This window comes from Diplotaxodon limnothrissa, linkage group LG17 (genome assembly GCF_057381915.1).
Source record: "Diplotaxodon limnothrissa isolate DT_005_m linkage group LG17, D_limnothrissa_male_GT1.1, whole genome shotgun sequence".
Lineage (NCBI taxonomy): Eukaryota > Metazoa > Chordata > Actinopteri > Cichliformes > Cichlidae > Diplotaxodon > Diplotaxodon limnothrissa.
The window spans coordinates 28,367,291-28,508,789 of record NC_140612.1 but is presented as its reverse complement, the minus strand read 5'-3'; the positions used below and the strand labels follow the sequence as shown (position 1 = coordinate 28,508,789).

The 141,499-nt window shown below is 39.4% G+C and overlaps 11 protein-coding genes across 13 annotated transcripts; 8 read left to right on the top strand and 3 right to left on the bottom strand.

Moving 5' to 3' along the window:
- Window positions 1–1,412: 1,412 nt before the first annotated feature.
- Window positions 1,413–7,428, top strand: lum (lumican). The gene is made up of 3 exons (XM_085375786.1): window positions 1,413–1,482; window positions 2,358–3,236; window positions 6,439–7,428. The coding sequence occupies exons 2-3, from the start codon at window positions 2,363–2,365 to the stop codon at window positions 6,591–6,593; spliced, it is 1,029 nt and encodes a 342-aa protein (XP_085231912.1). The 5' UTR covers window positions 1,413–1,482; window positions 2,358–2,362; the 3' UTR covers window positions 6,594–7,428.
- A 5,726-nt stretch (window positions 7,429–13,154) lies between these two features.
- kera (keratocan) lies at window positions 13,155–17,686 on the top strand. The gene is made up of 3 exons (XM_085376385.1): window positions 13,155–13,165; window positions 16,504–17,378; window positions 17,517–17,686. The coding sequence occupies exons 1-3, from the start codon at window positions 13,155–13,157 to the stop codon at window positions 17,684–17,686; spliced, it is 1,056 nt and encodes a 351-aa protein (XP_085232511.1).
- Window positions 17,687–25,465: 7,779 nt separating this feature from the next.
- On the top strand, window positions 25,466–38,283 carry epyc (epiphycan). Its single transcript, XM_085376163.1, has 9 exons — window positions 25,466–25,636; window positions 31,065–31,227; window positions 31,563–32,120; window positions 32,389–32,583; window positions 33,314–33,454; window positions 33,652–33,810; window positions 33,919–34,121; window positions 34,521–34,616; window positions 38,113–38,283. Exons 1-9 carry the CDS (start codon window positions 25,466–25,468, stop codon window positions 38,281–38,283), a joined length of 1,857 nt encoding a protein of 618 aa, XP_085232289.1.
- A 1,083-nt stretch (window positions 38,284–39,366) lies between these two features.
- Window positions 39,367–43,107, bottom strand: LOC146615189 (uncharacterized). Its single transcript, XM_085376624.1, has 4 exons — window positions 43,035–43,107; window positions 40,479–40,572; window positions 40,193–40,280; window positions 39,367–40,092 (listed from the first exon to the last, which is right to left on the bottom strand). The coding sequence occupies exons 1-4, from the start codon at window positions 43,105–43,107 to the stop codon at window positions 39,367–39,369; spliced, it is 981 nt and encodes a 326-aa protein (XP_085232750.1).
- A 660-nt stretch (window positions 43,108–43,767) lies between these two features.
- Window positions 43,768–48,416, top strand: LOC146615188 (uncharacterized). 2 transcript variants are annotated; one of them, XM_085376452.1, is made up of 9 exons: window positions 43,768–43,783; window positions 46,024–46,329; window positions 46,972–47,116; window positions 47,198–47,330; window positions 47,419–47,539; window positions 47,646–47,724; window positions 47,842–47,944; window positions 48,056–48,176; window positions 48,355–48,416. In XM_085376452.1, the coding sequence occupies exons 1-9, from the start codon at window positions 43,768–43,770 to the stop codon at window positions 48,414–48,416; spliced, it is 1,086 nt and encodes a 361-aa protein (XP_085232578.1). The 2 variants fall into 2 exon arrangements, with proteins under 2 accessions (XP_085232578.1, XP_085232579.1); XM_085376453.1 differs by having other exon boundaries at window positions 46,024–46,333; window positions 46,979–47,116.
- Window positions 48,417–49,797: 1,381 nt separating this feature from the next.
- On the top strand, window positions 49,798–56,105 carry LOC146615187 (uncharacterized). The gene is made up of 13 exons (XM_085376527.1): window positions 49,798–49,810; window positions 51,278–51,300; window positions 51,401–51,440; window positions 52,097–52,226; window positions 52,784–52,928; window positions 53,009–53,129; window positions 53,213–53,291; window positions 53,479–53,590; window positions 54,094–54,199; window positions 54,323–54,404; window positions 54,630–54,693; window positions 55,835–55,943; window positions 56,044–56,105. Exons 1-13 carry the CDS (start codon window positions 49,798–49,800, stop codon window positions 56,103–56,105), a joined length of 1,086 nt encoding a protein of 361 aa, XP_085232653.1.
- A 2,028-nt stretch (window positions 56,106–58,133) lies between these two features.
- Window positions 58,134–61,010, top strand: LOC146615186 (protein mono-ADP-ribosyltransferase PARP12-like). Its single transcript, XM_085375543.1, has 8 exons — window positions 58,134–58,164; window positions 58,666–58,795; window positions 59,225–59,369; window positions 59,457–59,565; window positions 59,653–59,731; window positions 59,877–59,976; window positions 60,732–60,846; window positions 60,928–61,010. The coding sequence occupies exons 1-8, from the start codon at window positions 58,134–58,136 to the stop codon at window positions 61,008–61,010; spliced, it is 792 nt and encodes a 263-aa protein (XP_085231669.1).
- Window positions 61,011–62,650: 1,640 nt separating this feature from the next.
- scyl2 (SCY1 like pseudokinase 2) lies at window positions 62,651–76,224 on the bottom strand. Its single transcript, XM_085375463.1, has 18 exons — window positions 76,100–76,224; window positions 73,273–73,469; window positions 72,875–73,032; window positions 72,457–72,601; window positions 70,157–70,306; window positions 69,841–70,062; window positions 68,880–68,996; window positions 68,663–68,788; window positions 68,289–68,465; window positions 67,644–67,766; window positions 66,520–66,633; window positions 66,139–66,271; window positions 65,905–66,023; window positions 65,683–65,783; window positions 65,387–65,456; window positions 65,220–65,297; window positions 64,990–65,115; window positions 62,651–64,912 (listed from the first exon to the last, which is right to left on the bottom strand). Exons 2-18 carry the CDS (start codon window positions 73,447–73,449, stop codon window positions 64,289–64,291), a joined length of 2,760 nt encoding a protein of 919 aa, XP_085231589.1. The 5' UTR covers window positions 73,450–73,469; window positions 76,100–76,224; the 3' UTR covers window positions 62,651–64,288.
- A 1,813-nt stretch (window positions 76,225–78,037) lies between these two features.
- On the bottom strand, window positions 78,038–81,513 carry depdc4 (DEP domain containing 4). Of its 2 annotated transcripts, none has more exons than XM_085376306.1 (9): window positions 81,438–81,513; window positions 80,502–80,922; window positions 80,001–80,155; window positions 79,707–79,902; window positions 79,346–79,596; window positions 79,042–79,184; window positions 78,720–78,845; window positions 78,471–78,549; window positions 78,038–78,237 (listed from the first exon to the last, which is right to left on the bottom strand). In XM_085376306.1, the coding sequence occupies exons 1-9, from the start codon at window positions 81,511–81,513 to the stop codon at window positions 78,038–78,040; spliced, it is 1,647 nt and encodes a 548-aa protein (XP_085232432.1). The 2 variants fall into 2 exon arrangements, with proteins under 2 accessions (XP_085232432.1, XP_085232434.1); XM_085376308.1 differs by having other exon boundaries at window positions 80,001–80,152.
- Window positions 81,514–82,258: 745 nt separating this feature from the next.
- On the top strand, window positions 82,259–90,219 carry tcp11l2 (t-complex 11, testis-specific-like 2). Its single transcript, XM_085376380.1, has 10 exons — window positions 82,259–82,521; window positions 84,454–84,634; window positions 85,350–85,482; window positions 86,235–86,355; window positions 86,529–86,752; window positions 86,905–87,041; window positions 87,368–87,555; window positions 87,711–87,892; window positions 87,974–88,146; window positions 88,242–90,219. The coding sequence occupies exons 2-10, from the start codon at window positions 84,466–84,468 to the stop codon at window positions 88,502–88,504; spliced, it is 1,590 nt and encodes a 529-aa protein (XP_085232506.1). The 5' UTR covers window positions 82,259–82,521; window positions 84,454–84,465; the 3' UTR covers window positions 88,505–90,219.
- Window positions 90,220–92,850: 2,631 nt separating this feature from the next.
- Window positions 92,851–137,592, top strand: apaf1 (apoptotic peptidase activating factor 1). The gene is made up of 27 exons (XM_085375447.1): window positions 92,851–92,996; window positions 94,274–94,462; window positions 95,143–95,332; window positions 95,560–95,757; window positions 96,023–96,212; window positions 97,080–97,192; window positions 97,303–97,434; window positions 97,665–97,903; window positions 98,057–98,224; window positions 98,439–98,570; window positions 98,896–99,009; window positions 99,734–99,918; window positions 100,222–100,348; window positions 100,594–100,719; window positions 100,824–100,964; window positions 101,230–101,355; window positions 101,761–101,907; window positions 103,369–103,497; window positions 103,626–103,751; window positions 104,770–104,889; window positions 105,030–105,155; window positions 110,559–110,684; window positions 112,111–112,242; window positions 112,333–112,458; window positions 115,026–115,151; window positions 116,760–116,906; window positions 137,088–137,592. The coding sequence occupies exons 2-27, from the start codon at window positions 94,319–94,321 to the stop codon at window positions 137,232–137,234; spliced, it is 3,777 nt and encodes a 1,258-aa protein (XP_085231573.1). The 5' UTR covers window positions 92,851–92,996; window positions 94,274–94,318; the 3' UTR covers window positions 137,235–137,592.
- Window positions 137,593–141,499: the final 3,907 nt, after the last annotated feature.

The following is a 141,499-nucleotide window of genomic DNA, read 5'->3' as shown; positions in this document are numbered from 1 at the left end:
TTTCACAGGACTGTACCCTGACTCTGACCCCTTGCTAGAAAACGTGATCCCACTGTAGGTGCAAAAGAATTGCAGGATGTTTTTTAATAAATCACATGGAGTGAGTGCCTAAACATAGTCGTAAAAAATAGCATCCAATAAACATTCTGTTGGTCCCATTTCCTAGGTCCCATCAAACCATTCAGTATGAGCTCCTTGGAGACACATGAGGACCCTCTCCAAACTCTGCATATCTATAATGCCTCATTGGCCTTTTAATTTCTTAAATTGCATACAGTTTAAGAAACTGCATACAGTCCTTTGCATTAATTGTAGAACCACATAGCTTTGTGGAAACCTTTGCATGTCATTATGTGTAGCGAGGATCCAACTGTTAAAAAGAACTCTGTTGTTAGAATTTAAATGTGGGAGTTTTCTCCATGAAATGTAAGGGGTGTGTCAAGGAAGGTGTTTATGATTTATATGCGAGTCGGCTAACAGGCTGCACTGCAACCAATTAAATCCAGGTGCCAATTCCTGGAATGCATTGATGGTATGGATGCCCACCAACGAATGAGAGAAACATTTGGCCCTTTACTCCCCTAAACCTCCTTATTCAGCTGCAGTATTTAGAGAAGTTATGGCCACCACGGGCCGCATTCTTCTTTTGTCTTACTGTTTGTTTATAAATGAATATGACACAGATATTCACTGTAAAAGAATGTGGGGAAGCAAAATAAAGGGTGCAAGAATGAAAAGTACAATAATTTACATCGTAGACATATGGGATCAATTGGATCTGCTTTGACCTGCTTTTTTGGTCAAAAACAGAGGAGAAGAAATATTTACGTCAAGTGTTATGTAAGTCTGTTCTGGCTGTTTTTATCTTCTTGGTCAAATTTTCCAAAGCCTGATTCACAGCTCGAGGAGAACAGCTGAATTTATTCTTTTTCATGACCAGTGTCTGCGTTACGGGTCTGCCAGAGATTGTTTTCACATTTTTCCAGACCTAGCTTCTCCTGCCCTTTGAAAATTTCCACGCACAACCTACTAAAATTAAAGTTTGTTTTTTCCAGTGTGAACAAATGCAATGACATGGTTTGACTGTAATAGTGACAGGTAACAATAAAAAGGGAAAACTACTTTTATTTTCGTCGTACATGGTGCAATATTTCTGTTACTTGATGCACCTGCTCTTGGTTAGTTTACAAAACTTTTTGGATGATGCTCTTTCAGAAATTCATTTTGATGACATCTTCAATTTATCTGATGCCTGGACTCCAGTTATTTGAAGAAGCCTCCTATCAACCCCCCCTCGTCCCCTCGTCTCCTCTCCTCCCCTTCCTATTCCCTCTCTGTGTCTCTCCATCTACCCCTCTCTCTCCTCCCCCTCTCTCCTTCTTTCTCTCTGTGTTTTTCTCCAGAGACTTCCAGTTTTTGAACACCAAACTCTTCTTACCTACTGGCCCTCCACCCCACACGCACACTGAGAGAGAAGCACAGGTAAGCTTGCGACTGAGGGCATGGATTTGTGATTTCCTGTTTGAGTATTCTTCCATATTTCTGGGATTACCAAGTGTTACTACAAGGCTTTAGGGCACTGGCTGGTGCTGCAGCAGAGAAGGAAAAAAATACATGTGCACTAACAATTAATGAGTAGAAGTAGGAGTTTGATCATTTGCATTTGGGTGTGTGAGCCTTAGTTTGTTACTTGTTTACATATGTCTGCAATGCATTTTAAAGACTGTGTGACAGACTTTGGTGACTTTAGACTTTGGAAAATAATCTTCTGCTCTTGGATCCAGTGTCTGCATTTTTCATGGGTCTGGATTCAATTATTCTGGTTTTCCTTTGTCTGCAGACTTGAGTATGAAAAGCCATGATTCTGAACGAATATAGATTTTTGTTTTTATATGTGTTAGAGTCATTAATTATGTAGCCAGAAAGCATGTATTTTTAAATGTTGAAAACGTAAAGCGTGCCTTCGAAGCATTTACATCGGCTTTTGTGTATTCTTGGAACATCCACATTATGTTGCTGCTTCAATTCATGTTTTAAAAAACCTCTATCATGCAGTTTGGCTTGTGCTGCAGCTATAATGATGTGATTCAAACAGATTATTAAAATAATCTAGGGCTCAGTGCTCTCCAAATTAGTAATGTCTTCCTTGACTGATCATATAATATGCTTTAATACACTGGGGAGTGGGTGTGGCATTCTCTTGGGTGGGTGAAGAGTTATCCTAACAAATTTTCAACTTCAAAGTTTACATTTTATTCTTACTTTTTTTTATTCCTTTTTATATATTCAGATTTTCAATAATAACATTTTGATCTTATTTCCTACCTCCCCTTTCTTTCTGTCTATTGGATCTGCAGACACCATGTTGCCTCTGCGTGTACCCATCTTGGCTGTGCTGGTCACACTGTCCCTCTGCCAGTATTATGACTATGATTACCAACCTAATCCAGTGATGGGGCCATCATCGCCCAACTGCAATCAAGAGTGCGATTGCCCATTCAATTTCCCCAGCGCCATGTATTGTGACAGCCGCAAGCTCAAATTTGTTCCCATAGTTCCAACAGGGATCAAGTACCTGTACCTCCAGAACAATCTGATTGAGGAGATCAAGGCAGGAGTGTTTGATAATGTTACTGACACACTGCGCTGGCTGATACTTGACAATAACCAGATCACTAATGCTAAAATAGCAAAGGGCACAATTGACAAACTCTCAGGCCTGGAGAAGTTGTTCATCAGCTTCAACAACCTTACAGAGCCAGCCATTCCTCCCTCAAAGTCCCTTGAGGAGCTGAGAATTATGAACAACAAGCTGTCCAAATTTCCTTCTGGACTCTTGACTGACAAGGAGAATTTGACCTCCATTCACCTTCAGCACAATGACCTAACCTCTGAAGCCATTTCAGGGGCTTTCAAAGGGCTAAAGAAGCTGCTGTCACTGGATGTAAGCCACAACAAGCTGAAGAAGCTCCCAGCTGGTGTTCCCAGTTCACTGGTAATGCTCTATGCTGACTACAATGTCATTGAAAGTATTGGAGCAGGATACCTGAACAAGCTGCCCTCACTTCAGTACTTGAGAGTCTCACACAACAAGCTGGTGGACTCAGGGATCCCTGCTGGAGTGTTCAATGTGACATCACTGCTGGAGCTTGACCTCTCTTTCAACAAACTGCAGTCTATCCCTGAGATCAACGAGCAGTTGGAGCAACTCTACCTTCAGGCAAATGAAATCAACAGTGAGTGATCAGCATTTTAACATCACAGGATTCTAAATGTTTTGCCTTTTTTGTTAAAGTTTTTTTAGAACAGCATCAAAGTTCGAGTTCCTGTGTTCTCAATGAAATATCTAAACATGTGAAAATAATACGGCCAAGGTTAATTGGTTAGTTAGGCCAGTTTTGTGCCAATTATACACGCATGACTGGATAGCTTAAATGTGGGCGTGGCTTATCAAATGTAAAACCAGAGAGAGGTTCTAGGTTGAAGCCATTTAGTTTGTTCATGGGTATTGGCATTACCATTTTCCAAAAGCAGAGTAATTGATACAAAGTTCAGAACTTTCCAAACGATCCTTTTTAAATGTTTTCTAACCAGATGAAAGATTAACAGGCTAGCATGTCCAGTTCTCTGTGCCAGTCATGTGACACCCAACTATGCTAAACATCCATATTATTAGATCAGGAGGAAGGGAGTAATTTAAACTAACTAACCAATTTAAACTGTAAATATAAATAACTTATTTTCAGCTGAAATCTGAAAACAAAAACATTGTGTAAAACAAAATGACATTAAGTAGGATGCTGGCTACAGCATGAGTGCTTTTACATGAAAAGAAGGGTTAAACTGTGTATATTTATGTGACCTGAAATGGAGAAGAAATGGAGAAGTTTACATTGGTAACACAAGGTAATGTTTTGTTTTGTTTTTATTTCACTTTATATTTAAAGCCATTGATATTTAACCTTATTATTATTATTATTATTATTATTATTATTATTATTATTATTATTATTATTATTATCATCATTATTATTAAAAGTGTGATTCTTAGTAGAAGCAGCAGTGTGATTGCAAATGCACAATTCCAACTCTACAGCATGTACAAACAAGCATTGTAATGCAAATGTTCATCAAGGTTCTTTTAAACTATAGACTGCAGGCATGTAAAGGATGGACATAGCGACTATGGCATCTCTGATTAGTTATTGACAGTTCTGAAGTCTTGAAACTCTCGTTTTTAGTCATATCACTTTGGCTTTTTAAAAACTGACATAGCCAAGTTTGGGGCTAACATGCTAAGGCTAGCACTAGCTTGTTAGTGATATATTTTGGGATGCCAACTTTAACTACCTAAAAAAAAAAAGCTTAAATGTACTTAACATAAAAACTGAACAGCATTACACTGTTTTTTAAGTATCTTATAACTCAAATTAAGGGGTGGATCTGAGCGACAAAGCAAGGGCAGTTAATGCACATATCAGCAACATGTCAGTTAACACTTAGACCCCCGGAGAGCAGTCATTTTGGTTTTCTACCTTAGACCCCTGCGGAGTCATCATTTTGCGTTTCTACCTTTAAAAGCCGGAGAGCAGTCAGTCAAATGCTGGAGTCGTTCATATGTATATTAGGTCGTTACCTAGGAATTCTGGAGGGAGGGGAGTGGGGGTGAGTGATTGAGGGGGTGGGGGAGTGGAGTGTTGCATGATGTCTTGGAAGCGGTTTCGTGCCATAGTTCCAATTATCTGTGGGTTTCCCAGGTTTGCTGACCAGCAGTCATTTACCGATGGAACCCTGTAAACCCCCCGCAAGATGACAATTGCAATAAATGCCATTAGTTCAGGGAGGTCCATGAACCAATGAACATGCTCCATGCACCACTCAGCAGGCCATTTGTAAATATGTGTACAAATGGTTGGTTTTTTGTACTGTTTTCATCAATAAATGTCAGCAACAAAGGACATACACCCATGTGTGTTGATTTCTCCCTAAGATGGCAAACTGAAACACTCCAAGTTGGTGACTTTTGGAGATTTGTTTCCCTGGATGATTGAGAATGCATCAAGATGAAACACAAAAGGAAGCTCACCGCTTTTGTTGCTGCCATAAATGCCATTAGTTCAGGGAGGTCCATGAACCAATGAACATGCTCCATGCACCACTCAGCAGGCCATTTGTAAATATGTGTACAAATGGTTGGTTTTTTGTACTGTTTTTATCAATAAATGTCAGCAACAAAGGACATACAAAGGACATGTGTTGATTTCTCCCTAAGATGGCAAACTGAAACACTGAAACACTCCACTCCCCCACCCCCTCAATCACTCAGTGAGTGATTGAGGGGGTGGGGGAGCTGCTAAAAGCGGTGAGCTTCCTTTTGTGTTTCATTTTGATGCATTCTCAATCATCCAGGGAAACAAATCTCCAAAAGTCACCAACTTGGAGTGTTTCAGTTTGCCATCTTAGGGAGAAATCAACACACATGGGTGTATGTCCTTTGTTGCTGACATTTATTGATAAAAACAGTACAAAAAACCAACCATTTGTACACATATTTACAAATGGCCTGCTGAGTGGTGCATGGAGCAAGTTTTGGGTGGCTTGCGACCTAAAATCCAAGTACACAGATGCAAAAAAAATCAGGCCACTGTGCGATGTGTTCACTGCTACAGGTACACATGTGGTAAATGCAGACGACAGATACCGTGGCAGTGCCAGGATTGTGAGTGATTGCTGAAAATGTTGAAATGTACTCACTCACTTTTTATCATTATTTGTAAATATGTGTACAAATGGTTGGTTTTTTGTACTGTTTTCATCAATAAATGTCAGCAACAAAGGACATACAAAGGACATGTGTTGATTTCTCCCTAAGATGGCAAACTGAAACACTCCACTCCCCCACCCCCTCAATCACTCACCCCCACTCCCCTCCCTCCAGAATTCCTAGGTAACGACCTAATATACATATGAACGACTCCAGCATTTGACTGACTGCTCTCCGGCTTTTAAAGGTAGAAACGCAAAATGATGACTCCGCGGTCAATTTAGCCAATTTAGCTTCCACTTCCACCATTTGACTGCTCTCGGGTTTTATAGGTAGAAAGGTAGAAGCCTGGGGATGCTAGTGTTAAAACGTCGCCATACCCCAATGCATTCTCTGCTTTATCATCCATTTTTCTCGCGATATAGCCATAATTAAGAAAAAGAAAATTCCCCCTATGATGAGGGGAAAAAGCAATTGAGGAAAATGAAGGGTCCTTTTCTCAAAGACTTCAATGCAGCTGCAACCAGAGCAGTTGAAGGAATGGTAATTTGGCACACCTCCAAGGCACTTTTGTCATTCTCTTTACCAGGTTAAGGGGTTGAAAATGTAAAAAAAATATATTAAAAAAATCCCTACTGGCAGCTATAACGATCTCCACTTTTTATCATTTGTAGAGTTTGACCTGTCAAGTTTCTGCAAGCACATGGGACCTCTGAACTATTCACGTCTGAAGCATCTGCGTCTCGATGGAAACAACGTCACTCACAGCAGCATGCCAGCTGACGCTGTCAACTGCCTGCGCCAAGCCTCAGATATCATGTTCGAATAAGGACCGGCTCTTCTCTATCATCATGACAAAGCTCAGCCCATAACCTTCTGGATTCACATGTCCTAATAATACATCTTTCGTAGTACTGCCATGCCTTTGCATGTCCGACATAGGTACTAGATAATCTGGGAAACATTGGCCAAGCTTTAGAACAAATCTATAGCTTAGCCAATGTGTGATACAAAAGAAGGCATGCACGTGCAATCAGATCAATAAATTCAACAGGCATTAAACAAATATTCCAAATGACTCATTGTCAATATTTCTACATACCAACCAATACTAAATCACGAAGTTTAAAAAAATTGAAATGCACACAATCTAAAAATAACCGAAAACTCCATGAGATGAATAACTATTATGCTTTGGTTATAACACACACTTTAAACATTCCAAACTTGTTTTTGAGCACACTGAATAAAGACACAATATAATAATACCGAGAGTTTTCCAATGTCTTAATTCAGCCCTAGTGTTCTCTTTTTCCTTGTCTTGTATGTTTCAGTGTCTAGCATGTATAATATAATCAGGGGGATTTTATTATTAATAATAATCCATTGCTGTGCAAAGGACCAGCACATAAGGACTGCATACTTGGATTTAATGTGTAGAGTAAGAAGAAAATGGGGGTGGGTGGGTGTATAATAGCAGCTACGTTGCAGTCGTGTTTTCATCATAGCGGTTTTAGGGAATATATCAGTGTTGTGAACGTGTCTGCCTTTATATACTGCATACTTTAAACTGGTTTGAAACAAATTTTTATGAAGTCCCAATGACTGACTTTTGTTTTGGGGTTTTTTTACTGAATAAACGATAATTGACTAAGAAATGTCTGTTTTCTCCTAATAATTAACTAGTTCTTCAAAGGATTAGAATTCTGTTCAGAATAAATTACTATTAAAGCTGATATGTTTCTCTGTTTAGTTGTACCTTGTGATGTTAGAATGATGTAATCTCGAGATTAGATTGTTTCTGTATACTAACTAAAGCCTAACTATTTGCTGTCATTCACATTACTAATTTGTATACAACATTTTCTTTACTTGCATGCACCCTTTGGTGCCACTCTTTGAATAAACTACAGCTTTTGCAGTTAAGGTGCTTTCATTACTATGTTGTTGTTGGTGTTTAATACTGATAAATGTTTCTTACCAGCATTACATCAAAATGGCACCAATTTCATGTTGATCGAATGGTGTGTCTATTTTATTAGGTTACTACATCTGTCTAGTATTTTCTTTCCTTTTTTCATGACTTCTTTTGACACCTTTGACTCAGTAACTGTTCATGGATTCACTGTAAGAAAATTAAACACAGTTGAACGAACTATGTTTGAACATATTTTCATGATATCATTGGTAAGCCTGCCTATATGTAAGCCTATAAATAACTTACAAGTCTTACTTAGTGTAAATGTAAAGAATTGAGTTAACTAATCTGACATCCTGTATTTGGGACTTATTTCCTAGAAATGCTGGGGGTGTGTCCCAGAAGCAAGGGCAAAAGGGGAGTACATGAACTGGTTGCCAGTTTGTTGCAGAGCTAATACAGGAAGACAGATAATCATTCATACCCACATTCACGCCTATTGGCAGGTTAGTCTAAATTTCAATTTTGTAACACTTGTAAAAAATGTGTGAGTTTTATAGGAATCTTTATAAGTAAGTACATGACCACTATTGAGTTATGGAACTGCAAAATGAGTGGAAGAAGAACGACTAATGAAATAGACCCTTAAATAACATCTTATAAGATTTCTATTATAGTCAGAAGATTCTTTATTTATTCTCTGAGGCCTGCTAGTGTTCTTTAAACATACTATTTACATTCAACCTTTTTAAAAGCACAGTGCATAGTGGGCTTCAACGTCATCTTGTTTCAGCAGGTTTCTCTCTAGCCATTAATTTAAAGGAGCTGCACAGTCAACCTATCGTGTATATTTCTATTCAGCTGTGCAAAACAGCTGTGCTGGTCCACGAGGTAGGCAGGGGTTGCAGGGTTTTGCTTGATATAAGCTTAAGTGGAAATAATTTTTGCTGTAAATCTACCCTCCCAGCTGTCTCAAATAGAAACCACAAGTGGCTGAAGATTTCAAAATTATTGTTTTTACAGTAAAGGTTCCTTGTGGTCCTTCAAAACAAAAAGGGAGGACTCACCACTCTTACTTATCTCACTGTTCAGTAAGGTCTATTTTTAACTTTCTATTTTCCTGTCAACTGTGATAAACATGATTATTATTGTTATTATTATGATTACATACCCTCTGCAAAGAAACTGTAGAGAACAAAATAGGCATCACGTTTTATGTTCATCTTAAGAATGATGTGCTTTCAGACTAACAGTGACTCAGAGTCTGAGAAATGTGGGATTAATGGTATGAAGGAGGAAAAAAACATAAAACCCACACATTCCTTTCCAGAGAGGTACAATCCATTTAAACATGCTGACTGAATGTTAATATAAAGTAGATGTGTTTGGAAAGTTGTATGCTTTCTTTTCCTTCACAAGAAAATGTATCATTATTAAATATGAGATTACATATACAGTCATGTGATAAAAACTGGACTTTATTCAGTCCTGTGAAAAATAAGTCCAACCCATGATTCAGTAGCTTGTAGTACCACCTTTAGTAGCAAAGACTTGGAGCAATCCTCGTCTCTAAGACTATCAGTCTCTCACATTTGTCGTGGCGGAATTTTAGCCCGCTCTCTTTACAATGTGGCTTCAGTTCATTGGTTTGTGGGCATTTGTTTATGCATAGAGGTTTGTTGGCATGCACAGTTCTCTCATGGTCCCACCACAACATTTCAATCATACTGAGGTCCGGAATTCAACTGGGCCATTGCAACACCTTGATTATTTTCTTTTTCAGCCATTAGGTTGTGCATTTTCTGCTCTGCTTTGTATCATTGTCGTGTTGCATGACACAGTTTTGGCCTAAATTGAGCTCTTGCACATTTGACTGTATACTTCGGTATACAGAGGAGCAATGACTGCAAGGTGACCAGGTACTGTGGCTGTTGAACAAGTCCAAATCATCACCCCTCCACCTTCATCCCTGATATTGTTGTGCTGATATCCTGTGTTTGGTTTTTGTCAGGCATAGAGCAAACGTGTCCACTCTGGTCTGGTGTGTCCAAAAGACATTGTTTCAGAGGCCTTGTGGTTTGTTCAGATTCAACTTTGCAAACCCAAGCTGTGCTGCCATGTTCTTTTTAGAGAAAATAGTCTCTTTTTTCTGGTGACCCTTCCAAACATACTCATTCAGTCTTTTTCCTTGTGCTGTCATGAACTTTAACATTTTGCTAACTGAAGCCTGTAGAATCTGAAGTATAGCTCTTGGGGTTTTTTTGCAGTTTTTTAGGTTCTACATGGTCTGACCTTGGGGTGAATTTGCTAGATGCCCAGTACTGTGAGGTTGTGGCATTATATTAACACAATTCAATGCTCCATACCATCAAACTGACAAAGCCTCTATTGTCATTTAGGTGGTCACACTTTTAATTAATCAAATGCATTTGATTAGCTGCTACTTACCATCTTAATTTCCAAGGAAGCAGTAAGGGTGTGCCTGTAAAGTCCTTCTTTTTCGCATGAATATATGAGATGTTTTCAAGGCGTCAAAGACACAGCTACAAAGTACACTTATTAACATATTTACTTTGTATCTAATTCAAACGGTCGCTTTAATAAAAATGTAACCTTAATTCCTCAATTACTTAATTGCATATTGTGTTTGTATATTCTTCTCACCATGAGGTTAAACTGCAGATCTTAAAAGGACCAAAAGGTGCCTATATCACCAGAAAAATTATCCTCAGAAGAGTCTTGTCAGAGGCTAAAATGCCCAATTTTCATTATCTGTTCCTGTTTTAGAAATTAAAAAAGATTGTTTATAAATCTCTGCAAGCCTCAACACAGCAGAAGTTTCAACATGTACAAAATATGACATTTTTTTCAATTCAATTCAATTTTAGTTATATAGCACCAAATCACAAAAACAGTCGCCTCAAGGCGTTTTATTCTATTGTAAGGTAAACCCTACAATAATACATACAAAGAAAAACCCAACAATCATATGAGCCCCTATAAACAAGCACTTTAGCAACAGTGGGAAGGAAAAACTCCCTTTTAACAGGAAGAAACCTCCGGCAGAACCAGGCTCAGGGAGGGGCGGCCATCTCATCTCATTTTATCTGAGAACATATACAGTTTACAGCCATATTTTTTTTTGCAAACAACACCTACGTGAATAATAATTTAAATACATCAATTTAACCGTTTTGGGTAATAATCAGAATTTAGTCAGATTTTAGGTTTGCATCTACAAAATTAACTAATATTTGATTCCACTTCATTCTAACTGCACATTCTGCTCATATGAGATCGTTAACATGGCAACTATTACAGCTGCTAAATATCATTCTGAACATGTTGTCAGACTTAGATTAAGCCTGAGGTTTGGCTGGTTTTTTATTTTATTTTGAGCCTTGCTTGAGTCTTAAGCAGCTGTAGATAATTTCACAGTGATTAACTCTCTCATCTATAATGTATTTAATGCACACACCTCATTATCAATGTGCATAATAAATTAGTAACACGCATACTGACTCTAGGTATGTACTTAAAATTCACTTATTACAACTTACACAGGATCACCAGCGCCTTTGCAAAGCTTTACACGAACTGTAACAACACTGCTAATCCTGGCTGATAAGCACCATATGCGCTGGAACAACGTCTTTCTTGGTGCATTGGTCTAGGTTTTCTTATTAGATCAGACACCATTTAAAGAGAGTAGGTTAGTTGATTATACGTGGCACTTATAGCTATTATGTAAACTGATTCCAGATGTCCCATTTGACTCATGCTAGGCTCTTATAATTCAATCCTGCTGTAAACGTCAGTTTGACCCAATTATGAAAAGTTATCTGTCTGTCGTTGGGTGCTGGAAATACACCACTTCCCAATGTCATCCAGTCTGTTTTAGCTATTTTTGCTCAGGTAAACCTGATACAAGTCTGGAGGTAAAAGAGTTAGCTGTTGCCTCACCGCTACCACCATTACAAAATGTAACATGTTTACTTTAACAGCTTTTTCACATCTCTAATGTTTTTATACAATCATATTCCAAGTGTAGGACAATTTCCTCCTTTTCCTCCTGTGCCGCCCCTATTTAAATCTTAGGTAGAGCTCCTGCTGCCTATGTCTAGACAATAAAGTCTTTTATAAAACCTTAAGCCTAATATCTTCCTGCTTGGGATGGCAGGTGAAAGTATAATCAGCTGTTGTAGCCTGGCGACGCAGTTTCATAGATCATCCTTCAATCCAGACTGCCTCCAGCTGTTCTTTTTGTTTATCGCTATTTTTACTCATAAACTGTGTCAATCAACAATCACCCCAGTTTTTGTAATTTCCACTAAGCTTACACACTATAGTTCTCTTAAAAAGGTTTATTTTATTTTTTTTCACCTTTTGCCATTTAATAGGAATAAATAGAACAAAGTAGCATACCTTTTCATGGAAAGCCTAGTATTGCAAAAAAAAAAAAAAGAAGAAGCCCAGCTAGAACTGCAAGAACAAAGTGAGTTGAAATGTGCACACCTTTTGTTTGATTTAAGTCTTCATGCTTGGTTTGGATACCCATGGATAAATATTTGCCAACATCACAGTGAAAAATATACAAATGCTTGCATTAGAACAATAAATTGATGTGTATCATGTCACATTTACTAAAATAACAGTTTTCCCTGCAATGTCTTTCTACTTTGAGTGGTTAACTTTAATTGCGGTTTGAGACACAAGGAAAATCTTTGTCTTCTGCAGTTGTTTTTGCAGTGAAACAGTGTAAAATCTTCTCCAGTACAATCTAGGTGAGTAAAATTGCTGAGTGTAATTATGTTATTTTTGTAGATAGTGCCAACAGTTGCATCAAGGTACTTTATAGTAAATATCCTATAATACCCTATAATATCCTATAATAATACAGAAAAAATGTGTATGTGCTTGTATCTGATTGTATGAGCAATGTAGGAGAAACAAAAACAAGACTTTCTGTGAAAAGCTGGGTGTAAAGTACCATCTAACCTCACCTTGCACCCTAGAAAATGTACCCCAAGGCATTTGAGCTGAAATGAGCCATAACTAATCATGTGTCCATCCCCCAGAGTTATGAGTAAAGAGCAAAACATCCATTTAAAGGTGGGGTGACATCAGCTTAACTGTCAATCGTTCAAGCATGACTTCATGTTCTATAAAAAAAGGAAAAAAATGGGGGGAAGACAAAAAGATGCAGAAAAAAAATGCTGGGCTGGCAAAAAGTAGGCAACACAGACTTCTGAAGGGACATCCCAGCTCGCACACAATCGTCCTCCCACCAACAACACACGCTCCATCTTCTCGGTTGCACCGGTGACCAAGGTGCAGCCTTGGGGGAAATCAAAAGAATAACAATACAAGAAACAGGGCTAGGCTGGGCTTTTGCTTCAGACCACTGAGACTGCAGACAATCATCAAAGCTAATCATTGGAGGAGCACAAGAACCAAAACTCACCTGGTCGAATGAAAAGCAGGTAAAGATGATTTTGGCTTTCATTTACAATGAGTCTGTTTGAGAGAGTAGTGGAAAGAGTTCAGAGAATTTGCAGATTTCTGATGAGATTGCTCTTTATCTTTGATATGGCTTCACTTTACTAACCTCTATTTAAAAACCTACACTTATTATCTCTTCTTATGATCATGATTGAGCTGGGCACTTTTTAAACCAATTTAAAGCCGCTTTACTAACACACTCACACCTAGAAAGGACTGAACCGCAAAGAAACAACTGTGGTACTTTTGAAGTTTCCAAATAAACATCTTGGAAAGTCGCATTTACTGCCAAACCTGTTTTTTTTTCACGTAACAATTACCCATAAAAACATTTTTTTTGTCCTTTGTGGACACAGAAAGTCATGCCAACTCTTCCAAATATTTCAAAGTCATGAAGAGGATTTCAACAAATGGAAATAATCATGCAAAACTCATACATTGCAAATAAAAGCCATTGTGTAATTAACATAGCTGGCTCTGACACAAAGCCCCTGGCAGGAAGCCCCTTAGTCTGTCAGGCAGATATTACCCAACATTTGTTTTTAGTAAATACAGTTTCCACTTTGCAGATCTATGAAGCCATGACTCATTAAAAACTAAAAACAAAATAACAATAGACGATCTCTTAACCTTTTAATACAGAGAGCATTTCTGAGACCTTAATGTGTTTAGCTTCTCTCTCTTTGGGGGATCCTGTAAAATAGCACATTTGTGTGTAAAATGAATGAATCAAATTGACTTTATCCCCATGTTGCTCATTGGCCATAGTAAAGTAGCACAGGGAAAGCATATTTAGAGTACAACATTAACAGACTGTGTTGCAAGTAAATCAATTTCAGTGTCTGCAGTGTGTGCAAACACAGTAGTCTGATAGAAATGCATCGAATTGGACAAATTGGACAGCTCAACATGCCATTATATGTCTTTTATCACAAGTAAAGGAGCCGCTTTTTGGCTAACCCAGTAAAGGCACTGCTAAGGCACTGAAATGTGTGCCCTTTCAGCTATTCTAGATAGCAACTTGTCTTTTATGCATAATTCCTCCGAATGTGCTTGGGACAAATGTCTGGCTGTTTAACTGATCGTAGAGGATCACAAACATGTGTTAAGGAATAATCACTGTGCACAGGTGCACATTGGAGCTCTAATGGGTTTGCATGGCTGATCATGGATGAGAGTTGCTCCTATCCTCACAAGTGAGCTGGGATTATCCTGTTGTATTCGAGGCTCTGCCGTCACTGCCAGAATTGAGCACAGTCTTATGCTCGCATGTTGAAAGGTCACCAATTCTGATGTAAGCGAGCTTCAGCAAAACATTTTGCAAGGCCAGCCTGCAGTAGAATCTCCTCAGCTTAAGCATGACTTCCCTCCCATAACCTCTCATGTCTTCCGGCAAGGTTTTGTACTTAAGCAGAGTGCGTCAGCTTTGTGCTTGATGCTTTAGCAGTAATGCAGAAAAACGTGCCTCCCCTCTTAATAATGTCAAATTTGCTCAGGAAAATCCTCATGTTTTAAAATTCAACTGGATTGTGGCATTTTCTATGAGTATCACCTTTTGCTCCTTCTCTATGGTAATTTCAAAGTATTGTCCGATTCCTGCAGGTTTTTTAGATAATGCTCTGTTCCATCCCAGTAGTTTTGATTAAACTATGGATATTTCTATCTTAATAAAGGAGCATTATATTTCCTTGAAGTCTTATACTACTTGAATTATTCAGAATAAGTTAAACTGAGATTTATATCCCCAAGCAATTCCCTCCCACATTCTTTTTTTCTGCCATCTGTGCAGACAGGGTTGACAACTCTTGACTTTCTGTACTTATTTTAAACATTGATATGGAGGTGGAGATGATCATCTGTACATGACAAATATACTGAGCTGTATGTGTGTGTACTTTTTGTTTATCCCACTAACTGCATTCACATAGTGGACAACCAATGAATAAAATTAGCACAAAAGGTTGATTAAGGACTCTTAAAGTGGCATTAAATCAATTATACCAGCAATGGTTTTACATGTGGAAGTCAGCAAACTAAGGACAGGTATATTTGCATTCTAAGTGTGCCATGGCTCAGGTACTGAAAAGGCTTAGGACAGTACACATCTATTAAGGATTATGACCATTGATCCTGGGAGACTCTAGCTGGCCAAGAGAAGCTTTAACGTCATCCTGAGTGACAGGCTTGCACACCATGAATGAAAAAGCCAGCAGTACAAATAGAGGGACGTAAAAGCCATCCTCATCATTTGAGACCACACTTGATAGGACTCCACAAAAGGAAACTTTACGGGCTAAAGGTAAGATAGACTGGACTGCAAGGCAAAGACATGTATACTGTCTGAATTATAGGGTTGATGGTTGTTAGTTGTTAATCTTGCAGCTTTAGTAACTGGGTTTAAACTTTATAAAAGCATGAATTACATTGCTGCCAATGCACTAAGTATTCTACTCCAAAGCTAATTGACAAAGCTTTGGCTTTTCTACAGTGAAAAATGAGGGGCACATCTCCGAGCAGAGGTTATCCGCCTTTGTCTTTGAAGTGTGGCCATCTATGGAAAGCAACCCGAAATGAGTTCCAGACAAACATGGAGTGCATCAAGAATTTAAACAAGCACCAGATGGTAGCTGAGAGGAATCAAGTTGTGGCTTAGAAGATGAGTGGATAGAAGATGGCAAAGCTGACTTTGGATTTTTGTTTGTTCTTGTTTTCATTTATTTTTTACTTCTTACTTGCAGAGCTTTCAATCTATTGCTTTTCTGCAACATCACACCTTTAATCTTCCTTTACGCCTGTCAGGGGTTAGCACCATTTGCATGTTTAGTTGAATATGTTTTTATCTGCATGCATCACTGCATCAGATATGCAGACTGAAGCTGGCATGCATTGACACGTGGGAGAGCTTCTAGACTGACCTAATACAATTAAAGTTGACCTGGATTTGCTTCCGGTGTTTTGAGACTTAATTGGAAGGCAAGTAAACCCCCGGATGAGTGGACTACTTCTCAGCTGGCTGCTTGCCTTCATAAATGAATTAATGATGGAGTAGGTGGTGGGGACTAATTTGGGATTTATTTCAAACACTTAGTACACTAATCCAAATGTATTTGATGATAGCCATGATTTATATATTCTACCTGTTATTAGACATATTGCATCAAACATCTTACAAAGACCGTTGCTAGTAAAGGGGGTCAGAAGTTACTGCATTCTTAAGGCAGTGTGGAATAACTGCTCAACATTTTTTAAAGGAAAGACATTTGTCTGTAGGGCTTCCTGACTGTAATACTCTCTTCTTTTTTAAACATTTCTAACGCAGGCTGAGCAGCAAAATGGAACTTCTACTGAAGCTTCTCAGCATCTGGTGCCTGATTGGGCTAACTGTCAGCCAGGACATAACTTACGAGGAACATATTGCCCAGATTCAAGCCTGCCCTAAAGAGTGTCGCTGCCCAACGAACTTCCCTCGTGCTGTTTACTGTGACAATAAAAACTTGAAGAATATCCCTAAAATCCCTCCATACACATGGTACCTGTATCTGCAGAGCAATATGATTGAAGTGCTGTCAACAGATGCCTTGCAGAATGCCACCCAGCTGCGTTGGCTGAACCTTAACCGCAATAAAATCACTAGTGAAGGCGTGGAAGAAGGTGTCCTCAGTGCAATGACTCACCTGGTGCACCTGTACATGGACGATAACCTCTTGTCTTCAGTGCCATCACAACTCCCAGCCAGCCTGGAGCATTTACGTCTGTCTCGCAATCGAATCTCCAAGATCCCTGCAGGTGTCTTCGTCGGCCTGGATAAACTTACTCTTCTGGACCTCCAGGGTAACAAGCTGATGGATGACGCTGTGACTGAAGTCAGCCTAAAGGGTTTGAACAACCTGGTACAGATCAATCTAGCCAAGAACCAGCTGAGTACCATGCCTCTTGGGCTACCACCTTCTACCACCCAGCTTTTCCTTGATGGCAACAACATTGAGAAGATCCCAGCTGGCTACTTCAAAGGTTTGCCAAAAGTGGCATTTCTGAGGCTCAACCACAACAAGCTTGCCAGCAGTGGAGTCCCCAGAAATGTGTTTAACATCTCCAGCATTTTGGACTTGCAGCTGTCCCACAACCAGCTGACTGATGTTCCTCTCATTCCCTCAGGCCTTGAGCATCTTCACCTTGACCACAACAAGATCAAAAGTAAGCCTAGGTGTATTATTTTCTGCTTAATCAGAAATCAATTTAAGCTGGAATTACTTAAAGGAAAGTTCTTTAGAATTTTTCATTTGGAATCTATCCATTCTTATTACATTAACTCCCTTTTTTTTTAATTTACAGCTGTAAGCGGCTCAGGTGTCTGTCCCGTGTCTGTCGAAGATCTGGGCGATTCACTTAATGAAAGTGCTCCTCGACTCCGCTACCTCCGACTGGACGGCAATGAAATTCAACCACCAATTCCCAGAGATGTCATCATGTGTTTCCGTCTCCTTAGGTCTATTGTCATCTAAACAGAAAAACGAACATTGTTTCTTAGGCCAATTCTTATTTTCCACAAATGATGACTTGACCTTGAAGTTGATTTGGTAAATAAGAATTGTGAAGCCATACATATTTGCATGTTTGTAAAGTATCTGACATTAGTTGGCATGAACTTATTGTATTGTTGTGTCTTGGAAACAGCTTTTTTAGTTAAGTCTGAATAAGATCTAAAAGACACTACTGATGGGTTAGAAGCTTTAATTGTGGTTATTGACCGCTAGCTGTGCCTTATGCAGGTGTAAACAGCTGCATAAATACTTCTGAACCAAAATGTAACTGTACATGAATAGGAGGACAATATGTATTTATGGCATGTAAAAAGCTTGGTGACTAATTGTCATTATGCGATATTGAACAGAAGCTAAAGCTTCTAAATGCAAAATCAAAATACAACTTTTATTTTTTTTTCTATGACTACTTTATATCTTTGGGCTTGAAGCCAAATAACTGGTCTTGTGTTCTTATAGGTGTGTGGTCTTGATTTTCTTCCGAAAATTACTCTATTCTAGAAATTTGCATATTTACTGTAGGTAATTTATTTTTATTTAATACTGGGAGAATAAAAGTGAAATCCTGTGAATATTCCTGGCCAACAGTCCTTAATGTTTTGTACACAACAATGTGAGAACTGTTTTTATAAAAAAAAAATACCAAGACACTTTTTAATTATGGCCATTTCTTTTTCTGAATAATTTGAGATAAGATGTCATTTGAATTGTCTTCAATTTAAATAAAACTTCTAAGAACAACTTTGTATCCTGGTGTTCCGTTTAACATAATATATCAAGCACTTTGGATCACTATAACACTGAAACAGTAATAATAATATATCCGTGCAAGGGTTTTCATGCACAGATAAAGTAAACATGTATTATATTATCAACCCAGATAACAGAAACATTTGTCCCACAGGACTAGCAAATGTTGTGTATGTTGTGTGGGCCAGACATGACCCAGCTGTCACAACACATTTGACATGCAACCCATATAAGGTGGACTTGTTGTTGAAAAGAGACTCAATAGTCAGCACTATCCGTCAAGGACTGTGGCCATTAGAAAATTGCAGATGTGAGCCACATTTAGGCCAAACATATTTTACTTGGGTAGTGCATGTGGTGATTAAAACATAAAATAATTCAAGGGACTTGTGATCAATGAGTAAAAATAATAAAAGAACCAACCTTAGGAATCATTATACTTTGTTAAACAAACAGTTTAGGAACTTTGATTAGTATTTATAACCTTCAGAGGAGCCACGTCCAATGTCAGATACTGATGTGCTATTTGCAAAAATATAGTTATAGATTTTGCAGTTTGTATTTATTTTAATTTATTAGCATGTAGGTACCAGACTAGATAGGGCTATGTAAAGAGTAGGCTCCTAAATATGTTAGCATACTAACAGTGACAGTATTAAAGATGGACATACCAGATAATCTGAAATCCAGTTTTGCATCCTTTAACATTTCTGCTGTCGCCATCTTGATTGCAAGAAACCAAAAGTGGCTAAAGACACTATAACCGTGAAACCACTTGCTTACTGGCTAATAGCTAATGAACTCAAAGAGAAGCCTTTTTGCAATCAAAAGTATAGCCATGTGGTAACCTCCAGAAAGGATGCAAGTTTAAATCACTTCAACAATGGCTTTGTTTATTGGACCAGAAAGCTATGTGGGAGAGAAGCAGGAAGTAGCGATTTCTAAGTTCCACTGCAGCAGAACATTCTGACACCCCCCAAGTCGGTGTTACAACTCAGAAAGTTGGGGCAGCCACGCCAGACTAGCTAAAATTGCAATGTATTGACCAGGTTCTACTCAAGAACGTGATATATGATTCATGAATTGCTATTTTCTTGCTTTTTCAACTTTGCAACTAGAATTTTCTCTTCTTTGGAGTGACATCTGCATAAGCTCAAGTCAGTTAGCTAATTCAGCAATATTTCAAACACAGTTGCAATAGCTAAGATATATATGGAAAGACTGACTCATCTAATTTGAATAAGGTAATATTTAAAAAGTGTCAGTTGCTTGTAAATGTGACTAAAACAGCTAGCTAATAGCATTATGGCTAGCAGCTAAAATTGTTAGCTAAAAGTAACAGTTGACTAAACAAGATTTGTTAGTTATACGTAATAAAGTTGCTAAATTTAGTACGTGAATACCTAATATAGTAAGACAATGGTTATGGGGAAAGATGAGACATCTCATTAATGAGGCGTTTTGCACAATGTATTTGTCATTGTTAGGAAGGTTAAGTCTGCTAGCATGAAAATAACAAAGGTTGACATGAAAGGAAAATGTTTCTTTTGCCTCATTCTGAGCCACATTATTATAGCAAGACATTAAGTGGAATAGGGAAATAACGAGTTTTTAATTCTTTCCTCATCAAAATGTCACCAAGGTTTACCAACCCCTGGATCCAACAGGGCTTTGAGGGTAAGTCAAATGAGAGAGATTAGGAACCACTCACATAAATGTTCTGACAGGAGATCAACTTCAACACTTTTTAGGGTACTGTCCCATGCTTCCTGTGTGATAAATCATTGTCTCAGGTATGATATTTTGGGTAAAAGTTCATTGTGTTCTTTCCTCTAAAGAGTGCTTGGCAGAACAAAAGCTGTGGATATAAATCCCAGCATATATGGCAGGTTAGAGGTTTGCCTGTCATTCATCATAAGGTCTAGAGCTACCTCCTGAGGGAGAAGTGGACAGGTTCAGACAAAACTATGGCCAAATAATGCTGACTTGCTCTCTGTGTTTGCATGTGTGTATGTGTCCCATATTTATTTTAACAAGGGACATTAATGAGCCAGGCTGTCTTTGCAATGTCAGTAGAATCCCCTTAAATCTACATCAGGACTTTAGAAGAATCACTTGCCTTGGGGGTCTGAACCCTGATCAGAATATTTTCCATCAGTTAAGACATCCATAGTTCTCCTACAACTAAAATCAAGCTTGTAGTTAAAGCAGACCACTGAGCAGCTGATGGTGCAAAGAGAAATTTGCTTCAACCCAAAAGGAGGACAGAGGCCTTCCTAAATCAGGGACTTCCTCTCAGCACTATGCTAACAGGGGCTTCTTACAGAGGTCCCATTGTGTATAAGGTCCCCGTGGATCCCCCTCATACATGAAAGCAACACATGCCAGAGTTTCACCTGAGGAAAACACAGGGAAATATTTCAATCTGACTGAGCCAACTTCTTAGAAAAATAATGCATATTCTTAAAAGGGATGGCCGGATATTTTGCCAGTGGTAGGCCTTTACTCTCTGTTTCTTTGTGTCTGATGTGTGCGTGTGTGTGCATGTGTGTGTATAGTGTGTGTAATGTTTGAGAGGGTTGTGCATGTGGTTGTACAGTGTGGGGTGGGTGCACTCTGAGTGACCAAAAGCAATCTGCTCTGGTCCAATCAGTCTCAGTGCCTACCTTCACACATAAGCGGCAGGGCACTCAGGTCTGCCAGAGCGCACAGACCTATACATACACACACGTCTACACACTTGTCAAATTCACACACACACACCTTTCACACACTTCACACACGCACCCTCCCTCTTCAAGGCACCCTGTGCGACCTCTCACCATTGGCCAAGTCCCGGAGCCCTCAGCATCTCCATCACGGCTGACGGGACCATTCGGGAAAGCAGGAGACGGAGGTAAGAGTTTTTGGTGCTATCTTCATCTTGCTGGTTGAATGGCTCTTTGGTGCAGAGGATTAGGCAGGAAGAGTTGCTCAGCTAAGCCTTCCAAAAACACTCCTATTCAGAGTTTTTAAAATGAGCTACAACACAAATAAGATGGTGTGGCAGGGGCTTTAATTTCTCTCCTGGGTTTACTTTTGAAGATATGCAGGTGCTTTCTAAGGGATTTTTTGGGGGGTCCATAATGTTTTACATGTTATTCAGTTGTGTTAGACAGGTGTTTCACAGTATCAAATTTAAGGCTTTTGATTTTTCCTTGTTTCTTCAAATGTCGTTACGTATTCCTGTAGTGTATGTATTTGTGAAAAATGACCTTAGTCTTTGAAATAACAGCAGGTGTTCATGAAAAAGTGCATAAATAGCACCTTTTCATAACATCTTTTGCTCAACTTCTGCAGAAAACATCTTCTACTTTGCTGAGAATCTTAAATAATTGAAAACTTTCTGCAAATATTCTCCCTCAAAGTATAGTTACATACAAGTGCATACCATACTTTTCTCACTGCCTAGTCACCTGCTTTGATAGAGGATTTTTTCAATGCAAATTAAACCTTCTTGCAGTCCAAATAACCCAGATTGTTTTGCACCAACAGCCAAGTGGGCATCACTTATTTGCTTGTGGGTTTTGAGGGGAAAAGGCAGAATCACTGAATATCAGGAATGCCCAATGCAAAGCCAAGCATAACAGAGAAGTAGTCTGGAGGCTCCAGTCTTACATACATACAGTTTCCACACACTGTACACTGTGATGGCCTGAGTAAAAGCACACCTCTGTCTTTAGTATAGTTCGTTCAGTCTAGCTGTGCTGGATTGCGTAGCTCCATGTCGGGCGGTTTGTTTAAATAGCAATGATAACCAGTCAGATCAAGTTATCTCAGCAGAGTGCACTAAGTTGATGTTGGAGGGACAACGAAGAGACTGATTTGCATATTAACTCTGTCCCTCTCATACTGACAAGGTTAGATTCATGACTTAAATAACCTAGGAAGCTGTTTTTTTGGTTTTATATCTGTCCTCATCCCAAAATAGTAGCAGCAGAGGTTTCTCAGTTTTCTCTCACTGAAAGATAGGTGTGTTAAAACAGAGTGTGCATCTGTGAGAGGATTGCGTCTTTCCAAGTGTGTGCATGAACGTGGATCTCTGTGTGTATGTGTGTGTGTGTTTGAGTGTCGCTGCTGCTGAATGAAGCTTTTCCTTGCAGCTGTAACTCGCTGCCATCCTGTCCACAAACCTCGGTGGAATTTGGAGTTTGAGTGCTGAGACAGGCAGCAACCGGCCCTCATAAAGGCCCTCTGTGAAGGGTGAGGGGTCGATTCAGCTTAGAAACCTGTCTCTCTCTCTCTCTCTCTCACACACACACACACACACACACACACACACACACACACACACACACACACACACTTGTTGCTCTCTTGCTGCTCTCTTCTACTCAGTCCTTTCCTCGCTCTCTCCATCTAACCCTGAGGGCCAACATCTTGTCTACTATCTTCGTCAAATTCTTCTTCTTCTCTTCCCTTACGCTCCTTTCTCTGTGATAGCCTACAGGACTCTCTTTAATCTGTAAAAATATATCAGTTCCAATTAGGGCTGAACGATTATGGAAAATAATCTAATTGCGATTTTTTGCCCCAATATTGCGATTGCGATGCGATATGCGATTATTTTTTAAGGTCTTTGTCTTCTGTATTATTAAACAAAGACAAGCAATACATCATATAGTATGGCCAATACTATATTACATTAATTTTAAACTGTTCTTTCCTGGAAGACAGACCTCTGTTATGATGACATGAGGTGATGCATGAATTGATGACTGACATTTTTATTTAACTTCTTCAATCACAACAGTATATTTGAACATACACAATAGTTTATTTTTAGCTTACAAACATCTGAGCATAAAGTGCTGACAAGGAACCCTGGTGTAAACATTAAAATGAAAGTCAGTACAATGTGCAGATTGCAGAAATATACATAAAAAAAATCTGTGGCTTTACCACACTCAGTTTTTCGACATCTGTGAACTACTAGACTGTCATTCAATTAAAAAATAATATTAAATAAATAAAACTAATAAATAAAAAATACACACATCTTACTGATCTTTGCAGTCAGTAACATTACACATAAAGTGCAAACATAATAGCAATTGTATAAACACACACACAAACACGCCTTTAAAATTTAAAGGCGTGAAATTGGACGGTCTAGTTCTGATTAGCGTCACCGCTGTCTCGGTGGAGTTTAATAAACTCGGCCGTCTGCTTCTTGCTATCTAAAATATAACCAGACACTGGTGTAAATTCTCGACTGTCTCATACTTCTGTTTAATAAGTTTTCTGTTTGACGTTTAGTCAGCTGTGTGAAAACCAAGGAGGAACCCACCCGGGGGATTAATAAAGTTTTATTTTATCTAATCTAATAACTTTAATCTCAGCCAAACCGATTTACTCACGAACAAACAAAACACTGAAAAAAGCCCAACAATAACATTTTTAGGTTGTCTAAGTGACTTATATATTACGTTTAACCCGAGCAGCGAAACTCCGCGGTGATCTGAAAATGATGTGCCGGGAGTTGTGCCGTTCTCGGCCGCATCAGTAACCCTCGAGCTCCCGGCTAGCTGTCGAGCTGGTGGGTAGCAGACGCCTCTGAAAACGTCGAAGCACTTTTGCAAATATGCGATATCTTGATAAACCGAGCAGATATTTGATGTTTACACAACTACTTTCTCGCCTGAAAATATGTTAAAAGTTTATTTTGTGACCCAGAAAGATTAGTATGAGTAATTTTAAAACTTAGTAGCGGCCGCCATTGCTGGAAACTGGAGTTTGGCTGGGCCGCGCTATGAATTCTGGGATATGGTAGTAATTTGGACAGCCTTCGGCGCGTCGCTGTGACGTAATCGGTCTACAAATGCGGCCTCAGGAGGATGCAGCCCATGAATTTGGACATGTCCAGAGTATAATCGCAGCCTTTGCGGTTAGAAAATTGCACTTGATCATGTCGCGATATTATCGCAAATGCGATATATCGTTCAGCCCTAGTTCCAATGTGACTACACCTGCTATTAGTGTTTCGAACATTGACACACTAGCATACTGACAAACGATTAAAGTCGTAAGCCCACTGTCTGTGGTGCCAGCTAATTAAGCACTAATTAGCATATGTTAATCTTATTAGTGCTTCCCACTTTAGAATAATACTTAAGAACTGACCAACCTTGGTGAACTAAGTAGACCTGTGCAGAAGATTATGAACAGCAGCTATCGTATCTAGGCCAGGGCTAATGATAAAAATTACACATACTAATTTTGATTTTCCACTTTTAGAGTATCCCATTATATGATCAAATATCCCCAAAATCTTTACTTCAGCCATAAATACCACAGGCTGAAAGTGAATTTCTAAAATTCTTTAGCCTTAATGAGACTAAACAAAATCCTCTCCTGGTTCATTATCAGATCAACTCTGACTTTTGACCTTTGACATACCACAGACGAGTACCTATTTAAGCCAAGATGGTTGCTCCATGGAAAAGAAAGCCTCTGGCTAAAGCAAAGCAGGAGGCCCTCATATTTTGATCCCCTGAGCTGTCTGCACCATGATAATGAATTCATTGACCTTACAGATGGAACCCAAAGTCAAGCTTTGGTGTGCAGCACTGTAGACTGGTTATCCTTCCAGTATCTCGAACTGGTTATGGAGTAAGGTTCAAAGGCATGCTCTGCTGTGCACCGACAGCATATGGAACTATATTTTACTACACACCATGTTCACATTACTCACAACAGATGTCTTTGTACTGTAAAAATGAACCAGTTTAAAAGGGTTTTATTTAAGGAAACCTCTTAAAATTTGCTGTCCACGTCTTTTTTCGTGTCATTTTTTACATTTTGCAAGTGACAATAAACTACTAAGTAAAAAAAGTCACCATGTGAATGTGTAATTTCCCTGTAATGTGCTATACTTCACATACGTCTGTAAAATCTTTTAATCACACATTCCCCACTGACTTTGTGACTCTGCCCTCATCAAGGTGGACTATGAGGATGCTTGTGCGGCTTCTGTTCGGACTCTTCGTCCTCAAAGCGGCGGTGGCCAGCCCCAGATTTTCCCGGCAAGCGCACTTAGACACATACAGTAGCACTAACTATGATGACAATTTCAATTTGGAGAGTGACTATGAGGATGTCCTGACAATTGGTGAGCCTCAGGTAAGAAACACAATTTCTTTTTTGAGTTTATGCAAGAGAAAATGTATGTTTCAGGCTTTTAAACCCCTTCCAGACTCTTTTGCCTTTAATCATAAAAATAAATAGGTCACCTTAAACTTTTTACTCTAGAGCAACCGCTATAAAGGCATTTTCACAGACATGGAATTTATTTCATTTAGCAGCATGTGGTCTGTTGAATTTATTGCCGATTCTCAAAAACATTTAGAAGACACATGTCCTCTAGTCTGTGTGTAAAGATTGTGCGACAAATTTTATGCTGATTGATTACTGAAAAAACTTGAGAAGATAGACAGAAAATATGAATCATATTTTATCACATCAACATGACAGACAGCTGATGTTTTAAAATATAAAGGCTGCTGGGACAATTTGATTTGAGGTCACCAGGTTCACTGAGCACAGAGGGAACCGGCTGCTGTCCAGGAGCCACTGGGAAGCTAAATGTTTTCCAGATTTATGCGTCCAAAATAATTTTAGACATTGCAGCCACCAGTTTTACTTACATATTACTGATGTCCAACTGCAGCTGATGCACTTTGAACTGTTGACTGTTTTGCTTATTGTGTAGAAGCTGATTTCAACCTTATTTTATGTTTGCCTTTTCAAGCAGATACATGTAAGTAACAGGTAGAGGGAAAGGGCAAACACAGCTAAAGCTTTATCTGCTTCCAACAGATCTTCATACAGATTTCGCAGGTGCATGTCAGTCCTCTGGAGGCTAGACAGCTGGAATCTTTACTAAAAGCAGTGACTAGATGACCTTCAGTAACGAGAAAACCCCTAGGTGTTTTCTCGTTACTGGAAGTTTCTATGCAGGAGAGCGGCTTTTAAAGATGAATGGAGATCGGTAATGGCTACAAAGGAAAGAAGTGAATTCAAGAAGTGCCCTTCAAATCTCATATCACAGCTCAAGCTGAGAGTGATGTGGCAAGCCTTGCAGACACAGTGGGATTGAAAGCTATAGCCAGAATTCATGTCAATTTATTGTTCTTTGTGACAAGGAAATTAGTCCAAGGCAGTGTCAAAATGACATCAGATTTTCAGCTGGCTCCCTCTGAGCCAGTGACTTAAATCAAACCTGATGTGAACTGCACTTACAAAACTGCTCTTATCTAAGGTCTGCTCCACAATCCAGCTTATGAAAAGTTTTTTGTCATCCACCTCCATAGAAACTAGTGCCACCCAAGCTTTTTAGCCTTAATCAACTTCACTGGCATATTTTATGTGTAGTTTTACAGCTCAGAGTTACATTTGGAGCTGCTGGGTGTGAGAATGTTTTCATGTGTTGTAAGAGAATGGCTTTGATAATGTCTGCGTTTAATAAAATCGGAAATTACTCAGCAAGTTTCAAGAGGTTTTGTGGAAGTCTGTGTGGGTCGGAAGAGGAGAAGCAGTACAAAGTGCATTTAGAGTAACTAGAATCTTTTTTCATGCTGTCCACGCTGAATAAACATAACGCTTTGACTCATAATTGCAGTTTTTAAGGGTCTCTCATTTAGTTTTGTTGAGAGGGCAGATCATCTGAGAGAGTGCTCTTCTAAAAAGAGTGAAGATTTAGGAGAGGTTTTTGTATTTTTCACACAAACATCAGATCTCATGGGAGAAATGGAGCGATGATGAGCTCCATGCCTCTGGAATGCTGAGTCTTTACTTTCCACGGCCAGCTCTCGTTTGGTATTTCTCTCCTTTCTCCTCGGGGCTTGTCTCTTTTGAGAGAACTAAAGGCTCATCTACTTTGTTATCCAAGCCAATCTTGTTCAGTCTGCTGCATTCAAATACTCTGGACATGCTTTAATCACCAACTTTGGATTCATGCAGGCACATTAGTTTCATCATGATCTTCAGTCTGCCTCTTATCTATTTTCTCTTGAGTTTTATAACATCTTAGGAGCTGGATGGTTCACTTAATTAGAGATTCTATTTATTTGTTTTGTTTTTTGTTACCATCCAGAGGTTGGATGTAAGTTTTGAACAATGGTAAATGACACATAACTGTTCAGAGTGTAAAGAAAATATGACTTATTGCTTTCATGTTTCATGTAAGGTAAGAAGACCAATGCCAGGCTAAAGCTTAACCGATTTAAGCTTTTTTGGCTATTGTCATATATTTTTTTAAAAACCATGGAACATCCTGGAATATGGAAACAACATAGTGAGCAACATTTTCTCATTGACATCTAAACAATCAGACCTCTTTTGGCAGCCAAAGGTTTGACCCCCGCTGGCCATTAGAAGCAAAGCAGGTTTAATTGAATTTTTGAATGCACTACCTTGCACAACCTGTGTTCTCTCCACGTTTCAGACCCCATGTCCATCTTTAATTTACAGTCTATGTGGCACTGCCAGCAGCTTGTCAGGGCAAAGACGACAATCGGAAGAGTAATAGATGGCATAGATAGCATAGCTCTGTCCAAAAGTAGGACAGTTTTACCAACCTGCACTCTAGAAGTAACTATATGAAAAATGATTGATTCAAAAAGTGTAACTAAGATGGAGTATTATCTAAGCTTTGGAGAATAATCCAATTTCCCAGAATGTGACTCTGCTCCTTTAATAGACATTCTGCATGTAGACGGTGTGCTATCTTTTTCACTCAGCAAGAGTTTAAGTGAGTTTAACTCATGTGGCTTTTCGAAGGACTAGATATTACATACATACATACATGCTGCACCCCATATGACTAAGAGCCTATGGCTGGTGTCTATGGAGTTTTCAGTACTTTTCCAAACTGCTCACTTATTTTGTGTCGATAAGCTGGAGGACATTGGTGAAATTTGTTTGGAAAGATTTCATCTGACTCTCAAACATGTTTTACTTGCCTATGAATATATTCATATATACTAATATAACAGTAATACCCTTAATTTTGGCTTGGTCGGTAATTTTATACATTTTGGTTTTGGCTTAACGCTCCACATTTCTCCTTTCACATCCCTTATTCCCCAAAATCCAGGATTTCAGAAACTTTTTTTCAGTGTTGTTTGTTACCCCCTCTTTCCCCTCGGGTGTATATGTTTGGGGGAAAGGGGGGGGGGGGCAGCAGTTAGATTTTTCAGTGCAAGACGTTTTAAAGGCCTACCTCATTGTAGTATCCTCAGCTTTTTCTCAGGAAAACTTTAAAATGCAAAATATATGAATGAATAGCTTTTCATTGGTACAAGCCTTTTTTTCCTCAGTTACATTTCAGGTAGTTAATTATTCTCAATAATTTGACTGCATTCACTTGACATACATTTCCTTTGATGCCTCTTAGCTTACAGATATCTGATTACTCTGGTTAAAACTAGATAAAAAGGCTGAGAAATGGATCTGTGCAGCTACCATGTGAGTCTTGGTTCCACAAGGACCATTCCCTTTTTGAAGGACTGACTCAGCCTTGAGGGGCGTTATACAGTGTCAGGTACTACCTGTGTGAAGTGTGTGGGAGTTCACTGCCCTCATCTGGAGAAGAATAGAACTGCAGGTTTCTTGAGCTGTCAGAAGAGCAACTGCAAAGACTGTAAATATAATTAAAATAGCAAATGGCTATACCCGAAGCCTTTAATGAAGGAACCAAAAGGCACAGCTGTGTATAAAGCTTTCTTGGTTTGGCAGAGCTGTCTCATTTTTATAATTTCCCCAATTAAAATTGCCTGTTTGATCAACAAAGGTGCTAAGTCTTGATTTACAAAGTAATTTGGTATTGTGAAACTTGTGACATTTTCAGAGTTGTCGCTGCATGTTCCTTTTACAGTCTTTAAGCTGCCCAGTGTGCTGGATTATGTAAAATATGCAGTGCCTTTTTACTATAGAAAAAAATACTGTAATATTTACTGTGATGTAGTATCGCTGCTTTACTGGTCACTTACTAGCAGATATAAAACAGAGTTCTTGGCTGAATCTCTATAAAGTCTGAGCAAAGGTTATTTTGCATTTTACAAACTGGACAGCACTGGATGTTTTTTAGTTTTTTTATGAATCTGAGCTAGATAAATAGTGCACGCTCTGCAGTGGATAGTTTCTTCAGCACAATTTGCTGCCATCTAGTGGTTAAAATTTAAGGTTATGAATCAAAAAATACTTTCCTGTTTATGGAGATCTTTGTTGGTGTCTTTTCTTAAATCTTTGGATCATTATTTTTTTGTCTGCTCAACCTCTCCTCTAAGTTTCACAGAATTCGACACTGCTGTCTTTACGCAGTCTTGTTAACAAACAGGCAAACAAACAGCAATTATCAGGTGCCTGTGCGCTGACTCTGAGCTTAGCACAGGAGTACTAAATGTGAAAGTAACTGGGAAAAATATGAGTGCTGAGATAGTAAACAGAGCAGGGTTTGCACATCACCAGTGCTGAGGCATATTTTGTATGCCAAAATGCCAAGTACAGTTAGGTCCTTGATTTGTCCACAACAGTTGTAGTTTTGCCTCTTTACACGGCCACAGTGGAATTTAAAACAAACAGTCAATATCTGATTGCAGTCCAGACTTTCAGCTTCTTTTCAGTAGGTTTTAGGAAAATTTTTCATTTAAATTTTATGAATTGCAGCTGTTGTTATGCATAGTTTTCATAGATAGGCTCAGAAATCATTAGAAAATTAACTGATATGTGACAAATGAAGAAGAAAAATAAACATGATCAAGAAAGAGAGAAACAGCTCATGATCCAAATATTACCATATTATGTTTTAAAAATGGCAGAGGCAATCTTATGCCATGGGCCACTGGTTTGTATTGATGATGTGGCTGCTAATAGAAGTAGCAGGATGAATTATGAGATGTAAAGGACCATACTCATTGCACATATTCAGACAAATCCCTCAAAACTGGTTAGACAGTGCTTCAAAATAGACGAAGCCTCAAAGCATAATTCAAACCAAGAGTTTCCCGAGGCAAAGAAATGGGATATTTTTCAATTTTTCAGTCAGTCATCTTATTTCAAACGAACACGGTATGCGTTTCAGTTAATAAATACAAAACTGAGTGAAGAAAACCCCACAAACAAGCAGCGACTAAAAGTGGATGAAAAGGGGCCTGTAGATAATCTCATGGGAGGAACCTGCAAATGATTTTCATCCAAGCATTCAAAACTATTTTTAAATTTAAAATGATGTATCTTCTGTCAATTATATAACTATGCATAAGGTGACTGTAAAATTCCTGCACAGTTAATATAAACTTTCTGTTAAACCCCCTGAATTAAAGTTGTCACATATTGATTGTTTGATTTAAACTCCAACAGCTGATGTAAAGAGGCAAAATCAGAAAAAATTTGTCTAACAGCACTACACAGTTTTGTCCCCATGCAAGTTTTTGTCACATAGAGCCATAAAAAAGTAACTTTTCTAATGCTTTATTTCATCTTTTATCATGTTTATTTTAAAATGCAGTTCTCATATATTTTTAACTCACTGCTGTTGTCTTTCCCTCAGATAGAGATTGGAACACTGCCCCCACCTGAATATGAGGGCTCACTGGAAACACAGAACGAAGTGGAGCAGCCGAAGGAAGAAGAAGAGTTGCCTCTAAAACCCCAGCTAGTCCCTCAGGGTTCGGGAGGATCTGGGGTTCTCATGGGCCTAGACACACAAAAAGGTCTGAAAAAAGGAGAAAAAGTCTTTATCATAGAACTACTTCATGAGTAAGTTCAGTAAATATGAAAGAGAAAGGGCCTTGTCCAGCATTGGGCCGTTGGATGTGTGAAAGCAGCATTACTTAACTTAGAAAGAAGGCACTAATCTTTCCTCGAAACACATCATCCTCATCGTCTACCTGTGATAATCAGTTCCATGTGCATGTCATCCATTTAACTTGCAGTCAGTGGTTAAATGTGCCCATTTGTCATCTATTGTTGCATGTAATCATCATCATTGTGAACTGTGTTAATCTCATCTATCTGTTCATTAATACCTAATCTTGTCTCTAACAAGAGGTGGAGCTTCGTCTGACACCCACTGATAGACCTCGTATCATTCAGGATTTCTGGATCTCTGTAGAGTCTGGGGCCTCTGGGGCCTCTGGAGCTTCTGGGGTCTCTGGGGCCTTTGGAGCTTCTGGAACTTCTGGGGCCTCTGGGGCTTCTGGGGCTTCCGGAGCTTCAGGGTCTGGAGGCTCAGGAGAGATTCTGGTCTCTAGCGCCTCAGGAGGCTCTGGAGGCTCTGGAGACATTGTGCTGATCTCCGGAACCTCAGAGGAGCTCCACATCTCGGGAGAATCCAGCCAATCATTGATATCTGGCAGTCTCTTGATATCTGGGGATCTCTTGGGATCCGGAGATTTCATGGGATCTGCTATTTCTGGAACCTCGGCCGATTTTGCCTCTGGAGGTTCTGGAATTTCCACTGAACTCCATTTGGGTTCTGGAGGGTCAGGAGACCAGTCTGGCTTTGAGGTATCCGGAGATCTTTTGAGCTCAGGGGCTTCTGGAATATCTGGGGTTTCTGGGGACTTTGAGTCCGGGGACCAAAGGATAACATTTATATCTGGAGGTTAGTATCGTTGCACCATATTAGTATCTAACTTGTCATTCTTTGTGGGATTTATGTTGATTGTCCTAAATTTCATTTAACTGCTTTGCTTTTTAATGTAGTTAAATGTTGTTCATAATTATTTGTGCTACTGGACTTTTTTACTCATAATCACTTTCTTTCTAACATTTTATCTCTCAAGAGTGATTGATTGGTTAATGGGTTGATTCATTGTCCATCTTACCTTTCACCTCCCAACGTCCTAACACCAAACATTGGCTCTAACAAGAGGAGGAGCTGCCAATCACTCCAGACATTATTGCCCAGGAGACACTAGGTACTTCTGGGGAGTTCTCAGGAATCCCAGAGGTTTCGGGAGATGATGGAGTCTCTGGAGAAGTATCCGGAATCTCTGGGATTTCTAGTGTCTCTGCATCTGGAGAAACTGAGGTCCCTGTAACTCTGCTCCCCACCACTTTTGAAGGTCAGTACCAAATCTAGACTTGGGGAAGACAGGCAGTACTAAAGGCTATGTCTCACATTATCAGCAGTCTCCGAAAGTTGATTCTGTTCATCTGGACTTAGCGTTTTGTGGGAGAAACGTTTCGTCACTCATCCAAGTGACTTCTCCAGTCTCCGAAACGTTTCTCCCACTAAACGCTTCGTCCAGATGAACAGAATCAACTTTTGGAGATTTACTTTCCTGGATGATTGAAAATGCATCAAGACATTATCAGCATTGTTTTTAGGAAAAGGATAATTATTAGGGCTCAGAACCCCAAAGCAGAACAGAAACAACAAGGATATAAAAGTTTACTTTAATAAAAAATGTTCAAGGTTCCCATAAACTATGCAAGGTTAAAAAAAATGGGCACAGTTGTGCAGAACGGGAAAATCGATTATAGAAATACTTCCTGTGGCTTTCCCTGAACGTTCTTTCCTTCATAGCTTAGTATCCCACCATAGAAGCCATCTGAATTTGTTTCTGTCGGTTTGTTCTTTACTAACACCCACACTGTTTGCGACCACTCTGCAAATCATATTTCATGTTATTAACATCAGAGTCTTATTTTCATTTGTCATTTAAAGTCATAAACTCTTGCTTAACACTGCTAAAACACTGCGGCAAACCATGGGCTACTGTTTGCCAGATGTCTTGTCCCATGTCTATGATCTAACCTTTATTTTTAACACCTAATCTTGTCTCTAACAAGAGGAGAAGCTGCTTCCACCTACAACACAAAGCCCTCAAGAGGGTACTGGCACTGTAGAAGGGTCAGTGAGCTCTGAGCTGCCAGAGCCCAGTGAGCCTGATGAGCCAGACAAGCCTGAAGAGCCTGTGGTTGACAGACGAGGTCAGTATAGAACAGATGGGAATGTTATATAAAACCTATATCCCCTTTGGACTTGGAAAGTTCTGGTGTGCTTGGACCTGATTTTTATTAACTTTGACCTGTGGATGGTTGTCTCTGGAGGATTCGGGACTTTTTAACAAGCTACTATGGCATGTCTTCCTTTTTCTGTTTTCCTTCTTCTTGTCCATGTATTCCAGGTATGCCCATTTGCTTGCTGTGCACATGCCTTGGTGGTTCAGTCTACTGCGATGACTTGAATCTGGATAGTGTGCCCCCTCTCCCCAAAGACACCACTCACTTCTATGCTCGCTACAACAGAATCAAAAAGATCAACAAGTCTGACTTTGCCTCCATGAGTATGTTTCCATTTTGAATAAAAACACATCAGTATTAGTTCAGAACCATACGCAAACTTAAATGCAAGCTTAATTTTTCTTCCGATGTGTTTTCCCACCTTCCTTCAGACAAACTGAAGAGGATTGACCTGACCCACAATGAGATAACATCCATTGAGGACAGAGCTTTTATGGGTCTGCCTGAACTGGAGGAGGTGGTGATTCGAGAAAATCACATCTCCCAGCTGCCGTCTTTCCCAGAGACTATGACCCTGATTGATGCCAGCCACAATAACGTTGGCTCAAAGGGTATTCATAGAGAGGCATTCAAAGTACGTACACCTCTTTTACTTACAGTTGGACTCGCACATATCAAGTAAAACTGTGTGTATTTGCTCACGACAAGAAATTAAAATAACATTTTCTTAGTCATTTGGAAGTCATCGATGACCTGGATGACTGAGAACCTTCACAGACATAGTCATTTGGAAGGAGCAATAGTTTGTCAGCCACACATGTATTATCTCAGCTGAATGCAGGAAACTGTGTTTTTGGATGGAAACAGAATAAAAGGAAAGTAGCAGGATAAGAGTACAACTAAATTAGCAAAATTCTAATGTTAAGCCAGTGTTTGAAATCCAGTATTGTCATGAGTGCCTTAAAATGTCTTTCACAAAGGTAATATCTAAGGTTCTTTGCCATTAATGATTATCTTTCCTTACATTAAACAGGATATGACTGGCCTGCTGTACCTGTACCTAACAGACAACCACATTGATTATATCCCAGTGCCTCTACCAGACACCCTGCGGTCTCTGCACCTACAGGTATATCCTCTGGCCAAACCATAAAATCCATCCATCCATCCATCCTCTTCTCTAATTCAGCAGTTTTAACTCGCTGCTTCTGCATTTTGACTTTGTTCATGCTCTTGTTGTTTATTTCAAGTAATATTTATCTAATTTTAGGACCTGATCCCAGTGTAGTGTAGCTCAATGACAACAAATCACATCTTTAAAAGTTAACACTCATACTAAACTAGTACTTAAACCACCAAAATGTACTCTAAGATTATGCTGTTATTTCTATTTTTAGTTCTATTTCTATTATCTTTATTATAATTGTTAGCTTTAATATGCATAAAGATTTTTATCTTAGTTAAGGGAATTATTGACCGTTTAAAAAACTCTGTTTACGACATTCTCCCATTTCGCATTATTAAGGAGGGATTTAATGTAATTGGGCCTAGTATATTATCACTAATCAATCTTTCTTTGTCACTGGGTTGTGTTCCGGCTGCCTTTAAACATGCCGTAGTGAAACCTGTTCTTAAAAAGCGTTCCCTAGATCACTCAAACCTCGCTAATTACAGACCTATCTCCCAACTTCCGTTCCTGTCAAAAATCCTTGATAGTCCTATCACAACTTCAGACCTATCTGAATGCGAATAACATCTGGGATCAATTCCAATCTGGGTTTAAACTGTGCCATAGTACGGAAACGGCACTCTTGAGGGTCTTCAATGATCTTCTTTTAATTACTGACTCTGGGCGCACCGTGGTCTTAGTTTTGTTGGACCTGTCCTCTGCTTTTGATCTGGTGGAACATAATATCCTCTTAATGAGGCTTGGACATCTGGTTGGCATTACGAGTATGGCCCTTAGTTGGTTTAAATCTTACTTATCAGAGAGGTCCTTCTCTTTCACGATGGGTACCTACTCCTCTTCCATTGCCCCCGTTACCTGTGGTGTCCCTCAGGGGTCTGTGCTGGGTCTCTATGTTACCTCTTGGTCGTATTATTGAAAAGTACAAACTCTCTTATCATTGCTATGCAGATGTTATTCAAATTTATTTTGAATTGACTGAGGATGATACTTCATCGATGCTTCGCTTCTTCCATTGTATAAGACAAGTTAAATACTGGCTGCAGAGCAATTCCCTTATCCTTAATGACAAGACAACGGAAATTGTAATCTTTGACAGTCATACCCCTAGAGCCCATCTAACTGGTGTCCTCGGGCCCTTCACTGATTATCTTTCCGACTCTGCGAGTAATTTGGGTGTTTACCTGGACGGGTCCTTTAAGCTTGTAGAGCATGTGTCCTCTGTTATTAAATCTTGTTTCTATCAACTTCGTTTAATTTCTAAGGCCAAGCCAAACTTACCACGTGAGGATCTAGAAAGGCTTATCCATGCCTTTGTCACATCCAGGTTAGACTATTGCAACTCCCTATACACTGGGCTTCATTCTGCCCTTCTTCATGTGCAACTCGTCCAAAACGCCACGGCTCGCCTTCTAACTGGTACTCATAGGTTTGACTCTGTCACCCCAATTCTCACTGGCCTCCACTGGCTTCCAATTAAATACCGCATTGATTTCAAAATCCTACTGCTTACTTATAAAATGATAAATAATATCGCACCTAGCTACCTTATTGATCTCCTTAGCGTGTATACTCCCAGTAGAACACTGAGATCGTCTGACCAATTGCTTTTGGTGCAACCTAGGTCACGGCTGAAAACTTGTTTTTATCGTTAAGTCTTGCTTGCTTATGTGCGTACTTGTGTACAGTGGGGCAAAAAAGTATTTAGTCAGCCACCGATTGTGCAAGTTCCCCCACCTAAAATGATGACAGAGGTCAGTAATTTGCACCAGAGGTACACTTCAACTGTGAGAGACAGAATGTGAAAAAAAAAATCCATGAATCCACATGGTAGGATTTGTAAAGAATTTATTCGTAAATCAGGGTGGAAAATAAGTATTTGGTCAATAACAAAAATACAACTCAATACTTTGTAACATAACCTTTGTTGGCAATAACAGAGGTCAAACGTTTACTATAGGTCTTTACCAGGTTTGCACACACAGTAGCTGGTATTTTGGCCCATTCCTCCATGCAGATCTTCTCGAGAGCAGTGATGTTTTGGGGCTGTCGCCGAGCAACACGGACTTTCAACTCCCGCCACAGATTTTCTATGGGGTTGAGGTCTGGAGACTGGCTAGGCCACTCCAGGACTTTCAAATGCTTCTTACGGAGCCACTCCTTTGTTGCCCGGGCGGTGTGTTTTGGATCATTGTCATGTTGGAAGACCCAGCCTCGTTTCATCTTCAAAGTTCTCACTGATGGAAGGAGGTTTTGGCTCAAAATCTCACGATACATGGCCCCATTCATTCTGTCCTTAACACGGATCAGTCGTCCTGTCCCCTTGGCAGAAAAACAGCCCCATAGCATGATGTTTCCACCCCCATGCTTCACAGTAGGTATGGTGTTCTTGGGATGCAACTCAGTATTCTTCTTCCTCCAAACACGACGAGTTGAGTTTATACCAAAAAGTTCTACTTTGGTTTCATCTGACCACATGACATTCTCCCAATCCTCTGCTGTATCATCCATGTGCTCTCTGGCAAACTTCAGACGGGCCTGGACATGCACTGGCTTCAGCAGCGGAACACGTCTGGCACTGCGGGATTTGATTCCCTGCCGTTGTAGTGTGTTACTGATGGTGACCTTTGTTACTTTGGTCCCAGCTCTCTGCAGGTCATTCACCAGGTCCCCCCGTGTGGTTCTGGGATCTTTGCTCACCATTCTCATGATCATTTTGACCCCACGGGATGAGATCTTGCGTGGAGCCCCAGATCGAGGGAGATTATCAGTGGTCTTGTATGTCTTCCATTTTCTGATGATTGCTCCCACAGTTGATTTTTTCACACCAAGCTGCTTGCCTATTGTAGATTCACTCTTCCCAGTCTGGTGCAGGTCTACAATACTTTTCCTGGTGTCCTTTGAAAGCTCTTTGGTCTTGGCCATGGCGGAGTTTGGAGTCTGACTGTTTGAGGCTGTGGACAGGTGTCTTTTATACAGATGATGAGTTCAAACAGGTGCCATTCATACAGGTAACGAGTGGGGGACAGAAAAGCTTCTTACAGAAGATGTTACAGGTCTGTGAGAGCCAGAGATTTTCCTTGTTTGAGGTGACCAAATACTTATTTTCCACCCTGATTTACGAATAAATTCCTTACAAATCCTACCATGTGAATTCATGGATTTTTTTTTCACATTCTGTCTCTCACAGTTGAAGTGTACCTCTGGTGCAAATTACTGACCTCTGTCATCATTTTAAGTGGGGGAACTTGCACAATCGGTGGCTGACTAAATACTTTTTTGCCCCACTGTACTTGTATGCTCGGTTAATCAATGCCTCCCAGCTGCTAGCTTATCTGCCTTTGTACTTTACTACTGTTTGATTGGATTATGTGAAGCACTGTGGCTACCTGTAGTTTTAAATGTGCTATACAAATAAAGTTGTATTGTATTGTTTCAGCGTAACAATATTCAAATGATGCACGAGGACACGTTCTGCAACCTCCAAGATTTCAGCTACATCAGAAGAGCACTGGAGGACATCCGTCTGGACGGCAACCCCATCAACCTCAGCAGAACCCCACAGGCATACATCTGCCTGCCCCGTATACCCATCGGGGATCTCATTTAACCACACAAATACAACCACACGCACACATATTTGTACATATTAACAGCCCACATACGATTCATTCACTCGTCAATCCAAAATCTCATTTACAACAGTGCCTTACCAATAAACTGTCATACATGCTGCTGGATATAACACCATTTAGATTAATTATCAGCCTTAAAAAACAGAAATTAGTGAGTGTAATTCTGCTGACCAAGCACATATTCACTGCTCTACTCCATCTTCATCCCGTTGTTCGGATATTTATCCCAGGGCACACAACAGCACGCGTACACACCAAAAGATATGGATACTCATATCCATATCCACACACACAGACATTCACACAAGAATGTTGTCAAAAGCCAAACTGTCCCACAACTTTATTAAAAGTGAACAACAGGCAGTATTCACAGAAAAACAAATCTGTTAAAAGCCCTCAAATGTCATGTATGTGTTCGTTTTCACAGTTGGCAGAAAAATGACAACATTCTTTAAATGTATTTGTTTTGTAAAAAAATATAATGTTATTAATAATAAATCTAATAACTTTCGGCAATGTATACTAGAATATAGTTATCAAAGCTGGAGCTTGATAAAAAGTCAATTGAGTATCTAATGCAATAAAATGTGCATTTTAAACACACTCAGTGGTTGTAAAGTCTGTACTGTAATATAAAAATATATATATTTTCTGATTTTTCGGTATATTACACTACAAAAAAGTGATGTTTTAACCATGCACAATAGCTGATACCAACAACTCTGATGTGTAGAGTCAGTCAACAAAACACTATTGTTTAATATGGGGACGGGAAGCTGTTGATTTTGATTGTGGATGGGGTAAAGAAAAATGCTAACAGGTTGCTATTGTGTGCTCTGTATGGAATAACCACAAGTGAATAAAGTCATTTTGAAGACCTCTCCAAACTAGGAGTGGCTCAACGTTTTTATTGATAACTAGTAGGTGAATTATTAATGTGGATCTTTAATTTTATGAGGGCAAATGAGAACTGGGAACTGCTCAGAAATGTGCCAAAAAAGGGGGGAATTTTTGCAGATAAAGCCAGTGTATGCAAGGATTTTAGAGCTGAGATTTTCTCAAAAATTCTCAATAAGCTTCTCAAACAAATGAATTAGCCTCTGTTTCCTGTCCATATCGCCTGATTCTTTCACATTGCTGCTGTTGCTGCTGCTTTCTTCTGTAACCTCTTCCTCAGACCCTCCTTTTTCTTCGGAAAGGCTCATCAGTCTAGCTTTCTCTCGCTCCAGAGCCAGCCGGTCCCTGCGCAAGGCATCCCTGTCCCTCTCCACCATCGCCCTCTCCCTCTCCATTACTGCCTTTTCTCTGTCCAGCGCCGCCCTCTCCCTCTCCAGCACGGCTCGGTCTCGATCCAAAACTGCGATCTCCCTGTCCAGCACTGCTCTCTCCCTCTGCAGCACCAGACGCTCCCGTTCCATCACTTCTTTCTCCCTTTCTGCCACCTGTTGCTCACTGCACGTCGTCCTCCTCTCGTCCTCCACCTCTTGTAAGATGCAGTCTATATCCTGAGGTCCCTCCTGTTCCGCCACCACCTCCCCATCCTCAATCCCATTAAGTGGAAATTCAATCTCAGTTGGAGCAGCCACAATAGAAGACTTCACCATTGCGGCTAACTTCTTCTTTTTGGGTTTGATCAAGAACTCCCCATTGTCTTTGTTGTGGGGGAAGGCCTTGAGAATGGGGGCGCTGCCCTCCAGCCGACCCGCCATTGCATTGTCCATCAAGGAGAAATAAGGCCATACATCAGGAAACACTTCCACCCCTTCTGGGGGATGCTTTAGCTCCTGAGGAGACAGAAAGAGGGCAGGAAGTAAAGAGAAAGCTTTGTCAAAAAGCTTTATTTGTCCAAGTGAAAAGAAAACAAACAAACAAGATGCAGGATACCTTGTATCTCTTCTTCAGGTTTTCCCATTTTTTAGACGCTTGATGATGGGTCATCTTACGGTGTAAGCCCATATGTTTCAAAATGGTCCTAAAAATATAATATGCCACGTCTTGTGATTAAAACAATTTTATACTAACATCAAAAGCAACGATGAACCATTATCACTGGTAGTAATAGTAAGATGGGGCAAAGACAAAGGTACAATTTTTTTTTAAGTATTTCTGGTTCCGAAATCTATATAGTTGGCATTTTTCAGTGTCTGGGAACTTGAAATTATTGGCATACCTCCATGCCCACATAGAAGTATTTCTCTTTCCAGAGAAGAGGTAGGTATTTGAAACCCTCAGCTTTACAAAGTCTTCGATTTCTTTTTTGCTCACTGAAAACAACAGAGAGAAAAATTATATAAGTTACAAATGAATCAGAATCAGAATCAGAATCAGAATACTTTATTGATCCCTGGGGGAAATTATTTTTTGTTACAGTGCTCCATTTTAAACCAACATTAAGACAAGACAGACAATACGCTAACTAAGAATAGTACAATATATACATATATATACATACATAAGTCACTTATAAATAAATAGTTGGAAAAGAAACATGTGTAGCTGTAGCAGCAAACAGTGTGTTAAGTGGATGCGTTGTACAGGGAGATGGCCACAGGCAGGAATGATTTCCTGTGTCGTTCAGTGGTGCTTTTCGGTAATCTCAGTCTCTCACTGAACGAGCTCCTGTGACTGACCAACATGTCATGGAGTGGGTGGGAGGTGTTATCCAACATTGTCTTTATCTTGGACAGCATCCGCCTCTCCGACACCACCTTGAGGGAGTCCAGCTCCATCCCCACAACATTGCTGGCCTTACGGATCAGTTTATTAAGTCTGTTGGCATCTGCGACCCTCAGCCTGCTCCCCCAGCATGCAACAGCATAGAGGATCGCACTGGCCACAACAGACTCATAGAAAATCCTCAGCATTTTCTGGCAGATGTTGAGGGACCTCAGTCGCCTCAAAAAATAGAGACGACTCTGGCCCTTCCTGTAAAGTGCTGTGGTGTTTTTAGCCCAGTCCAGTTTATTGTCAATGTGTACTCCAAGGTATTTATAGTCCTCCACAATGTCAACACTGACCCCCTGGATTGAAACAGGGGTCAAGTGTTTCCTGGTCTTCCTGAAGTCCACGATCAGTTCCTTGGTCTTTGCCACGTTGAGCTGCAGATGATTCTGCTCACACCACGTGACAAAGGAGTCGACCACAGCCCGGTACTCTGTCTCATCATCCCTGCTGATGCATCCAACCACCGCAGAGTCATCAGAAAACTTCTGAAGATGGCAGGTCTCTGTGCAGTGGCTGAAGTCTGTGGTGTAGAGGGTGAAGAGGAAGGGGGAGAGGACAGTCCCCTGTGGTGCCCCTGTGTTGCTAATCACCTTGTCAGACACACACTGTGGGAGACGTACATATTGTGGTCTTCCTGTCAGGTAATCAACAATCCAGGACACCAGAGAAGCATCCACCTGCATCGCTGCTAACTTATCACCCAGGAGGGTCGGCCTGATGGTGTTGAAAGCACTGGAAAAGTCAAAAAACATGACCCTCACAGTGCTCGCCGGCTGGTCCAGATGGGTGTAGACACGATTGAGCAGGTAGATGATGGCGTCCTCTGTTCCGAGACGAGGCTGATAAGCGAACTGAAGGGGATCAAGATGTGGTCTTACTATGGGTCGCAGCTGGTCCAGGATGAGCCTTTCCAGGGTCTTCATGATGTGGGAGGTCAGTGCCACGGGCCTGTAATCCTGGGGGCCACTGGGACGAGGCGTCTTTGGTACAGGGACGAGGCATGATGTCTTCCACATCACCGGGACCCTCTGCAGACTCAGACTCAGCATAAACAGTTTATGAAAGACTCCACACAGCTGGGGGGCACAGGTCTTGAGGACAAGGGGACTCACTCCGTCTGGTCCAGCAGACTTGCCTGAGTGAAGTCTCCTCATTTGCATCTCAACCTGGTATTGAGTGAAGGTGATGGGTGGGGGAGGGGTGTCAGGAATCTCACAGGAGGCAACATGTGAAGAGAGAGGCTGGCACAGTGGTGTGACTCTGGATTCCAGGCTGACTGCAGGTGAGGTTGTGGGGGTGGGAGCAGACACTGTGGTGTCGAATCTATTGAAAAACAGATTCAACTCGTCGGCTCTATTCTCACCTCCCTCAGCTCCCTTGCTGTTGGTTGGCCTGAATCCAGTGATGGTCTTCATGCCCCTCCACACCTCTCTCATATATATATGAGAGTGTGTGAAAAATGTATAATACTATATCACTATTTATTAATTAAATACACCTATTATTTAATAATATTTAATAATATTATTAAACAGACTTTTTATTTATTTATTTTTTATTTTTTTTACAAATGCTGCATTCATGGTACATCGGAAAAGGTAAGCCTTTACTTGGACTTACGTCATTTTAAACGTTCGCTGGAAAAAGAAAACATGGCTGCTACCAGGATTGCGTTATTGATTTTCTACAAGAAAAACCTTGTCAACAGACATGTAATTCACTTAACAGAAAGAGGAAAAATAATCGAAAGGACGCAAAAATCATATCAATAATATTTCAGCCTTTCGACTCAATGGTGAAGAGAAACAGAAATATAAAGTGCCGAAGTCGTATTTAAAGATCATCTTTATTTTGGTTCTTGTATTAGTCGGAGTTCTGGAATTCACACCCTTTTCAGTGTCCGATGAAGGCAGCATAACTTGTACTTCTCACTTCCTACGTGCGCAAGCTAGCTCCAAGCTATAGTTAGCTTATTTAATCACTTTCTGTCGTTTGTCCTTACTTTTATATGTGAAATCCACGGGCGTATGCATATCGCAAGTGCTGCTGGTGTACTCGTGGTCTGCGTACTCCATTTTTCCTATTTCTCGTACTTGGTGTCAGCCCGTTTATCGAGCGTTCTTTGTAGGAAAAGACTCCTTGCCCCCGTTGTTGGTTCCTTGCGAGGGACCCTACATTCTTCCTCTCGTGTTTGAAAAGAGCGTACTACCGCCACCTGTAGACAGGGAGACTCCAGGGACAGAGTCAGCTCACTTTTATTTCATTTTATTTCATTTTATTTCATTTTAGTTTAGTTTAGCGTTAACAAAATGTATCTCATAATACACCATAGGAAAAAAAAATCTATGATGTTATGTTGCAGATTTTAATACAGAGATAAACATTTTGCACAAGCAAAGATGCTGTTCCATTGTACGGGAGAATTGCATATTATTTTAATTCCGCACCTATCTTTATCCTTGTAACGGTGTTTGTTTATTGTTTGTTTCTCATCAGTTATCTGCTTCCCAAAGTGTAGAAAATACCAACACATGTTTACTACTGCCCATTAAACCTAATTCTCAAAAGCTGCTTAACACGTTTACTCTATTTTTTTGGCAACTTTGTTGCATTGGGTAGGCCTTATTAAGATCACATTATTATTCTAGCCTAGTATATATAGTGCCAGCCTCTTGGCAATCAGATGTGGGAGAGGCTCTTCCAAAGGAAAACGAAAGTGTTTTGCAGAAAGCAGAATGGCCTCCTCCTGCCGTGAGTATCTTTCGCGCTATGTTCCTTGTAACATTTCTATATTTTACTGTTCATATATTTTATAAAGTCTGGTGGTATTTTGTTTACTGTTTGTTTATATTTCCCTTTAAATCACATGCGAATTATTTTTAACAGCTCTCATTCTATCAGAGTTTCCATAAAGATTTTCTGTGAGGTCAAACATGCCTAAAATGTGCAAATGTGCAGCATATTTAATATTTTAACAAGACCAATAGTCTAGATTTGAACTCTTATTCTGAGACACTGATTGTCATTGTATAGAATTAGACGTTTACTTTCTGTTTCATTTACTGTGAAGCTCGATTGCATAGAATGCCTACATAAAACCTGAAAGCTGGACTTTAATAGTTATGTTTTAATTCCTCATTTACATAATTTAATTAAAGTTAGTATGCATTTTTCTTTTATTTATACGTTTTTATAAACGTATATTATTAACATGTGTGAAACTCTTAATAGCATGTTTAACTAGCCAGCAGGGGGCAGCAGATAAACAAGTTATTTATTTGCAATACAAACCGGCACAGAAACTTTGTTTTCAGATTTTTCTAATAGCACCAGAAGAATTGTAAAAGTTATTTTATACATATATATAAAATAATTAACATACATTAGATAGAAAGGTGGAGCAGGTGAAAAAATAATAGCTAAACATAGTTCTAAAGTGAAAGGGACAAAGCAGCTCAACAACAAGTGAGGGAATGCAGCTTTACAAGTTTTCAGCCTGCCTTTATTACCAACATATCGAAACTATATTGTCATACGTTATTTCAAAATAAAAAATACCGTAGTGTACAAAATTATTGAGCCACCCCTCACTTCTCAATAGTTTGCTTCCAAGGAGCCAGGCTTTTAAAGCGGTATTGAACAATGCTACTCTAGACTTTCTGATGGTTTTCCTTTGGACATTGGCTGCTTTATCACTCATTTACAGTCCAGGGCTTGTACCTGACCATTGTTTTTGTTTGTTAAGCCACTTAACATTGGCTTAACGATGTTAAGTCATTCCAGCAAACAAAAGGCGCCTAACTCAAGTTATGAATGTCATGTGCTTAAGATATTAAGGGTAAAATATTCGTTGATCCATCTGCTGTTTGCTGAAGCCTCATCACAAATGGTTTCAGCGGAAGAAGAAGCCATTTTTAAAGAACGGAAACAGTGAGAAAAGCCTGAGGTATGCCAAATTACATAACAACAGGGACTGAAAATCAGTGGCAACAGGTCTTAGAGAGTGATGAATCCAAGTTTGAAATCTATGTTTCTAATCATCATCAATATGTGCAAAGATCAAGAGAGAGATACAACTGTGAATCTGTAAAATATGCCGGAGGCTCTGTCATACTTCGGAGCTGCATGTCAGCCAGTAGTGTTAGGGATCTTGTAAAAATTGTTTCATCAATTTGAATTATGAACATAAGAAAAGTGCAGTCAGATTTAAATCCACCATGCAGTACCAGCTGATTGGCACTGGGTTTGTTTCTCAGCATAACAAAAAGCCCAAACACACTCAGTGTAGTAAAAGCTAGAAAAACACACAATAGACCAGCATCCCCAGAGCCCGGACCTCAACACTTTTGAAGCAGTGTGGGATCATCTTGACAGAAAATGGAACAAAAGGCAGACCAACATCCAAAGAAGAGATGTGAATGCCCTTCAAAAAGCCTGGAGAGCTTTTCCTGAAGACTATTTAAAGAAATGGAAAAAAAAAGGCTTCCTACCAGAGTTAAGGCTGTGTTAAAGTATAAAGGTGGTAAAATCAAACATTGACAATTTCCATGCATATTTTCACACATTTCAATAAGTTTCTGGAACAATTTCCCCACTCTACTAGCAAAAGCTAAACAAATTAGGGGTAACTCAAGACTTTTGCTTAGTATCATATGTACTTTAACATCCTCAGCTCTGACAAGAAAGGTCTACCACAAAGCCCTGAGCATTAGTGAGATCAGATGTTGTTTCTGTGCCTTCAGAGTCTGGCTCAGAGTTACCCTCTGTAGTTGAATTCAGGCCTCAATGCAGGTCGAGTTCCACAGTGAACTGTATGTTTTGTTATGCTTTTCCATTCTTGTAGCAAAGTTGCCCAAAAATATGTACCTGTATTTGTTCATATTGCTTTATATATTCAGGGATGTATCTCTAGTAAATAAAGAATTTAGCTGTATATCGGAGGAACAAAATATGAAAGCATATCATGCATTTTTTGTTGTTGTTTTGTCCAGAGGCTGACGATGAAAGCACTTATGGTTCTGATGTCAGCAATGAGTCAGACAGCGCTGAACCATCAGATGAGGAAGACAATGAGGAAGACGATGAGGAAGACAATGAGGAAGATGTTTTACCCTGCAAGTTTTACAACAAAGGAAACTGTAGGGACGGAGAAAGGTGTGCTTACCTACACGTTTGCAAGTACGCTCTTAAAGGAAACTGTCGTTACGGCTCCAAATGTAGACTAAACCACACTGTAAGTCAAGGTGTGCCCTCCAGTGCAAGCGGCAGGACTCCGGATCGGTCATCATCTAGTCATGGTGAGTATTTGCTTTTGGGGTTTTCAGTTGTTTGTTTTATCGCCACAAGACGTTTTTTCTTTTTTTCTTTTTTTTTTTAATTTAAGTGAGAAAGATTATTCACAAGTGAAAAACATTCAAGACAGTTTTTAGTCTTCCCAGGACAGGATGTTCCACTAAATTTCCCACAATGTCAAACTGTGCAATGCTCAAAGAAACCAAACAGCTACATTTCAGGCTTGCAGGCCTCTACAGTTCTCAGTAAGCATGTTAAATGTTAAATTTCACGAAAGCAGAATTAGAAAAAAACTGAATAGTATGGGCGTTTTTCAGGAGAACTTCTTCTCCTGTGGTGGAGGGCTGATAATTTGTTCTTGTTTTACCGCCACGAGACCTTGGGCGCCTTGCAGCCCCTGAATCGACCATGAACTCCTCTGTTTATCAAAGTATTTTACAGTCCAGTGTGAGGCCATCTAGCTGACAGTTAACACTTTGGTCTCCAACAATATCAGCTAGTTCCTAACAAATAGCTGCAAGAGCCACATTTTACCTTATACATATATTTACATGTTCGAGCCATATTAGAGCAGCTTTAATGTCCAGTAATAAGTCACCAATTACAATGTAATATATAATGTCTTTTTGTTTTGTTTTTCTAACCAGACCAGAGGCTTACTGATGGCCGACGCTACCAGTGGCAGCTCAATAACGGAAGAGGCTGGAAAGATGTTGAAAATGATCACATCCTTGAGGCCCAGTATTCGCTGCCCCACACCAAAAGCATCAAAATATACAACACATCATACGGGTAAGCAATGAGTTTATGAAGAACTTTTTATTTCCAGGCACACTGTAGTCACTACATGCTTCAACTTTCCTCTCTCTACAGGGCGGTGAGCATAGACTTTAAAAGGATGAAAGTTCTTGGGAAGAAATTGAGAGTGAGACGCCTGGATGACGGTAACACTGCGTGGATTTGGTACTGCATGTTGGGTCGTCGTTGGATCAAGTATGGAGCCAAGGTAGATAGCAACTAGATCTTTGCTTAAGTTAATGGAAATTGTTCTCCTTTGTCTGTTTGGTAATGATTCTTCTCTCCCTCGCGGACAGGATTCAAAGGGCGTCTCCACTCCTGTGAAGAGCTCCGACATAGAGGAAAAGTTTCAGAGAAATCCAACGAGCTCCTTTACTTTTAACGTCAATGGTGAAACTTTGGAGCTCAAATTTAAAGGTGAAGTGAATTCACTAATCTGTAAATTTGTAACACCCTTCCAGCTAAATTCCAGCTTTTTCTTAACAGTCATTAGCCTATTCCTTATTTCTGTTTGTTTGCTTAGAAATGCAACAGGTGAGTAAAAACAGAAAGAGGAAAGTCACCCGTCGACCTACGTACCGGCAACCACAAGCAGTCAGGGGGTGAGTGTTAATTTTCCTCAAGGATTTTTGTTCAGTTAAAAATTGTCAAGAAGATAAGATGAGAGAATTTAACATAGTTTTCTGTTTTATGAAATATTTTTGATTTTGTTGTCGCAGAGTTGCTCTAGCATCCTCAGGTTTCCAGAATCTTAGCTTGGGCACTAAGCCACAGTGGGAATTTGAAGGCGACAGTGGAAAATGGCACGAGTTCAAACACAGGGTATGTCATCTGTGCAGTGGATGTTATTTTTAGGATTATTCAAAGTACAATTTCTGAGTTATTGCATTGACATAAATCATCACAGTTTGTCTGTGGATTTTGTCTTAACAGAAAAGGACTTCCACTGACTGCTCAGTAACCAGTGATGACATTGAGAGCAAGTACCAACAAAACAACAAAGGCACCATGCCCTTCACAGTGGCAGGACAATCCTACAATCTTGACTTTGGAGGTTGAGTTTTTATATTTTAATCCTGTAGTAAAAAACTCGAAATAATAATTAATTGTTGGCTCTTAGAGGCATTTTAATAAACAACTGACTATCCATATCTACCTGTTCCAATATGAAAAAGTGATGTAACATTTATTTAACATTAGACTTTTGTTGATTTGTTTATGATTTTCCACAGCAATGATCCAGACCAACGTCAGGACCAATCACACACGCAGGGTGAGACGTGTGCTGGTGTGAGCCATCAAGATGATTTCCTGACCTCCAGAAGACTGTGCAGCAACGTAACCACGATGCTGCCACGTTCCTCTAACTTGAGATTTATATGAGATTTATTTTTGGATGGTTAACACATCCTTTTTATTGTTGAATTTCAGAATTTACCTCATTGCAGGCCTTGTCATGGGTGAAGTTTACAAGGACACTTTTAAATGCTGCCTGACAATCTTCCACTCCAATAATGCATTCTACCAACTTGCCTTTTAGCATCATGGTTGTTTAAATTATTCATCTTATCAACTCAGGTCACAGTAAGCATTTTTTTCCACACTTCCATATGGGGATGGAGGGGAAAATTTGTTCTTATAGCCAATAATTAAACAAAAGGAAGTGTATAACAAACACTTTGAATGCATGGGATATGATACATTTGCCTTTTTTTTAATGTAGAAAAATGAGATGTAACTGTGCAATATTAGTTCGAGGTCTTTTTGCACATTACCTTTGAGATCTTTTTATGCTTTTAACACACAAACTGCCTTGAAAAGTCTCCGTGCCTCTTTGCATTGTGCCACAGTTTTTGCTTTTTGTGGTTTATTTGGCTTTGCACAAATGCACCAGAAACGGGTTTCACTGATTTGGGAGAACAGACTACTGCATCTTTGGTATTCTCTAAATGTAATAAAAAATGTTTGAAAGTCACAACACACCAAGACTTTCCCCTTTTGTATATGCAAGTAGGACACCAGAACCTCAATGACCAGTTCTAAACAAATATTTTTTCAACAGCTTGCTTACATTTACATTTACAGAGGGCGATCGTGGCTTAAGAGTTTGATGGGAACTAGAAATGTCTTATTTTCTAATTATAATAAAATTTGGATTCATGTTGAGTCAACACTAAATTAGTCAGAAATGTAAATGAATATAAATATTTCTTTGGGGTAGTGTAGACCAAGTGGCGAGGAAGGTGATAAGTAGACAGCATCAGCATCAATTTCTTTTAATTGTACTTTATTTCTGACATCTCCATTATACCATTTTTAAAAACACCTCGGTAGGCAAAACCTCACTTGCTTTATACAGGACTTTACATACACCTGAATCTCATTACTCTCTACCACTGAAAAATAGGTTAGACCAAACAATATGATCTAAACAAAAAACAGGAATAAGATTATGCATCTAACTGACAAACTCATTTACACAGCTAAATGGTTTGAAAAGTAAAACACTGCATACAATACAACTCAAAATGTTACTTTAAGGAAAATAAACAATGCTATACACAATGAAAACCCCTGCATTTGGTTGCACCCTGTGATGCAATCAATGACATCATGACGCTATATAAGTAGGAAGTACTGGGGTGGCCCCTCCCACACATACAGAACCTCAACAAATGGACAAAAATGGTAAGTATAACCAAAGCAACGTAACCAAACATAATTTATTAGAAATTTACCTGTGAATAGAAGAAAATTCAAATGACCTGATGGTTAGTAGTATTTGCTTTAAAAACATATGCATGGATGTAATGGATGTAACTAATGCTACCACAAACACACTCGGGATAGTATGTCAAGCAAAGTTACACCAGCAGTGTCTAAATTAAAGCATTATGGCCAACTGTACAAAAACAAAACAAGAGATTAATTATCGATATGATCAAGAGACGAGTGGTAAATGAGTAACTTTCGTCATAATTTATGAATAACTTTTAACAGAACACCTATATAAGTGTACAGAATAGGAACTGACCTCACAGCCCATTGTCCCTTCAATGGTGCTAGTTTCAGTCATTGTGCAAATGTACCAATTTATAAGGTTGGGGAAACCTGCAGTCAGCTGAGACTGAAGAAGTCGCTCCGATGCATGACGAAACGTTTCACCCACTGAAAACGCAACGTCCAGATGAACAGAATCAGCCTTTGGGAACTGACAGCGGGGGGGTGTGACATATAAATGGGGAATGTTACATATGACGGCACTCACACATAATTAAGACACACTTACAGATTTTGTCTGTGAAGGTAAGACAACTCTAAGCCATTGACAAAATAAGGGAGGGGGCAAAACTCAGAGGGTGGGGTGTTGTTTACAGGTAGGTGTTAGTGAGAGAAGAGATGGGCAGCAGTGGGCTGACAGAGTAAGGAAGGGAAACAACGAAGTCTCATGCACAGTTAATTGATTAGCAAGGTAAATAGCAACTGGATGGAGAGGCGCTGTTTCATAACAGTCATGTTAATTAAACAGCATCACAATATGAAAGAGTCAAAGAACTCAGTCCTTCTGAATTTCAACAACCAGTGCAGAGCCTTTTTGGTAACATGTAACTTTCTCATGTCTTAACTTTGTAAAGCAATAGGAATATTTTAAAGTTCCTGTTCCTTAAACTTTGCCACATTAAGTTGCAGGTAGTTTTGTTCACACCAAATATCAGCGTTGTCTACTCTTCCTCATAACATTGTAGGCCACAGGGAAGTACAAAAGGGTAATTTTGCGGTGAACTGTTCCTTTAATACCATGAAAGAGCAACTCTACAGTCATCTGATGGCTTCACTGTGCTTTAATTTTTGTCGCTGTGAAAAGAAACCAAAGCACTGGAATCAGCTGTAGTGTACACTCTCCAGAGACAGCCTTAGGGGAGCGTGATTATCGGTACTTTAGCTCCACCTATGTACCGGTACGCGCTAAATTGCATTAGCTGAAGCCCAGAAACGAAAGTGTAAGCCATCGTTTCAGTGAAACTATCCGCCGGCTTCGGTCCTCGATCGCAAGTAAATACAGCGATTTAACGAAACTATTTTTTCAAGTTTTAATCTGGAAGTGGCTTTTTAAGACTGACTGATTGTGTTTTTTCTGCTTTCATTCTGTCACAGTGGATTTTTATTATGAGATGAGGGTAAGTGTGTGTGTGTGCTATGTGGAGGGGTTTGACAGGGTCTGGAAAAAAAAACAGGCGAGCTTGTGTTCATGGCATCATTTCTATTAATTTCTTCCAGGACAATAATGAGGAGGAGCAGATTCCCCAGAACACCCCAGGTCTGTTTGACGTGACAGTTTAACTTCCTGCTATACTGCCTCTATCATTATAAGGCCATAGTTTAGAACACAGAAGACAGTAAAATGAGAACATGTAGCATTTTAAGAACAAAAAATGTCTAGTTTTGAATTTAATGGCACTAATACATCTCAAAAGTTGGGATAAGGCCATGCTCCCCGCTGGGTGGCATCTCCTCTTCCTTTAACAGCAGTCTGTAAACAACGAGCTGAGTGCTGATAACAACCCAGACCGTCCATTTGTTTTTTAGGCTGATGTTTTCTAGAAAGAATTTTAAATTTTGACTAGTTCGATCACATAACAGTTCTCCACTTTGCCTCAGCCTAAGAATCATCTTAGCATCCCACACTGATTTCAGACTTGATTTCTCTAGATTCATGTCACTGACATGTTGCCATTTAAACTAATTAATTGCAAAATGTTCCTCCAGCAGTTTTTTTTTTCTTTTTAGTACTACTTAATTTTCCTTTTGTTGCCCTCATTTGAAATGTTTGAAATGTGTTGGTGTCTTCAAATTCAAAATAAGCTAATATTGCTCTTAAAACAGTACATATTCTCTTTTTAAACACTTGATGTATTGTAAGATATTGGTTTATGAGATCACTGCATTCTGTCTAACATATCTTTATTTCAACAGTCAATGGGAAGTATTATGAGTGGCAGCTGTCAGTTGGCCATCAGTGGCTGAAAATTGAAAATGACCATGTGATTGAGACCCACTACTGCCAACCAGGAGCCAAGGGAATCAGTATCAATACAAGCCATGGGTCAGTATGTTGTGATTATATCTGATAGTATCAGCAACTTTAACGAAGTGAGAGTTGGTCAGGGAAGGGAAATGGAAATGTGTCAGATGCCATTTGAAATTTTACAAAGGTAAACCGAAACTCAGTTTTTGGGCTATTATAAATTAACTTTTTACTGTAGGTAGAACAGTCCTGTAAATCCTGTACGCTTACAAGAAAAAGGGTTCAGTCAAGTTGAGCCATAAAATGAAATGGATCAGCTGATCAAACACAACATCACCTAACATCACTGGAAGACATCAGTTCTTCTATGCATTCTTTAGCTTTAGCCTGCACATATGCAAGCCACTTTTGAACCCCTCCTCACGCCATGCAAGGCCATCATGTTAAATATAAACGTTTGACCACAGAGGTCCTGTCTATAGAAAAAATATTATTTTATCAACAATAAGTATTGATACAGATACAGATTTTGTGTCAGGACAATGGAAAATAAATTATTGCATCAATAATCTTTTTTTAAAAGGAGCACATTCAGAGAAGTATACTTTTCATTTTAATCTTTTATGTTTCCACAGGGTGGTGTTCATAGATTTTGATACGTTACAGGCTAATAATCCAGGTATAAAGGTGCAGAGACTAAGCTTCCTTCCTCGGGGGCAGGCGGAAGACATAGGCTGGTACTTCAGAGATGACCAGCTGTGGTGTGAATATGGAACACAGGTGAGGAAAATTGCAGGAATTAACTCCTTAAATTCACTTGAAGGTTTTCTTTGAGTATTCCTTGTCATCTTCCTCTTCAGGGTTCCAACACCATGTCATCATCAGTCAGCAGTAGACAAGTTGAACAGCAGTTCACCACGAACCCTCAGGGAACCTTCAGATTTACAGTGGGCCGTACACCCTACTTGATCGATTTCTCCAGTATGTGGTGTTTATAGTGGTATATTATTGTGAGCTTGCTCTTTTATACAGCTATGGAAATGTGTTTTCATTTCACTTTGTAGCCATGACGCAGAGAAACCTCATCACAGGCTTACAAAGGAAGCTGCGCAGGCGTCCAAAATTATCCTCCAACACTGGAGCGTAAGACTTTTTTCTTTTATTCCTGTAGTTTAGACAGTCTTTGTACACTGAGCAAACTTAGTCTACAGAGATGTCAGTAAGAAAAGTATCAAAACTCCCCAGAGAATAAATAAAAAGTTTCTCTGAAGAAGGCTAACGGATGTCACGGGAAAAGAACATGAATGATAATCACTTCTTGTCTCTGCAGAGTTGGCTTGACCTCAGACTTGCCTGCAGCTTCCTCCTCGCAGACCGGTTCTGTGGGCTACAGGTGGGAATTCATGGGAGTCAGAGAGCAATGGACAGAATACCAAGCACATGTAAGTAGGTCATCCAAAAACTGCATGGAAAAATTTTAAAGACTTGCACTAAGCTGCATAGTAGCATCAAAGATACATCAAGAACTGCCCTTACCTCGGCAAAGGAGGTTATGCTTGCATGGCACGTGTACGGATGTCTGTAAACAGCTTGAGAAGTTTTAATGAATTCTGATAAAACTTTGTAGGAGTGTAGAGTGGGGTCATGTTAGCAATCCATAAAAATTTGGATTACATCGAAAGAGCTCTTCAAGGTCAGATTAATGATTTATTGGTCAAAAATTGACAGAAAGCCTTGTAACTCTGAACCTATGATTCTTACAAGTGTACTGTCAACATATAGAAAGGGCTGTAAGATTTCAAGTATCATGTCACATCTGACCTCTGACCTCTCATTAAAGGAAAGGAAAAGTTTCCACAGGATTCTATGGAGTCCTCTTGAAAAACTAAGTACACCCCAGTAGCTTGTAGCACCAATAACTGCTTTCTATATGTGCTGTGTGCAGATATGTTCATTTGACAGCGCTGCTATTGAGAGACAGTACCAGCTGAACAAACAGGGCACACTGAACTTCAAGATTAACAGATATTCATACACACTGGACTTTTCAGGTATTGTACACACTTCAGAACTGCTCTTCTGTTAAGCCGAACAATTCATGCTTTTTTTTTTCGTTTTTTTTTTTAAGCAAATCATATGGCCACTGAGACATTATCTTCATTAATTTATCATAGGTATGTACCAAGTCAACAACAATTTAGGGACAAGAAGATCAGTTAGAAGGACTCCTATATATGGTGTTCAGCAGAACATCAGGTAAGGAGAAACATTTGGCCACACAGTGACCACATCTCTTATTTTGTGCTAATTAATAACATGAATTAGGTTAAATATTATATTTTGAGGACATTTACTGATGTTAACACTAAAAGATTGACTAATGTTAAGATTGTTTTGCCTCAAACACACCAGATATGCACATAAAGATGTATATGCTGTGAATGAATGAATTTCAAATCTTTTGTTTTTTTGTTTTTTTAGTTCAGGCCCTCAGGCACAATGGCAGTTCCTAGATATGGATGGATCATGGAAAGATTATTCCAAAGTAAGCCACAACTTTCTTTTTATTCATGTGTAGACGGTGCTCTAGAAAATCCTATAGAGTACATTTAGTGCATTCCATCAATCTGTCCAGCCGTCCATCAATCTTCTGCCAGGTCTGGGTCATGGGGACAGATGCTCAGACCTACCACTCCTCGCCTCCTCCTCTGCCTGAAAGTCATGGCCTTGAAGTTGGAGATGCTAATTATCATTCCGGCTACTTCACACTCTGCTACAAACCATCTCGGTACGAGCTGGAAGTCATGGTTTTATCAACCCAATGAAACCATGTCATCTGCAAATAAATAAAGAGATAAGAACCTGTGACCACTGAACTATTGGCTGTGCCCAGAAATTCTGTTCATGAAAAACAGAATCAATGACTAAGGACAGCTCTGGCACGGTCAAGCTTCCTCTGGGAATGAGATTGTGTTAGTGTGGGCAATATGAACCAAGCTCTCATTGTGGTTGTACCACAATACTCTATACTCCTAAAGCACTGTCAAAAATGCCCTTTTTAGATCCACAAAACACATCTAGAGTTGCTGGGCAAATTCCCACATACCTTAAAATTCCTTGGTGTCTTTTTCGGGTAGAGGGAAACTACCACTCCAGTCTGCCAGTAAGGAATTGGGAAGTGTGTCAACCAAGAGAGCTCCATAACATCCCGAGCTTTTTGAGAAACCTGGGGCCTCGTCCCTTAGAAGCTTCATGTGCCTCAGTGAGCAGAGCCCCAGTGGCATGAACCATAGTGAGTTCTCATCCTGGTCCCCATAGTCTTGTTACTTTACAAAAGGCCAACAGTGGGATTCAGGAAAATTTCAAACTACTCCTTCCACTACCCCACAATATCTTCAGCTGAGGTCAGCACTCCATCTCTGCTGCCTCCCCCTCCCAAGTTGTCTGACTGTATATATGTATAATATAATATAATATAATTATGGTTATTCATCTATAATATTTCTGTTGATGTTGTAGGTTTTGGGGTTAATTCCAAACTGAAACACAAACAATCCCTCGCACAGTTTACATACTTTAACATGGAATTATGGTAATTTGAGCAAAGTATTGGGTGACCTAACCAGAATTTAACAACATTGCCTGACTGTGTTTTCTCTGATGTGTTGTTGCTCTGTGTTATTCAGGGAATATGCAGCACATCCAGTCAGGAGATTGAGTTCCAGTACAAACTAAACCCATCAGGAACTATGACATTTTCCACCAGGAACTTCAGCTATGAGTTAAGCTTCTCAGGTAAGCAGCAAACATAATCAGAAACCTTTAAAGTTAAAAGCCATATTCAAAGATTTGTATAATTGAAGTTGTGAATAAATGCACTTTTTGTCTTTTATAGCCATGACTCAGAGAAACCTGAGCACGGGCACAACCAGAACGGTGAGAAGACTTAATCAGTGACTGAGCGGACAACAGATTTGTAGGTCGGGGGTCAACTTAATGATGATCCTACCAGTTGTGTCACTGCCCACCTCAGGTTGGCTCTCCTGTCAGAAACTGCCTCCTGCCTTCCTCCTGCCTTTAACTTAACACAACTGATAGACATTTACTTTGTCCCCTCTGAAGACATGTTGTTTTTAATGCAAGCGTTATAAATTTTATTTTTCCACATTTAAGATGACACTACGTTTAGTGTTAAGCAGTAAGATGTATTTCCTTTATCAGTTTTCCACATTTCTGGGTTTAGGGCTGGTTTTAGCAGATTATTCCATATTTAAATAAGTGGAATCGTTTACAAAGAAATCAGTGGGAGGAAAAAAAAATTTCAGTTTACTTTAAGCCTTTTGTTAACTTAACTATGGTTTCATAAAATGCAACATGCTTTAGTAAATCTTCAAATATTCACAAGTTGTTGTAATGACTGGAATTTTTAAAAGTTTTCCCTTTTTATCCTTTGTCCTTAGCATGCATGTTTTAAGAATTTATTAAAAGTGCCTTTTAATCAGTGCACTTTGCTTGTGTTTACTTTCCTTAATTGAGGTTCCTTACATTTACATTCCAAAATCTAAATTCGTGTTTTAAAGTCATCAAAGAAATAACCACCATATATGGTGTACAGATGTGTATATGTACAGATCTTCAACCTAAGAGACCAGCACTGTGACACATAAAACAAAGCCGTATTACACATGCAGGACAGCAGCTGTATACAAATAATATTGTGGAAGAATAAGCTTTCAGTTTCTCCTTTGAGCTTCTGCTAGGATGCATCCCACATGTTGATCTAAGTATAACAAACGTCTACTTGAAGACATTTTTAATCTTGCATGGAAAAAATAGGGAAATTAACAGAACACAAAGATTCAGTTGAACAATTAAGACTCCCATTAGTAGCGTTTTATACAAAAAAAGGTAGTGTAATAAAAGATAACACATTCAAACTGTTAGCAACAATCATCATCTGAGGAATCAGCGTGACAAAGGTCATTACAAAAATGCTTATGTCACATAGCATTCTGTAATAACTTTTCCTCAAATATTTTATATTCCATATTTGTTTTTGGTGTTTATAGGGATGGCTCATTAGCTGTTTACATATTTGCAGGAACATATCAATTTAAGGAAGCAGGAAAGACCAGAAAACCAACATAGAATACAGCCTTTGTGCATTAGCGTAGTAATAATATATCCTAATATAAATTATGTAAATGATAGTGCAGGGGTGTGAAACTTGCGGCCACCCCTACTTACAGCCCGTATATAGATCTTGAAGTTACTTTTTTTGTTAGAGAGGATTTGCGGGGAAAAACTGCATTCACGTTTGCAGTTTTGTCTTATACAATACTTGAAATTTAAAAAAAAAAAACACTCTTTTGGAAATATTTGTGGGTGTTTTCTTGTGTTTCTTTTAGAGTGGCCCTCCGATGAGATGACAGTGCCAACAGTGGCCCACAGCTTAAGTTTGAGACCCCTGTTGTAGTGTATTGCAATGTTAGAATATAAAGCATCTGCAGAAGGCTGTTGCTGTGTAAATGAAACAAAAATGATTTCTGTTCATCTGTAAACTTATGTTGACAAAAAGAATACATCTACAATGTGATGAACCTTACCATTGACTTATTTTATTGTACTGTGGGAGGTTTTTATTTCATTTTATTTATTTCATTCTATTTCTATTACAAGGATACTCAATTCTGCACTTTAATAAAGAAATGCCCTAAAAATTTCTGGTTTTGTGTGTTTTTGTTTTATTCACAAGTACTCAAACAGAGTCTTGCCCTCTCTCCATTCTAGACTGGCACATACAAGGCTCTCTAAAGGGTAATTGCAGGAAACTAAGACAGCGATAACAGCATTAGTACGTCTTCCTCATAGGCAATTGAGGGAAATTTTATCTTCTCTGAATCATATGGACCAACCAAACCCTAGTCCACACACTGGATGAACTTTAGCCCACCAGCAGAAAGTGAAAGCAGTTGTTTGTGTGGAATGGCACGTTTAGGTCTGTCTTCGATCATAAGTAAGTAAACCGGCGTTTAACAAAGTTATCTAATTACATTTTAATCAACAATGCAGAGAGAGGTGATTTTCTTCTTTTTTGTTTTCACAGGTGGTTTTTCTGAGTTGACGGTGAGAGTGCTGTATCAGTCTAAGCAGTGGGGGAAAAGGGGATAAAAAGGTTTTGACCACAATATGTTTATTTATTGTTATTCTAGATTAATGAAGGAGCAAAGGTCTATTGGCAGGAAACTGTAGGTCTGTATGACACATTTACATGCATACATTCATTTACATAGGATTGCCTTTTAGTCCTTTGACTTAAGGACCATTGATTTTTCTATCTCATCTGACTGTGCCAACAGCAGCTACTTAAAAAGAACAATATGGCCTAAAATAACAACTAACCATAAAAAATAAATACACTACACACGAAGCCATAGCCTTTGTGCAGATTTGCTCAAAAACACATATTAATAAGTGGAGTGTGTACGATAACATGATCTTTGCTTGTGTTTCACAGTCAACAGGAAGAATTATGAGTGGCAGCTGTCAGTTGGCCATCAGTGGCTGAAAATTGAAAATGACCATGTGATAGAGGCACACTACTGCCAACCAGGAGCCAAGGGAATCAGTATCAATACACGCCATGGGTCAGTGTGTTGTGAGCATATCTGATAGTATCAGCAACTTTACAAAACTGAAAGTGAGCATGTCATTGGTCAGAAAAGGACCTTTAAGTATTTATATGGAACTTTTTACTGGGGGGTGGAACAACCTTCATAACAGTGTTATAGAGTTCAGTAAAGCCATAAAATCAACAGATCAGCTGATCTCAGTGACAGCCCACATTACTGGAACATACCACTTCCTCGTCCATGTATCTAGTATGCAAGCTGCATTGGACCCGCCCACCTTAGCTCCTCCGTTTGAGGGTTTCCCCTTTGTTATATGATGTAGGGAAAGGGAAAGGTGGGGAGGTCACAGAACATCATGTCAAATATAAACTACTCCCACCCATGTTGTTTAGAACATTAACAAGCTTCACACAGACGACTGGATTTTGTGTTGTCTTTCAACAGGAAGGTGCTCATAGATTTTGATAGGTTACAGACGAATGACCCAGGAATGAAGGTGCGGAGACTAAACTTCTTTCCTCAGGGGCAGATGGAGGACATAGGCTGGTACTTCAGAGATGGTCAAGTGTGGCGTGAATATGGATCCCAGGTGAGAAAAAAAATTCTAAATAAACTCACATTGAGTTTTACATGAAGGTTTGATCCCTTGAGTGTTCCATGTCATCCTCCTCTTCAGGGTTTAAGCATGTTGTCGCCATCAGTCAGCAGCAGAGAAGTTGAACGACAGTTCACCCTGAACCCTCAGGGAACCTTTGCATTTTCAGGCTACGTGATCGATTTCTCAAGTATGTGCCATTTACAGTGATGTGTTCTTGCTTGTACTTTTATACAGTGATATTTTTATTTATTTATTTATTTGGTTCATTTTGTAGACATGACCGAGTTCCACACCTTTACAGGCTCTTATAAGAAGGTGCGCAGGCGTCCAAAATTTGCATCCAACACTGGAGTGTAAGACTTTTTTTTTTCCTGCAGTCAGACTGCAAAGTCTGCAGCTAGCTGAGTGAAAATAAAGACTTTAATCCACCGAGATGTCAGTAAGGAAAGCAAAACCTCTGTATGATTGTGTATGATATTCATTTCTTCTGAACTGCAGACTTGGCTCCACTTCAGCCCTGCTCACAGCCGCCGCCTCCCAGACCTACAGGTGGGAATTAACAGGAGATTTCCCAAATCGGACAGAACACCAAGCACGTGTGAGTAGGTCGTCCAAACATTTCATGTTGTTTTAGCAGAAATGTGATGCACTTAGAGTGGACTTGAAAGATAATTAGCTGTAATTGCTTGGGTTCCCACAGACCTGGCGTGTCCACCACGTCCAGGGGCCAATCATGGCCCTAGGTCAGATTTTATATGTATTTATAGCCCTCCACTGCAAACGGAATGAATAAAGTGTAATTCCTCTTTCCATCTCATGGGCGTGAGGTTTTTTTATACACTCACGCAATACACACAAAAATTAGTCAGATTTAAAATTAACCTGAGATGACGATCTTCAGCAGCTTCACTGAAGTTTCAGGTGTTCCAAACAGCTTGATCTTATTTTTTATTTCACCCTCCACATGTGACAGAAAAGTAGAAAGGTGAGAAGGATTGTTGGCCCCTGGGTGATTTTCCATTAATAAATATGGAAATCTTGGGGAAAAAAGTTTGGACACCATTCTTTCTAATAGTGTGTAACTCCTTCAGTTATTGTGACTGTAAAGATTTCTATAATTACACTATTGTTCAACAGGCTAATAGATGAAATCAGTAAACACTTTCCTGATATGTTTATGGTCTCAGTAGGTTCAAGTCCTACTTATTTCTCATAAATTATGGTCCTGTTTAGAGAAGAACAGATTTATCTTTGTTTGTCTTAAAACTTTTAATCCTTGCCCCACTGAATTTGCACTAAATGTACAAAGTGCATTTCTCTCTTTGTGTTTCTTTCTATATGTGGTGTGTGCAGATATGTTTATTTGACAGCAGTGGTATTGAGAGACAGCACCAGTTGAACCAACGGGGCACACTACACTTCAAGATGAACAGATCCTCATACACGCTGGGCTTCTCAGGTAATACACTCACTTCAGAACTGTTAAACCAAACAATAAGGCTTTTGTTGAAGCACATTATATGACCACTAGTATATCACAGGTATGTCTAAGTCGATAACAATACTGGGACAAGAAGGTCAGTTAGGTCTCCTTTTTATTCAGCAGAACACCAGGAAAGGAGAGATATTTAACTTAGTCACCACATATCTCTTATTTCTTGAGTTGTTAATGTGGATTAGCGTAAATGTTACATTGGGAAGTGAACGCTGCCCCCTTACACACGGATTAATAATTTGACTAGTTATTCTTTCTTGATAAGACACCTGCGTAAAAGCTGAATTTTTGTGAAGGTGTATATGCTTTGAATGTTTATAGTTTAAATCTACAGTCCTGGCTAATACACCTTTTGTATTTTATAACAGTAACTCAGATAAACCTGAGCACGGGCACAACCAGAGCGGTGAGACTTAATCAGTGACTGAGGGGATTTGTAGGTCAGGGGTCAACTTAATGTTGATCCTACCAGTTGTGTCACTGCCCACCTCAGGTTGCCTCTCCTGTCAGAAGCTGCCTCCTCCCTTCCTGCCCTCTTCACCTCAACAGGCTGATCGACATTTATTTATTCCTCCGCTGAAGTCATTTTGTTTTCATTGCATATTAAATAAGTGGAATCCTTTACAGATAAATCTTTTAACTTAAAATCAGTTATTTTTTTATCAGTTCACCATAAAATACAAGTAAATTCCATGTTTTAGTAAATCTTCAAATATTCACAATTTGTGTAATTATTGGACTTTTTAGATGTTTTCACTTTTTTTTTTTTTTTTTTAACCCTAGTTAATTTGCTTATTTCGTGTAATCCTGATTGTCTACAAGCTGTGCCATGTAAATCTTTTTAAGAATTTATTAAAACTTCCTTTGGATTGTGCTTCTCCTTCATTTCTTAAATTTACACTCAAAAATCCAGACAAGATTAGATTGTGCACTTTCCTTTATATGTACAGATTTCCACCCTCAGAGACCAGCACCTTGACACATGAAACAAAGCCCACACTACACATATAGGACAACAGTCATATATAAATGATCTTGTAGAAGAATAAGCTTTCAGTTGTTCCTTTGGGGTTCTGCTAGGATATGTGAAACACTCCAAAAACTACATCCATTTAGCAATGAAATAATATGTGCCACATGTCGACTCAAGGTTGAAAAACATCCATTTGCAGACACATTTTTAGTCTGGTATGTGAAAAGCAGAGGAATTAACAGAACCCAGGGATTAAGTTAAATGAGTAACACTGCCATTTGTGGCATTTTTATACAAAACCAAAAGGGTTTTGTGATAAAAGATAAAACATTTTAAACAATCATCATCATCATGGAAAAAAAAAAAAACAACCTGTATGACCAATGTACACCTAAAAACCCTAAAATTCTGTGATTCTTGAAAAATGTAGCTTTAGAATGAGCACACATTAATATCTAATTCTTTAGAAAATTTCACAGACCTATGTTATAAGAGGTCAAAACAAAGTTTTAGTTAAGGAGAGAGATGTTCGAGCCAATCGATATGCACCCTTAACAACCGACAGTGATTATTGCACACAACTCAGCTAAGGCCTCTTAAACATTACCACAACAACAAACAAAAAAAAAAAAAAAAAAAAAAAAAAGGCAAGGCCCTCTCAGAGCAACCCACTTTTAAATAAACTATTTATCTACACTTCATAATATGCCACCAGTACAGGTCTACTGATAGCTGAAAAGTGCTACAATCAAAATATATTGTGATAATCTTTATTTCATAAACTGATCAACATAAATGGTAGCGCAGAAGTCCCTTAAAGATCTCATCAGTAAAAACGTGTTAATATATTTTTTCATTGGTCACTAGAATCATGAGGAATCATAAGAAAAGATGTTAATTAAACTTCAGATCTTTTGTGGTCAAGGAGAGTAACATGCAACAAAGCAAGTGGTTAGAGAAGCAAGTGCCAGACAGCTGATAAAGATGGAAAACATTAATACTTGAGTAACAGATGAGTGCCGTCTAGATTTAAATATGTACCCACGTAAGGCACAATAGCTAAAGCAGTGCATATGCTCTTTTATGTAGTGCCTTTTTAAAAAGGACACTGCTTCAATGGTTACTCCACACATCCGACACAGGTTAGTCACCCATACTGCAGTTACAGAAACTGGTCTTGTTACAAAAGAAGGTGCCTGGGCGGTCAAAACTGTTTACTTTAATGTAGCAGCAGAGAAACAGACTACAGAGGAGCTACTTGGTTTTCTTAGCCTGAACTGCAACGGTGGGGCTGTCAATTCGACACCCTCTCTCAGACTTCCTCCACAGAGGAGCCTCTTGGATGCAGATCAGAGACTGCATGCTTCTCAGAGCCAAAATTCAAGCTACTGCCAGTCTACATTTAGATTACATTTTGTTGTTTGTGGCATCTGTTTCCGAGCCAGCTCTCTGATCATTTTAGACTTGCAGCAATTCTAAAAAACAGTCTGGAAAAGCAGTATAGTTCGCATGGATGTAATCAGCCCACTGACAAGCCATTATGTGTTGTAATCAGTCCCATAAATATAGTCAGCATGCACCCATCTCCACCTACTACCATCATAATTGGCAATAAGCAGAAAAGGCCTCAATTATGCAGGAGCTCTCTAGCGACTGTGTAAAGAAGTGCATTCCATCTTTTCCTACCCAAGTAGTTTTTTAACTTAATATAATCAGCACAAGGACGCCAAGAAGCAGCAAATTCAAGTAAAAAGTAAGTGAAAGTAAAAATCAAGCCTAGAAGAAATGAGAAGAAGATGATTATACCCCCACTTTCCTGCCTGCCTCTTTATGCACTATTTTCCTTTTGAGCAGCCCTGTTCTACTGAGCCCACTAGCAGTGAGGTGACTACCTACCATTAACAGTCATAGGAATAATAACAACCGATAACGGCAAATTAACGGGGTGATTACAATCCAAACAGGATTAAAGGTACAGAAGCCTGAAAATGACCAGATGAGAGACACAGTAACCACTTTTTAAAAATATTTTTCCGCCAATTATGTTGACTCAGACGTCACATGTTCAAGAAGTGAATTGCAGTCCATCCACTCCATCATTCATGTTATAAACACAAACCCTTCCTGAATAATCTGAGTTGGAATTCAAGTCAACCCATCAAGAATGTTAAGTACAAAAACAGTAGGAAACCCCCAGCATAGAAGAAGAAACTTCACCTCGATAGTCTGTCCTTCTAGTCAAGTAAAAATGGAATTCAGGTTAGTTTGCCAACAGAGAGAGTCAGAACTTAAGCCAGGTCAGATTAAAAATGCCAACAGTAAGAGCCTTGAAAGGACTTTCAATCTTCACATTCAGTCGGCCTTTCTGTGAGAATTCAAGGCTCTTCTGTCCACAGTCATTAAAAGAATATACTTAACCTGGAGTCTCTCTTTAATTCTTGTTTAGCCAAATAAGTCTTTCAGATCATTGTTGACAGATGCACTATGTTTTATCCCACTTGGGTTCATGCTAGGGGCAGCAGCAGGTTGAGCAAAGTTCTGAGGGCTGAAAAAAGGGTTTGCTTGCATCCCAAACGCACCAGGCACCCCTCCCATACCAACTGGCACACCCTGCATCTGAGTCTGAGGGTTCTGGGGTGAATTAAACTGACCGAGCCAAGGGCTGCTGGTTCCAGGTGGAGCTTTGGGACCGATCTGGTTAAGAGTGACTTTGGGCTTGTTGGATGTAAAAAGATTGTCCAACGCTGACATGTCAGGAGGTTTATTTGTTTGTCCAGTTGTTCCTTGATTCTGTGTGAGGGATCCAAAGTTTGGGGTGCTGGTGGTGGTGGGCATTCCACCGTAGAGGCTGGGACCTGTGGGTCGCATGCCCATCCCCATGCCTCCTGCCTGGAAGCCCATAGCTGGGTTAAAACCATTTGAGACAGAGGTTCCCATGGAGCCGACCATTGGACCAGAGGAGGGGAATGTAGACATGGTGGATCCTTGCACTGGGGCTGGTCGTGCTGTGTTTGCCATGGACATAGATGTCATGTTGCTGAGAAGGCTGCTGGTCAGATCCTTAGTCTGTAACATAACAAGTAGTATGATTAGTGTTTGAGCACGAGTGTGTGTTTGTGTACGCAGATATTGTCAGGATTTACCTGTGAGTTGGAGCCAGCGGTGGCTGCTTTGATCGTCTGTGGCGCTAACGGCTGCTGGTTCCTCAGTTTGGCTGCCTGTTCCTGCTCTTTAGCCAATCGCTGCTTCTCTTCTAGCGTGAGAGACACCTAGAGGTGTGCAAAGGAAGAAAGGAAATAAGCAAACCAGGCTGCATGCTAAATGAACAAAGAAGAAAGCGGGTGGAAATTAATCAAAAGAATTAACTGCATACTCTGCTAGGCTGTGAGACTGGTGCTGCAGATCCATTTTCCTTCCCATTAACCCCTGTGCCACCAAAGATGTCATCAATCTGAAAGCAAAAAGAAGAGATTTTAAGAGAGGCTAACATTTACAGTCACGTTGTCAGAGCCGATGACTGTCATGAAATCAAGCAATCACCTGGTTGCCAGAATTAGGTGGGCTCTTGCTCTCCTCTGCTTGGTTGAGTGGATTTGATATGTTCATGCTCCTGTTAAATGACATTTGTAAGTGCTTACTTAGTCATAACATTACCAACAGTACTGTCTGTTAATTGCTCTCTATTAAAGATTAGAGGTACTTTAAACATTCTAGGACATTTGTAGTTTAAAAAAAAATAAAATAAAAAATAAAAATCACAATTAATATTCACAGTCATTTAATCAAAGATAATTAGGAGTTTTACTGTACGTGGTGAACTAAATTAAGAAAGACACCTCTGCTGCTCCTGCATGATGTGTAACTGCTCCAGCTTGGTCTTGTGCTCTGTCTCCATGCGGCTCAGCATGTCACGGATAACCATCATGAAAGAGTTAAACTGGAAGAAAGCATATCAATTACCCTATGTGTTATATTAATATTTATATAAAGTTTTCTGTTGTTTTTAGAAAGTTACAGTTAAATAACACAAATATTATATCAGTTTGACTGTGCAGTACTTGATTGAGATTGAGGTTGTTGTCTATACTGAGGGAGACGAGGTGGGGCAAACTCTTGGAAGCAAGATGCTCTTTGGGGATGCCCAGCTTCTTGTGGTTGAATGTACACTTATAGATCCCTAAAGTAAAGAGGAATCACGTCAAATAAAGAATTCTTAAGAAAAACAAAATGTGAAATGATATGGTAATATGTGTAACTTCCTCTGAGGAGGGGAGATGCTACGGTTTGTTTACCTAAGATGCCCATGAGTACTGCTGGTTCTCTAGAGGGGATCTGTTGCAGGAAGGGCAGGATCTCATCAATGACAAACCACTTGTCTAGATATTCTAAAATCTTCCCCAGGCACACGAGAGAGTTCACTCGCACCTACACATCGAGACAAGACACACAGTGACACAGCAAATTACAGAATTAAACAGGAAACACATTAATGCATTTCAGTCAGTAGCTAACAACACTGAAAACAAGAATGTGGCATTTTTAGAAAAGAAAAGGCAAAGTAAAGACTTTTTAAAATATATATATATATATATATATATATATATATATATATATATATATATCATTTTATTGAGGTAAACAGCTCGAGAGCAGAATGAGCGATGTAGACTCACAGCAAGTGAGGATGTCTGTAGGCAGGCTGATTTGATCCGAGGGATGAGAGAGTTCTTCATAGATGGGTAATCAATCAGGTTTGCAAAGGTTGGGATGATGTTGAGGCACAGCTCCTGCTCAGCGAGAGATAATGTTATTAAATGTGACATTTTGATAATGAGTTGAAATGCATTCTTACTGTGCTTGCAACACTAAAAGGAGAACTAAGAGTACAGGCAAAAATGAATGTCTCAAACTGACAAAGCACAATTCTAAAAATAAACACCAATGAAGTAAAAATTAGCAACTACTCTTATAAGCTGTGTCCCAATTCCTAGGCCGCATCCTTCGAAGGACCCAGCCTATGCGATCTACATGGGCCGAGTCCTTCGAAGACCGAGAACGCTGGAAGTGCGAGGCTGTGAAATGGGACGGGCTAGCCTTCAGATTTGCGTCACCAGCTGTCTCGGTAGAGTTCAATAAACTCAGCTGTCAGCTCCCTGCTTCCTAAAATATAACAGGACACTGGAGTAAATTCTCTACCATTTTCACACTTCTGTGAGGTCTTAGGAGGTTCACCAGTTTTCTGTTTGACATTTATTAGGCTGTGTGAAAACTATAACTTTAATCTCAGCCAAACCGATTTACTCAGGAACAAATAAAACACTGAAGAAAGCCAAACAATAACATTTTTAAATTAACACCTACATTCACCCCTGAAAATATGTTGAAAGTTTATTTTGTGACCCAGAAAGAGTAAAATTAAAGCACAGTAGCTGCCGCCATTGTTGGAAATAGGTTGGGCCACGAAGGATACACTAACCCATCCTTCAAATCCAGTGAAATGAAAGACGCATTTGTTGGGCGCATTGGGAGCAGCCTTCGAATTGGGACAGCCATTGTCACCAGGCTGTGACGTAATAAGCCTTCAAATGCGGCCTCCGAAGGATGCGGTCTAGGAATAGGGACACAGCTATAGTGTTTCTAATTTAGACAAAAGATATCTAAAGCAAAAAAAAGAACCAGACATACCAAGAATATCTTAGAATGTTTATAAAACTGCATCTATGTTTTTTCACAAATTATGTGCACAGTAGCTCCTTGAATCATAATCTATTTCACCATTCCTGTTTCCCCTCTGTACCTGGATCTGTACTGAAGGGGCTTCCAGAGCTCTGTAGACCATGGGCAGCACACTATTCTTTATATCATCTGGTGGCGTTTTAGTCAGCAGTAGGTCCATCTTTTGCAGGAATATCAGCAGAATCTGCACAACACAGAGACTCAGTTAAGAAAACAAGAGTGAGGAAATACTAGCCTATGTTCAACAGGTGAGTACAGTGGAAGACGGAAGTAAGAGACTCATTCCAGTGGTTTTAGTACAGCTTTTAGTATCACTAACAACATAACACATACACTAAGCTGATGCGACGAGAGAATATTCACAGCAGAAAAACCACTCACCATATTGCTAGCCTGAAGAGGCATGGGAAGAAAAATACAGAGAAGTCTTGATAATGCGACAGAACAAGACATAAAGCACCATGCGTTTTAGGCAGGCTAAATACAACTGTTCAATCACATATCAAATATTAATTACACACGTGTCTCAAAGTGGGAAAAAAATATATCATGCAAACAGAGTTTTTAAAACAGATATACTTCCATACCTGAGGATCCATCCTAAGGCGATGTGTATATTTCAAAAGTGACGTTTCTTAAAGCACCAGTTGTTGCAAATGTGCACAAGTTTAAATTAGTGTCTGTGTCAGGTTACATTTCTGTATACCTGAATAGGCTCTTGCTGCTTGAAAACAGGCGTGAGGTCAGGCAGGATGAGGCGAACATATTCGTCCTTGGTGCACTCTTCAGCAATCAGCAGCACGTTGGGAAGCACAAAGGGAACCATGTCCGGATTGACGAACTCAGAGGTCAAAGCTGGCAAGATGCGATATACAACCACTCTCTAAAGAGAAGACACAACAGAATAGGTAAAAGATGAAATGACATGACTAATATGAGTCATAAGATCGAGTGTAACACAGTAATACTGCTAACTCAGGAGTAAACCAACGTGTTTATACAAATCCTGAAAATGAAGGTGAAATCTCCAGTATTCACACTGCAAACAAGTCTTTGGGGGGACTTGTTTGCAGCATTTACCTTTGGTAGCTTGGGTAGGACTTTGGGGAGTCCTTTGTAGAACTGGGACTTCTGTAGGTTGTCCCTCTGGAAGAGGGAATCAAAGTACTGCAGAGTGACTGCACCAACATCATCAAAAAATGGGATCTGAAAAACACACACAAAAAAATATTTTTCCTCAAAGGGAGGCCTATGAACGATGGAATGATATTCTTATGCAAGCAATGAATATGCAGACCTTAGTCATCTGGTCGGCATCAGGCCGGACATTAGGTGTGACACTGAGCAGCATTTTGACATGCTCCCGCACCTCCTCTGGGATCTTGCTCAGCACCGCTGGACTCATGCTGCTCAACTACAATTGAAAGACAAGAATAAACCCCATAACAGTAACATATACCCAAGTTATTTGTATTATAGCTGTAATGTATTCCATAGTTTATCAATACATTAAGTCCACATTAGTTTAGAGGATCTTTTCTTGGAGTTTAGACTGTTACTGTCATGGTTCTCTTGCGCCTGAACTATGAGTTGGTAAATGACTCAGATCTCAACAGATGACAGTAGCTGAGCATAAAAACTAAACAAACCAGGCAAGCTGGAGTTTACATCTATACTGCCCATACTAATATTTGTGATGAAGACTTTGAAGGAATAGCTGGAAACCAAATAAGTGTATTTGTTCCCTTTATTATGGTCCACTTTTATTCTCAAGGCAACATTGTTATCTTGGCACAGCCGCACATCATTTTTTGTTTACTTCAAACATCTGCTCTCTAATGACTGGTGACAATCAAATCCCGTTTCACAGGGAAATCAGCTCAAGTGGAGGGCATCAAGGAACAAAGGCAAAAATAAGAGGAGGATGGAGAAAGATGGATGCACATGCACAAATGCACCAAAAAAAAACAAAAAAAACAACAACAATGCCTACAACAAGCATTTTTGAAAATCAAAGCCAAAGACTGTGCAAAGGTTTTGGTTTTTTTGAGCAGCAGTCATTAAAAAAAAGAAACCAACAAAAAAACAAAAAAAACAACAACAATGCCTACAACAAGCATTTTTGAAAATCAAAGCCAAAGACTGTGCAAAGGTTTTGGTTTTTTTGAGCAGCAGTCATTAAAAAAAAGAAACCAACAAAAAAACAAAAAAAACAAAAAAACAAACCCACAACATGTCTACAATACAGCTTCACTTACCTGGTCCAGCTGCCTGCTGAAACTCTTAAAAATGTCATGCTTGTTGACTTGGAAAACAGGCTTCCCCTCATTGAAGACAGCATGCATGACCACGCCCAGAGAATACATGTCAGAGGCAGCGTCACAGCTAACTGACAGTATGTACTCAGGAGCCAGGTACTCTGGGTTGGGTAGGCAGAGTGGAGGAAGGTTGGGCTGCCACTCTTTACATGTGTACTTGGGCTACAGGAAATTAAAGTAAGACGTCAAAAAGTTGCAAGATGTTATTCTGGTAGAGCTTCGTCACGGCAATAAGCCAAGCAGGCTGAAAACATACCTCAGCATCTGACGGGTTGTTAGAGGAGATGCTGAAGTCAAAACCCATGATCTTCCACGCACCACTCTTGTTGAGGATAATGTTCTCTGGACACAGATTGCCATGGACCATTTTCACCCCGCTGTGGAGAAAGGACAAACCCTCCGAGATCTGAAGAGAGAGAAAACTGAAGTTATTGGGAAATCTGAACAAGATAAATTAATTTGCCTCAAACAACCAAGATACACCAGTATTATCAGTTTAACTGGGTCAACATACATTTTAACACACTGTAAATGAGTTCTGGGTCATAAAGTTTAAACACAATTCTGCACTGCTGCAGTAAAAGTTGTGTAACAACCAACTGATGCTAAACACTGCAGGCATTTCTTTTAAGGTCTTTCAGCTTCAATCCCCTGCTTTATATAACAGATGAGAAATGCTCTGAGGAAAAAAAATAGAAGAATTAGGACCAATGTGGGTGACAGAGACAATAACGGAGGTGGAGGTGAATGTAAAATGTTCCCTGGTATTACAACCTGTCATAAAACATAATTCTAAAAGGTGACAGGCAAGGCTTGGCATCAAGCAGGTTCAACTGGCTTTGAGAAGAAAGAGCATAGAAAATGTTTTGGATCTCCAAGCATAGTACTAAGAAAAAAAATAGAAGAAAAAAAGAGAAGAGGAAGTGTGCACTAAATAAACACCAGTATTTCTTGCTCTGTAACCTGTAAAGAAAGACTGAGAAGCTGATTATTGCAACTACATTAATAACCAGTACTGTTGTGTAAATAAATGCTTAATTAAAAGCTTTAAAAGTCTAGTTTGCCATGTGCTTTGCTCAGTCTCAAATTAATATAGTGACTAGGGATGGATACCGGTGCCATTATGTCAGATATCTGGATCTGACAAAAGTACCGGTTTGGCACCGGTATCGAATGAAACCTAAACAATACCCATCCCTAATAGTGACAGTAAATTGATCCCTTTACTGTTTAAAAGTCGTAAGCTACCCTTCATTTCTTTATGTTTTAATGGGAAAATGGGAAGCAGATGTAGACATTTATTGATCTATTGTTCTGATTTATTGTTCTGTACTCTGTTAAGATGACCTTCCACTGCTTCAATAAAGTTTAGGTCTAGCCTCTGGGGAAGCTAATCTATGACTGATAGTGTTTATTGTGGGTTTTTTCTATCCAGGTATGCTTTTTTTTTTCAAGTCATTGCCAACCAGATGCTTTCCAGAAGGTGTTACCTGGTGGATAAAAATCTGATGGTAATGCTCTGGGTTTATATTTCCATCAGTTCTGACAAGATCCCCAACACCACCGCCTGAAATGCAGCCCAAAACCATGACAGAGCCTCTACCGTGTTTTACATACATCTGTACATCTGTAAACACTCATTGTTATACCTCTCTCCTGACCTCCTCCATACATATTAACAATGACTTACAAACATTTAAAGTTTGAAATCTACACTACACCAGACCAGTTGCTAACAATTTTCAGTTGTGTAATTTGGCATTCTTCAGCCTTTTCTCCGTTTTTCTTCCTTAAGAATGATTTCTTGACAGCTTCACTTGGATGAGCTGATATCGTCGTGTTGGTGTTGTTCCCAGATCATCATGAAAATGTTGTTCCAGGATCAACATCGCAAGTGACCAATCACATTGTTGTGACGTTATTCTTTTGCGCGCCAAGCCATTTGTGCATTTATGAAATTCCAATGTTGCAAGGACAATATCAATTCTGCTTACCGTTTCTTAAAGGGTTACGGTTAGGGTTAGGGTCAGGGTGCGTTGATTGGCGGACAGAGGCGGTTTCTCGCAGCTTAAGTAGTTTTTGGTTTTACGGCGGTTTTTCCTGAAGTCGCAAAAGAATAACGTCACAACAATGTGATTGGCCACTTGCAATGTTGATCCTGGAACAACATTTAGTATGATGATCTGGGAACAACACCAACACGACGATATCAGATCGTGCGCTTCACTTCCACTGACACCATTTCTGATGAGGCTTCAGTGAACAGCAGATGGGTCAAGTGAAGGGACACATGAGTCTCTCAGGTCCTGTGTCAGGTCTTTCGGTTTATTTATTTTTTTCTCATTTCTTAAGGATATAGCTTTCAGATACTGACAATCTACTGTACATAGTTTTTTGTTAGGAATGCTACTTCTTTTGTCCTCCACTTTCTCCTACTGGAGTGAACTGAAAATAAATGTAAATGCAGCTCTGACTGACCTTTTTTTTTTTTTTTAAATTATTCATCAAGAAACACGCAGCCATACAAAAAGAAATCTATTCTGCCTACATGCTCACCTGTAGCAAGCCATACTTGGTCTCCACATCATAGAGCTTGTACTCCTTGATGTCGCTGGGCACAGGGCTGGGCAGGTTGTCCCATTGGCCAAGCACGTTGGACAGGCTGGCAAACACCGGCTCTGTACAGAATGCCAAGCAGTCTCTGAGGGCCAAATAAATAAATGTCATCAGTTCAATTCAAAGCAATAACAGACAGAGAATAAACAAAACAGAAAGAGTAAAAACAGACGGAAGAGAATTATGAATTTAGAGCTGTCATGGATGAAAAGAAAGAAAGCACAAGGCCTTAACCTTTACTTGCCATGATCCATTTTCATCTCAAATGTCAAGATATCCTCTGAGCAGTGACTCATTCAGTTTCATCCATGACATACATACGTGTGTGTGTGTGTGTGTGTGTGTGTGTGTTAATCACCGTGATTCTTCCAAGGGATGCTGAACAGTCAGGAGTCGAGGGTGACGCAGTCTGGTTAGCTGTTGCACTCCTCTTTTCAGTGAATCGATGATTTGGTCCTTCTCAAATTTCTGATACTTGTCAATCATTTTCTTGTCAAAAACAAAAACCGCTACTTCCTGGAGGGTAAAAGACATACAACAACATGGTGACAGTGCAGTTTTCAGTCTCAAATTAATTCCTTTTCCCCTTTCAGCAAAAGTCGGGTAAATCATTTATGAACTTGGATCAAATCTAAACTTGTGTCAAGAGGTGGTCTGGTCAGAGAGAGACACACACACACACACACACACACACACACACACACACACACACACACACACACACACACACACACACACACACACACACACACACACCTGTTTGGTGGACTTCTTGGTGCCATTATAGATCCTCCAGCTCAAGCCGGGACCTCCACTTGCAATGTGTCGCCCCACCTCAAACTCCCGTGTCACAGGGTTGCCCATAACAGCACTAGTGACATCGGCTGTCACCTTAGTGACAGTGCTTTTCAATTTGTTCAGCATGGACTCCATGTTCAGGCTCGACCTGGCAGCTGAGATAAAACATTGATGATGATCATTAAGGAATGATCAGAGGTTAAAGACATAAGCTAGAGTCAGTCAGATGAGGAAATTCTTTGCAGTTTTTGCAACCAGGCACTATGTTACATGCACAGTTACAGTATACTCCACTGTTATTCTTAATATAGCAATTTCCCAAATTGCAAGTTGGCCATGCAAACTGTAAATTCAGTTTGTATATCACGCATTAGACCTTATTCTGATGATAGAATTTTTCAATAAAGATGTGGAATATGGTGGTAATATTAGATTCAGTACATTCAGCATGTACTGTCTGTGCTGTACACAAACCAACAATAGTTTGGCAGACTATAGTACAGATGCATGCCCAAAAAAAAAGCCCACAACTCTGGTCAGTAGGAGAAAAAAAACAACTTCTTTTCAATGATATAAAAGCCTTGTATATCAACAGGTCTTTGGATTTCTGCAGATACTGAAGAAGCACCTTTTAGAAAAAAAAAGACAGTGGTTAAAGAAATTAAATAGGAAGGCTGTGTTTACACAAAACCCCCAATAATGAGATTGATTAAATCAGTTCCTTTTGCAAAAGATTATCAGTAAACTGCAGCCACATATCAATAATTTAATTAAAATATGAAGCTGTTTCAAATGCGTTTCCTTTTCCTGTTTCAGAATAGGCCTTTATGGTGACCCTACTAAGAAGCCTCTAAAAACGCGAGTGTGCATTCCCAAACCCGTTCCCTGGCTTTCACCCCATTCTCCTGTTTAGCAAAAACTTCTACTATATTAAGATGAAATCGGTGGAAGGCTTCACAAAAAGGTTATTTGCTCATTTTGTCAGCTTCATGGGACTTGAAACACAAATATTCTGTGTAGGTAGTTGGTGAAAGAGACATCTGTGTGCTTCTGGCAAAGCAAAAGCCTTCAACAAACCATTAGACATGCACTAATGCACCTGCTTGAAAATTTGCACATCAAAGTCCCCACCAGCATCCTCCCTGTGCTGGCTGAGGAGAATAAGCATAGTAACAATCCGCGCTGTCCCCAGAAATATAAAATGACTCAGAGCAAACTGAGCCACACCACATTAATGCTCTCTTTCAAAATAGTCTAGAGTAAGAGCAAGTTAGGCAACAGAAACCTAGACAAAAGAGCATGACCGATGATTGTGAAGCAAGTTTTTTTTGTTTGTTACGTTTATTTTTTTAAAATGCAAACACTTCCTTCAGTGTTCTTAATCTTTCTTGAGCAGCCTTCTAGACCTTTGATGTTTGAACCGAATAAGCTCCCAGCAAATCCATACATTGCCACGTAAGCTGCAGTTTTAATAATTAATTCTTTACAGAACCCTACATTTAAAGTGTTATGGATGGGTTTGAAATGTTCAAAATACAGTGATTCTTAATAAAACGTTTTATAAATGCTTTCAAACTTAAATTCAATTTTGACTTTGCTGTGGTTTGCTGGAGGAGCAGCATCGGAGCTGCTGACACCAACAAACTGAATAAAACAACTAGGAAAACCAGGGTCTGTGACTGACTGCAAACTGGATGTTTTTGAAGCTGTGGTGGAGAGATGGTCACTGAACAATTTTTTATCCATCCACCGATAATCCAGACCAGCCTGTTCACTTCTTGGACAGGCAGCTGCCAGACAATATTATAATTTCCTCATCATTTCAACTACTGTAACAGCAGAATTTTCCTATTAAGGGATAAATAAAGTATTTCTCATCTCATTATATGTAGCATCACATAGCATCACCTACTTTTGAAGCTGTTAGCGTTCTAGAATTTGTCCCTCAGTTTAAGAATCGAAACCCTAAAGCCCTGATGCTTCATTTGAAAATGTGGCAGTGCTCTGAAAAATGCTGCAAAACATCGAAAGCACTAAAGGCAATCAGATTTGAAGATTTCATAGAACAGACAGCATCATAGCCTATTTTACCACGCCACTGCTTCTGCCTGGAAAGAGTGGAAAGGCCAAAAAACAATGGCAAAAATATCAGTACGCATGAATAGAAACCCATGACCCTGTTTTTCTTTGCAACAAGCGTCCTGACTGTCTGCTGACGAGTAACTAAATTGAAACGCGTGATTTACTTGACTGTAATCTATATTAATACCAGTTGCTAACCTAATAAAGTCGTTAGCACCTTAGCAGCTGGTCCCCAGAGAGCCTGTTAGTATCATGGTGGAATTGTTTATGAAAACTGGACGTATCTAATAACAAGTAAGTAACGTCGGCAGGAATTAATAAGTTCTTCATATTCGACACGATCAAGCCACATGTTAGCATGGGTTTCAAAGTGTTATGGGTCACTCGGCGTGTCTGTCAGATCTGATTGTGAAATACCTTGATGTTAGCCAAGTTAACCATCTTGTTTAGCACACAGCCAATGCAAACGAGTACTGAAAGCACGGCTGGCAGTCAACAGATATCTTTCCAATTCTTCTATTAACCCTTTGCCTACCTATGTCGCAGACATCATCGTTGCAATATGTTGCCTTTTTCCCCACATGAACACAGCAGTCACCTGCCCAAGCTAACTAGCCAACAATGCGCAAGTAGACTGACGTTCCAGTCAAACAGCGATTATTTCTATATAAAACTTTCACTCCGAATGCCTCCAGCTACTTACCTTAATATTAAAAAAGGGTCTCCGCTTTACTTCCTATTGTAAGTGGGCTCTCAGCCGTACCGCTGTCAGTAATGGCTGTGAAACACAGCCCCCATGTCTTCCAGTAGCATACGAAATGAGTTAGCTTGGTACGCTAGTGAACGAAGAGCTCTACTTCCGGGTTTGTTAACGGAGTCAGGTGCGTCAACGTCATCAGGTACTCTTTTTCTTTTATGTTTTTTTTAAATAACCACTTCGAGGTCGGTTTTATTTTAACTAAGTTAAAACGTAACTTTTATACACGGTCATTATTTCACACTTTGTCAATTTATTCAAACAATATGTTTATAATAAATTATTAGAAAAATATAAACCTATGAATACAAATATGAATTTTAAGGATTATTATGTAGTTAGAGGATAATTTAGGCTTCAAACGTGGTTTAAAACGACAGGAACCAATTTGTATTATGTATTTGAGAATAATAAATAATAAACCATCGATGTGCGGTGCAACCCTGTTACCAATATTCTAAAAAAGTAGATTTCAAAAATGTTTTTTCATAAATTCTTGACCAATAAGTCAAAGAGTCACCCTCATACTGAACACTCGAATATTTATTAAATTTCAGATAGGAATTAACTTAATGACAAAACATTTGCAGTAATAGTAGTGTTGAAAATCCTAATCAGAAACAGATGAAGTGTGTCAAAAAAAAAAAAAAATCATAATTTATATTTATCCTCACTATTCCATTACAAAACACTGACTTCTAGTTTGCACTGTGGTACATACACTGCAACATCGAAAGTTTTAGAAAGGCTTTATTAAACATGTTAATCTGAAACAAAATAAAGTATGTTTCAGCATCATAAATTGCATTTTTTTAGATGATTTCAGTGTTTCTGAAAATAAAATGAGACCACATTTTTTATTACGACCATGTCTTCATTACAGTGATGCTTATAATTTTTAAAGAAAAATTACATCAGTAGCATATCCAGTTAGAGTACCGCACTTTTTCCAATGAGGTCATAATGTCTATCTTTCAAGTAAAAATCCTAAAAACTTCCAATTAGAATATTTAAATTATGGCACTAAATACAGTCATTAACCATAAAATTATACATGAGGATAGTTATCCTAACACCCTTCCTGCTTTCATTTAATAATAACATTTTTTAGAACGTTCACAGAAAAAGAAATTATTACAACAATTAGTATTTTTCTTTCAAGTACAGCTACCAAATCAAGGCCTCAAAATGGATAACATCTTTACATCTTTTTGTGATGTAGAGAAATTAATGCTTAATTAAAATGCACAGCCCCAGAAAAGCACAACACTATTCCCAAGGCCTGATGCACACTGGAAAAAAAAGTTTAGTATTACACATACAAATAGAGCACTTCAATCTAGAAGCATAAGCTGTTCACTTAATGTTGCCTCAAAACAACCATTTGATGGCTGTGAGAATTCATTTAGTACTGAAATTTAAGTATTCCCTTTACACCCTTTTAACACTTGATTTTATCCTGCAGTAAAGCTAAATTGTAGAATGTAAAATCTGTGCCAACAATATAGTTTTCAAACTAGTGCAATACTTTTTACAGCAGTTGTTGACCAGATGTACTGAACTAAAATTTCATTGCCTTCAAGTTACCAGCAAATTTAAAAATAAAACTTCAGCTATCATTACCTCGTGATTTATTTGGATTTGGAAAGATTACACCCATGGAAACATGCCGTTTGAAAAGCATTTGTAGTATGTATCCACCTCAGAATGCCATCCCCACTCTGCATACTACACATTAGAGGTGTAACCATATGCAAGTCAGTACTTCCTTGTTAGTTAGAATCATAAAATGCATTCAAGTTTAACCTTTTTTTAAAATCCTGAAACTGCATGAATTTGTAGGTACACCCATGAAGTCAAACCAGTCCCAGCTACTTGTGTGTTTCAGAAAGTGCTAGAAAAGTGCTGCAGGAAGACCACGGGGTGATGCTTTTCAAATTCTTTGAGCATCCTCCTCTTCTCCTTGGCAGACATCCTCTTGCTCGAGGAAATGTCATGAAGAAGTTGTTTGAGGCTCTCCAGGGTGGTAGCCTCACGCTGGTCCTCGTATTCCTGTGGAGTCACCTGCTGGCAGAAGGTGAACGCTGCAACAAAACATGAAGAGGATTTCATGGTTTTCATGGAGGATGCACAGTGCTCAGGAACAAGTGGGGGTTTTGTTTTGTTTTTTATTGTGGATCTGGAGCAACAGTGTTTCCAAATAAGATAGGTACACAAAAAAACTGAAGTACAGTGTATCTATACATAGTGAGCTGTTATCTCATCTGATGGTGTACTGTGTGATGGTTTGTCAGAGTGTAATTAACATTGAACTTACTAGCAAATGAGTCAGGATCTTTTCCCTGCTGCACAGTCCTCAGTGTGCTCCTCACAGCTTCAATAAGGGTTGTAGGTGTCTATCATTATTGCAAGATAAGACCAGAGAGTAAAAGGAAACACTGTAACAACTATCAGGTACTTGTAGAGACATTAAAAAGTAAACTTAAGGCTGGTTGAAATCCAGACGGAAACGCATGTTTGTCTAAGAAGACTATTTCAATGTAGTTCTGAGAGCACAGAATTTTACCTTGAAGAGCTCAGAGTGATTGTCCATGAGAAAGAACACCAGAGCTTCACTTTGTGATCGAGTCAATTCATGATTCTGAACAAGAGCTCTCTGAAATGTGCGGCACACCAAGGATCTGTTATCAGTCTGAAAGGACAAAAAATAGGTTTCAATTCAATTTCATTTATAATTTTACAAAATAAAGCTACGGTACTATCAGATTATTCAGTGAAACAGATTCAAACATGTTCAGTTATTTTCTATATGGACTATTTGCCTTTTATTATTCTATAAAAGTGCAAAAAGATGAAACTGGCAGTGTGGTTTAGAGGATGCTGCTGACCTGTTTCTGCAGACGGCAAGCATCTGAGCGAGCTGCTATCGCCATGAAGGCCAGAAGTCTTTGCAGTTCATCTCTCAGACTTGTTTCCAGCAGCCGCAAACACAATTGAGATGCTTTGATGGCATCCTGTAGCTTCCCTTCATCTGGAAATTAAAAGACACAAGTATTAACCTTCATGACTGGAGAAAAAACAAACAAAAAAAAAATAAAAAACTGTGGTACAGATCACAGCCCTATCACTTATTGCTCCACACCATGAATCAAAAGTCACTATAAACTTAAACTTAGCTCTTTTGGTTCTTACCCAGTAAATTCAGAACTGCAATATGTATGTCCAGGTAACGCCCTGAAATGAGTGGAGATTTTTCTTGTCCACTGTAGTATTTGGCAATGGTATCAAACAACAGCCTCTTCTTGCTTGTCATATGTTCTGCACTGGGATCCTCCAAAGACGCATTTCCACATTGCAGGCTTAGCTGTTCTCCTGCAACCACGATCAGCTGGTCGGGAAAGAGTTCCAAACAGTCTGCTGCTGCTGACAGCCACTCATCCAACCTGGAAAAAAAAAAGTATGAAAGAACATACTACAGGTGTAATGGAATACATGAACAAATAGGTCTCAAGCCAAAGTGCAAAAGCCTCAAGGGATGAATCAGAGGACTGACTGGGGTAGGGGAAGGGTGTCAGACAGCTCTCGTTCCAAGCATGTGTTAGAGATAACCAGATCCTGGTTGGCCAGAGGAGCTTTGCAGGTTTGGGGATGAACTCTTTCAGGAGAGGTAAGAATGCAGTCCAACACTGGCAATTCTACTAACTGCAGCAGCTGCAACACGGTTTGCTGCTTCCAAACCTGATCTGACACTATGGAAGGAAGAAAGAGCAAAATAAACAAAAACAAAAATATCTGTCCACTCGAAATCCCCCCCCCCCCTTACTATACTGGCACATTTGCTCATTACCAGTTTTGGAAAGAAAGGTAGAAGATGTGGTGGTTCTGTTGTGAGCTGCAGACAAGGATGGCTGCAGATTGATGGCCCTTAGCAATCTTTCAACCCTTCTGTCTGAAGATCCAACAGCAAGAGGATTGGCAATTGTTCTTAATTCATTCAGCCTCCTGAAAGAACAGGAAACATTTGGATGATAACAAACACTTTGGTTCTGTGTATATGTTTCTTTTTTCTAAATAAAAATCTAAATACAAAATGTTGTAATACTTAGCATGAGTGTTGATGTTTATAATGTCTTAGCTATGAAGAAACTGAAATGAGAACATTAAGATAAATGCAACAAATTTACTAAAAAAAAAAAAAAAAAATCATAATACACCTATTCTGCAAAGATGAGAGTTTCAGTGTTCAGATCAGCACTTTCAGTGGTGATTCACATGCTTTAATACTGGAAAATAAATGTAAATTAAGCACCAATGTAACAGAACAGAGAGGATTTTATGTAAAACTCACCTTGAGCTCCTCTTCTTTTTTATCTCCTGTTGTTCTGGCAGTATGTTTTCTGCATTAATGTTTCCCTTCACATCAGAATTCGAAAATCCTTTGTATTCCAGAAAACGGTAAAGACTGCAGCTGCTGTCCTCAAAGGTCACCTCCTTGTCCCTGCGAAACAGCTTTGTGCCTACTGGTTCAAATACCTTCGCCTCCATCAAAGCCTGACAGAGCCGAGCAGCTTTGAGACGAGAAACTTCACTTGTGCAAAATGCCACGTTCTGCATCAAGTAACTGAGAACTGCGTCCACAGCGTCTGAGCCTGTGAAACATTCAGCGTAAACACGTAAATGTCTCCTGCAGCTGCGTACTTCCACTTGAGTCTGTAGGGCTTGGATGATGTTGTGCCACAGCTGGGTGGCACCAAAGGGCCCAGAGAAGCCTGTTGGTAATTAAAGAAACAGAGGTTTGAAGAAAAAGTGACTCCAGTGAGTTTAAACTAGAACTTGCTTAACTGTAGCCAAAGGTAATTGTTGGATGTTAATGACTTGTTTAAAAGTTTGAAGGATAAGGGGAGTTTGTAATATTTCCTCCATCTAATTAGAAAGGGTTAGGGTTACAACTGTTGTTGTGATGTGGCGCTGTATAAATAAATTTTGAATTGAAATGAAATGAAATGAATTGAACTAGTAAGTAAAAGCTACACTGCATGTCATTATCATGGTGTTTATGTACTACGTTGAAGTACTTTACGAGACTATTTCAATTTAATACTTTATTTTATAAAACTACAGTTGAAAGTTAATTTACAAGCCCACTGATAACGACGTGTTTGTGGTGGCAACCGTGTTTATAATTATCACTAGTTCCATCTAGCATGTGTATTAATTGCTATGCTATATTTGCATAGTCATTTCTGTAAATGAGAAACTCGTTAAAACGAAACTCATATCTTACCATGCTGTAGATTTTCACGAAAGCTTCGAGTTTGGCTGTTCAACCTTCTAAACCGAGGAGTCAAATCAAGCGCCATCACGAAACTCTATATGTGACGTAATCACGTTCTTCTTCGTCTAAAATGAACCGACTCAACCCCGCTGCTGCCCCCCAGAGGCTACAACAGCCACACGTGCAAAATACCCCGAAAGGTTTTTGTTTTATTTGTTTTGTTTCGTTTTTAAATGAAATTTTTATAACAATGCCTAAAGTCGAATAAAAATAAAAATTTTGCAGTTTTTATATTTAAGATGTGCTGCCATTGGAAACATGCTGAAAAGACTCAATTTGTCACAAGTTAAGCATCTGGATCTTTTCTCAAGATGTCATATAACCACACAATGACCATACTGTAGTATTAATATAATAAAAACCTCCCACCTAAGACCCGTATATTTTTAGAGGTCTTATGTTAAGGGAAATAATAGCGAGCACAGGCGTCCACACTACCACAGGTAGTGAAGGTTCTGAGGTTACATCCGTAAACAAAACAACCCACGTGAACACAGACGTTTTGGAAAAGCAGGGCGGGGTGTACCATTTTTCGACAGCTTGATAAAATGTAGCCCGTATTATTACATTACCCTTTTCTGAACTAAATGTCTGCATATTATTGTATCTGCTCTCTTTAAATTGCAGATTCTTTTTAAATTAATTAGATTCTTCTTTTTTTTTAAAAAGACAATCCTTAGAATCGCCTTTATTTTTGCAATTGAACACACCCGTGTGTAAAATGGTTTCGCCCGCTAGTTCTCAGAGCCAGCTGGGCTACTGAAGGACCTTTAAACAGAGAAGCAAACGCAAGAGGAGACAACTTTATTTTCCTCTTTTCTCGTTTTTTTCTTTTTTTATTTATTATTACTATTATTGAACACTTGAATTCCCTTTGCACAGCTCACTCATTCCAGTTGGTGCTGGTAATGCACCATTGCCAACCACCATAAATATAATCAGAACAGGACCTTTAAAAAGGACGACGGCGACTTTTCTCTTCAGAGCGGGGCTATTTTCGCTGTCAGCTTCACTTTCTAGTGACTTGAATGAGGTAAACATCGCGTTTCTCGAAGACATTTGTGCTTGTGACTTAGTTTATGGTGTCTGCTGCTAAGTTATCCGTCGCTTTGTTGTGAAACAGGAAGAAAAGTACAGTATTTGACGGTTCTGACATTTAGCATACCAGTGACAGCTGGTGTACGAAATTAATGACATTTATGACTCGTATTAAGCTGTAAACCAGGGGATTTAGTCAAGTAACAAAGACAATTATATAACACTGACATAGTGCTGAGTTTGACGGATGCATCAGATGTATTTTGAAGGGAGAGCGTAACGCATTATTGTTTCCGCACTTCTTTTTCTGTGGTTTCTGTCATGATCAGATACAATATACTATTTGTAATGTACACGGAGTTCTTGTTTTGGTCTGCACCTCGGATCACGTGTACCCACTTCTTACGCATGTGTGGATATTTTTTTTTATCCACGTTTGTAGCTGTGCAACCAAAGAGTTTCCATGTAGGGCTGAGAGACGGGGAACTGCAACCAATAAGGAGAGTTCCCGTGGATCTAGCCCTGCCTTCCTGATTCACTGCTTTGTTTACATTATACCGCAGTCAGATCTGGACCCCAAAAGGCTGTCTTTGTTCCTGCAGAAGTTGATGTAGCTGTGTGTGTGTGTGTGTGTGTGTGTGTGTGTGTGTGTGTGTGTGTGTGTGTAAGAGCGCCTGTACCTCTTATTCGATCACATATTCGCTCAGATATGTTTCCAAAACATCTGGGAAAATTATACGATATGTTCATTTATCTTAGATTGCATCCTTCTGGTTATAACAGGACAATGCATTTTACTCTACCTAGCATCTGAACTGCTTAAAGAAGCTTTCTCATAAAGAAGCTGCAGATGACAGAGTACACCTAATCCGTAATCAGTTTTCTGGATCACTCTGCTTTTATCCCTCTGGATAATCTCTGAAAATTGGCCTGCTGCATGGCTTTGACCTAGCTGTCAAGTCTAGCATATGATGTAATAAAAGGGCTCCCCACACCCATTTTCCTCGACCCTTGAGCTATCTTTAAACTGCAAGCGCTGCCAGGGAGTGTGCATTCATTTCTGGCAGCAGATAACTGAGCCAGAGGATAGGAACACCTATGGGTCATTCTGCCAGCACTGTATGTCTTAGGCTATATTAGAAAGGCCTGCAGGCTTAATTTAACCTGTTACAGTACTCAAGTAATGTTTAAGTGGGTTACTCTTTTTTTTTTTTAACAGTGGTAAACAGTCTTTACAATAACGTTAAAAATGTGCACATCCCGTCATCTTTACCTTTCTTTCCTATGTGTATTTGTGGAAAACAAACAACAGCACAGTGAGAAGTGTAACACGATCATCTTGACAGTTGCGTAGCCCTCTGTTGTCCCATGTTGCCCTGGAGACACAACTGACATTGGATAGACAGGCACAGGCATAAAGGCTTTTGTGTAAACCTATATGGAAATGTGTTCTGTTTATGTCTAGACTTTGCATTGTGATTTAAACCCTGGTGGCAGTAAACAAACACTGAACCACACTATACACTATTATTATTTCTTTTTATTTTTCAGTGACTTACGTCATGCACCATCATTGACTTTAATAATATGTTGAAAGTGTTTGCAACAAGGCAGCTTTGTCTGTTTAATGGTGCCCTCCAGCTGTTTCACTGAGTATGACTGGTGTTTTTGTTACACTCTGCCTTGGTAACAAAAACTGCAACAGTCACACACTATCTCACTCTCAGACGAGCTCAGGTAAAATGATGGTAAGATTGTGTCATGGAAATTTTGGTTTTCTAATGAGTACTTTGAGGATAGTTTATGCAGGATTCCCTTGAAAGTATCTCAGTAATTATCATTTAATAGTCTGGATCTTCTGAACATATTGAATTAAACTCTGTGGTAGGAAATCCCTTTTAAGTTATTACTGACTTGTTATTTGCAGCTATAATCCAAAATGCCTTTAAATGATGAGCGGCTTAACTCCACATCCAGCGGTGAGGACCAAGGTAGTGATGTGGAGTCATCATCAGAGCGCTGCGACAGCATGACATTGAACAGCGACCTGGAGTGCTCACGTGATAGCTTCACCAGTGACTCCTCCAGCAAGCATTGTAGCCCATCCTGTGAGTCTGTCCCCTTCCCTTCTCATTGATCTATGCATAAGCTCACTGCATATAATCCAAGTTTGTGTTTTTTCTTTTTGATGACCCTGTCTGAGTGGTAAAAAAAAAAAACATTTAATCTGCTGTTTTGTTTGCAGTTGTTGTTAGGGGTTAATGACTGTGTTTAATATAAAGGCTTGTAAGAAAGCTACCACCCTCTACACCAGGGGCATCAAAACATAAGGCCCGGGTGCCAGAATAAGCCTGACAGAGACTCCAATCCAGATATAACAAATAACAATTGTATAAGAATCTAAGATTGAATAAGAATATCTAACATGTTCAGTTAACGAACTTTCTGTTTTATAATTGCAGGACAGTCTGGGAAACTTCATCTGTCATTTTACATATTCATTTCTTACAGTTTAAATCCAAAAAGTCGTACTGTTCTTTTATTATTGCATCATTCATTCTTCTTCATCATGTGGAAAAACTGAAACATGCTTATTATTATTAGACTTCTTTTTATTATATTAAGAAAAAGAAGTGTGAAATGCCAAGGATTAAATGTGTTGTTACACTTCAGTTCACTGACATAAAGACGGACTTTTACTGGTTACCTTAAGTGAGCTGTATGTATGAACAGTGTAAATGGAGTTTGACATCTGTCATCTTTAATAGTCGGACATGCTTTTTTCCCCCAATTTATAAATCAGCAAATATTTGATTCCCACAGCAAGCCCACCCAAAACCCTAACGCTGGACGAGGTCATGGAGTCTGCAAGAGACCTTTTCAATCTCAGCCTCTCCCATGAGATTGTTATTAACCGCAATTTCCACCTGGAGCCAAATAGCCTACCTCAGGACAGGTAAAATATGACAAAAGCCTGTGCTTACTAATGTCAAGTTTTGCAATATTAATACCACACCAATACTACATTTCAGATTTTTCCATAATGAAGAACATGTTAGGTATCAGGGAGAGCTGATGCTGCTTTCTGTGCTTTGTACAAACATAGAGATTTTGCAGTGTTTAAAAATCATGTTTACCTTTTTAAACATGGTTATAAACTAAAATAAATGTGATTCTTGTTATACCAACTGTCTGTGTCTGATGATAATATGCGAGAATTTAGAGTTAGAAAAGAAAAGGGAGATCCAAAGACTCACTGTTATTTATTCTCAAGCTCCCAGTGGATAACACAATTTTAAGTTGACAAGTTTATCTTCAAACATCATAGCATCCTGTAACAAACACACACTTTCTGAGCAGAAAGAAAGATTTGAATTTGATCATTGAGGACATGCTTTCATGATTTGCATCTACAGTATATTTGCAGCAACTTGTCTGGGAGTGTTTATGATTGGTGTACAACCAGAAAACACCAAATGTTGCACTACTGTTTAGTTACTTACTAAATAGTAGTGTTACTTAGTTATATCAAAAGAAAGGAAGATCCAAGAAAATCATTTTAGTTCCTTCAGAGAAAAAAAGTTAATTTACCAGTCTAATACTCTCAAGATAAGTTAATAAAATAAAACTCAAAATCAAAGTGTGCTTTATAAATGGCAGTTTTACTCAGATAAACCCCCTATTATTTATTTATTTATTTTCTTTTAGTTTATTAAAGGCAGTGAGAGATAATCTTCAGAAGGCCTTCTGGGATATCCTGGAGGCTGAGCTGAATGACGACCCTCCTGAATATGGACAAGCCATCAGATTAGTGGAGGAGATCAGAGAGGTCACCACATGCATTCAAATATTTATTTTTATATATATATATATATATATATATATATATATATATATATATATATATATATATATATATATATATATATATATATATATATATAATTTTTTTTTTTTTTTTTTTTTTCTAAAACAACTTTTTTTCCCCCTCTTGACGAACAGATCTTATTGTCATTCCTTAATCCGGGTGCCAATCGGATGCGGACCCAGATCATGGAGGTGCTGGACATGGACCTGATTCGTCAGCAGGCTGACAACGATGCTCTAGACATCCAGGGACTTGCCTCTTACATTATCACAACCATGGGCAAGATGTGTGCACCCGTGAGGGATGAGGAAATCAAGAAGCTACGAGAGGGCACAGATAACATAGTGACGCTTTTTAAGTAAGCGCACACTTTTCAAAATATTTCAGTGCTTGCATCCAATATACATTAACAGTGACTGTATTTACTGTCTGACCTGTTCTGTTTAATAATAATATTTTTAATTATAAAAGCAAATTTTTCATAGCATCTTGGTTATTTCTACACATTAGGGAAATATTCCGTGTGTTGAGCCTGATGAGAGCGGACATGGTCAACTGTACAATTGAAAACCTGAGACCTGTGCTGCAGAGGCAAAGTGTCGAATATGAGAGGGCAAAGTTTCAGAGCATCCTGGACAAAACACCCAGTGAGTGAATAACACTACATTCTTCTTTATATATAACCTTTAGCACCCTTTTATACACACAAAAATACAGAAAATATGCCACAGTTTTATTGAGGTCTACATTTGAGAATTATTTTTTTTTATATTTTGTGTGTGACTTTCAGACTGAAATGAAGCAAAAACTGTCATATTGACCTCCCAGTACATCTATTTATAACAAAAGAAACTCTAACTGCTCAACTCAAAACTTTAAAAAGAGAGTCCAAAGTCCATCTTTTCTTTACAGTCTGTGTCAAAGTGAAAAACTGAAACCCTGCTAGACTTGCGCTAATATGAAACTTTCTCAGGTGCTTTAGACCGCACTACCTCCTGGATCAAGTCTGCACTGGAGGAGCTGCAGTCATCCATTGCCCCTACAGAACAGACTAATGGTCCTGGAAAAGGACAACCAGTGGTGCCTGGGCCATTTCAAGTTCTCAACGCTGCCTTCATTCGCATCCTCACATGGGACTACTCCAAGAGCCCACCGCCTGAGGTAGTGTGTTGTAAATGTAGTTAAGAGAAGGATCTTATGTTTATGTCAGCTTCTCTCCTTGTTATTTTTTAAAAATATTTACATAGCTGAGAGATTAGAGATTTTACAGACAATTTGTGCTTTGGAGATTTTATTGGTGCAATCTTCTCCATTAGACGTGGATGACAGATGAGATCCGTCTCCAAGAGATTCAGTGGCAGCTTCAGCAATGTCAGGCTGTGAATGAGGTGCTGCTCATTGTCTACAGCACAATTGGGGGGCCTATCCAGGGTCTACCATCCTTGTCTGACCGCCTGAAGAGGATGATCAGTGTGCTGCTGGATGGGATGCACAGATCGTCAGTACCTTTGTGTCAGACTATTTTCAGACATATCTGTCTCAAACTCCATCTTAAACTGATTTTTTTTTATACCTATAGGGACTTTAACCTAGAAGAGTCACTAGAGGGCATCAGTGCTCAGATCTGCTGTGAGCTTAACAAGTCTTTAACAGAGAGGAGCTACCCTGCACTGACCCCAGCGCTGCAGGGCACCCTCACAGGCCAGATTTGCAACATTACCCAAAAGGACAATCCCATCCGAACCCTAGTTGGTAAGAGAGAATAAGTTGAAAGACTAACTTCTTAAAAAAATTTTAGTTGAGAAATTGATGTAATTGACTAAACGCTTGCTGTGGTTTTTCTGCAGAGGACCGTGTGCAGCAGTACTCCATGGCACTCATTTCTGACCCAAAACCTCAGTCCAAAATTGAACAAGTACCAGCTGGTTTGACTGCTATCAAGCCTGAACTAGCAATAATTGGGGCAAAGTTCATCTCCCTGGTCAACTACAACAAGACAGTCTATGGCCCTTTCTATGCTGACATCCTGAGGAAGCTGATGTTCAGCAACAGCCAACCAGCAGCCAACCCTCCTCAGAACACAGCTCAGGACTCTGTCACCCACAATTAAAATGAAAATATCATGCAGTTGAAGAAGACTGTTTTTCTACTAGACACAGGTAAAGCAAAGGAGGTGGGGAGTATCTGTGTCGACTACAATGTATTTGAGCAGCATCAAGCTGGTTGTTAATACACAAAGAAAACAAGAAAAAGTCGAAGCTATAGGAGGAGGAAGAGAAAGATTTTCAGTAATGGGATGTCAATGCATGGAGTGAAAGAAAAAAAGAGAAGAGGAAAGTGGGTCATTGTGTCATGCAGGTTCTGCAGCTGTGGTTTTGTCATTACATTTGGCAGTAAAAGCACAGCAGTGTATTTATCACATGCTCAGCTTTAAATGTGACTCCTTACTTTGCGAAAATGCTCAAACTTATTTTTCAGCAATATTTGGACAGTAACACAGTTGTTATAATTTTACCTCAGTACCCAATCAGTTTAATTTTATTTTCATTATTTGATTTTTTAAAAAGTGCTGACCTAAGCTGAGCTTTTATTCAATGGCTTGAACAAAAATATAGTGTTACTATATTACATAGCCATATACTTAACAATTAATCCAGCTGCTTATGTCCTTGGTCACTAAAGCAATAAACACTAGTGACCCAGTGCCACTGGACTGCCTCCACCATGTTTTACAGATATAATAAACTTTGGAAAATGAGTTGTCCACAGGTTGACTTCAGGTTCAGCTGTCCAAACAATACTTATTATATTTATTACCAAGCTAAATTCCTGAACCCTTTCTCCAGTTTAGATGTAAAAGTTCCGTAAATACTCACTTGAAGCCCGGTAAACAGCAAAAATAACAAATACCTTGTCAGTGCTTCCCTGTGAACATTTAGGACTTCAAACCAGAAAACCAGTATTAGCTACAATAATCCATTTCTGTACCTAATGTTGACACCCCCTATTTTATCATTGTGTCTGTAGTCAAACTCCTTGAATTTTGGAGGCAGTATATAAGAACAGAAGGGCATTTTAATATGTACAATGCATACAGCAAGCTTTATAAAACACAGATGGAGAGGTTTATATAGAAAAGTAGCAGAGTAGAATTTCAGATTCTTTACATATAATGTTATCACCGTTAAGTACTAAGGTAACAGTATAACTGTTAACTACAGAAAAACTGACAATAAGAAGTGCCACACTTGAAGGTAATGCAAAACATGAGCCCTTTTCCTTGGATTTATTAGTTTAGTTGTTGTCTCTTACCTTTTTATCAGCCAGAAAATGAAACTGTTTGTATCATTTTTAATCCACACTTAGCTTTGACCTCTGAAAGAAAGTAATGTCAGTTGTCTGCATGAGTTTCTTTGTGTTGGGATTTGTGCATTTTAGTTGTTGCTTGAGTAATTTGTTGGGGTATTTGTTGCTTGTTGTATGTTCTGTAATTTTATTTGTTAGCTGTCAGTGGAATATTAGTTATGTTGATTGGTTATATTGTTATTTGCTTGTTACATTTTAACGTGCTGTTTTGTTTACAGTACATTTGCGCTGGATGTAAGAACACAAATGTGAGATGAAAGGTGCTGAACACAGAAATGAATTTTGTCTCGAAAGGTTTCCAGCGGACATTTGTATGCAGAAAGAAAAACATATGTAGTTTTACATCAGTTTACATAAGAACATGGAGAGTTTTTGTTTCCCTCTGTATCAATGTTAATATAATAAAACAACAAAATTGAGCATGTGGTGTTCATTTAATGATGAAACCTTATATACAGGGTGGGCCATTTATATGGATACACCGTAATAAAATGGGAATGGTTGGTGATATTAAAGTCCTGTTTGTGGCACATTAGTATATGTGAGGGGGCAAACTCCTCAAGATGGGTGGTGATCATGGTGGCCATTTAGAAGTCGGCCATCTTGGATACAACTTTTGTTTTTTTCAATAGGAAGAGGGCCATGTGACACATCAAACTTATTGGTAATGTCCCAAGAAAAACAATGGTGTGCTTGGTTTCAACATAACTTTATTCTTTCTTGAGTTATTTACAAGTTTTTACCACTTATAAAATGAGTTCAATGTGCTGCCCATTGTGTTGGATTGTCAATGCAACCCTCTTCTCCCACTCTTCACACACTGATAGCAACACCGCAGCAGAAATGCCAGCACAGGCATCCAGTATCCATAGTTTCAGGTACTGCACATCTCGAATCTTCACACCAATTGCCTTCAGATGACCCCAAAGATAAAAGTTTAAGGGGGTCAGATCGGGAGACCTTGGGGGCCATTCAACTGGCCCACGACGACCAATCCACTTTCCAGGAAACTGTTCATCTAGGAATGCTCGGACCTTGCACCCATAATGTGGTGGTGCACCATCTTGCTGGAAAAACTCAGGGAACATGCCAGCTTCAGTGCATAAAGAGGGAAACACATCATGTGGCAATTTCAAATATCCAGTGGCCTTGAGGTTTGCATTGATGAAGAATGGACCCACTATCGTTGTACCCCATATACCACACCAAACCATCACTTTTGTTGTTCCAACAGTCTTGGAGGGATCCATCCAATGTGGGTCAGTGTCAGACCAATAGCGGTGGTTTTGTTTGTTAACTTCACCATTCACATAAAAGTTTGCCTCATCACTGAACAAAATCTTCTGCGTGAACTGAGGGTCCTGTTCCAATTTTTGTTTTGCCCATTCTGCAAATTCTGTGCGCCGATCTGGGTCATCCTCGTTGGGATGCTGCAGTAGCTGGAGTTTGTAAGGGTTCCATTTGTGAGTAGCTAATATCCGCCGAAAGGGATGTTCGACTAATGCCACTCTCCAGTGACATGCGGCGAGTGCTACGCTGTGGGCTCTTGCTACGCTGTGGGCTCTTGCTGAATGAAGCTAGGACAGCCACTGATGTTTCTTCATTAGTGACAGTTTTCTTGCGTCCACATTTTGGCACATCCAACACTGAACCAGTTTCACGAAACTTAGCAAGCAGTTTGCTAACTGTAGCATGGGAGATGGGTGGTCTCGTAGGGTGTCTTGCATTGAAATCTGCTGCAATGACCTGGTTACTGCGTTCACCAGATATCAACACAATTTCGATCCGCTCCTCATGTGTTAACCTCTTCGACATGTCAATGGCTGTGAACAAAGAGAAACTTGTAAATAACTCAAGAAAGAATAAAGTTACGTTGAAACCAAGCACACCATTGTTTTTCTCGTGACATTACCAATAAGTTTGATGTGTCACATGGCCCTCTTCCTATTGAAAAAACAAAAGTTGTATCCAAGATGGCCGACTTCTAAATGGCCACCATGGTCACCACCCATCTTGAGGAGTTTGTCCCCTCACATATACTAATGTGCCACAAACAGGACTTTAATATCACCAACCATTCCCATTTTATTACGGTGTATCCATATAAATGGCCCACCCTGTAGATATATTTTTTCAAAGGGGTATTAATAGAGGGAACCTAACAGTTTAGCCCACGAATAGGAAGAAAACCAGGTTTGAACCTTTATCTTTAATTTTGTGTTGCTTTTTTCTCTTGTTGCAAGTTGAAAACACAAAGCTATAATGTATTATTGCTATCATTTTGCTATCTGGGGAATGCATGAGACTAACACACAACTGTTAAGAAAAAAAGCTATTTAAGCAAGGATGAAAATTATAATCACCAACCTGCATCCTTAATTAATTAAATACAGACAATAATTTGTATAGATGATAATTTTAGCTTGCATATACTTCATTTGAGTCTCATTGCACGCAGGTCTGACAACAAGCCTATATGTCCACAGCATTATATAGGTAATCTATTCACAGCTACTTATAATTGTATTATCAGGGCATCAATGTGTACTGGAGTAAACAAATGCTCTCATCACTTGCTGTCACCAGGCAGTAATGTTGCCTTCAAGTGCGGCCTGGAGGTAGATAAAAATAGAGTTGTCAAAGGATTTTTAATTCATAAATCTAATTTCGTCTAATGTGGCGTCTAATTGTGCAAAGTGTTTGAACTGTATCATGGATTTAGTGGGTAATACCACACACTAAAGTGTTTTTGATTAAACAAGACAGAGAAAGTAAATGATGGTCGTTTCTATGTTATGTCTTATAGTAACGCATAATAACTCTTATGTTACTCAAATTTACCATGAAAACACCGCCGCTGGAATACGTATTCATATGACTTTATCGTTGGAAAATATTTGTAAAGCCTAACCGTTTTAGCTGAGCGAACGCAAATATTTACAACACACGAGAAGTATATAAACGCCGCATCAGTTTGCCCAGCTACACATTCTTCCAAAGCGTGAGCTCACCGGTCACGTGAGCTAGAGCTTGCAAAGCAATTGGTTGCTTCACGCCGGGGCAGTTGTTTTTGTTGTGAATCAGGAAGCTCTTCTTTCAAAATTGGGTGTGTAGTAACACGTTAAGACAGAGAATTAAAACCTCTGTTTAGTGACTGGGTTCTTAAATCGTGACCTGATATCGAAGCCGCATACAACTAAACAACCACCTTCTTCGCTGAAGACTAGACGATATTCGTAAGTATCAGCTAGTGGCTACCTGTCTTTCTTTGTTTCATTTACTTCAAGCAGTCGGAGTAGGTTGAACTTCCTAACAAGTGCTGGATTGGGCTTGGTTTGTGAATATAACGCTAGAAAAGATGTCGACTAAGAATAAGAAGAGTCAAGTTTAGTCTTCATTAGCACTAGTGAAAGTTCATTTTGAGCTGTCAAAACTAAGTACTCCTACTATTTTTTAATAACAGATGGTAACCTATACCCCAGTGAATGCGTTATCAGCTCTTGTATTTTCACTTTTGATCTCTTCCTGTTTCGTATTGGAACACAGATATCTGGACATTAAAGACTGTTTTCACACACTTTTGTGGCTTTGAGGGTATTTTTAAGGTTTTAGACTACATTCTGCCGTTAAAGCCTGCTAACAAATTTTATTTTTAAACAGCAGGAAACCTTTAAAGCTTGACGAATACATAACCTTCAAGACTGATCAGTTCACACATATACACAATCACAAATACATCTGTATATAGCAGGGGCATGACGTATTGAGGACATATGTCAGGCGAGTTATAGGAAAAACAGTACATGTATTACAATAGAAACCAGTTGACTCACAGGCTTGTAAACATCCAGAGTCTCATTAAACATGCCCATCAGTGCCTCTACAACCATGATGTGATTTTTTTTTAAAAACTTTTTAATTTATTTATTTTTTTCCAAACTAACAAATACTAAAACTAACAATATTTACTCTATGTTTCTACTTTAATTCTCCTTATTAAAATATATATATATATTATATATATAAAATATATATATTTGTATTCCCCATGTAAATGGTACAGTACCAGTACTTGGATTGGTACTTATTTAATTTAATTTAATTTATACTTAATTATTATGTTTGGAGGGGAGGGGGGCACTATTGGATAGTTTGAGTAAAGAGAAGATGGTAGAAAGAGGAAGAGGAAGACATGCAAGCCGCTGCATTTGGCCTTGTAGCATGTGGTTGCCTGCTCAACCACTGAGGTAACCGAGTGCCCCCGTAAGTACTGTTTAACTTAAAATTCATTCAGTCACATTTACATGAAAGAGTTGCGCAAACTCTGGGGTTAGTATCTTGCTCAAAGATATTTTGACATGCAGGTTGGAAGAGTTGGAGATCTAACCACTGACCTTCTGATTAGTAGACTACCCACACTACCTCCTGAAGATGGAACAATAAGAAATACATGCCATGCCAAAAAGGATGGACAGATCCACAATTTATTAAACGCCGTATTTTTTTCCAATAGCGTGCAGTGCACCGAGATCCTGTATGGTTGGTGTGTGGCGCAGAAATGGCGCTGGAGGAAGGGGCACGGAGCTGTCTGCTGCGCTTCCGCCAAAAACTGGAGGAGGACATTAAGCCCACCTACCTGATGGATCACATGATCAGTGATGGTGTGATGACTGTGGATGAGGAGGAGAGGATCAGGACTCAGGTGAGCTTCTGGTGGTTTCTACATTTTCTAGAATTAATACTGTGGTCAATGAAAATATTGCTCGACATTACTGAAGCCCTGTCCTCCTTTCCTCCTCTCAGACTTTATTGTCCATGTATTGAGTCACCCTCCTCCTACCTTTATTTACTGAGTCAAGTCTTTGTTTTCACACTTGTGTTGACTTTGCCATTTTCTGTGGACACAAGACATGACGATAACTGTAGATAACTCATTTTCCCCTTAAGGTTATTTAGTAATACATTACCTTGGATTTCGCCATAGAGAAGCAATACTGTGTCATTAAAATGATGTTCCGTTAAGTAACTGAGGCATACATGAACAGAATGCTTTTTGGCTGCTGTAGAAATCAAACTAACAGCAAAACCAATAAGTGTGTACAATTTTAATGTAACTTTACATTCTCTTTTTAAATGATTAATAACAAAACTGTATTCCAACCTTTGCCAACATTTTGCCAACATGGGATTTTCCCACTAGATGATGCAACTGGTTGATTTCTAGAATACAGCTGGCTTAAACCATGCACAAATGTTGTAACATGAACAATCTTTTTTGTGGAATGTATCTCAGACTCTTAACATTTATTCAAAACATCGCCTGGTATGGTTTCTACCAGATCATAACATTTCACATCTCATCTCTGATGTTTCTGTCTTCAGCTTACCAGGAAGGATCAGGCTGGAGCACTAATAGAGCTCTTGTTAAGAAAGGACAACCTTGCCTACATTTCTTTCTACAACGCACTGGTCAGAGAGGCATATGACGATTTGGCCAGTTTGCTCCATAGGGACCTGCCACACATCTCATTGAATCCACATAAGGGCTCTTCTGATGGCTCTGCAACTTATGGTAAGAAGTAGGAAGCTGTGGGTGAGGATGGTGGAGGTTTGATAGGTTGTGCTGTTAGTGTGTGGGAGTTCATGAGTGCTGGCAGAAAAAAAAAAAGGATGTGCAGAGTCTGCTTGTTGTGTGGGAGTTGATCTTGATCCTGACTGAGCATCTTCTTAGTATTAAACTTAGTGTTGTTTTTTGTATGATAACTCTTCAAACACTCACAGTTTTGCTTTGTTCAACAGTTCAGTCAATGCTTAGTGAAGGTGGCATCCCACAGAGGCCCGTAGTGTTTGTCAGCAGACCAGAACTAGTGAACAGGGCCAGGGAGAAGCTTTACCGGCTCCAGAAGGAGCCCGGCTGGATCACTGTCTTTGGCATGGCTGGCTCGGGGAAGTCCGTCCTAGCTGCTGAAGCTGTTAGAGATCATGGAATCATTGAAGGTGAATATTTGACTGATATAAAGCACTAACTATCAATATGAATTAGTTTGAGGCAATGAATGAAACTGAGAAAGGAAAAGCTTAAAACAAAAAAGTTTTTGTAATCGTTGATGTACTTTTCTGGGTCTCTTACTAACATAGATCACCGATGGACTCAGCTAAGATGATGTTGTCGCTAATGATCCACGAACTGACAGATAGCAGTTACTTCTCTGTAGTTTGACAACTCTTGCTCCTTTAACTCTTTCTTCCCTCTTATCTCCAGATTGCTTTCCTGGAGGCGTCCACTGGCTGTCCATCGGCCAAGTGGACAAGCCAGACCTGCTGGTTAAAGTTCAGTCATTGTGTTTTCGTCTGGAGCAGAGCCTTGATTCTCAGCCCCTCCACCGTCCTCCAAACTCTCTGGATGAAGCCAAGGAGCGTCTTCGCTTCCTCATGCTGCGCAGATATCCAAGGTCACTATTTAGTAATTATATGTGATCTCCCAACTTTTTATTTATAATATTGAGTTTAACATGAAATACTTTAACTTTAATCAATCAATAAGACAGAAGTAATATGTATATAGAATAAGTTAGTATATCATTTACATTAACCATGCCATTCTAATATCGACATGTACAAGTAAAATAATAAAGGATGTAAAAAATAATTAAAACAGAAAGATACAGTATACATGTAAAGTATTTTTAAAGTTACTGAAGCAGATGAATTGTGTCGGTCAACAACGCCAACATTATTATTATTAAAGTCAAGTCAGATGTAGTTTATTGGTGAATTATGTTTTATGTATATACCACTGATTTAAACACAGCAGGAAATATAAACTGAGACATTTGAACTGCAATAATGCATTAAAAACAATTCAAATTTAAGTTAAAAGAAAGTTTTAAAAAGTTAAAGACAACAACTTTAAAAATTCGACAGACATTTTAGGTAAAGATGAATTGTTTCGACGGGGTGGGGGAAATAAAATAACTGTGTAATAAATGTATCCTATGTCACCAAACAAAATACCTTGGAAAGTTAAAACTTTTACTAAAGAAGAAACTTGGTTACATAGAAAATATAAAAAAATGATGTGTTCAGTAACTCTAAATCTGCGTATGGAAAAATAGAAGCTTAAAGGTAAAAGGAATGCAGATGGTTTCATGTGCTGAATGTTGTTGAACTGCTCTGCTGCGACAGATTGTTCATATGAAAGTGAGTAAGTGGTGCAGCCACAGTCATTTGGATGGTATCTACGTCAGCAGACGTAAACAGTCAGCTGATTTAAAAAGCAGCAGCTGTGACAAATTCCTTCTTTCTTTTGTGTTTTTTAGATCTCTGCTGATTTTGGATGACATCTGGGATAGTACAGTGTTGAAGGTGTTTGACATCCACTGTCGTGTTCTTCTCACCACCAGAAATAGAAGCCTCACTGATTCTGTTAGTGGTATGTGTTTTGTTGCTTTTCTCTGGTCACTGTACAGACTTAAGTGGGTGAAACTTCTGTGATTACTTTTCTGTATACTGAAAAATACTCTGTATTGACTGTTTTTGTAGGTGCTAAGCACGAGGTGGAAGTTGAAAGCGGGTTGGATGAAAACAAGGCCTTGGAGATCCTTGCTCTGTACACTAGAATAAATCTGCAAGCACTACCTGAGGAGGCTCGCAGTATTGTCAGAGAGTGTAAAGGTATGTATCTTGACACTGACTAATAAAGAAATCTAAGAGAAGCCTAGAAGATGTCTTTGCTAATATGGGTGATGTTATTTTTTATAAGAAAACATGGCTAATTTCGATTTAGTTGTTGCTTTCTGGGAAAACAAATCAAGCTTTGTGACGATTTAGGTCTCATATCATTTTTAGGGTCATGTGCTTTAAAAAAAACCCACACATTTCTGTTTCCTCGCCCCTCATGTCAGGCTCCCCTTTGGTGGTGTCTCTGATCGGAGCGCTGCTCAGAGAAAAACCAAACCGCTGGCGTTACTATCTCTGCCAGCTGCAGATGAAGCAGTTCAAGCGTATAAGGAAGTCATCATCTTATGACTATGATGCCCTGGATCAGGCCATGGCTGCTAGCATCGAGGTACTTCCTGATGAGCACCGAGACCTCTACAAGGATCTTACTGTTCTACAGAAGGATGTCAAAATCCCCGCTAAGGTTTGTCTGCACAAAAGGAGATTGTTTATGATCCCTATATTTTCTGACACAGTGACATGACATTTTAAATTTTAATGCTTTTTGCAGATTAATGGCATATTATTCTTCCACAAGGTTAAGAACGGTTAATTGTGTTGTTCTTTCTTCTCCCAGGTGCTGTCTGTTCTTTGGGATCTGGAACCTGAGGAGGTGGAGGACATCCTGGAGGAATTTGTTAACAAGTCTCTGCTTTTCGTGGACAATAACAGTAAACCCTACCTGTACTACCTTCACGACCTCCAGATAAACTTCCTGTTGGAGCAGAACCGAACGCAGCTTGAGGTCAGTCTAAAGGCATCCTTCAATTGAAGTGGGCAGTGATTGTCAAATTAAGCTACAAGTTTTAAGAGGCCAGGCTAACTAATTAGCTACATTAGGTTTAAATTAGCTCTAGCATAAAATCAAAGCTATAAATCCAGTGTCATTATCTTTAACCCAGCAAATATGGTTCTTTGCTGTTGTGTGTGTGCTTATTTGGGTTTTCTGTGTTAAACAGAGCCTTCACACTAAGGTGGTGCGTCAGTACCAGCAGCATTACAGAGACGGTCCCCCCACTTCAGGAGACGAGGAATCTCTTTACTGGATCCGATATTTGACCTACCATATGGCCAAAGCCAACCTTACCCAGGTAGAAGTGATAATTATTTTCTTTTTCTTTTAAGTGTGTTTGAACCTAGTAATTCATTACAGTGCTGAACAATGAAATGGCTTTCTCATTTTCTGTTCTACAGTATGGGAAACCATTTTTATTATAGATAGATAGATACATACATACATACATACATACATAAGTTAAAGTAGACCAGACTGCACAGCCCTATGCAGTGTTTTAAGATGACGTATAAGTGAGAAATAATAGCAGGGTTTTATTTCTTCAGTCTACCTTTTTTCTCACCATGTCTCTGTCTCTCTGTGTCTTTTTCTCTTTTTGGTTTCTGATCATCTCTGTCTAGGAGCTCTACTCACTCATGTTCTCTCTCAACTGGGTGATCATCAAGGCCAAGATAATGGGTCCAGCTCATCTCATCAATGACTATGTGGAGTATGGATCCATTCTGGACCAAGAGGTCAGGACATAAAAAAATGGCCACTGTGTCTATTGCCCTTTTCACATATGGGATACACATATGTGTTCAGATATGGGTCACTTTAAACTTAATATTTATCACTGCCACACAAACCTTTGTTTTCTATGTATAAGTAGTTTTTCAAGGCATAAGATTAGTTGAGTGGCATGATGCAGAGCCTGAAGATAATTGTTGTTTTTTTTAAATTTCCAGTCATATTTTCAGTGAGTGAAGCAACTCACAAAGATGCATGAGAGATATGTGCAGACTGCAGGAATCATAAATTTGTGCATACCTATCTGTTGCATCAAATTAGTGAAAATGACAGTGTCCTTGATGCTTAAATTTCTGATCTTCATGTACAAAAAGAGTAATTCAACAAAGAATGAGAGTGCAGCTCATTCTACCTCATCCCGAGGAAAAATACAGGTTTAGACTCCGTCTGTCTTTCATGTACTTTGTGAATTAAATAAAAAGGTTGACCTTTAATTTTCCTACCTTCATTTTCTTTTTAATTATCACATTTTCACTTTCTAATTTTCATCTTTGCAAGAGAACATGCCATGGTGCATAATAGCAATTACTTACCAATCAAACTTTTGTGATTTAAGTTCTTAGTGAAAAATAGTTATGATAACAAGCGACAAGCTTTGGGTAGTTTCCCTTTAATGTGACCTGGTGTTTGCAGTGGACTCAAGTATGCTTGTGTTTTCTTTGCTTCCAGAACAGTGAAGTGCGCAGTCAGTTCCAGGAGTTTCTGTCTCTGAATGGCCACCAGCTCGAGCAGCGTCCTTTCCCTGATGTTGTGCAGCTTGCTCTGTCTCAGCCGCCCAACTCCGAGGTCTACAAACAAGCTCAACTGCAGGCACAGAACCGGACCAAAGCTGGGAAACTCTACTTTGACTTGGTGTAAGAAAGCAAGCGTTTAATATGGTGTTCTCTTTATAATGGAGATATTTCAAGTTGATTTTTACATCTCATTATTAGTTAGTTTGTTATTGAATTATATGATAACTAATTTTCATTGTTAAATCTGTACTCCCTTCTTTAACATGTAAGATTTTAGATGACATTTGCTGTTACAATGCAATTAAAATGAATATTCAATATATAATATATCTGAAATTGTTATTATTTCCATTTTAATGGTGTGTACAAGCTTTGAACTCCTGCTTTTACTGTTTTGTGTGTGTGTCGTGTTTTTGAATACAGGAATAAGAGCGGTGTAGACAATCTGTCTCGTTTGGTGATTCACCCCCACCAGGGCTCCATTTACTCAGCCTGCTTCTCGCAGGATGGAACCAAAATTGCTTCTTGTGGAGCTTGCAAGACACTCAAGGTACCATTTCACCGGCAAAGCATCAAAAGCAACAGCAGAATGGACCAAAATGCAATCATTAACTAGAATTGTTCAGCTCTCTGGAATCTACAAATAGCTTCAGTAACACTTTGTCGTAACCATTGTTAAAAGCTGTAAATTCATAGTTTATTAAACTTTAGTCAGGAGTTTTTAGTGTTACATGAGGAACTCAATATTGTACTGATGAAACGTGGCTTCGCTGCCATCTTTGCAATGGTGTGCAGGTGTTTAAAAGTACCTCAGGTGAGAAGCTCATGGAGATCCCTGCCCATGATGATGAAGTGCTTTGCTGTGCCTTCTCCCCTGACGGCCGTCTCTTAGCAACCTGCTCTAGTGACAGAAAAGTCAAGGTACACAGTCCACAGCACCATTATAACTATGTTATGATTAAGAAATAAGCGAGTAAAATAACACAGAAATCTGCCATGTTATCCTGATGTTCTTGACACTGCAGGTGTGGAATGGAGAGCGAGCAATGCTGCTTAGGACGTTTGAAGAGGAGCACGAAGAGCAGGTCAACCATTGCCAGTTTACCAACACATCAGGGCGCCTCCTTTTGGCCACCTGCTCCAATGACGATATTCAGAATGTCAAGGTTTGTCTTATTTATGCTTTCGATTTTGTTTTTAAACTTCTGACCTTTCGTGTTCTACTTCCATCAATTCATCTATTAATTTTTATCCAGTTTATCCAGTTCAGATCTCATTTGTGTTAGAACCCAGCTGTCATAGGAAGAGAGGCCTGGACAGATTGCTAGCTAACACATGCACATAAAAACACAAGGCAAAAAGGGGCTAATATGTTATGTAATGTGTTAGCCATTTTTTTTAATGCCACATGCATTTTCTTTGCTTCATTAGTTGTGGAACCTCAATAAGCCATCCTCCCAGAACACCATGTTTGGTCACTTTCAACCAGTCAACCACTGCTGTTTCTCTCCTGATGACAAGTATCTGTCAACTTGCTCCAACGATGGTACCCTTAAGGTGACTGCCATTAGTCCTGATACTTGCTTTCTTTTTGATACGGTAACACACACTGAACTAGAAATAATTATTAGCAGGTGAAGTGCTCTGACATATACACTGTTTTTGTTTAATTAAATCTGAAGTGACGGATTTAAATGGTAAAGATTTGTTTTTCTTAAATACGTTTTTGTACTTTTGTTGGACAACATGTTTCCTAGTCATGAGTTTACAGTCCCAATAGTTTTATAATCCCTGAATTAAAACATTTGATTCTAGAAGAACTTTACTGCAACAAAATAGGCAAATGATGGTACTCGCTTTCTATTTAGATCATTTATTAGTAACTAAATTTAGAAATATTAATATGCTTTACATACCTTGGTCTTGTAATGCACTGACATGCATGATTCTGCATGTTTGCAGGTATTTGAGGTTTCTTCTACCAATGAATGGAAGACGATCAATGTAAGTGACATGTTTACAGACAACAAGGAAGACGTCTTTGTCAAGTGTAGCACCTGGACTGCCGATGGCAAACGCGTCATATGTGCTGCCAGAAATGCCGTTTTGGTGAGCATTTATCATTGTAAGCATGCTGCTGTATGATCCTGTATGCTGTTTTTTTTGTAGGTGGTGCTAAATGTTTGATAAAATTGGGTGCATATGGTTTGGATATTGTTCATTATCTTAACACTTTCTCGCTGTACTGATTAAAAATTGAAAACACATTCACTCTATCCTCTTTGCCCTTGATGTTGGTGTGCTGTTTCATTGAAGGAGACAGGAAAGAGAGCTTGTTTGTCTTCTAGAGAGTCTAAATAGTGTGTCTTGGTTATAAATGTGCATATCCCCTCCTCTCCTGAGCTTTCCAAAGTCAGCCAGTATTGTCTTGTTATCAGCCTCACTCTGTTCCCTACATCTTCATTCATTTGTATTCTGGGAACCCAAACAGAGTGAAGATTGGATAGGTTCTTTTACTCTAAGGTGACTGAAAGGAGAGGCTTTATAAACTTGAGGAAAATTGCAACATTAATCCTAAGGCATGAAGAAAATCTTTTTCTTTTTTTTGATGCAAAGCACAGAGTTATTGTAGAGCACATTAATACCTTGGTATACTTGATATTGTCAAATGACCTTTGAGCTTAACACAAGTTGCGTAAGTTGTGAGTTGGGGCCTCCATGGGTCGGACTTGTTTGCCCAGCACATCCCACCGATGCTCGATTGGACTGAGATTTGGGGAATTTGGAGGCCAAGTCACGGACCAGCCTTCGCCTTCTAAAATAATGTTATGTTTGATTGGTGTAGCTTGTTCCCCAATAGGCATTGAGTTTGATGTTTGCTTAGACCAGGGGTGTCAAACTCAAATACACAGTGGGCCAAAATTCAAAACTGGAACAAAGTTGCGGGCTAACGTTAATATTTATTGAAATATATTTATTCCTCCAGATAAAAGAATGAATCTTTTCTTATGGACTCAAACACGTTTTGCTGAAAAACTGAATATGGAACAAGCAAAGCTTAATACTAAACAATATATATATTGTTTCGTTCTAATAGTAATTAGGTGTGGCTTTGCGGGCCAAATGTAATTTGGCCCGCAGGCCAGAGTTTGACACCTATGGCCTAGACTGAATACTAAAGATGGCCATGGCCACCAATTGACTTGTCTTAAGCTTGGCATTTTGGCCTTTGCTGTTTTAGGTTTTTCGAGCCGGGCCTGACCTATTTGTACAAATTGGTCGACCGCTAAGTTCTCAGCTATTTTTAGCATTGCAAGGGATGCATGTAGGTACACTGCAGAGATACAAATATTTGCTAATTAGGGCTAACATATAAATTAATGAAATAGTCAAAGAATCAAAGAACTCACTGAGAATAAAACCAGGAGAGACAAATAACTGGGAAAGCCACGTTTTGTGCTTCTCCTTTCTTTTAATTTCAATGTGTTATTTGTACAGTCGTAACAGCTTTTGGACATGTTGATGAGACAACAGGTGCTGATTTGTTGTCTGTCTTTTATTGTTTCTCAGGTCTTTGATGTAGAGACATCAGACATGTTGTTTGAAATCAGGACCAATCGAATGAGCACAGTTCAATACTGTCACGCCTGCCCCACCAGTAACCTGCTGGCCATTGCATTTTCAAACTATGCTGTTGAGGTATCTCACTATATATTTAATGTCTCCTTTTTTTATATAAAATTCAAAATTGTGTATGTAAGTATGTAAAGAAAATTCTCAATAATACTACTACTAATAATAAAGATAAATAAATGTTTGTGTTCCAGCTGTGGGATCTCGAAGCCAATAAAAAGATGGCAGACTGCAGTGGCCACCTAAGCTGGGTGCAGCGTGTCCAGTTTTCTCTTGATGGCTCACAGCTGCTCTCCTGCTCTGATGATCAGACCATCAGGGTAAGACTGAGTGTGTGTGATAAAGCTACAGTATAACAGTACGGAGAGAGGCTGTCAGTGTTGTTCTAATTGCTTATTCTGACAGTAAAATTAACTTCACAAGTTGACTAATTACACTATGTTCCCCCTTGCCAGCTGTTTCAGTTCTTAATGAGCAGTGCTCAGGGATGGTGATGTAACTGTAGTACAAAAGGTATCTGGTCTTTTTTATGGGAATGAAATGCATTTAGGCCATGGCAGAAATAAAGATCTAACTGTTGCTTTGACTTGCTTTTAAATTACTTCTCTGTTATTTGGGTTACATAAAGATGGCAAAATAAATTATTTAACAGGTTTGTCTTGACTCATTGCTCTCTAAAACAAAATAATATGTATCTTAAATAGCTTGAAGACAATGTAACATGAAATATCTCTGCAGTTTAGCCTTTTGGGTGTTTTTTTTTTTTCTTTTTTTTACAGTTTTTACAGCTGCTGTTTTTCAAACAAGGTGGCAAAACTGTCCCTGACAGTCCACAACTACAGCAGAGCCTTCTGTACATACTGCTTATTAGGGGTGAGAGAAAAATGTCGATACTGCAGTACATCATCTCACTTCAAACTGAGATCGCTATGCTGGCACCAGATATTGATCGTGACACACAGCCACAGACTCACAGCCACAGACTCACAAGATGAAAAGCAGTCACTCCTGTTGTTATAAACTTAACAGGGCAATAAATTGCAGGTCACACTAGGGAAAAGGTGGGATAAACAGACGTGTTTACAGTGTCCTCTTTCATCAAAAAGAAAAATCCTGACCTGCCGTGGCAAATATCCTGCAAGAAAAAAGAAAAGTACTTTGTGGCTATGTGTGGATTTGACTTGTTTTCACCAGAAACCCTCATCTTAACTGCCAAGAAGATTCCAGTGACTTAAATATTGCCACAACCGTCAATTTATTCAGTTGATATTGCATATATTCAACTCTAACTCTGGGTTATTATGTGAGATTTACATATCTTGTTCGTTCTGTTTTAAGATATGGGAGACCAAGAAGGTTCACACATCCTCAGCCATCCGCCTGAAGAGAGATTCTGACGTTCTGTTTAATCATGAGGAAATCATAGTGTCAGCTGCAGATAATTGCAACAGACTGCAGGTGAGTTGTTAGGAAAGTGGATATATCAAAGTGCATAGAGTTTTTTTGTGGCAGGAACGTGAAGCTGTAGTATTTTTGTTGGTTGGTACAGTGATTTTAAAAAAAAAAAAAAAAAAAAAAAATGCGTGTGTGTGTTTTAGGTGCGTGATGGTAGAACAGGATCGGTGCTGTTCCAGTCAGAGGAGAAGTCATCCAGGATCCGGTGTACCTGTATCTGTCGGCAGCCCTCTGCTGTTGTCCTGGGGCAAGAAGATGGTACTGTGCAGGTAGATTAAACAGATTCTTACATTACTGAAGGACATAATAAATTGCACATAAAACAAGCATATCGAAAGTACGCTCACTTTCAGCTTTATTTGGTACAAATTGCTAGTTCCAGGTTGAACTCTCTTTTCAGAGATTTTAGTATTCGTAGCTGACCGGAGTGGCATCCAGTGTGGTCTTTTGCTGCTGTAGTCCATGTGCTTCAAGTCTGGATGTGTTGTGTGTGGTCTTTTTTTGAATTCTGTGTAAACCCTAGAGGTGGCTGTGTGGGGAAAATCCCAGTGCTGTCATGCACCAACAACCAGACCACGCTGTGTAATGAGTAAATGAAATCACCTTTCATCAAATAATAATCTATAGTGTAATGTTTACTAAAAAGTAATGTTTCTCCTCTTTAAAGCGAGTATAAGTACTCAAATACTGCAAATTTCCTATATCTTTTTTTTCCTAATCAAAGAAGCACATACATGTATGGGCAGGTGTGCGTGTGTCTGTACAGATGTAAAAATGTTGAGCATTTGAGTTTAATGTTCCATTCCACATCACTGTAGGAGGTGTTCTTTCAGGCCGTGTTGAGTCATGAGATCTGACATTATCGCTGTCACTTTTTTTTTTTTTTATCTGTCCTATCAGCGGTGTGACAGGTCAGCACCTCTTTCATCTCCTTTTCCCTTGACTTGTTTCAATGTTTAGCCTTTCCTTTTACCTGTAATTTATATTCTCAGTGCTTTTCACTCCTGCTCTCTGTATTTATTTCTTTTTCTCCGTCTTTTGTTTTATCTATCTTTTTTTCTCCTTTGTTCTGTATGTCCCCGTTCTCTCCTTGCTCCACTGCTCTTTGTCTAGCTGATAAATTGCGGTTTGCAAGCAGAGAATGAGATTGTAGTCTGGTGTGTGTGTACTTAATGCATATTCTGCAGCAGTAGAGGACATCCCCCAAAGTTACTGTCCTATATTACAGCACAAACACTCACTCAAACAGGGTCCCCTGACACATCAGAACTGAGGCCATTCCAGCCCCCTACAGGAGAGAGCAGCTCTAATTAATTAAGAGGTCCTGCTGTCTTAATGAATACAGGAGCTAATGATTTTAATTACAGCTCCTCTCTGGCCCTTCATATGTCTCCCTTCCTGTCTCCTGGGAACAATTTTTCAACCAGAAAGTAAAGAAAGAGCGATGATTAGTGATCCAAGACAATACCTGTAGAGAATTTTGATAAATGCAGATGCATACAAACAGTGATATAAACTATATTGCCAAAAGTATTCTCTCGTCTGCCTTCACACTCATATGAACTTGAGTGATGCGTCATTCTTTATCCATAGAGTTCAATATAATGTGAGCCCGCTCTTTGCAGCTGTAATAGCTTCAGCTCTCCTGGGAAGGCTTTCTACAAGGTTTAGGAGTGTTTATGGGACGTTCTTCTTCCAGAAGCGGATTTGTGAGGGTAGACACTGACAAAAAGGCCTGGCTCACGGTCTCCACTCTGTCATCCCAGAAGTGTTATTCCACACCAAACTTGCTCATCCATGTCTTTATGGATCATGCTTTGTTTACCTGCGTGCAGTCAAGTTGGAACAGGAAGGGGCTGTCCCCAAAATGCTCCCACAAAGTTGGGAGCAACCACCGCAACTCCTGAAAAACGACCCTACACTATAATCCTCCTCCAAACTTTACACGTGGCACAGTGCAGTCAGACAAATACCGTTTCCCTGGTAACCGCCAAACCCAGACTCGTCCATCGGACCGACAGATGGAGACACGTGATTTGTCAATCCAGAGAACTTGTCTCCACTTCTCTAGAGTCCAGTGCCGGCGTGCTTTACACCACTGCATCCGATGCTTTGCAATGCACTTGTTGATGTAAGGACTAGATGAAACTGCTCACCATGGAAACCCATTCCATGAAGCTTGCTGCGAACTGTTCTTAAGCTAAACTGAAGGCCATGAAGTTTGGAGGTTTGTAGCGATTGATTCTGCAGAAAGTTGGTGACCTCTGTGCATCTAAGCATCCACCGACGATGCTCTCTGATTTTTACATGGCCTACCATTTCGTGGCTCAGTTGCAGTCATAACCAATCGCTTCCACATCATATTTATATATATTTATTTAGCATCTTTTCACAGTACCACGCAGGAAATTACTGTGCCCCTGAGAGCGACCGATTCTTTCACAAGTGTGAGTCAGTGGGTTGGGCATTATTCTGAACACTGAATATAATCCGATTCCTGAATCTCTGTTGCAGACATGTTTTCTATTCTGACACATTAAGAAATGAATGATTTAGGGGTATTTATTGTTGCAGTTCTAGCACCAGGTGGAGCCCTAGTGTAAGCTGGATAAAATCGTGGCTCCTCGGACTGCTGCAGCTCATTCATATTTTTTTCCTTAAACGTGTCGTTTTATTTATAGCCAGTGTACTGGAGAAAAATTAGCAATGATCTGTCAGTTTGCAGCATTGTGAGCTGCCAGCTTTGTTATGCTAATGTAAAAAGTTGAAAGTTTGTGAAATACGTGCAGGAGAGAGAACATAATGTCACTGTGTGTTTCTGTATGATTGAAAAGTGCAAATGTGTGTTTGTGTGCACGTGTGCATTGTGTGCCAGGCGTCAGGGCTGACAGTTAGTCATCTCCTAAGGATGCTTGGCTGCAGGATCCGAAGACTCCTGAGCCCCCACAGGGGGTTGGTGCTGGCAGTAGCTCTGTGCACAGGCAGCGTGCAGGTATGGTAGGGAAGGAGTATGATCTGTGTGTGAATGTGTTTGCACTTCAGAGTGTTCAAGAATAACTAATTGCTGTTTGTGTGTGTGGCTGTTTGTTTACTTTTTCAAAGGGCTTTTAAAGCTAATAATAGAAAAGGCAGATTATTGTTGTCACTGTGCGTATCAGCTATCACATCTCACCATGCAGGACCAGGCTAATTATTTGGCCATCTCACCACTTTTGTTCATGTGTCTTTGACCACATGAGTCTTAAAGCGAGTCAGTGGCTTGTTTATGTCTATTAAAATGAGCAGTCCCCTTTTTTCCCGCTTTACATATTTCCCCTTATATATTTATTTATTTTTTTACCAGATCTCCATGGACATTTCCATTAAAACCCTAGCCCAGAAATACTTGAGCCTGACGTTTAATGCTTGCCTAGGTGTTCTCTCACAGGCTGTGAAACCCGCGTGTCAGAACATGGAGCTTGACAAACATGGTCAGCACACCCTGAGGCTTGTTCTGCTCAGACTTTTCAACCCTTTCTCCTGAGACATAAATATTTTAGTGCCTGCTAAAAACCCCAGGTGACATCAGCCTTTACTTTATACCTTCAAAACCGACAGGTGATGGGATGGACTGAAGTTTATTTTGTGCTCTAGGTCTTTAATTATTTATGTATTACTTTGTTGTTTGCGGTTTATGAGGTTTCGCAGATCGCAGATTCCATAATTTATCACAATTGTTGGATAGCTGCAGTGGGGACAGACAGAGATGGGGCAGGAGGGGAGTGACATGTAGCAAATGTCCGGTCTGTTTGGAGTCAAACTGGGGGACTTAGCTGCTGAGGGCATTGCTTTTCCCCATGTGGTGTATGCCCCAATCACATAGCCATCTGTCTGCTCCAAATCTGAATATTTCTTCTATTACTGGATAAATCTGTCAGATGGTTAATTAGAAAAGTAAAGTTTTTGGATTAGTGTTACAGTAGATAATAAATCAAATTTCACCTCAAAATAGCCTAATTAACACTTTGTTAGTCCTTGGCAAGTAGAATAATTAGCTTTGGTGATCAACTAAACATCTATTATATTATACAGTTCTGTTCCACTTTTTCAGTGTTGCCTAAACCCACAACAGTTTCCCAATCAATATAATCTGTGATAATGATCTTTATTCTGATGTGATTTGTGATTGCTGATCAGTCTCAGTAACCAAACTACCAGTTTTGTGTTGTACTTCTATAGCACAGTCCTTAGTGCTAACCTGCTCGTTTAGCCCTTACAGTCCTGTGCAAAAGTCTTTAGCCAGTCATTTGTCATCTGTCACTTGTTTATATTTTGCCAGGGAAATGGGTGTAATGACTTACAGAAACATCTGCAAATAAAGCTGAAAACCCCTCAGTATATTTTGTACAATTCTAATAACCTTGAAAGTCAATATTTGGTATGACCACCTTTATTCTTCAACACAGTCTGAACTCTCTTAGGAAACTTTCTTGTAATGTCTTCATGTAGTCTTCAGGAAAAGTTCTGCAGATTCCTGAAAGACATTCTTTGGATGTCGGCTGCCTTTTCTTTGCGAATCACATCGTTAGTGCAGAAATACAAATTTTATGCCCATCTTTCTTATACTTGCTATGAATAAGTAAAGAAATCGGTAAAAATTGGCTCTTGGTTCTTTGCTAAGATGTTGTTTATATGTAGACACAACACTGGTTCATCTCTTAAGTTGGGGTTCTTTCATTTTTGAATGATTCATAGGTCGGTGTTCAAGCAAAAACCAACATTCCTCTGAAAATGGTCAGATACAAGATGTAATTGGAAAATGAGTGAAAAAGCAGCCGATGTTCAAAGAAGGACTTTCACAAAGCCTGGAGAGAGAACTGTTGTTTAAGACCACAGTAACAAATCACACACCTGGGTGCTTGGAAGAAAAATACATAAAAGTTGGAGGTGGCTTGAGACTTTTGCACAATATTGTATATTTTGTACGTTTCAATCACAGTTGATTGATACATCTAACAACTAAACACAAAGCAGACTGATATGAATGTGTGTCATTGTTTTTACAAGATTTTCATCACCGAAGTATCTAAGACATTGCCAAAAAGATAATGAAATGAAATAAATGGATTTCAATTTTTTATAATGTCTGCTGAGTACACTCACACTTCACTGAATCCCAGAAATGTCACCCACACAGAGGTGCTGGAGGAAAATAGTCCAAGTCTTAAGGACTGGCATTTGTATTTCATGACAGTTTCAGTTATTATCTAACACCTTTCTCATATTGGTTTACTTACCTGTAAACTCAATATGGATCTCTGGAAGCCTCCAGGATTTGATGTTCCATCCAGTTGACCTTTAGAGGGCACTCACAAAATCTTATCTCTCTCTCTCAAATCCAGCTCTGGCTATTCTGTGAAGGGTCTCAAAGTTTTATTCAGAACTCAAAAGTGACAACACACGGTTTTTCTTTTTGATGTGCTTATCACTGTTAAGCCAGCAGTGGTGCTTTACATCTCTTCTTTTAAGTTCTCCCTTAAAGTGTGACTTTCTATCAGGATTTTTTTTTTTAAAGAGAACCTTCAGAGACACTTTTGCTGCATAAGTGTATCTTTAGACCCGTTTTGGAGCAAGCCATTAACCATTAGGTCTTACTGTTTACTTGATTATTTATGTTTATTTCTTCCTTCCAGGTGCTGGAGGTGCCCTCTGGGAAGCTTCTGGCCACTCTGCAGGGGCACACTAAGACTGTGCTGCACTGTCAGTTCAGTCAGAACGGCCAAACACTCATCACTTCATCTGAGGACGCCACCATAAGAGTAGGTTCCTCCTCTTTCTAGGTTGCTTTGTTTTTGTCTTTATCCTGTGTGTCTGTCTGCTTTATATTTCTGTTTCTCCTAGTCCTATTCATCAGTATGTTCTCCATCCTCACTTTCTTTTCCTGCTAATCAATGGCAAGTTTCTTTCACCTCCCCTGCCAACCTGCTTCCCATTTTTCTTCTCTGCTATCGATTACTCTTTCCCCATTCCCATTCCTCACCTTGAGTAAAAATGCCTTCCATGCTCAATCTTTTAACCTCACAATATTTCAGGTCCCTGTGGTGTTTTCACTTTCCCCTACCTGTTACACTCTACCAACTTCTCTGTCGGCCTCTGCACCTCTCCATTCTTCATCCCTCTTTTTTTGTGTCCTCTCCTTCCTTTTCTCTTTCTTTGCCTCGGGCTGTGCCGCTCTCGGTAGCTCTTTATCTCCGTCTTGCTCATGTGTTGACCGCGTGCAGCTATCTGTTATGTGTTATTGTTGTGCAGTGTGTGAGTATGTGTGTATTGTTCAGGCCGTTATGCTCTGTCAACTCCCAACGTTCATGCTCTGCTGCTCATTTCCCCTTTCCTCTCATCTCCCTCTTCTTCGTCTATTCCCTTTGCCGACAGACCTGTCCACTGCAGCACTTCCTTCCCTCACTGACAGCACAGCATCTAATTCCATATTCATACAGCTACTCTCTGCACTGTTCTCAGCACTCTCAAACAATCCCCACTTATTCAAAAAGAAACTGAGATTTATGCAGTTTGATATGTGCTCACAAGAAGATGGATATCTGTGTTTAAATGTATGCCGATTTAGTGACACTGATCTTAGTTAATGAAAAGTTTTAACCTTCACACCAATGACAGATTCTTTGCGGGGGGTGGAAAGGCAGCACCTTGCACACAAGGCCATGATTGATAGGATTATCTGGATGCTTCTCTCTGTCCTGCCCTCCGTCTTTGAGCTCAGTTGGACTCCTGTTTCAGCTCATTTCCTGTAACTCTCTGCTCACATAAAACACTCTGTAGACTCATGCACAGGTCCAGATTTCTAACTTAACAGATTCATCAGCATTTAGTGAGCACATTTAAAAGGAAGGGGAAAGGAAAGTAAATCAATTAAGTACTATGATATTATGTTGTAAAGATGGATTTATCCACTTAATTTTATGGGGCGCTACACTGAGGAAAAGACTGCTTGAAAATACTTTCCTATGTTGTGTTAGTTAGAAATGTGTTTTTTAAATTCAGTTAATTCTCTTGAGTTTGACCAGTTTGATTCTTCCTTCATGTATAGATACTTAAGAAACGCATCACTGATTAAATTACTCATTAAATACATAGGAAAGGCAAAAATGGCAACAAGGGGTGAAAAGTGATTTTTGATATCTCTGTCACAAAGTGGCTGAAAGACTTTTTTTCTGTTGTCCCCCGTAGTTGTGGGAGTGGCAGTCAGGAAAGTGTAGAGTACTGCACGGTCATAAGGAGCAAGTCAGATGCTTCTCTCTACTCTCCGACTCACCAAACGACTCAAGACTGCTGTCCTGGTCCTTCGATGGTACTGTGAAGGTAAAACTCGTGCTCTTGCACATTTATAATATTACATTTAACAGCCGTGTGAGATCGAATGGTAATTTTTTCTTCTTTGCACACTCTTAGGTGTGGGACACCGAGAGCGGAGAGAAACTGCAGGACATTGAGGCTCATCATGGAACCATTCTGTCCTGTCATGTCTCGCCAGACGGATTCTTCTTTGCCACCACCTCTACTGACAAGACTGCTAAGGTTCAGCGCTCTCTCTCTCTCACACACACACACACACACACACATATTACATGACATATTACTCATCTTCTCTCAAGGCTCCTTACAGCACAAACACATGGATGCACTGCTAGAGGTGATATCTTAAGAAACACTTTTTTTTCCAGCAGTTTGGTAAAAGACCTTAGAGGTTGGTATGCAGCAGAATGCCCCAATGGCCTTGGAGACTTAGCATCAGATCATCAGATCAGTCTGTCGTTCTGCATCCATGTCCAGTCTAGCTGGCAAACCACCCTGGCAGACTGGCAGGCCCACAATCAACTAACATCCCTGTCAGGATATTGCGTTTGCCAGGTTCCCGTTTGCCGACACCACTGCGCCTGACTTTGGCCTGACTTTGACTGACTCTGTGGACTAGAGGTTTTCTGCAAGCAGCTCTTAAATCATCGCTTTCCCTACTCATCATTCAAAGAGCAGCGAACTGCACCTTCGTAATACAAGCTGAACAATCCTGAGATGTCATGCTCTTTCACATCTTTGTGTGTCATTCCTTTTCCTTTCCTTGGATTCTGAATACAGCTGTGGGTTCAGTGTTAGATATATGCGATCAGTTATCCACTTACAGACAACTGGTGTCCCTGAGTGTGCACCATTAGCAACTATTCAAAGCGACTCCGTCTGGCGTTTGTTGAAGCCGGTGATCAAGAGTCACTGCCGCCGAGTTTCACACGGGAATTTGGATTCGGTTGACACTTACTGTAGAGAACAGGCATTGGGTCGTCAGCCAACCTGGCTTCTGTCAGTAAACGGCAGTGAGAGAGAATGTGTGTTTTATGGATTTGGCAAAGATCATAATTGAGGTGTGTGTGTGTGTGTTGTGGGGCTGGTTAGAAGCCAGTGACATAGTGCTTGCTCTCCAGACCGAGCAGGAGCTAAAAACACACACAAACACTGAAGTCCCTGGCTTCCCTCTATCTGGAGGTCAAACCAAAAGGCTCAGCCATGACTTGCTTTGTGGAGCACCACAAAAAAGGAAAGTGCTCTGTTCTGTCTGTCCCTTTCCCTCCACCTCTTTTTCTCTCCATCCCCCTTTTTTCTCCTTTCTTTTCTTTTCCCCTGACCTTCAGATGAATTGAACTTTGTGTTCAGACGTAGCTAGTCGACTGCCAAATGAAGTGTCTAATTATGAGGCGTGTTATTTTCAGTGCAACGCAGGATGTGGAGTGAGGAAGGAAGGAGTATAAAAAGAAAAGATGTGGAGGAGGGAGTAAAATATGAGAGACGGTAGCAATGAGGGAAAGATTACTGATGAACAGATAATGTTATTGTAACAACATTAGCTCTGCATTTGGCATGATTGTTTGCCGTCATAAGATCTATCAGTGGGTGATGATTTTTCTGAGCAACAGAAATTAAACTTCTGTGTCATTATTACTGTGTTCAATCTTCAGTATTTACAACAGATTCTGTTCTGACAGATTATTGCTAGGCAAACATTTCTGAACAGAGAGATTTATATTGAACATAAAAAATATAGCAAATGTAACACACTTTAGCTTATTCATCACCTATAAAGCACCCTTAAACTGTGATTTAGATTTCTGCAGGAAATCTACATCCTAACTTGTGTTGCAACTGAACACTCCTTTTATCTTTACACCGCAACCTTCCACGCGATTCAAATTGTTGTGGTATGCATCGACCCAACGTGTACTTAAATTTGTCAGTAGGTGTGCGTCAGGTTATGTAGAAGGTTGCAGCATAGGGTTAAAATGGGGTTTCAAGTATAGCGTAAGTTACGACATAGATCTGATGCAGAATATATTTCACGTAAAAACCGACACAAAATTCAGAAATTTTCAGATCTAAACTTACTTTATGTACAGACCGAACAAGTAGTGTTTTTGCCAAAAATTTGTCCCCAGAAAATACACTGTGGAATGAAGTCAGTATCAAGCAATGCTGGTCCTAATGTTTCTACACAAGAAAAGGAAGAAACGGAGATTCTGGTTTCATCCAGTTGTCTGGAGAAGCCAGCAGCAGGGAGAATTTCATGGTTTGATCCAGGATCTGAAGCTGTATCTCGACCGCTTTCGTACATATTTCAGGATGTCAGTGTGGCAGTTTGGAGATAGACTGGGTCAGTCGGCTCGGAAATTATTGTTTTAACTGTGAGTACGAGGTAAAATAGTATTATATTACTTCCATATCATATATTTACTTTCCATAACATTGTATTTGCAGTACCAGTGCACATTTTGATGCATAAATGTTGCCAAATGCGACATTCTAAATGTTGTGTTTTGTTTATTCGGATCTGAAAAATGGAGCTTGGTTAAAAAAAAAAAATGTCGGCCACGTAAATTACACGGTCGGTTTAAACGGCTGCATTAAGGACAGCTGAGTCTAAGAAATATTTTTAATGCACGAAACATTTGCACGGATTTTACACGTCCGATGTGTAAAGGCCTTTGTCTATCTTGACTAAATGATCTTTGGTCGCAAACTTGTGTGTGAAAGTGTGAATGTTAAGTTAAAAAAAAAATTCTATATGTTTTTCTTTTCTTTCTCTTTCATTCTGCTCTTAGTTGTGGCACTGTGAGTCCTGGCAGTGTGCCAACACATTGATCGGCCATCAGGAGTGTGTGAGAAGCTGCCGTTTCTCGTGGGACAGCCAACACCTTGCAACGGGAGATGACAACGGAGAGATCCGGGTGTGTTTTCAAAAATACTCAATTTTTGTTTTGAAGTCCTTTTATTCTGGTTGCTGTTCTAGAAAGAGACTAGTTAGGCATCTGCTGCTGATGTAAAGCAACCTGATACACAGAGCCACACAATGTTTTGTTGGGGAGGGATGATGCAAAGTAATATGGCGGTGTCAACACACTAGCCTGCTCTATGTTACCAATATGACAACGCATTAAACCACCTAATTTGCTGTGGAACATACAAAAAATGCAATTATAGCAGTCGACATTTATTCCAGAAATCACTCTGTAATTACGTCTCATCACTCATTTAGATAAAGTGCTTACTAATGCATCATGATTGCTGCGGTGCACGGAAGAGGGGTGAGATGAAAGGGGGGAGCTAGGGCTCCCTCTCAGGAGGGGGTGTGGGAGCTGGAAGAGTGTGTAAGAAGTTGGGATGAAGATAGCAGGAAGAGGAGGAGACGTCTGACAGTGGGAGGTGAAGGAGAGGACTCAGGCTGCCAAATTGGATCTCTAAGGCTTTGGAAAATGAAGCACTTGTACACAATGTACACAGAAACTCACACATCCAAAGTAAATATGAAGCCATACTGTGTGAGAGGTAGAGGAGAAGATCTGCTATTCAGCCAGCAAGCCGTATCTGGTTAATAAAGGGTTAATGCCCTCTAGTGGCCTCTGCGCAGAGCAGCTCCATTATTTAGAAATGACCGAATCCATCAGATTCAATTACGTAAACTACAGCGAAATCTCGCCCCGGTTTCTATAGAAACAAATGTGAGTCATTCAGCACAAAAAGCATGCAAAGTGTTAAATATAGCGGTATGTGTGATGTGTCACTGTCAAATGAACATGACATGTGAACAGTTGCATAACAGCTGCAGTAGACTCATCATTTCATTATATACTGTATGTTATATATTATATGGTTTTACTTCAAACTATACACAGAAATGTCACATAAAGAGCAATCCTCATACTCTTCTGTGTTTCCTTTGTCATGTTTTTAGGCTCAAGAGAAGCTTATAGCATCAAACCTTAATATTGCAGTTTCAACAGAATTCATGCACATCATAAAGTCTTAGTGGCAGGGGGCCTAGAGAGTGCAAATAATCCCAGATATACGTGCATATTTTATTAGAGATGTTTCAGTCCTCAGACTGTCATCTTCTAAAGTTCTTACTGACACTGGCATACATATATATACAATCATGTGCTGCTCTTAAAATACTGAGGGGAAGCCAAAGATCGGCTTAGTACGAATAGCAATGAAATTAATGAGAGTATAAACTATACAACATAGTTTAAAGCCGTCAAAGATTTAGAAAAAGATGCCACAAAGAGAATAGAGAATACTTGAAATAATGTCAGTACTCCTGTGTCAGCCTGAGAAAAAGTGTATCTCAAAGACAGCGACTTAAAGGTAAAGAAGCTTACCTCTAAATCTAATGAATGGAATCTACAATTTTACTCTACCAGCCACTACATCTGTTTTATTACATAACAAGAAGGAAACATGTATTTAAAACTGACAGCGTAAAATGTGTGTTAGTTGTTTATAGGCCCTAACATTTGTTTATTGGATGATTTATAATGTGTGACTGTGCACCACAGCTCTGGAGTGTCAAGGATGGGTCCTTGCTGAAGGTTTGTTCCCGGGACGGTAAGGATGGCATGGACTCGCTGCATGGAGGCTGGGTAACAGATCTGCACTTCTCCCCAGACAACTCTCTTCTGGTCTCAACTGGAGGTTACATCAAGGTATGCTAATGCATTCTGCACATTCAAACCCATTTGGTTTTCACAGCTGGCAATGGGTGCGTCTGTTCTCAAGGGAGTGAAATGCAGTTAAGTTGAATTGAGCTGTTCAAATCCATGCCGTCTTACTTGTTTTTTCTTCTGCCTCTGCATGGACAAGGTTCTCAGAGTTGTCCGTCCACCTGACATTGTTAGATATACGCCAATAAGTGTCATTCAAGTGACAGAATCTCTTAAACACCTTGTGGAAATGTATTCAGATCTGGCACAAACATTCACTCGAACCTAAAGAAGAAATTATTATATATGATTGTCAAGATTCTAAGGTCAAATTGACCTCACTTTTGCCTAAACCTCAAGAATCATTATTAATTTGGCAACCTTTCAAAGGATAGATTGCAAACTGATGACATTTTAAACTGAAAAGGTCAAAAGTCAGTCTCTCAGTGACCTTATGTAATTCCCAAACTGCTTTGTGGGACATTATTTAATGCCATAATTTGTGAGCAGGAGAGATTTTTGATCCTGTTAGTCCTTGGTGAATTAATGACAGGTCTTTGATGCCCACTTGTTATTTTTCCTCTGTGGTTTCCTTTACTTTACTACATTTGTCGTATAAATGTGCACAGACATGGATCTAAACTTCAGCACTACTGGCCAGCAGAGGCATACAGTCACTGGACATTTTATGTCTTCATTAAAACACCAGTTGGAAAGATGACAGGAAATAAAGGGAGAATGAGGTGGTTGATAATAAGCAACAAATGTCTCCATGAGCTTGAGATATTGCAGTTTATGGCGAGTGCTGAATAATCACCTTTATTTTTTTACATTGTGGGTTGTTGTTTTTTTTTTTTTACGTGATTTTTCTGGGGGATGAGAGGGGGGCAGTGTTTCATTTTCATGGTATGCAACCCCGATGCTGCCAGGACACTACAAAATATTTACTTTTATAAGGAAACAAAATTAACAGTGTTGGCTGGTCACAAATCCTTTTATTAAGTGATGAAAACCCCCACAAATAATAACAAAGGATAGATAGTAATTTACCTACTATCACCCTAAGTAGTAATCACATCACACACACTCTGTGTAATGTGTGTTTTTATTGCCTTGTATTGACGTATACATAGGTATTGTCCTGCTTCCTACTTACTAATAAACTTGAGTATATTTCTTTATTGAAAAGCTGTTTATGGATGTATGCAGAGTACATTTCTTGATGACTCTATTTTAAAAAATGTAAGGTAGGTAGGTAGATGAACGCTGATTGAGAATCACAGTAAAATCAATGGAAAGATGCTTGCCAGCATGTGTCATCTCTGCATTCACTAGACAGCTGTTGCAATGCTGCAGGTTTACATAAAACACAGAATGCCTTAGAGAAAGATATCAGTGTCTCCTTGTGACGTGACTGGAATGTTCTAGGTCTACGGTCTCGTTCTTATTGCCTTTACTTTACAGCAGAGGGGTCACAAAGCGGACAGTCTCAGCTGAGCTCTGATTGGCCATTTGTTCAGCAATGATGTAATTCTCCAGGGAGAGCACTTCTGATCCATGAGGCTTTATATCTCGGATTACTCCTGATACTGTGTGTGGGGTAGTGCCGTGTGCACGATTGTGTACAAGTGCGCATTTGTTTATACCTGCATGTGTGGGTCGACAGAGTCGTTTCTGTCGAAGGCAGAGAGTGCTGCTGTTCAGGCTTTATATAGACAGATGGCCAAAACGCATCATAATCTCATCTGGTGCAGATTGCTGTTGACAAGATTATAAAACTTGGAAATTATTTCAAAAGTTGAAATAATCGTTGAATGTACTCATTTTAATTAAGAGTCTTTGGTATTTAGAATATAAACATTTAAAAAAAAAAAAAGCTCTTTCAGACGTATTTTTGTGTCCTCGAGGTATAAAGTGAATGTGCAGAGTAGTCGAAGAATAAAAGTCCTCACCAGGCGGTTCCAAAAGACCACGATTGTAGCATGACATCATACATGAGAATATTTATGATCTTTAGATTTTTTTCTGGATTTAGATAATAAGGGCCATTTTTGGATGTTGAGTTATTCTGTTGCAGCTTTTGGAAACATGACATAAGAAATCACAATAATGGGAGTCGAGCAGTATCCACTATAGTAAAGATCAGCAACTGAACAATAATAAAATAAAAATAGGTTCCTCTGTAAAAGTCCCTTTCTTTCTCCTTGCATTTGTTTGTGTGCTGTGGAGAGTGGGTAAATACCCCTCAAAGTGGCAACCCATCAACTTGCACTTTGGGAGAGAGGATCCCAGTCTCCAGCCAAATCACTGGTAAATAGAGGCTGTAACCCAAAAAAATCCTGCATTTTAAAGACTTTGAGTTATTTTCAATGTTTTCCATCACATTGTTGGCCGCTTGCTGTTACAGTAGAACTGGACAATCTGATCTGGGGGTATGTATATATTCATTGTGGACAACTTTGTGTATGTCAAAAACAACTGTAACACTCCTGAAGTGATGCACTTCCTCGTAGCCTTTCTTGTAGCTGAAGATGCAGTTTTCATCATCTGGGGTAGTTTTCGACATCAAGTCATGATCAGTCGCAGACATGTGCATCAAACCATGATCGGAATGAGTCTTTCATTAAGCAATGCCAGGATTCATCGGCTCAGATTGACTGGTTCTGGATATTCACACAAGGATGGGCAACAACAGCATCCAGACCTTAACCTCTTGAGTCTTTGGAGTGTACTGGAAAAGATTTTCATAGTCCAACTCTCTTCATAAATACAGTTTCTGAGTGAAATATTAATACATATTAAAACAAGTCGTGCATAGACGGTGAATGTGCGCCACTATCTAAGCTAAAGGCAGTTTAATTAAAATATGTGTATGTGATTTTTTTTTTTTTTTTAAGTACTTATTTTTAAGCTGGGAAGAGAACATTTGTTATACATTTATGAATAGATATAAACAATATTCAATAGATTTTTACAAATAAATAGCTATTTACTGTTATCCAACTACTTACTCATATTTAACTACTTAAATATTTCTTAAACCAAACATTTCCTTTCCCCTACAGTTGGCAAAAATTTGCATGATGTATTTGATCATCCAAGATTTGTATGTGTGTGTGTGTGTGTGTGTGTGTGTGTGTGTAATTTGTGTAATCCACATAAAGACAGAAGTGTAAAAGCATCTAGCTAAGCCAACTGATTATCAGCCTGAACTTCACAGTTGGTACACAGACATGATAATGGTCTCACACCAAAATTCTGGCAACAAAGCCGTTTCCTATATTTTCACCAAAATAAAAATATTCCTGTGATCATGGTTTGCTAGCAACAGATTAAAAACCTGAGAAGCAAAACAAAAAACCCCAAAATAAACTTGTTTAAATCCTTTTTTCTTTCTTTATCTCATCCTCAAACTTACCTGCCAGTGAAAATCTAATAGTCATGTGCTGTAATCTGCTTATGTCGCCCTTAAAACTGTGACAAAATTATTAAGAAAAGCATTAGATGTCTACTAAAACACCCTTCTGCTTGTTTATTAATAAACATATACAAACAGGGGTGCTCTACCCGCAGCACTAATGCAGACCTCATCTGCTTCATCTTGCGTCACATCAGGATGATGGTCATAATTATTCTGGGAATCGAATCACTCTGTTACGCCGTTTCATAGACCCTCTGTCTTCTTCAGCGAAGCATGTTGACGTGATAGATCAGCGAGTGGATTTGAGGAGAGGTGATGGATTACTCTGCCTGTCTTAAAGGGTGAACCTCCCTCAGCCTCAGGCTTTGATTGATTAATCACATAGTGTGTCAGCTGGACAGCGATGAGAAGCCATCCCGTCTGTCATAGTAATTACCCTGACAGAGTGAGTATCTCTCATGACAGATAATATAGCCCACAGACTGAGAAAGCACAATAATAATCTGTTTTAACGATTATTGTCAGCGTGTCTCCACGCTCGCCCATTCTGCAACAAATGTCTTCAATTTTACATGGAAACTTATTAGTAAGTAAGCTGATATTTAAAACCTCTGTTTCTGACATCTGGATCTGACAGTTATGAATAAATATAAAGCCAGATACTATTTACTATCACTCAACTATTTTCTCAGATTTGAGAATGATTCATGGAGTCTTTTTATGTGGTAATCATTCTTCTGTCAGTCTTGGAAAAAGGCCTGGCGATCATTTGAGCGCCCTCATAAGGGTATTTGGTTTGTATTTATCCTCAGCTGGTGTAAGGGAAAGATTTCATTATGAAGGATCAGTGGGATTGTGTAAGATGTGCGTTTGGATCATAGATGTAGGCTGATATCGAAGTCTGGCTTGAACACCACAAAAGCTCTAAATAAAGGCTTAGCTGAGGAGCATGAGGGCTGAGTAACTTGTTTTTTTGTTAATTAGAATTTAGAATTAGAGTTTATAACCATCAAACCTGATAACAGAGTAAAGAAAATGACAATGCAGTGTACTGTAAAACTATACCTTCACCATAATAACAAATTCATTCTTCGTGGTTTCAATAAACAACTGTAAAATGCTTAAAACGTTCCTAATATGTTTGGTGTCAGGAATCGACCAATTTGATTAACTTGGCTAGAAAAAAATCTGATCCAGAATCAGGATGTGATCGCAGTCTTTATTGTTTACGAATTTGAATAATAATCAGCACATATAAATAGCATTACAGAGCTCGAAACTCCACTGACTCGTAATGCTACACGACAGATCTAAACCAATGTGTTTATGCAGAGAAACAGCAAACCAAAATTTAAAGACTGCAGCAAATGTATCTTGGGGGCAATATTTGGAAGTAGTATTAGCATAAGAACAATTTAGATTAGGTTTGATATAAACCAAAATGAACCCTTTAATCACTGTTTTTGTTAATTCTGCAGTTATTTCATAGATTATAATGTAGTAAGTACAGGAAGAAAGTGCGTTCTGGACTACTGGAGAATTTAGGTTCATTTCACAGGTAGTAGCTAGCTCCTACAGACCCTTGCACATCTATAGTACCTTGCCACATGCCAGAATACAAAGCATACGTGAGTATTGGAGGTTTTATAGCTCAAACTTACAACGTACACCTGGTAGTTGATTCGGATCGAGATCGGCTCACGTTCACACCATAAACAAACCGCACTGGAGTTTGTTTGGATCTGCAATGAGATCACCTCCTTCAAAGGGTCTTGGTCCGGTTGTTTTGGTCCACACCCAAGTGCGATTACTCAGTTCCTATCTGAACAAACGAACCAAAGTTCAGTTTAAACGGATTAAACACAGCAGGTGATAACACTGCTAAGACCGAACCACGTTTCATTTGTGCGACAGCGTTTTGGAAGACAGCTGTCATAGTAAGCAAAGCGGAGCACACCCGAGAATGTTTTCCTTATCGCGATGTGATTCAGTGGAGAGTTTTCAGCTATCAGATCCTCTCTGATCACAGCTGTAAACATGAGAAGCCCTTCCACGGTGTGACTCGGTGTGTTGATGCTAGCAGAATGATGATGTTGCTGGCCGGATAAGAGCCAGAGCAGTGACAGCGGGTGACATCTCCCATGGATCTCTCTTAGACGATGGCTTGATATGATACAACACGAGCCTTGTAGCTCTTATTGTTTGTCTCCTTCTATTTGTCTCCTTGGCCACCTGTGCAGAATGATGTTTTCTTGTTTGTCCTGGTGCTTTTGTGTTTTCTTGTCTCTGTCAGTACTCCTTCCTTAATCATCTCTCAAGCTGCTGTTTTTCCACGTCTGTGCTGCTCTCATTCTGTGCGTTTTATCACGCCCTGCTTCTCTGTATGCTTGGGTGAATGATGCGAGTGTAATTAAAAGCAGCAGGCCATTGTGTGAGGGTATGTGTTAGTCCAGTCCCCTGTTGTGGGTAGATGCCGGTGTAGAGTGTTTAATTAAACTTCTCGTGCTCCTTGTCACCAGTGTTTCTTTTTCTCTTAAAAAAAAAAGAGGAAAAAAAACACATTAAATTGCTTGTATTTCTTACAAAACAAACGCCTTCAGGAATTGTTTGGGGTGTGTGTGTGTGTGTGTGTGTCAGGATTTGATGTAGTGGCGTGGTCCAGCCCTCAGAGAGAGGCCGTTACATTCTACAGTGACTCCCATCATCTCTCTCTTCTGTTCTGGGTCCTGCCAGGAAATGCTGTACCTGTCTCACACCTGGCCTTGATACACACACGAACACACAAACTCTGCAAACGGCGATGAGACAATCCGTCACAGTGCCATGGTCCAACAGGGAGGCAGCAGGTGTGAAAAGGCTCATCCTGACTGCAAGAACACACACGCACCCCCACCAGCCCAGAATAATTCACACCATTATGTTACAAACAAAACAAAAGCACTCAAGTGTCTCTTTGTAAATACTGACTCAAAAGAAAAAGACCTGTCCTATAGTATTGAGCCCTAATCAGTAACTGTGGGTACTCTTTAGGAGATTTTATACTTTCTGCATCAATGAGTCAGCTTATTGGACGGTGAGTTTAAATGACAGTCACCAGCTACGCATGCACCTGGGCAGTGAACTTCAAAGAAGTATAACCCAAATGAATACTAGGCTGTTGGGTCCCCAGCTTTGCGTGTCCATATCCTCAACAGAGTTTAACCCAGGCTTCAGGTTTGTTCTGTGTTACTAAGCGACCTGTCATAAACCAGGCTTAGGAGCCATGTCGTTAGCAGGGATCTGAATCCTGTTTGGTTGATCATCTTGCATCAGTTGGATCAGACTTGTTTTAAAATTAGAATCCAAGAAACTTGTTGGATAATCTAGCAAGCCCTAATGAGAAGTCTTCTTCCTATTTCAGCTACTCCATTTAGGGGTTGCCGCATCAGATTATCCGCTTCTGTCACATCCCATCCTTCGTTTCCTCTTCTGCCACACCAACCCTCTGCATGTCTTCCTTCACTACATCTATGAATCTTCTCTGATCTTCCTATTCTGTTCCTGCCCAGCTTCAACAGTTCTTTTCCATATCTTCATGATATGGCAGTTCAGCTATATCCCCCGTAGTTACTGTAGCTCTTTCCATCACCCTTGTTCACCCAATCTCCAAGAGTCCTCTCTCCCAACCATCTCTCTACCTGCACAGGTATGTCATCTGACCAACCACTTTGCTACTGTTCATCCTCTTTGTACCAGGAAATGATAGGAAGTAAGAGTTCTGTAAAAAAGGCTACTAATGTGAGAAAATAACCTTCAGCATCGAGACTGCATTGAAAACTCATTGAATGTGATTTTTTTTTTGCATTATTGGGCGGTGATTGTACCAACTAACTTTGATTAACTAACTAAATTCCACCTTAAATTAACATAGTCTTCACTAGAACAGGGCAATAGCAGCACAGAATTGCCAAACACATACTAAATCGCACACAAGCATACATATATACATACACTTCTAAAAGGTGTAAGCCCAGATGGATACGAGTATTTCAGGTGATGGTTCTCCCCTGCTACTTCTGTTGTCAGCCATCACTTATCAGGCGAACGTGTGATGGAGGAAAAAGGGAGAAACACAATTTCACCTTTTTACTTTCTTGGACTCCCCTTGCTTCCAGTCCCTATTTTTCTTGGGTTCCCAGAAGACCTGTTCATCCTGTTTCTGTTATCTCTGTTTTACACCTTCCTTCAGTTGTCGTTAGATTTTTTTTTTAATACAATCACACACTGTGGTTATCAGTGTGCCTTTTTAGCTTTCATCCATCATATCAAAATCCGTCTCTTTGCTGTTTCATCAGCTCAAGCCAACATTATTAAGCGTCCTAACAACTCCTTGGCGGCCAGTGAATTGTTAGAGCCAGTCATCACTCCAAGCAAGACTCAAAGTGAGGTAGGAGGGCGGGGAGACTAGATGAAATGAAGGAGTGAAGGTTGCGCTGACCTTCCCTCAAGAGACAGTTGATAGCATAGCAGCAAGTTGCGTAGGTCTGAGCAAAAAGAACTGTCCAGAGTAACTGCATTCACCTCTCCCGGGGGATGGGTGAGGTATCGAGCAGTCAAGACTCTCGTATAATGAGGTTGACTAAGCCATGAGTAAATGTGTCTCATGTTTCCTCACCGGCAAAGCCGATCTTAATGCTTTCTCTCAAGGCTAAACATTAGTCATTACAACTATTCATTCTTCTGTCTCTAGATCCTGTTGTGTAAAGTCTTTTTTCTTCTTCTGCATAAATAATACTTGTTGCATATGTGATATTTATTTATTTTTATTTTTTTTTGATTGGACATAAGAAAAAGGGGGCGGTGTGTTTCAAAATGTTGAATATTTTAGAATTCACGTGTCACCAAGTGATTTAGTGAGCCTCTATCCTAGCCATTATAGAGTATGGGGACGCCACTCCATTACAGGACAGACCTCCACACACTCAGATCCACAGCTGCTTCCAATTTAGAATCACTTATTAACATGGATGCCTTTGGACTCCAGATGGTATTGCATTGTGGATCAAAATTTGACTGCACTTTTTTGTTTTCAAAATTTCACAATGTTTGACAAAATCCTCAACAAATGCAGCTCCAAACCATGAAAGCACCTCTACCGTGTTTTACAGATGATGTAGACTCTTACTGTTGTCCTGAACTTCTCCATACATATCCCAACTGTTTTATCCAAAAATTGGAAATTTGGATTCATCACTCCATCAGACCTCTTGTCTCTGATTTTTCAGTCTACTTCTTTTACAATTTGGCAATTTTCTTATGATTTCCATTATTTAAAAATGATTTCTCACAGCCACTGAGAACATTTCTGATAATGCTTTAGTGAACAGCACATGGATCAACTGATGAGCCAGATACATTTTTCTATCTCTTAAAGACATAACTTTCTACAGAGCCCCACAAGGGACATGGGAGGAAAAAAAAATTACGATGAACTTTTGCGAGATCTCGCAAAACAAACTCGGGATCTCGCAAAAGTTTTGCGGGATCTCGCAAAAGTTGAATTCCAACAATGGCGGCAGCTACTTAGTTGTAATATTACTCTTTCTGGTTCTTCAAAATAAACTTTTAAGATATTTTGAGGCGTGAATGTAGTTGTGTAAATGTCGAATATCTGCTCTGTTTACAAGACATCACATATTTGCAAAAGTGCTGCGACGTTTTCGGAGATCTGACACCCACCATCTCGAAGCTAACGGGAGGTCGAGACCTACTACAGCCGGGAGGAACGCCGCTCTCCCGGCACATTGTGCCTCGACCTCCCGGTCGGCTTCGAGCTGGCGGCCTCCGAAGAATGCGGCTAAAAGTTTTGCGAGATCCCGAGTTTGTTTTGCGAGATCTCGCAAAAGTCCGTCTTAATTTTTTTTTTCTCCCATGTCCCTTGCGGGGCTCTGTAACTTTCAGATCCTGTTCATCTGCTGCAGATGTTTTATTTTGTCCACTATTTTCCCAGTTTCCTTAAAATATTGTGATGGTACACTCCAAACTGTGCCAGTTAACTTTTAGCTAGTAAAGGGTGACCATAATTTGAGGGCACTTGTGCCAGTCATGAAGATCTTTAATAATACTGTTTACTTAAAGAAAACTTTAACATATTTAAACGATGCCTTCTCTGTGCGGTAAATGAATGGTGAAATAAAAATATGTCATATAGGCTTTTAGAAGTAAACAAGTGCAAGAGGACGGTTGGTCAACAACTGTGTTGTTTTGGGGATTTTTCCTGGATACAACTACAAAAAAAATGTTTCTGCAACAGGCAGCCAATTGTCTGTTATGTGTATGCACAACACTGGTTCATCCCTTGAGTAAGGTGCTATTTTAAATGTTTGAATGATTAACAAACCAACGAACAAAACAAACATTCCTCTGAGAATGATCAGAAAACAAGGGCTGGTACAAACCAGCCAATGTTCAAGGAGACCTTCAGAAAACTTGGAGAACTACTGCTTAAGACCAAAATATAAATAGAACAGAATAAGTGGGCTCAAGTCTTGAAAATGTTGTTTACTAAGTGAACTGGCACTCTTTGGCACCTTTCGCTGCTGTGTCACAGGGACCAACGCTGACTGAGGAGCTGCCATGTTTATTTCCAATCCTAGTGTGTCACAGGTTATTACCTCTCTCCTGTGATTCTAATTTCAGCCCTTCATCAAATGTAGGCCAACAAACAAGTCCCTTAATTGCAAAATGAACTGCAGTTCGTGATGTTTTGTCTGTGTCCTTTATTCTGACACTGGAAGCTAACTCTGTTACACTAATAAATCATGTAGAGCTCACTTTGGTGCTTATTCAGATAGAAAAAAACACTTACATAGGCTGCCAGTCATACTTACAACTTTTGAAACAAAAGCAGGCCTAGACAGAAATCTGAAGATGGCATGACTACATCCTGAAAGAGAACGATAAATATTTGGACTGAATGATGCTTATCGTGAGAAAAAGCATCAAGATCTGCTATGCCTGTGTTTTTTGTTTTATGAAAGGATGGGATAGGCCCATGTGAGAGCGTTCACACTTGCCACAAGCCCTTGGTCAATAATCTATTAATACAGTGAATCGCAACTTTATTTATAGCTGCAGTTTGTGTGGCTGTGACTTTCTGGTTTTCTCTTTCTGTCGTTCCTCTAATATGCTTTGAGGTTATGTTATTTGCAACAACAATGATAACAATTAATTTCTTCATGAGGTTCATTTTATCTCCACGCAACGCTTGTGTGTACTTCGAATCTTTCTTTTTTGTGTAGCAACAAAAAGATAGCCACCTTTAGTATATTTGGAATTTGTTGCACCCCTTGGCTTTCACTTTGATCAGTCCACTCCCACTCCTTCAAAATTGGTCCAGAGATGGAAATAACACATTTTTATAGCCTTCTAAGAGTCAGTGTAATAGGCCACCATGTTGGTTCAGGCAGCGTTTGCAGCTTTGCTTTCATTCAATGGGTTCGTGCTTCAGAAATAAGCATCCCGCAGTGCTGCTCCAACGTAGAAGCAGACCTGGCTCTAAAAATACCTGCACACACTCACAAGATGCAAAAGACCCCCTGAAAGCCGACTATCTTTTTCTTAGACAGAACAACAGTTCTCCTTCTTGTTTTTTTTAATGCATATTTTAACATGCACATGCTCTTTCTCATGTGGTCAAAATACATCCAGAGCAGACACGTACTCCCTCGACTGTCTGCTTGGGAATTTGTTTCTGTATGAGATAAAAGAAGAGCGAAGAACTTTAGAGAGAGTTGATATCGGAATGAAGATGGCCTGGTTTCTGTACTCGTTGTCAGGCTTTGGGTATGAACACAAGCTGGTGAAATATTTATCTGCCTCTTGGAGGCGGTTGTTTCCTCTGCGTCGCTCATTAAGCCAGGGTTAATTGTCTCGCTTGCTGTAAAAGAAGGGTCTCTGTTTGTTCTTAAAAAAAGGAACAGCAAGACGAAATGAGGCAGGGAAGATGTGTTAGATTACTGATAGAGGGGAAAAGTAGAGCTAGGTGGTGTGTGCTTTTCAAAATGCAAAGACGCTCGCTCACAAATGAGCTTACTCAAGCTTGTTCTTTAAAGTAGGCTTTCATGTCACATATATATACTGTTACTGTGGTGGGTGCTCATAGGAAACAGCCAAAGTTTCACATAATGAGGTCGGCATATGTGCAAGTGATCCCTGTGAGCCAAAAACTCAGCTTCAGTCTGCAGTTTCTTCCTACTCTTGGCTCTATATAACGGCAATAAGAGCAAGGTAGTTAGTTGGTCATTTTCATCCCATGTGGGTCATAAGGCTGCAACAAAGAGAGTGGGTATACGTTATGTGGTCGTCTCAAGCACACAGCTCTGGTGGTAAGCGCAGAAGCCCCACCAGCTCGCTGTTCAAGTCTTCTCTTTGCAAGAGAGAAGCAATCAGGCAAAAGTCAACTAGAAGGGAACCGTTTGTGTTAGACAGGGATGTTCTGAGTGGCTACGGCAAGGCATAGATACAGAAGGATTGTTTTGAACTGTGAATCATGCAAAGCTATTGTGATGTCAAAAATAAAAATACATTTTGAAATGGCGCATTCCTACTGATTTTACTTATTCTGTATCTTGATATGTTTTTGGCTCAAGAGTTGGGAGTTTGCCTTGTAATCGGAAGGTTGCCGGTTCGAGCCCCGGCTTGGACAGTCTCGGTCGTTGTGTCCTTGGGCAAGACACTTCACCCGTTGCCTACTGGTGGTGGTCAGAGGGCCCGGTGACGCCAGTGTTCGGCAGCCTCGCCTCTGTCAGTGCGCCCCAGGGTGGCTGTGGCTACAATGTAGCTTGCCATCAAGCATTCGTGTAAATGTGTGTGTGAATGGGTGGATGACTCAATGTGTAAAGCGCTTTGGGGTCCTTAGGGACTAGTAAAGCGCTATACAAATACAGGCCATTTACCATTTTGTATTCTTTTTCTGGCATTTAATTTTGTTCTTTATTGCTTTCGCTAAGGAGGTTATGTTTATGGTAGAGTTTGTGTGCGTGCGTGTTATTTTGTCTGTTAACAGTCCATTCAAATTGGCTTCTATCCACCAAGGTCTTCAAGGTCAATTTAATAATTTTTGGATCCAAAATTGACAGAAAGCCTTTTAGCTTAGAAACTATGATTCTTACCAGTGTGATATTGTCAACATATAGAAATTACTGTATAAATATAAGATCAATCGATTAATCTGAAGGTCAAAGTGATGAGACTGCCGTATGAGAACAGGTTATCAGACTGACAAGAACATATTGGCATGGGATACTTTGTGAGTATAGTTGTTTCATTTTTTAGGACTTTGTTATGCACATCAGAGTAACAGGTTATAACAATTTAAAGTCATAGAAATACGAATATACGTAGAATATTCTGAAATAACTATTATTGTTTTATTATTTTTATTTATTACTACTACTACTTTATTACTAAACATTTAAACAAATTTTGCCAAACAGTGAAACAAATGCTACACATGGATCATATCCACATAATTAAATCAAGGAATAATAAACAATTGTGCTTTAAAACGGAGCAAAAAACAAAAGCTTGCACATTGCTCTTGTTTTCACTGCTCTAGAAAATTCTTAGAAAGGAAAAATAACAAAAGTTAGTTCAGTCTTTTTTATCTTGTTTGAATCACAGTTATCACCACCATCTGTCCTTCCAGCCCTGCTGGTTGGAGCTATGATTTCATTGTTGTTTACTTTTTCTAAATTAAGCGTGGCCACTTATTTCTGTTGCTGTAGAATCTGATTTTTATTATTTTTTTGTAATAAAATCAAGATTTAAATGGTCACACCTGCCCTTTCCTTATAAACCCAACAAATGATTTATTATAAATGTATAAAATAGCTGTTACATGTATGTGTTGTAAATGTAACAGTAATTTTCTGATTAAATCAAATGAAGCTCACTCGTCACAGCTTTCTAGCTTTGGGCCAAACTGTTAATGTGAAAACAAGATTTTCTGTTGAAGTTAGCTCTCCTCTTTTCACTCGTTGTTTTTTTTTGCCAGTTTCACACATAATCTAAGTGTAAATTATATATTTGTCTTCTTTTCTTAATCCCCAGCTGCTCTTTTATCCATCAAGTACATTTTTTGTCTCTCGCCATTTCTTTTGATGTTTCTTGTTCTTTCCCTGTTATGGAGTCTCTTGATCTGCATATATATATTTTTTCATTTATCTTTGCTACATTTTTAAATCATAAAGTCGGGGAATACATGACAAAGAACAATAAGACACTGAGGATGAAAAGTGGGGAAAAAATTCAATGATGTGATGTGTCTTTGTTGCTTTTCATTTTTTTCTCTGCAGAATCCATATTCATTTCCATTTTTTGGGAGGGGGGGGTGGTTCTGGTTTATCTGCAGTGAATAAGGAGTAGCTGGTGGGAATGCTGGTGAGAGAAAAGTGAAGGAAGAAAGCCAGCGTGTGAGGGAGAGATGTGTAGAGGATTGTCTGAGCATCAATATTTCAGCAGCGGAACCTTGGATAAATAATTCAGCCTCAGAGTCGCGCTGTGTGCCTCTCTGCTAGACTCATGACCTGCTCACACGCTAAATCCCTCACTTTCTCTTTATGAAATGGAGGTGGCCTTACAAAATCACCTCTGGTTGGTCCCTTTTTTTTTTCTTTTTTTTTTTTAAATCTTCTTCCTCTCCAGCGTCCACTCCTTGTGGTCTGGCTCTAGATACTTTTCTTCTTATTTCTACTTAGCATAGAAACTGTACTTATTCCCCCTGGACTCTATTTATGTAAGAGGAAGATGAATTACCTCCTTCCTCCCTTCTAAAAGACCCAACTGTGTTCACACATAAGCATCACTCTGGTCCTCAAATGAATATAAAAACTGTTTTGTTTTTTTATTACATAAGCAATCCTGACTTTCCCTCAGGTAGCCCGAATAAGCAGACCTATTTAGAATCACCACAGCTAATGGTGAGGGCCTGTCTGAGCCAGTCTGGTTCTCCTCTGTTGTTGCCTGAGATGAACTGGGGTTACTCACATTCACACAGACGCTATCAGGCCTTCCCCAGATGTCATTCTAACCTCTGTGTATGTGAGCTTGACACTATCTGAATCTACAGAATGCTTTGGCTGTATTGATAAGGGGATCAGTGGCCATTGTTTTGACATCACGTTTTAGTCAAAGGAGATGCCATAAATATTTGTGCTTTTCATCCAGTGCCATTTGTACTCCCACTGATTGTTGGTATAACTTCTATCATTTGCTATCAGGGATAATAGCTTTTGGACTGCTGCTTCACTTTCCCTTGATGGTTACAGAAGGAAGTTCTTTTTGTTTTGTTCTTTTTTTGAGTTTTTTATTTATTCGTTTATTACATAACAGTTTCCCCCTGTCCTTCTCTGGCAATAAAAATGTACTACAAGCTCACCGGTTTTACCCAGAAACTGATGGTTTCTGCTCCTGTGGCTGCCTAAGGCCCTCAGGGACTGGAATGAGACGTGCCAGCTGAGTCCCTTACCATGATTTTTTTGCTTCACCTAACATAGTGGTGTAAGAAGCCACAGGATGCCAACTGAGTTCCTGATTTCCAAAAGCTATTCCAGAAGTCAGTCATTTAAAGTGCAGCGTTTACAATATTATACTGTACTGCACCACCACGGCTCTCTTCTCACATATTCTAGTGTCAGGTGATGCTTTATTTGTACCTCAGCCCAGTAAAAAGTGACATGACAAAACCAGGATCTTCCCACAACACCTCCATGTTGGCCTTGTTTGGCAGCATTGTTTTGTTATAATTTTGTCTTCAGTGTAGATGAAGGTGGTCTCCCACTAGAAAACTTTGTTCTTAGCCTGCAGGCTTTCTTGTGGTTTCTAGAGTTTTTCTAAATAGAATGGGAGACAGAGCTTTCAGCTATCAGGGTCCTAGTTTAGTTTCAGCAGACAGACACCTTCTCTAAAGTAAAACTAGGCTTAAAACTTTCCTTTTTGATAAAGCTTTTATTTTAGTGAGAATTAAAAGGGAGGTTTTTTTTATTTTCTTCCCATTGCCACCAAGAGTTCATGAGAGATCGTCTGATTGTTGGGATTTTCTCTCCAACATTAAAGGATAATATGTGATTTTATGCTATATAAATGAAATAAAATTGAAATGAATAAAAATAAACATTGACAACTGAACCTGCTGCTCCTCCAGTATGCATGGCAAAGTGTCCTTGGGGGGTTCTGTGATAGAAAAAGAAATATATTAATGTGTCTGTGGTCGAAAGTTTCTTCAAATATTGCTAAACTATATGTAAGCTAATGTGAATAATAAAATTAATTAATTAAAAGAAAAAGGCTAACAAGAGGATCCTATACTGTGTTTATAGAGCTCCTTTTGGCACAACACTGCCTTCAGATCATAATTCTGCTTGCTAAGCTGCTTGGCAGGCGGATGCTATATAAGTGAAGTCCATTATTAATGAATAATCCCCCGTGTTTTTAGTTGTAGTATTTGTGTAACCTACACTTGGTTTTGCTTGTATATTATTTCCATGTTGATGCACTGATGCATTCTCTGAATACGCTGAATTTCCACTTAGCCTCACCTGTGCGTTGTCTTCTTTGCATTTGCATATTGTACATGCAAACATTGTCACAAACCCATTTCCCTCCGCTTTCAGCGGCTTCACTACAGACTGCGTTGTCTTACATCTCAAAGAAGACCCAAAGTGGTCACCAAACACACACAGAACACCCAGCAAGCAACTCCAGTTTAGTTATTTAGCATCTACACGCATCACTAGCTGTCTCCCATATATCAGTGGTCTCACGGAGATGGTGTTTATGTCAGCACATCAGCCATCTGCTCCGAGGATATGGGCCCTCCATGTGACACACGAACGCAAAACCCAGCTGCATATTCCCACGAGAGAGAATAAACAGTTGTTATGACAAATGTGAAATATGTTTTACTGTTTTCAGCATCTTTTATCTGTCTGGATTTGCTCACCTATCATTTACCTTTCTCCCGTCTGCAGCTTTTGGAAAAAGCTCACTTTCCTTCCTGTCACATAAAACTATAAATATGCATGCCACCCAGCATAGTCTCATCCTCATCCTCCTGTGTAAATGATTAAACATAGCGATTTTCTGGCTAAGTTTTTTTTTCCTCCTAGTAAATCTAGACTCACTCTGAAATGATTTTCACACTTTCACTCCACACATCTCCCGTCGTCCTTCCTCAAAGCCAACGGGCTTTTTTAAACATTTATTTTGCACCAGCTCTTTTCTCCATACATTGCGTCTCTCTGCTAATCCCCTGTTTATAACCACTTGGAGTTATAGAGTTTTTACTCCCCTTATTATCAATTTCGTCAAAGAGTTTCATCATTCGTCTGCAGCCGTTGTTTGCTGGGAGGCTCAGTCTTGTTTTTCGACTCTGTTTGCTCTCTTCCTCGCCTGTTTCAGTCCGTCTATTGGTCTGTTTATTTTCATATATGTGTTTGTGTGCTTGCGCAGCAGGCGTCTCAGTATTATTTCTTTGTTTGAGCTGTCAGCTCTTTGACAGGCAGCAGCCATCTTTGTTTCATTTCAGATGCAATTAGGCTTTAGCCAAGTGTGTCTCTGCCCTCCTCTGGTATCTGCGGTATATACTCGGTTTGTCGCCTCACCAATCAAATTGATCCCACCTCTATCGTGTTTTTGTGTTGTTTCATGGCTGTATTGTAGGCATCATGGTTTGACCTTGAAAATCTCTTTGCTGAGATACAGGATGAAAGGTCATCGGTACTCGAGTTTAAATCTTGTTAGCCAGACTCTCTCTAATGGTAATTTTCCACCAGTTTGCTGTAGCTGACCTTTTTACACTAAGTAGTGTAGATTCCAGGCGTTTTTGGGGGGTAGTGTGATAAGCCCATCATTAGATAAATGTGTTGGGATCTGACTGATTAAGCTCTATTGATGATTGAATGACAATTCTGCTAAGGCCGCCTGATTTAAAAAAATTTAAAAAAAAGTTTTGAGTGGACTGTTTGAGGTCTCACTATTTCGGAGAAGCTTGAAGTGGGTCAAGTACTCAGGCAGCTTTTTGTAAAATGAAACCTAACAGTCTTCTGTCAGGCGTCTTCTGTTTTTTGCCTCCTTAGAGGTCTCTAGCACAGCCTGGCTGCTTGATTTCAAGTTTGGGAGATAACTAAAGAAAACTCTCTGAGGAGGGATAACCTGCACAGTGGGGTTGATCGTGCCCTTGCAATCTGGGAAGCCATCGGGCAGTCTGCCGACTTGTCTGTGGGGGCAGTTTTTCTGGGCCTCTTGTGTATGGAATAAAAAAAAAAAAAGGTAAATAAAAAGCTGAATTATTGTGGATGATAGCAGACAGTTTTGGGTGTGCAGTCCGGCAGTCAAAGCCCCACTTAAACAGGGCTTTGGCTACATGTAGAAATTGTATTTTGCCTACAGATTACATAATTTAGAATGCAGATAGCTGCTTAGAAATATGATTCCTGCTGTAAAAAATGTGCCCAATAACTTTACCTTGATTTTAATACTTCCCTTTATTATATACTTTCTGTTTCTCCTGACTCTTGTCAAAGAGAAATTCAGTTTGTATTGATCATCATCAAACCTCATTTTATTCAACTTAAAAGCTAAGGTCAGGCCACACTTGTAGCTGGCCTTGTATTAAATACACCCTATATGCATATGCATAAACTGCTGCCACTGCGTATAAGAACAAAAATAGGAGAAGCAAGGCTGTTGCTCCACATTATATTGATGATATACCTCCATGACCTCTGTATCAACTTCAGTTTTTCTTGTGTTATCCGAGAGGAAGGTATTTTGCATGCTTATTCCTGTCTCTCACTATTCACATTCATTCTTCACATTTATGAACCATGTAGGAATTAATTGCTTTGACATAAAGTCATGTTTACTCTCAGGTCACGTTTAGCCTTGAAGGCAGTAGCAAATTACATAGCATAGCTTTGAAGTTCAAGGTAACAAATCTGTACTAATAGCTTTTATGTAAAGCAGCCTTTGTATGCAAATGTTTTGTTAGACAAAGTATGTTTAATATAATATGTTGTGAAATATTTTCTTGTCTGATTTATGGCTGAATATAGACGAAGGAGATGGAGACATTATTTCCATTTCCATAAGGGTTCCTTGTCAGATACGAGCTGTGTAATGATGTGAAAACCACAAAAAGGGGGGCTTAAAATAACCTAAGTGTAACCCGACCTGCTTTTTGTTCCATTTAAACTCAGTAGAAACTGTCTCATATTCACCACAAATATTTCATAGTAGTGTGTCCAGGTGCTGGGCTACCAGGAGAAGTCTGGGCATGAGACAGAAGATTATTTTTAGCAATTAAAGAAGGATGTTAATGGAAAAATGCACCACATTGCACTATATTTAAAAAAACATCTTTAATCTTCTGGGTCACAAATAACCTAGATTTAAAATTATTCACCCTGCAGACAATAAGATTGTTTTTTTTTTTGGTTTGTTTGTTTTAATACCAGATACTCCTGTCTCCATTTCCCCCAGTGCTAAAGTAGTGGATACTTTTTCTTTTAAAGTCAAAATCCTGACACGGGGGCTTAGTTAAGATGAAATCATCTACCTGCACCATATAGGACATTAAGTAGGACATTAACTAGTATAGGCAAGTGTCACCAATTTAAAGCAACTGCTTTGATTATAAATTATAAATATGACATTTTAGGAGACTATTATAGGAGTCTTCTCTGTTGTCTTTTCTACCAAGATCTTAGCAGCCAATAGTAACAGTGAAGGAAGTCTAGTGAACAAGTATTGCCAGTGCCTTGAAGCAGCAGCAACAACAACAACACCCACGCACACACACACACAGTGGTGCAGCGTGAAAATCTGAACAAAAGGAACCTTGCCACATTTTTTTTGCGATGCCTTTTTGGGGGGTATGCAAATGAGCTCACTTTAAAGTTGCTGTAGGGTTTGTGTGATTAATGGGCTGTGTGTGTGCGTGAGTGTGCGCACCTCCTATAAGCCAGCAATCTGCTGCTGCCACCTCTTCTGTTGCAGTCTGTCGATAGACTTAGGGATTCGCCTGCTTTCCTTTATTAACCCACACTCAGAGCAGCTAAAGGTTCATAACAAAAACATGCTCAGCTACTAAAGATTAAACCTATTAAAAAAGTCACGCCATCTTTATTTAGCTGGAAGGGGCATCGTTTCTTGTTTTGATGTGTCATCATCGTGCCTAATATTGTAAACGCTGAATGCACACACACACACACACACACACACACACACACACACACACACACACACTCGTGCCAAGCTATTAATGATTGACTTGATGTGCCTTTGATGATTCATCCCAGTGTGAAGGAGCTTCAATGGAAAATGTCAACTTTAAACTGAGATTAAAGGGAATAACTCAAAAAAGCTGCAGGGGGTGGTGTGTTTATGGGTCTCCATCGAAGTATTTGAGAGAGCCTGTGGGTGTGTGCGTGAGTTTGAGTCTGGAGATTTTAGAATATTAAATTCGAAATGGTCTTCTGGGCAGCCATCGTAAACTACTGAGTCTTTTTAGTTTTTGTTGTTGTCTTTGTTTCATGAATCAGACAAATCATAATGTACATTACACGACTTCTGCCTTGATTTACTTGTTCCAGAGAAATGTAACTAAATACATATTTTCTTCAATGGTTTGTACATAACTTCTTGTTCTTTCAGATACCCTTGGGTCAAACGTAATGATTTGAACATGTTCTTGTTTTTCTGTCCTTCTTCTTTATATCAAGTGGTGGGAAGTGAAGACAGGCAAAGCTCTGCAGACCTTCTATACAACGGGAAGCGCCTTAAAGAAGATACACGTGTCATCTGACTTCTCCACCTTCGTCACTATCGACAATATCGGCATCCTCTACATCCTCCAGAGAGTGGTGTGACGATAACGCCGCCGGCACCGCTCCAAAAGATGACAGAAACAGACACCATCATCCAGCTTATTGCAAGAACTGCTCAATTGCATAATGTATGCAGACTTGTCCAACGCTAAACGCCCTGCGCATCTAAGAAAAACAGTTTACATTTTCACTTTGCACAGTCAGTAACAATAGCCTTGAGAGCATTAGACAAATACACTTTGCTGGGGTCACATGACCAGTTTGCGCCAGCTTTAAATGATGCACTGTGAAATCTTCTTCCTTGAATCTGCATTACACACATCTTTTTAAACACAAAGAGGTGCATTTAAAAGGTAACACTGATTTCTAAAAAGCCAGCAAACCTGATCATCGGTTCTTCTCAAACCCATTTTTTTCTATCACTACTATTTACCAACAGATGAAAGATTTAGATGAAAAATATGTGTTTTTTGGGGTTGAGGATTGCACATGTGCAAGAGATTTTCCACTTTTGTATGTATGTATGTATGTAATCGTAAAAGCTATCATAGACGTCCTATGATTTGTTAGAAGTGATGAAGTGAGTTTGGTTTGTCTGTGCTGTGATGCTTTCGAACTTCTGCATTGGGTCAGTATTCATCATTGACAGTTTCAAACCATTTCTAGACACTGCAGCCTTTTCGTGAATGCACATACTGTGGGTAACAGAGGGTATGTGTGCTTTGTGTCAACACTTTCTAAACATACCAGCACATTTGGAGCTTTTGGTGCACTTTGATGAGCATTAAAAATGGATAGCATGATAAAGTTTTTATGAATTAAATTCTTTTCAAAGCTGAAGAGGTTATTTGTATGTCAGAACTGTTTGTACTTTTGAACGTGGATCAAAGGAAATGTTTTCTATAAAATATAATCACAGCATGTGATTTATAATTTATACTCGAATTTCATGTTGCCAGTCTTAAGACATTTTTCTGCTTTAATTGCCTTTTTTTCATATAACTATATAACTGTTTTAACTTTAGATATTACTTATTACTGCACGCTGTCTTACTACTGAGCCTTCACTTGTTGAGAGCACTTGGAAAAAGTAGTTACAATCTTTAAGGATGCTTTTCTTAATGTGACTTGAAAAACAAATCCTTAATTTGAGTGAAAATTCTGAGGTTTTACTGAGAGAGGCAAGTGTCCCTGTACCTTTATCGAAACCACTCACGTCAGTGAGAAAGGTGTGGACTCCATGTGCAGCTGGAGCAATAAGCACAAAAAAAGAATAAATCAAAGTGAGGATGAAATTCAATAATGCTTGTGTTATTCTCACACTGTGCCCTTCCTGATTGGTGCTTTTTTAAAGTTGCTGTTCAATCATCAAATTTCCTTCTAACTGATATCAGCTCAGGATGTAAACTGTTATATGATGTGGTTCAATGGAAAATGTAATTTATTAAGAATAAATCACATATGCTGTGAAGTTGTATGTGTGTGTTTCCCCTTTCTTTTTAGTTGTGTTTTGTTTAGCAGGCGCTAAATTTATGGTTAAGACCTGGTGTGCTCTGCCCTATAAAACCACCTCCTTCCTGCCGTCTGACGCTCCCCATGAGGAGCGAGAGCCCTGCTCTCAGGCACAGTGACAGCATGATTCATCCTCACATGGCCTGCATTGTAGGGACGAAGGATTTGCTTGACTTGCCTTCCAGAATGATTCAAAATCAGCTTCTCTTTATTCAACTGTCTGGAATCAAATTTGCAATGATATTTTTCCCTGAGTAAATATTTTGATCTGTAATGTAACAGAGAATGGGCTCAATTCGTGTGCGCAGTGATTAGGAGCCTATACATTTACCTGTTTTGCTTTTCTGCTCATCTGGGGAAAAAAGTACAAATACTGGTGATTTTTTTCTTAGCAGAAGATATGAAATCTTCCTCTTGAGTTCATTATTTTTCATGTGCAGGAAAAATTCCCATCTTTATATCTAACAGAATAACAAACTGGCTCAGTCTACCATTGTCCAGAATCTTGAGGCATTTTAGTCAGTGAGGGACAGGAGGTCACTGAACGAACCATCACCTCTCCATTTCACACTGTAGAGATAGCAGAGGCTGGTTCTTATTCGACCGTGCTGCCATAAAGAACGCTGCAGGAAATCATTCCAGCCGCTTTCTATAACACTTCACAAGAGCTCTTCTTATGTGACAGGTAAACACACCTGTCAGGACATAAGACTCCACAGACACTCCTGTATCAAGCCTCTTTGCTGCTCTCATATTTATAGCGCATATGTTATGAAGGACCTTTGCCAGAATTCTCTTTTTCACAATCTCAGTTTTATTTTATTTTATTTTTTTATTTCTTTAACCTTTTTATTATTTTATCACTGTTGTATCACTATATAGATTTTCACACAGCCTTACATTATAAGACCTTCAGTGTAGACCTGTAGCACTTTTAACAATGTTGTTTTATAAAAGATTATACAATTTTTATGATTTATGCTGCTCCTGTATCTATCTGTTTTGGATTTATAGATCTAAAACCTGCAGGACACCGGCCCTTGAGGCCTGGAGTTGGACACCCCTGCTTTAAGATTTCCACTCATCAGATGACTTCCATTTTACTGAATGAGCTCAGTTTTAAAAGTAGCTAAATACTAGATAATTAATCAGAATCAGGTGGATCAGGTAGAATATGTACTGCAGTTAATAAACAGTGAAACCTAAGAGACTGGAGTTAGAGGACTGGCTGTTCATAATATAGTTGGTAAAGCAAATGTTAGCATCATGCGTTAAAGCGCTATTTTATGCAATCAAATATTCTCTCTTTTCCCAGCGTTTCATGTCTGCTTTAAATATATTGAGTGCACAATAGAAGCATTTTTGCTTTTGTTCACATCAATTTCAAACTCACCTCTCAGAAATTTTGCTATTTTTTATGATTCCAACACTTCTAATTATGCTAGAAGTTTTTTCAGGGTATGTAATTGGTACTAATATATCTTTGTTGGGATAAATCTGGCATAACCTTTATTATATATCTATATATTTTAAAAGTGTTCATTATTTTATTCCTGCCAGAACTTTTTGTGCATTGAATATGAGTTCAAAAATGCATCTTAGTAACTGGAAATAGAGTTCTTGTTTCAATGAAAGCATTTCAGACTACAAGCCACATTTAAACATAAGTTCATGCAGTTTTTACCTCACATCCATGGCCAGTTTAGAATAATCAGTTATCTTAACAAATGTGTCCAGAGACACCACTTTTTTGTACTGATTGTGAAACGTGGGATTTCAGCTTTTCATCAAACTAATTGGAAATATTTAGTCGGCATAAAATCGATCTGGTACAATAGATAAACATCAGCAGTGGTTAATGAAAGACCTCAAAGCTGATGTTAGCAATACTGACATTTGGCCAATACTGGTGCGCACATCACTCAAAACGCATGCCAAGGTTTCATAGGATGCATTTTTTGGCACACATTTCTTAGTTTAAACATCAATGTGTTCTGATGCAAGGATGTAACTGAAATATATCATGTAAAGGTGGGCAAATTGGACAAATAACTGGATGGGCAGTTACATTAGATTTTTCAGCTGAAATCCCCCCTCAAGTTGAACTCTGGTAGGTGGAAAAGTCACAGAAAAAACATAGCTCCTGTATCATCACCCATTGGTTTGTGCAGTGCAGTCTCGTGTTCTGAAGTCTTGACACGAGCATCAACTTTGTCACCGACATGGTGTTTTCAAATCGGATGTGATGAGCAAGAGGTGTGTGACTAAGATCATGAACTCAGAAAGAAGGTTTTTACAAAAGGTCTAGACCAGGGGTGTCCAACTCCAGTCCTCAAGAGCTACTGTCCTGCAGCTTTTAGACGCATCCTTGTTCCAACACACCTTAATCAAATGAATGGCTCGTTACCAGGCCTTTGCCAAACTTGATGGCATGCTGTAGAGGTAATCCAACCATTTGATGGTCTATAGATTTAAGAGCATAAAGTCTTTTTGACCCCTGCTGGACTTTGTAAATAATGTAGGTGCAAAAGACTTCCACTTTGGCTTCACTTTTTAGATCAGAAAGTTAGGATTGTCTTTTATGTTGTATTTAGTTTGCTAACAGGAAATGAAAGACTGCATAATACTAGAAATACTATTCACTGTAAAGTTGTTCCACACACTCATGTGGAAATAGGTCGTAATTGTTAGATATTTCAAAATATGTGTTCCTTGCAAGAAAGAAGAACCCACAAAAAGCTCTGTATTTTAAGTTCACCTTTGCCTCCTTGAGTCCAGTATTTTGGGTCCTTTTT

What these genes read in the sequence shown, in the direction of transcription:
- lum (XM_085375786.1), top strand. Translation starts at nt 2,363, where the DNA reads ATGTTGCCTCTGCGTGTACCCATCTTGGCTGTGCTGGTCACACTGTCC. An exon ending in TCAGGCAAATGAAATCAACA is followed by an intron (nt 3,237 to 6,438) that starts GTGAGTGATCAG and finishes TATCATTTGTAG; the next exon opens with AGTTTGACCTGTCAAGTTTC.
- kera (XM_085376385.1), top strand. An exon ending in TGACCACAACAAGATCAAAA is followed by an intron (nt 17,379 to 17,516) that starts GTAAGCCTAGGT and finishes TTTAATTTACAG; the next exon opens with CTGTAAGCGGCTCAGGTGTC.
- epyc (XM_085376163.1), top strand. Translation starts at nt 25,466, where the DNA reads ATGAGGATGCTTGTGCGGCTTCTGTTCGGACTCTTCGTCCTCAAAGCG. An exon ending in GATAACATTTATATCTGGAG is followed by an intron (nt 32,121 to 32,388) that starts GTTAGTATCGTT and finishes GGCTCTAACAAG; the next exon opens with AGGAGGAGCTGCCAATCACT. An exon ending in GCTCCCCACCACTTTTGAAG is followed by an intron (nt 32,584 to 33,313) that starts GTCAGTACCAAA and finishes GTCTCTAACAAG; the next exon opens with AGGAGAAGCTGCTTCCACCT.
- LOC146615189 (XM_085376624.1), bottom strand. Translation starts at nt 43,107, where the DNA reads ATGGAGTACGCAGACCACGAGTACACCAGCAGCACTTGCGATATGCAT. An exon ending in CGTGGATTTCACATATAAAA is followed by an intron (nt 40,573 to 43,034) that starts GTAAGGACAAAC and finishes TGTTGTTTTCAG; the next exon opens with TGAGCAAAAAAGAAATCGAA. An exon ending in ACCTGAAGAAGAGATACAAG is followed by an intron (nt 40,093 to 40,192) that starts GTATCCTGCATC and finishes CTGTCTCCTCAG; the next exon opens with GAGCTAAAGCATCCCCCAGA.
- LOC146615188 (XM_085376452.1), top strand. An exon ending in ATATACAACACATCATACGG is followed by an intron (nt 47,117 to 47,197) that starts GTAAGCAATGAG and finishes CTCTCTCTACAG; the next exon opens with GGCGGTGAGCATAGACTTTA. An exon ending in CAACCACAAGCAGTCAGGGG is followed by an intron (nt 47,725 to 47,841) that starts GTGAGTGTTAAT and finishes TTGTTGTCGCAG; the next exon opens with AGTTGCTCTAGCATCCTCAG.
- LOC146615187 (XM_085376527.1), top strand. An exon ending in ATTTTTATTATGAGATGAGG is followed by an intron (nt 51,301 to 51,400) that starts GTAAGTGTGTGT and finishes AATTTCTTCCAG; the next exon opens with GACAATAATGAGGAGGAGCA. An exon ending in CTACTTGATCGATTTCTCCA is followed by an intron (nt 53,130 to 53,212) that starts GTATGTGGTGTT and finishes TTCACTTTGTAG; the next exon opens with CCATGACGCAGAGAAACCTC.
- LOC146615186 (XM_085375543.1), top strand. Translation starts at nt 58,134, where the DNA reads ATGGCACGTTTAGGTCTGTCTTCGATCATAA. An exon ending in GGCGTGAATATGGATCCCAG is followed by an intron (nt 59,370 to 59,456) that starts GTGAGAAAAAAA and finishes CCTCCTCTTCAG; the next exon opens with GGTTTAAGCATGTTGTCGCC. An exon ending in GGGCTTCTCAGGTAATACAC is followed by an intron (nt 60,847 to 60,927) that starts TCACTTCAGAAC and finishes ACAGGTATGTCT; the next exon opens with AAGTCGATAACAATACTGGG.
- scyl2 (XM_085375463.1), bottom strand. Translation starts at nt 73,449, where the DNA reads ATGGAGTCCATGCTGAACAAATTGAAAAGCACTGTCACTAAGGTGACA. An exon ending in TCCTACCCAAGCTACCAAAG is followed by an intron (nt 68,466 to 68,662) that starts GTAAATGCTGCA and finishes TCTTCTCTTTAG; the next exon opens with AGAGTGGTTGTATATCGCAT. An exon ending in ATCATGCAGGAGCAGCAGAG is followed by an intron (nt 65,457 to 65,682) that starts GTGTCTTTCTTA and finishes GTCATTTAACAG; the next exon opens with GAGCATGAACATATCAAATC.
- depdc4 (XM_085376306.1), bottom strand. Translation starts at nt 81,513, where the DNA reads ATGGCGCTTGATTTGACTCCTCGGTTTAGAAGGTTGAACAGCCAAACT. An exon ending in TACCTTTCTTTCCAAAACTG is followed by an intron (nt 79,903 to 80,000) that starts GTAATGAGCAAA and finishes TTCCTTCCATAG; the next exon opens with TGTCAGATCAGGTTTGGAAG. An exon ending in CTTGCCGTCTGCAGAAACAG is followed by an intron (nt 78,846 to 79,041) that starts GTCAGCAGCATC and finishes TTGTCCTTTCAG; the next exon opens with ACTGATAACAGATCCTTGGT.
- tcp11l2 (XM_085376380.1), top strand. Translation starts at nt 84,466, where the DNA reads ATGCCTTTAAATGATGAGCGGCTTAACTCCACATCCAGCGGTGAGGAC. An exon ending in AATAGCCTACCTCAGGACAG is followed by an intron (nt 85,483 to 86,234) that starts GTAAAATATGAC and finishes ATTTTCTTTTAG; the next exon opens with TTTATTAAAGGCAGTGAGAG. An exon ending in AACATAGTGACGCTTTTTAA is followed by an intron (nt 86,753 to 86,904) that starts GTAAGCGCACAC and finishes TCTACACATTAG; the next exon opens with GGAAATATTCCGTGTGTTGA.
- apaf1 (XM_085375447.1), top strand. Translation starts at nt 94,319, where the DNA reads ATGGCGCTGGAGGAAGGGGCACGGAGCTGTCTGCTGCGCTTCCGCCAA. An exon ending in TGATGGCTCTGCAACTTATG is followed by an intron (nt 95,333 to 95,559) that starts GTAAGAAGTAGG and finishes TTTGTTCAACAG; the next exon opens with TTCAGTCAATGCTTAGTGAA. An exon ending in AGATCATGGAATCATTGAAG is followed by an intron (nt 95,758 to 96,022) that starts GTGAATATTTGA and finishes TCTTATCTCCAG; the next exon opens with ATTGCTTTCCTGGAGGCGTC.